Source organism: Crotalus tigris, unplaced genomic scaffold, assembly GCF_016545835.1.
Source record: "Crotalus tigris isolate CLP2741 ecotype Arizona unplaced genomic scaffold, ASM1654583v1 scf7180000024437.13266115, whole genome shotgun sequence".
NCBI lineage: Eukaryota > Metazoa > Chordata > Lepidosauria > Squamata > Viperidae > Crotalus > Crotalus tigris.
In genome coordinates, this window is record NW_024100606.1 from 5153906 (window position 1) to 5298084 (window position 144179).

Below are 144179 nucleotides of genomic sequence, written 5' to 3' on the forward strand. Positions count from 1 at the left end.
GAAAGTCATAGAAAATGATAAAATTAAACTGTTCTGGGACTTCAGAATTCAAACAGACAAGCACCTGCAACATAACATCCCAGATTTAACAATTGTCGATAAGAAAGACAAAAAAGTCTAGATAGTGGACATGGCAGTGCCTGGAGACAGCAGAATAGACGAGAAAAAACTGGACAAGATAACAAAATATAAAGACCTACAAATAGAAATAGAAAGACTGTGACAAAAGCAAGCAAGGGTAGTACCAATAGTCATAAGCGCCTTGGGTGCAATCCCAAAACAACTGGAGCACCACTTGAGCACCATTGGCATTGACAAATTTGCTATTAGTCAATTGCAAAAGGCGGCCTTACTAGGAACTGCTTCCATCCTGCGACGATATCTGTAATACCATCAAACATCCACATCTGCCTATCCCAGGTCCTGGGTAAGAACTCTGAACATCTGGCTGACTGTATAATAATAATAATTGAAAGGGACCTTGGAGGTCATCTAGTCCAACCCCTTGCTCAGGTAGGAAACCCTATACTATTTGAGACAAATGGCTGTCCAGTCTCTTCTTAAAAACTGGAACATTCACAGCTTCTGGAGGCAGGTTGTTCCACTGATTAATTTCTCCTTAGTTCTAGATTGCTTCTCTCTTTGGTTAGTTTCCATCCGTTGCTTCTTGTCCTGCCTTCAGGCGCTTTGGAGAATAGCTTGACTCCCTCTTCTTTATGGTAGCCCCTGAGATATTGGAACACTGCTATCATGTCCCCCCTTGTCTTTCTGTTTGTTAAACTAGACATACCCAATTCAGCAACCGTTCCTAATATGTTTTAGTCTCCAGTCCCCTAATCATCTTTGTTGCTCTTCTCTGTACTCTTTCTAGAGTCTCAACATCTTTTTTACATCGTGATGACCAAAATGGATGCAGTATTCCAAGTGTGGCCTTATCAAGGCATTGTAAAGTGGTATTAATATTTCACGTGATTTTGATTCTGTCCCTCTGTTAATGCAGCCCAGCATTATGTTGGCTTTTTTGGCAGCTGCAACATACTGCTGGCTCATATTTAAGTGATTGTCCACTAGGACTCTGAGGTCCCAATAGTTATTACTATTGAACAAGGTACCCCCTATACTATACCTGTACATTTGGTTTTTCTTGCCTAAATGTAGAACCTTACTTTTTTCACCATTGAATTTCATTTTGTTAGATAGCGCCCAGTGTTCAAGTCTGTCCACATCCTCCTGTATCTTAAGCCTGTCTTCTGGAGTGTTGTCTATTCCTGCCAGCTTGGTGTCGTCTGCAAATTTGATGAGTTCCCCATCTATCCCCTCGTCCAGATCATTGATGAAGATGTTGAAGAGCACTGGGCCCAGAACAGAGCTCTGGGGCACCCCATTATACACTTCCCTCCTTCTAGATGTGGTTCCATTGAGGACCACATGCTGAGTACGGTCGGTCAGCCAACTACGAATCCATCTGGTGGTGATGCTGTCTAACCCACATTTTTCTATCTTATCGAGTAGTAGGTTGTGATCTACTTTATCAAATGCCTTACTGAAGACCAAGTAAATTATATTCACAGCATTCCTCTGATCCACTAATTTTGTCAATTTTGTCAAAGAATGCAATAAGATTTGTCTGGCATGATCTGTTTTTGACAAACCATGTTGGCTTTTAGTAATGACTTTGTTTGCCTCTAGGTGTTCGCTGATTTGTTGTTTGATTATCTTTTCCAGAATCTTCCCAGGTATTGAGGTCAGGCTGATAGGTCTGTAATTTCCTGGATCCATTTTTTTCCTTTTTTGAAGATAGGAACTACATCAGCTCTTTTCCAGTCCTCCAGTAGTTCCCCAATGCTCCAGGATCTTTGAAAGATACAGTTCAGTGGTTCTGAGATCACATCTGCCTATTCCTTGAGAACCTTGGGGTTAATCCATCTGGTGATTTGAACTCGTCTAGACTGGACATTTTCTTGCCTATCTTAACTTGTGTTTGTAATCTGTTTTTTATATTACTTTTTTTGATAGGTTGAACTGTTTTTTCCTTTTGTATAAAGACAGATGCAAAGAATTAAATAGTTCTGCTTTCTCCCTGTTGCTTGTCACCTTCTTGCCATTTCCCCCCACTAATGGACCAATCATTTCTTTAATTTTTTTCTTCTTTTTTACATGTTGAAAGAAGCTTTTTTTGTTATTTTTGACTTTGGTCGCAAACCTTAGTTCATTTTGAGCTTTAGCTTTCCTCACTTCATCTTTACAGGCTCGGACTATTTGCTGATATTCTGCTTTAGTTATGTGCCCCTCTTTCCAGTTTGTATACTTGTCCTTTTTGTCTTACAATTTATCAGAGAGTTCTTTATGTAGCCATGCTAGTTTCTTTTGAGAGCTGTTATTTTTCTTCTTTGTTGGTATTGTGCTAGACTGGGCTTTTATTATCTCACTTTTCAAAATTTCCAAAGCTTCTTGAGTTGTTTTCCCCTTGAGGATTCTCATCCATGGAATCCTTCCCAAGCTCTCTCTAATTTTATTGAAATTAGCTCTCTTAAAGTCCAAGTCTCTAGTTTGACTGTGTTCTGTTGCTTGTGTTTCCATAATGTTGAATTCCAATATTGCATGATCACTTCCCCCCAAGGTTCCTGTGGCTTCAATACCTTCTATCATTTCATCTCTGTTAGTGAGGATTAGATCCAGTATGGCTAATCCCCTAGTTCCCTTCTCTACTTTTTGGGATACAAAATTGTCTGCTAGGTTTGTCAGGAATCTGTTTGATCTTCCACTTGGTGCAGAGTTTGTCTCCCAGTTGATGTCTGGGTAATTAAAGTCCCCCATTACTATTCTGATGTGCTTCCTACATACCTCAGTTAGCTGACTAGCAAAAAGTTCATCTATTTCCTCTTTTTGGTTGGGTGACCTATAGTATACACATATGGCAATGTCATTTCCCTCCCCCCCTTTTATATTGACCCAAATGCATTCAAGACAGTTTTCATAATTGTTGTGCTCTATTTCTGTAGAGATGTAATTATTTCTTATAGAGAGAGCAACTCTACCTCCTCTTTTACTTGGTCTGCTTCTTTTAAATAATTTAAATCCCTCTAGCTGTATGTTCCATTTGTGGGTTTCATCCCACCATGTTTCTGTAATGGCAACAATATCATATCTGCCCTCATTTACTTGAATTTCTAGTTCACCCTGTTTACTGTTCATACTCTGTGCATTAGTGTATAGACATTGGAGTCCTTTATGACTGTGTTTACTTTCTACATAACCTGTGTGGTGCCTGAGTTCCCCTATTAACTTACCTTTTGTTTGATTAGTGCCCTTTATGTGGCACTCGCTATTAAAAGCTTGATTTTGCTTGACAGAAAGGTTGATATTCTTGTCCACTCACACATCTATGTTACATGCACTGCTAACCCTATAATTTTTTTGATTGCCGGGGACAGGGATGTTCTGTATCAATTAACTCACTATCCCTGTTTTTAGTTTAAATATTCCTCCAGAAAAATCTGTGAGTTTATTACCAAGTAATTTAGTCCCTTTCTTTGATGGATGCAAACCATCTCTTTTGTACATTTTTTCATTGGACCAGCTACAGACATTGTGACTAATGTAACCAAAGCCTTCCCCTTTATACCACTCCTGTAGCCACATATTGAACAGCAATCACTGAATGCAGTGAGATTTGAATTAAATTAATTTAACTTTTTTGTTTTGTTTTAGTAATTTCCACTGGCACTGTTTTATTATTGTAGTTATTGTTACAATTCGTTATTTCTGACTGCAGTAAAATCAAATAGTCCTTATTAATATTTATTTTAAAATACATTGTAGGAGAAGAGTCATATTAGTCTACATAGCAAAAAATCAGGAATCTGGCAGTTCCTTTTCCAACTCACATTTTTAAAAATGTGAGTTTCAGTGACTTCATCAGATTTAAAATACAACAATGGTTGATGTTCTGCCACATGGTGGGGCTATATTATCAATTTTTTTAGGCCTTGTGTGAGTTGTCTCCATGAAATCTTGACAACTTTTCCAAATGTATGTAGTAAATGGTAGTTTCCTTAAAGTCATTCATTCATTCACATATTTTATTGGTTTAATAAGCTTTCTTTACTGGGAATCTGATATGAATTTTTTCTTCCATTTCAAGGCAGGTTTACTTTCCAATGCCCTTTTTGGTTGCAATTCTTATAGCAAACCTGATAGGAATTCTTCTGGGGGGCTTTCTTGCATTCAGGGTTGAAACTGGAGTTAGAAATGTCAAATTAATCCACAACAGTGCTAACACCAGGTGGACCTCTTATGGCTTAACCCCATGAAGGGAAGTCCAACATTATACCCAGAAGAAGCCATTAGCAGATATCTGTACTATTGCCAAGAAAACTGAATGGACATGGGGGTAACATTTACATTTAGGAATGGGATTGGAAGACATCTCTTTAACCAGTGGAGAATAACATAGAACTTTTACCAGTATGTCTGGAATGTTAGTGTAATATTTGGACTGGAGAGGCATGTTGAATTTCAGATCTGCTTGCAATGCTGAACTTGCAATCAGTTGCCTCCCAAAGATGCTTTTTCATGAGGCAACTGAACTTTCTAGTTTGTTTTTTTAAGACATTTTGTTTCTTATCCAAGAAGCTTTTTCAACTCTGACTTGAGGGTGGGAAACGGTAGGATTTATACTTTTTGCAGAGAGCTGGTCATTTATATTCTTTTAGAGAGTTGTTGAGGCCACCTGGAGGTTTATTTCTGTCATCAGGGTCACCTGAGTATTGCAAATAGATGTGGAACCTTCTTGGAGCTGCTGAAAGGACTGTGTTGTAGACTGGAGATAGATGATGTCGTATCCCTCCCCCTCTGTTGAGAGAGGGCTGTTTTGACATAGATGGCATCTTTGACCCCTCTTTCAAACCAGCAGTCCTCTCTGTCCAAAATATGGACTTTGCTGTCTTCGAAAGAGTGACCTTTGTCTTTTAAATCCCCACCATCCAGTCAGAGCTGAAGAAGCTTCTTGGATGAGAAGCAAAACATCTTCAAATAAAAACAAGAAAGTCCAGTTGCTTCGTGAAAAAGCATCTTTGGGATAACAATGACTTGGATGACTAAGAATCTCCATAGACAATCAGTTGCCTCATTTGTCAAATTCCTGTCTGTTTTATCCAATGCAATTAATTAAAGAAGTTTATTAAAAATGTAGAGTCAAGCTTAATTACAAAGCATAACATACTGTTTATTGAACTCCAACTGGAAATGGAGAATTTTACTTGTAGTGGATAAAATCTGAGAAGAAACAATTGAAATAAGATGTGATTTAGTTGATTACGTCCCCTCTCTTATATAGTGTAGATCCAAGGCAATGTAGGTTATAGCATATAGCTATCACAGCATGAAATGTTTCCACTTTGAATTGGCAGTATGATGGCAACATATTTAGGGCTCAGATGACACCTTTGTAATAATTTTTGTAAAAATTCAGGACAGTGATGATTTTATTTATTTTCCTTATTTAAAAACTCAGAATAACTTATCAAATATATGTAAAGCACAATAGAAAGAGCCCAAATTTACAGAATCTAATTTCATATAATAAGGGAAGAACAGGATCAAACATTTTATTCCCGAAACAGGAATAAAACTAAAAGCAATAAAATTAAATTGTTTTAAGTTGGAGCTCAACTGAGTGGAAGCAGATTGAACTTCTGTAGGATTGGAATTCCATAAATGAAAGGTACCAAACAAGGCCCTTCTTTGCATTATGATATGATGCATCTCTAGAACAGAGCAATGACAGATACAGGATATATACAAGGGAAATTCGGAAATAAACCTCTGTTTGGTTATCAATGACAGACACTAGCAGATACAGAACTTTAATTATACACCTTAGAAAGCTACAACATTTTATTACTTTTTGACATGATCGCCATTCAAATTGAGGCACTTGTCATAAAGTCTTACCAAGTTTGAAATTCCTTCTGCAAAAAGCACTCCTGACTGAGCATTAATCCACCCTGTAACAGCACCGTGAAGTGCATTGAAGGAGTTTTGGTACCCAACAAACACAGAACTTGTTGTATCCCAAATTTTCTGTCACTATCTTGTACAAAACAGTCTGAGAAATTTGGGGAATGTGTAAAGAAAGTGCAGATATCATGAACCGATGGACTTCATGGACCTTTCTGTCAATTTCCTATATGAGTTCATCGCTGACTACCGATGGGCAGCCACTTCTTGCCTCATTGTGCACATCAGTTCGTCCATCTTTAAACATGCAACACCATTGACGTACGACACCTTCACTCATCACATTTAGTTGGTAAACATTACACAGTTCATGATGAATCGCAGCTGCCAAAAGTTTTTTCACACACAGGAATCATATTACTGCACACACTTCATTTGGAGGGATTTTCTATGGCAGGGTTCATATTCAATTGATCTAGTGGATGAGACAACTGCAACACAACTTTCTCCTTCCACTACTCACTGCCTACTGCACATGGCACCTTAGGGCTGGCATCGCCATCCCTGCCTATTTCTCACACATGCTCAAACGGAGGTATATTTCCGAATTGCCCTGGTACATCCAGGAATGCAGGGTAGGTGGCTTAATCTCAAATTGCTTTAGGCTTAGCAGCCAAACAATGGATATACTTTTTTTTAAAAAAAGTTGAACTATGAAAGATGAAAAGAAATCCTTCACATCTCAATTTTTAAGCGTTGAACTGATCAAATGGAATAATAGTGATAAGTTTTTGCATTTCATCAATAAAGAGCTCATAATGTGTATATATATACTGTACCTGTGCATTTGGTTTTTCTTGCCTAAATATAGAACCTTACTTTTTTCACCATTGAATTTCATTTTGTTAGATAGCGCCCAATGTTCAAGTCTGTCAAGATCCTTCTGTATCTTAAGCCTATCTTCTGGAGTGTTGGCTATTCCTGCCAGTTTGGTGTTGTCTGCAAATTTAATGAGTTCCCCATCTATATCCTCATCCAAATCACTGATGAAGATGTTGAAGAGCACTGGGCCCAGAATAGAGCCCTGGGGCACCCCACTACATACCTCCTTCCATGTAGATGCAGTTCCATTGAGGACCACATGCTGAGTACGGCCGGTCAGCCAGCTACGAATTCATCTGGTGATGATGCTGTCTAACCTACATTTTTCTGTCTTATCAAGTGGTAGGTTATGGTCTACTTTATCTAATGCCTTAATGAATCCAAGTAAATTATATCCTCAGCATTCCTCTGGTCTAATAAATAATGGTTTGTCTCACAGTAAGCCAGATGTTTAGACTGGATTTGGCATTTTTATCCACCTATCGAGTCCTTCCCAATGATCTGGGATAGGCAGATGTTGGTATTTTGAGGTATTAGAGGCATCATCATAGAATGTAAGCTGTTCCTAGTAAAGCTGACTTTTGCAATTGACTGATAGTGAATATGTCAATGCTGATGGTATTCAGGTGTGCTCCAGTTGTTTTGGGTTGTACCCAAGGCGTCTATGACTATTGGTACAACCTTTGCTTTTTTTTGCCATTGTCTTTCTATTTTTATTTGCAGGTGTTTGTATTTTGTTATCTTCTCCAGTTTTTTCTCTTTTATTCTTCTGTTTCCAGATACTGCCTTGTCCACCAGCCTCGTCCAATAAATGTCCTTTTATTGATATTTATTAAGTCTGGAATGTTATATGGAAGGTGCCTGTCTGTTTGTATTCTAAAGTCTCAGAGCACTTTAGCTTCATTTTCTATTACTTTCTCTATTTTATTATCCAACTGGTTCTTGCTTATAGCCAAATGATATTTCTTGCAGATCTTCCAATGTACTATTGTTGCTACTTTGTCATACTGTTGTCAATCAGTGCAATCCTCTTGTAGCAGCTAACCAGATGACTTAGTGTTTCTTCAGCTTCTTTGCAGAAGTGGCATTTGCTATCTGTTGCTGTCTTCTCAATTATGGCTTTGTATGTATTTGTTCTTGGTCTTGTGCAGCCAGAATTAGCCCTCTGTCTCTTTTTCAGCCTTCCTGCTCTTAGCCATTGCCAGGTCTTGTTATTATCTGTTTTCCCTGCTATTTCCTTATGTACTAGCTGTGCAATGCTTTGCCTTCCCATGCCTCTTTTCTGTTCTTCATCTGGTCTTTCTTGTAGGCTAGTCAGGCCTTCCTGAAATACTAGCTTCAGTCAGTGGTGAGATTCAAATACCTGAACAACCGGTTCTATTCTAAATAGTAATAATAATAATAATAATAATAATAATAATAATAATAATAATAATAATAGCCCCCAGTGAGGCACTACCTTGACGTGGTTGTGGGGCTTGTGTACTCTGAGGAAGATGAGAGCTATGCCAGAGGTTCAACCATACTGGACAGGTCTCATCAGAGGAGTCAGACAAAGAGTGTCTCTCCCATAAAAAATATGGTGAGACGTAAATTTCAGAATGCCATACCGGCTCGGACGTCGCCCGGGTTAACAAGGTCCGCACTAGATATTGGAGTTCCTGGATATCTGGTGAAAAATGGGTTACAGGACTCAGGACTGTTGGCTGAGCAACCAGGGCCAGCAGCTGCAGAACTACTGGAAGAAAAGGTGTTTACCCGTCGCAGATACACAGTGATGGAAAACAAAGAAATAATGATCTGTTACTACAGATCAAGTCCAACAAGAAGAGGATATCTAAAACGAATGCACCAGTTCTGGAAAGAACAACATCCAGAATCAGAAATAACAGAACAGAGACTAGCAGATCAACGCCGATTTATAACACGAAACAAAATATTCACAGAAACAGAATTGGACGAACTGCAAAGGTTTACCCAGGGCAAAGAAATCAAAGCCTTACCAGAAGTAATTCAGAATGTAGAGGCTAACCAGGGGGAGTTGGCAGTGAAGGAATCTAGCAGAATATACAACTGTTCTCATTTGGAAACCAGGCACCTCTACCTCAGGAAGAACAAAACCCTCTAACTAAAGAAATAAAAGAATTGAAACAAAGAATAACTGAGCATCTAGAACAGCACAAAAACAACAGAATAAGGCTGCCTGCATTGAAGCTTGTTTCCAAAGAAACAGCTAGCACAAGCATTAAAAGATGCAAATACTGCAATAGCAAGTATAAGCACCAATTCACTGCAAGAAACAAACCAACTAATGTACAGCACAGCTGCAGTTATAACTGAATACCTGGGATGCAAAATCAACAAAGAAAGAAAAACAAACAGTGCACCAGAAAAATGGAAGGTTAGACTAGAAAATAAGATCAGCAAGTTAAGATCACATGCAAGCAAGCTAGAACAGATGAAAGAAAAGAAGCTGAAGAACAAGAAGACCAAAGAATACCTAATCAAGAAATACCACTTAGAAACAAGGAAGATCAAGGAAGCACTGGAAATAATAAAGCAACAAATAACAGCTATAGCCAGGAAAATCAGTAGATATGAAGCTCGAATTGCAAACTATAGGCAGAACCTCCAATTTCAATCCAATCAGAAACGTTTCTACCAATCCATCAATGGAGAAACTGCAAGGAATCAGTCAGTACCTGACAAGGAAGAAACAGTGCAGTTCTGGAAGCAGATATGGGATAACCCAAAGAAATACAACAAGGATGCGGCTTGGTTAAAAGAGGTGGATGCAAATAAAACAGAAGTTGAAATGAAAGAACTAGTAATAACAACAAAAATGGTAGAAAAAAGAGCAAAGAAAATCAAAAATTGGTCAGCACCAGGTGAAGATGAACTGCATGGTTTTGGTTGAAACATCTAACTGTTATACACCCACTCATTGCCAAGCAGTTCAACAATATACTACAAGGAGGAGAAATTGAAAAGTGGCTAACAACTGGGAAAACCTACCTAATAATGAAAAATCCAGCAAAAGGGGCAACACCAGGTAACTACAGGCCAATTACCTGCTTACCAACAACTTTCAAATTACTAACTGGTGTAGTAGCTGATGCAGTGCAACAGCATCTAGTTGAAAACAATCTCTTTCCACCTGAGCAGAAAGGAAACCGCCCCAACAGCAGAGGAACAAAAGATCAACTCCTAATAGACAAAATGATCTTGGAAAACTGCAAGAGAAGGAAGACCAACCTGAATGTGGCATGGATTGACTACAAAAAGGCATTTGACTCTCTGCCACATGATTGGATAATCAAGTGCCTAGAAATAACAGGAGTCAGTAGAAACATCAGAAAATTTGTGCAAAGATCGATGGCACAATGGAAGACACAGTTGCAGATCAATGGTGAGAAGCTGGGAGAGGTTAATATCAAGAGAGGAATATTTCAAGGAGATTCATTATCACCATTACTATTTGTTATTGCACTGTTTCCTCTGTCAACAATACTGAATAACTCAGGACATGGCTATCAAACATCAAAAACATCTGCTAGACTATCCCACCTCCTTTACATGGATGATCTGAAGCTGTATGGAAAAACATCATCTGAAATAGAATCGCTGCTCAACACTGTCCGTATATATAGCCAAGATATTGTAATGGAGTTTGGCTTGGACAAATGTGCCACACTTACTATCAAACAAGGAAAAATAATGAAAACTGAAGGAATCAAGATGCCCCACGAAAATAACATTAAGAGTCTGGATGAGGAAGAGTACTACAAATACTTGGGTATCCTTCAAGCTGACAACATCAAGCACACTGAAGTCAAGAAAAAGATTAGAGGTGAATACATCAAGAGAGTGAAGAAGATCTTAAAATCCAAACTCAATGGAGGAAATACCATAAAGGCAATCAACACCTGGGCAATCCCAGTCATTAGGTACACAGCTGGAATAGTGGACTGGACTCAAGCAGAACTAAAAGCAATGGATAGGCAGACCAGAAAAATAATGACAATGAATCATGCCCTTCATCCACGCAGTGACATTGATAGACTTTATCTACCAAGGCAAATAGGTGGGCGTGGAATGCTACAAGTACATCAGATGGTTGAAGAAGAAAAAATGGCTTTGGAAGAATATCTGAAGAACAATGATGAAGATGCACTGAAATTAGTATATCAGGAAGGCTTACTAACTACTGGAGAGACCAAACTGGCCTACAAGAAAGACCAAATGAAGAACAGAATAGAGGCATGGGAAGACAAAGCACTACATGGCCAATACATGAAAAAAATAGCTGGGAAAGCAGATAATAATAAAACCTGGCAATGGCTAAGAGCAGGAAAATTGAAGAAAGAGACCGAGGGACTAATTCTGGCTGCACAAGACCAAGCCTTAAGGACAAATGCATACAAAGTCAAAATTGAGAAGACAGCAACAGACAGTAAGTGCCGCCTATGCAAAGAAGCTGAAGAAACAGTGGACCACTTGGTAAGCTGTTGCAAGAAGATTGCACAACTGATTACAAGCAGCGGCATGACAAAGTAGCAACAATGGTGCATTGGAAGATCTGCAAAAAATATTATTTGCCTGTAAGCAAAAACTGGTGGGATCATAAAATAGAGAAAGTCATAGAAAATGATAAAATTAAACTGCTCTGGGACTTCAGAATTCAAACAGACAAGCACCTGCAACATAACACCCCAGACTTAACAATTGTCGATAAGAAAGACAAAAAAGTCTGGATAGTGGACGTGGCAGTGCCTGGAGATAGCAGAATAGAAGAGAAAGAACTGGAGAAGATAACAAAATACAAAGACCTACAAATAGAAATAGAAAGACTGTGGCAAAAGCAAGCAAGGGTAGTACCAATAGTCATAGGCTCCTTGGGTGCAATCCCAAAACAACTGGAGCACCACTTGAACACCATTGGCATTGACAAATTCGCTATTAGTCAATTGCAAAAGGCGGCCTTATTAGGAACTGCTTCCATCCTGCGACGATACCTGTAACACCATCAAACATCCACATCTGCCTATCCCAGGTCCTGGGTAAGGACTCGATAGGTAGACAAAATGCCAAATCCAGTCTGAACATCTGGCTGACTGTGCGATGATCCATAATAATAGCAGCACACTGAAGTCAAGAAAAAGATTAGAGGTGAATACATCAAGAGAGTGAAGAAGATCTTAAAGTCCAAACTCAATGGAGGAAATACCATAAGGCAATCAACACCTGGGCAATCCCAGTCATTAGGTACACAGCTGGAATAGTGGACTGGACTCAAGCAGAACTAAAAGCAATGGATAGGCAGACCAGAAAAATAATGACAATGAATCATGCCCTTCATCCACGCAGTGACATTGATAGACTTTATCTACCAAGGCAAATAGGTGGGCGTGGAATGCTACAAGTACATCAGATGGTTGAAGAAGAAAAAATGGCTTTGGAAGAATATCTGAAGAACAATGATGAAGATGCACTGAAATTAGTATATCAGGAAGGCTTACTGACTACTGGAGAGACCAAACTGGCCTACAAGAAAGACCAAATGAAGAACAGAATAGAGGCATGGGAAGACAAAGCACTACATGGCCAATACATGAAAAAAATAGCTGGGAAAGCAGATAATAATAAAACCTGGCAATGGCTAAGAGCAGGAAAATTGAAGAAAGAGACCGAGGGACTAATTCTGGCTGCACAAGACCAAGCCTTAAGGACAAATGCATATAAAGTCAAAATTGAGAAGACAGCAACAGACAGTAAGTGCCGCCTATGCAAAGAAGCTGAAGAAACAGTGGACCACCTGGTAAGCTGTTGCAAGAAGATTGCACAGACTGATTACAAGCAGCGGCATGACAAAGTAGCAACAATGGTGCATTGGAAGATCTGCAAAAAATATCATTTGCCTGTAAGCAAAAACTGGTGGGATCATAAAATAGAGAAAGTCATAGAAAATGATAAAATTAAACTGCTCTGGGACTTCAGAATTCAAACAGACAAGCACCTGCAACATAACACCCCAGACTTAACAATTGTCGATAAGAAAGACAAAAAAGTCTGGATAGTGGATGTGGCAGTGCCTGGAGACAGCAGAATAGACGAGAAAGAACTGGAGAAGATAACAAAATACAAAGACCTACAAATAGAAATAGAAAGACTGTGGCAAAAGCAAGCAAGGGTAGTACCAATAGTCATAGGCTCCTTGGGTGCAATCCCAAAACAACTGGAGCACCACTTGAACACCATTGGCATTGACAAATTCGCTATTAGTCAATTGCAAAAGGCGGCCTTATTAGGAACTGCTTCCATCCTGCGACGATATCTGTAATACCATCAAACATCCACATCTGCCTATCCCAGGTCCTGGGTAAGGACTCGATAGGTAGACAAAATGCCAAATCCAGTCTGAACATCTGCTGACTGTGCGATGATCCATAATAATAGCAGCACACTGAAGTCAAGAAAAAGATTAGAGGTGAATACATCAAGAGAGTGAAGAAGATCTTAAAGTCCAAACTCAATGGAGGAAATACCATAAAGGCAATCAACACCTGGGCAATCCCAGTCATTAGGTACACAGCTGGAATAGTGGACTGGACTCAAGCAGAACTAAAAGCAATGGATAGGCAGACCAGAAAAATAATGACAATGAATCATGCCCTTCATCCACGCAGTGACATTGATAGACTTTATCTACCAAGGCAAATAGGTGGGCGTGGAATGCTACAAGTACATCAGATGGTTGAAGAAGAAAAAATGGCTTTGGAAGAATATCTGAAGAACAATGATGAAGATGCACTGAAATTAGTATATCAGGAAGGCTTACTAACTACTGGAGAGACCAAACTGGCCTACAAGAAAGACCAAATGAAGAACAGAATAGAGGCATGGGAAGACAAAGCACTACATGGCCAATACATTAAAAAAATAGCTGGGAAAGCAGATAATAACAAGACTTGGCAATGGCTAAGAGCAGGAAAATTGAAGAAAGAGACCGAGGGACTAATTCTGGCTGCACAAGACCAAGCCTTAAGGACAAATGCATATAAAGTCAAAATTGAGAAGACAGCAACAGACAGTAAGTGCCGCCTATGCAAAGAAGCTGAAGAAACAGTGGACCACCTGGTAAGCTGTTGCAAGAAAGATTGCACAGACTGACTACAAGCAGCGGCATGACAAAGTAGCAACAATGGTGCATTGGAAGATCTGCAAAAAATATCATTTGCCTGTAAGCAAAAACTGGTGGGATCATAAAATAGAGAAAGTCATAGAAAATGATAAAATTAAACTGCTCTGGGACTTCAGAATTCAAACAGACAAGCACCTGCAACATAACACCCCAGACTTAACAATTGTCGATAAGAAAGACAAAAAAGTCTGGATAGTGGATGTGGCAGTGCCTGGAGATAGCAGAATAGAAGAGAAAGAACTGGAGAAGATAACAAAATACAAAGACCTACAAATAGAAATAAAAAGACTGTGGCAAAAGCAAGCAAGGGTAGTACCAATAGTCATAGGCTCCTTGGGTGCAATCCCAAAACAACTGGAGCACCACTTGAACACCATTGGCATTGACAAATTCGCTATTAGTCAATTGCAAAAGGCGGCCTTATTAGGAACTGCTTCCATCCTGCGACGATACCTGTAATACCATCAAACATCCACATCTGCCTATCCCAGGTCCTGGGTAAGGACTCGATAGGTAGACAAAATGCCAAATCCAGTCTGAACATCTGGCTGACTGTGCGATGATCCATAAGTAGTAGTAGTAGTAGTAGTAGTAGTAGTAGTAGTAGTAGTATAAATAATAGTAGTAGTAATGTTGGAAGGGACCTTGGAGGTCATCTAGTCCAACCCCTGTTCAGGCAGGAACCCTATATCATTTCGGACAAATGGCTGTCCAGTCTCTTCTTAAAAACTTCCAGTGTTGGAGCATTTACCGCTTCTGGAGGCAGGTTGTTCCACTGGTTAATTGTTCTAACTGTCAGGAAGTTTCTCCTTAGTTCTAGGTTGCTTCTCTCCTTGATTAGTTTCCATCCGTTGCTTCTTGTCTTGCCTTCAGGCACCTTGGAGAATAGCTTGACTCCCTCTTCTTAAGTACCAGTTTAGCAGAAAAGGTAGCATGCGCATATATGAAATAAGTAAACAAATATTTTTAGATGCTAAAATAGGCAATTTTTAGCAAGATTGCTTCTTGCTGGACATGTTCCAAATAGCTAGGATAGCCTGGTTGCTGCTGCAATTGTTGCTTTAATTTACCACGGCAAACTAGTGCTGCTACAAGTTATAAGAACAAGGTAAAAGAAGGAAAACTACTACCCCACCTGCTGTTTGAGAAAAGATAGGACAATGTATACCCAATATTTTAGTAGTCAATCAAAAATGGCCTACTAGGCATTCACAGGTATGTTACCAGATTACAACTCTCCATCAGAGCTGTAAACTGGGATCATTAATGTCTGTTTAAACTGGAATTTAAATTCTTAGAAGAACAGACAAAATAAAGATGAGAGTTAGGTTCAGAAACAAAAGAATTCAAAGAGCAGCTATGAAAAAAAGTAGCTAGAGTATAAAGAGTGCAGATTAAACCAGAATGAAAAAAAATAGCTGTGAAAGAAATTTAGCAATGTGTGAGTACACTTAGAATTAAAAGAGCCATGGTGGCACAGTGATTAGAATGCAGTATTTCAGGCTAATTCTGCCCATAACCTGGAATTCGATCCTGATTAGCTCAAGGTTGACTCAGCCTTCCATCCTTCTGAGGTTGGTAAAATGAAGACCCAGATTGTTGGGGGCATTATGCTGATGTTGTAAACTGCTCAGAGAGCGCTGTAAAGCAGGAGTCCCCAACCCACTGGGAACCGGGCTACATGAACCGCAGACAAGCATGCAAATCTTCATGTGTGCATGGGTGGGATTAAGTTGCATGTATGAAACTATCCCCCACCCTTCCACCATCCCCATCACCACTGATCCATGCATCTAGAAAAGTAAAGCACTATAAGTCTAAGTGCTCATGCTAAAAAAAACAACAATACCAAGATGGACTTCTGATTGAATGGAAGAAAGTGCTTTAGTGTGTACCTGGACATATATAAGAAGTGCTGGCACCTCCTTAAAACAAACACATTTCCCAGGTTTATACAGAGACAAGTGTGCAATCCTGACAGAAGATGCAGCTATTTAAAGAATTACTAATAGGTGCTACATAGTCACTCTCTACTAGGAAAAGATGTACCGTGTTTCCCCGAAAGTAAGCCCAGTCTTATATATTTTCCAAAGCAAGTACCAGGTTTTATTTTTGGGGAGTGTCTTACTTTAGGACCACAGCCAGGCCTCCCACATCCCAACACCTGTCGCATCACTGCTTGATTTCTTCTGTGGCTGCTTCCCACCATTTCCCGCTGAATGCCATGTGGCACATTGCACCATTGCTGCTGCTCACGGCAGGACACCACATGGTGTTTCGGGCTGCTTCTACTCCTCACACACTTCAGGTCACTTCTGCTTGCTCATGCAGTGCTTCAGGCTGCTTGTGCTTGCTCCCGTAGCACTTCGGGCTGCGTCCACTGTTCACAGCAGGAGGACACGTGGTGCTTTGGCCCGAAGCACTGTGCGAGCAAGCACAAGCAGCTCAAAGCACTGCACGAGCAAGCAGAAGTGGCCTGAAATGTGTGAGGAGTGAAAACGGCCAGAGGCACTGCGCAAGGAAGCAGAAACGGCCCAAAGAGTGTGAGGAGCGGAAGTGGCCCGAACCATTGCATGTGCAAGCAGAAACAGCCCAAAGTATGCGAGGAGTGGAAGTGGCCCAAAGCACCATGTGGCATCCTGCTGTGAGCAGCGGCAATGGCGCAATGCGCCACATGGCATCTGGCGGCAAGTGGCAGCAAATGGCTGCAGAAGAAGTCAAGCAGCAGCGAGACAGCTGTCAGGGTGTGGTAGTCCTGGCTGTGGTCATCCTACCAGTAAAGTAAATGGGTGCGGCATGTGTGAGGCAGCTTCACCCCCTAGCCCTGTCCTAGCTTGACTTTTTGGGGGTGCTCCTTGCCCCAAAACTAGGTTTAGTTTTGGAGTAGGGCTTATATTTGAACCTGCCCCCAATCAAGCTAGGGCTTACTATTGGGCTGGGTCTTACTTTCGGAAAAACACGGTAGCTGCATTAAGAAAGTTACTAGTAAGTGCTATGTTAGCTCCCCACTCTATGAAGCACCTTTTTTTGAAGCACTACAGTTCCCTACTAATACTTATTGCATCTAGAAATCTGGATACAGTGGATTCTTTCCTGAACCCTAGAAAATTTCACCCCACAATCTGGGAAATGTCTAAATTATTTCCTTTCCTTCAACCACCTGCTAAAAATTCAAAGATAAAAGTCTCCAGTCCTCTCTTGGATGATAAATCCTTTCAAGGGGAGGGAAATTACCTTCTTTATCAGAGATAAAATGGATTAATTTAGAGATTAATTACATACTGTATATGTGCCAATTTAAAAAATGTCTTAAAAAGCTTGCTTTCCTAGAAATGACCACTGCATGAATTAATGACACATTCCAGTTCTTACAATTGCAAAAATGCCCAGTGAAATAATCAAAATAACAGGAATTACAAAAATCAGACTTCTATTAATGATGGATGATTGAAATCATTATTTATTCCCTTCCTCTCTTTATTATTAGGTATAAAATAAATTTACAAAGCAATAAAAGTTACACGTTTCAACAGTAACTTTAATTTCTATTCCCAGGCAATGGAATTCATCTTATAGTGTGATTAAATTTGACTTCCTTTAGTACAGAAGTTCAGCATAAAATGTTACTTTTATTTAGTATAGAATAGTATTATATTTCGTGTAGTTTAGTATTTACCACAACATAAGTAACACTTTTTTTATGTTTTGGCAGGCAAAGCTGTTACTATCATTTTGGAAAGTGAATCCCGCAAGGTCTTCTGGCTTCTTATACTTTACTTTCACACATTTCTCAGATGGGGACCTAATTACATTGTCTGCCAGGGAATATTTTCAGCTCCTGGTTTTAAATTTCAACCTAGTATAGCTCTGATTGAATATGAAATAAATGCATCATTGTTTATTTTTTTTTAAAAGGAGAGCAGATAATATTAAATGTTAATAGACATCGCATACCAGTCATGCCACTTAGCAGATACTCAGCTGTTGATCTCTGACAGGCAGAAGCATCTGGCTTCTAAAAATACTTTCCAGAACACACATTAACTTCCCAATAGGAGACAGTAAACTGAATGTTGTAGCTGTTGTATGACCATTTTTTCCAAGAGTAATAGAATTTTACTCAGGGTTTCATGAAGATAACCCTGACAGTGTGTTGCCAACCTTCCTTTTCTCTCTGCAAAGGCATTCGATGAACTTAAAAATAAGGCTTTCCTGTTCCCTACGGAGGAAGGGTATTATTTGGGAGGTCCTAAGACTGCCCATTTATAGGATTGGTTCTCTGAAAGTTGGGAAGTCTTTAAAGAGCAGGAGTGACACAAAATCTGAGTCATTTTGGAACCTTCCTGTGTGAAAAGCTTAGATGTCCTGATATAGAAAAAGGAGGCATGGAAACAGTTGAAGTCTTCAATTCAGAAGGCAAAGGCAGGGGGCTGAAAGCAACAAAAGAATTTTGGGCTGGAGATGTAATTTTTGCAGAGCGAGCCTATTCTGCAGTGGTATTTGACAGGTAAGCAGGGAAAACTGCTGTGTGCATTGTTAGGAAGCAAGTGGGAAGTGAAAAGAGAGAGATGGTACGAGAGAGATATTATTCATCATGTCGTAATCAGGGAGAAAGTTAGGACTCCTTGTCCAACTCACAGATGAGACAATAGGAGTAGCTGAGGAAGAGACTTCTCAGACAGTTAGTTTTCTGGAACAATGGTGAGACAAGAGATTCCTCTTTTCATCTCTGACTTGGAAGCTGTAGTGTACCTTTAGAAAATCACTGCTTGTCAGGCTCAGATAACCTCTCCCTACAACCATGCAATGTCAGCATAATATGCTCAGGGTATATGCAGAAGAACATTTAACACCTTATTGGTACTATATGAGTACATATATCAACAATCAACTGAGATTGTGCAGTCTGATGTATCCAGAAGCTCTTACTGGCAGTTTCATTGATAATAGCTATTACTCAGATATTATTAATACAAAATGATGAGAATAAGATTCATAAAATATTTTCCCTATTGGCTTCCCCCCAGATCCCTTCTTCTCTACAGTTTAAAAAAGATGCTTTAAATTCCTGTCCTTTTAAAAAAAATCAGAATATGAAGTTAGATTTGCATAAGATCTCAAGTAGATTCTCCAAGAATTACTGGATGATTGTCACTTCTTAATTTATCATGAATGCAAAGACAATGTGGGTGGAAAGTGCCTTAGTTGTAGGACTGTACCTTGGTGGGTCCCCCTGTTTTATAATCCATAGGTGATTATGGATATATGAAATAGGGAAGCCTGTTTAGCTAGATTACTTTGTTCACAGATTTCTGTAGGACCTGGAGCCCTGCTTAATCAGCATTCTGGAGGAATATGCTAGTCTTGCCTTACCTGCTTTTGGATGTGGCCAGTGCTGGACAAGTCGTGTCCCTGAAATGACAGTAGGGATGCCATTCCTAGTATACCCATATTGCATCTTCTTACTAACAAAATCTAAAAAAGGAAATTGGTTTTTCATAGGGAACATATGCTGAACTGCAAAAATGATGTAGGACCAACAACACTGGCTTTGCCATCAACTCAGGCCACTATATAGTAAAGCACTAAATTTTCCTTTAGCCCCTTTCCTCCAAATATGAATAGTAATAGAGGCTCTCTCAGTGCTCTCCTTGGGTCCTGATGCTATATTTAGGCATGCTATTTTGCTTCTTTAGTTCAACCTCTCGAATCTCCTTGCGCCTTTTCCCTTTGGCTGGGAGAAAAGGGAGCAGTGTACATGAATTCCTCAGCTTTCGAATCACTGCTTGTAGCTAAGCTTCGTCCATCACCATCGCTATTCAGTGTTGCTACTTTTCCTAGACATGAAAACTTTGGATGTCCATTGGAACATTTTCTTCAAATATATAGCCTAGTGAAGGACTGCAGTGAGGATAGCGTCAAGACAATGAGAAGTGGTAGTACTGCTTTACACTGCACTGGTGAGACCACACCTGAAACACTGCATCCAGTTCTGGTCGTTACAATACAAAAAAATTGTTGAGACTCTCAAAAGGATGCAGAAAAGAGAAACAAAACTGACAGAGGGTCTGAAGCCTAAATCATACAATGAACAGTTGAGGTTGCTAAACATGTCTAGCTTATTGGAGAAAAGGATTAGGGGGGACATGGTAGCTGTCTTCCAGTACTTGAGGGGCTAACACAAAGAAGAGGGGTTTGATTTATTCTATAGGGCACTAAGGGCAGGACAAAAAGTAATGGGTGAAATCTTATCAAACAGAGATCTAACCTGTAAGGACAAATTTTCTGACAGTGAGAACAATTAATGGAATCGCTTGCCTCTTAGAGTTGTGAATGCTCCATCACTGGATGTTTTCAGGAATAGACTGGACAACTATTTGACTAGGATGGTATAAGGCTCTTGCCAGGGGTTGGATTAGAACAGAGCTTTTCAACCAGTTCACTCACTGTACCACTTTTAGGATATGGCAATATCCGAGTACCACCAGTTGTCTAGCAAAGTGTCAAAAACTTGATGACCCCCCTAAAGGAAAAAAGTGATAAAGTACAGGTAGTCCTCAACTTACAACAGTTCGCTTAGTGACTGTTCGAAGTTACTACTGAAAAAAGTGCCCCCCAAGCCACAGCCGAACAAGACACTTGCCTACCCATCCGGCCGTGCTCTTCCTCCTGTCTGAGGTTTTCATTGTTGTGAGCATTTCTGTTGAGGATTGGCAGCAGGGGGTGGGGTGGGGGGTGTTTGGTTTTTATTCCCCCCGTCTCCTGGCTGGTTGCAGCAGGTTTTGGTCACTTCACATGACCCTGGGACACTGTGACCGTCATAAATATGAATCAGTGGCCAAGCATCTGAATGTAAATCACAAGACCCTGGAGATGCTGCAACATTGCAGCTGATCAGCGCTTCTTCTGGGCTCACCAGAAATGCTAGGATTAGCTCCGAGCTCCAGCTGGAGCTTGGCGCTGATCCTGGTGAGCCCTGACAGCCCTGCAGCTCCAGCCATTTCTCACTCAGGTTTGTGCGGTGCTGCTGCCACCGGTTCAGCTCATTCCCTTCCCCCGCTACCACTTTTCTAGGATGGCCGCATACCACCTATCAGGTGCCAATGTACCACAAGTGGTACCCATACCATTGGTTGAAAAGCCCTGGATTAGAAGACCTCTGGGGTCCCTTCCAGCCCTATTATTTTATGATTTTAATTGATTTCCAGAAGCTAAACTCACCTTTTATGTGGTTTTCTTTCTTTAAGAAAATAATTATTTGGTCTAAAGACTTCAGAGGAACTGCAGAAGGCATGCCACTAAATTGCTTGAGTGGAGAAGGGCAGAATTCTAGAATTATTGTTTTGAGGAGGGCAACAGGGAGCAGTTTAATTGACAAAATGGACATCTTAAGTCTTGCAAAACAGTCTGTAGAAATCTAGTGTCTGCAGGTTAGAGCAAACAGAAGCTAAGTCTGAAATCCAGCAGAAAGGGATTTATGTTTCTCCAGAAATATCTTGGCATTAAAAAAAAATGTTCTGAATGGGGTCACCTCCCATTTGAAGAAAATGGTCACAACTTGGACTCAAAGCAATGACTTGAAGAGTAAGTGAAAACCAGTTATGCTGCTGCATCAGTTGCAGACATATCTGAACCATGAACCATGAAGCCCTGATTATAGCGACTCAGGTCTTCATTATTATACGTCTAGATCATTCTAATGCACTATACATGACAATAAGCTTTACAGATAACTTTGAAACCGTAACTGCTAGCGATATTGTTGAGCGGAAGTCATTACTGTTATATAACAACAATTTTCTGGTTGCTGTTCACTTGTCTTAAAAACAATTATGTTTAGCTTTATTAAATATATTTTCACAAGTAATAGTTTCACTTCCAGGACTGCCGGTACAACTGATGCATTTTTGCAGTCCATTGTTATTTTTATCCCTCCTGAGTCCTTGCAACTAAGTCCTGGAAAAGGGCATGTGTGATTATGGTGGATTTCATTTCAGACATTTAAGAAGTCTTTACACAGTTGAGCTAGAAGATAAATCTGCAGTTTTCTCATTGAGAAAAATGTCTGCAGACATAGTAGCTTTTTCCAGTTGGAGAAGGCAAATGTTATAAATTTTGTATATCCAGGTATGTTGGGGATCCAGTCCTAGAAGCTTCAATAGTAACATTCTGGAGGTGTGAGAACACTGATTCTGTCATGCCAACACAGCTGGAGAACAATAAATTGGGGGAATTAGCCCAATGTACTCTTTGATGATTGATAGAATTTAACATTGGCTCCTCCCCCCATATCATATTTCAATTCTCAAAAGCAAATTCCATCTCAGATTAGTTATATTGGGAATTGTTTGTGGGACAATGTGATCCTTTTGGCAATGCATTTATTAAAATTGAAATAATACAGTAAAGATTAACAATGCTCCTGTGCAAAAACCACAGTATAATCGTGTTTATGTATATAACAGAAAATAGTGTCCATCTAATATGTGTATGCATTTAAGAAGTAGAAGAAAAAGCAAGGTCCCCTCACCGTTCCCTCTGTCATTTAAAGTGCTAGGCCCTTTTACATTACAGCATCTGCTTAGTATTACCCACCCATCACTGAAATCATATAAAGACATTCCTCATTAATATTACTTTGGCCCAGCAATGAATGGCGAGAAGAAAAGAGGACTTTGCTTCCCTACTTTGTTGTCATTGTTCTGCAGCAATGATAATTCTAGCAAGCCTGGAAGAACCTGGCAGACAATTGCAGCGTGCCTGGATCTCTGGTTTTTCCCAGGGCAATGAATAGGAGGAAGAGAAAGAGAAAATGCATCATTTCCTCCTTGTTCTCATAGGGTCCTCTGCTGGGAAACACCCTTTCCAAGCCAGAGTGGTGGTTGGGTGATGGTTCGCTTTGGAAAATATAAATTATTAGAGACAATTTTTGGCAAGGTGTTGGGGAAAAAGGAATGAGGAAAGAACAACAACCCTATGCTGTAAAACTTTATACTATTTGTTTTACAATGTACAGAATATTACTGTGTGTGAAAAATGTACTCCTCTTATAAAATGTCACAGGGCATGGTCAGAAAAGCTTAGAACCAATTTAAAAAAGCACATATTTATATAAGTAGTGTTATAATAATAACTGAGACCAAAATTTCTATTGTTAAGCAAGGCGTTGTTAAATAAGTCACACTCAATTTTATGACCTTTTTTGCCATGGTTGTTAAGGGAATCACTGCAATTGTTAAGTGGATCACATGGTCATTAAGCACATCTGGCTTCTCCCCATTGACTTTACTTGTTGGAAGCCAGCTGGGGAAGGTCCCAAATGGTGATCACATGACCCCGGGATGCTGCAACCATTGGGAAGACATGCCGGTTGCCAGGCACCGATATTCTGATCATGTGGTAATGGAGACGTCACAATGGACGTAAGCATAAGGATCAGTTGTAAGTCAATTTTTTCAGTGCTATTGTAATTTTGAATGGTCGCTAAACTAATGATTGTAAGTCAAGGACTACCTGTACAATGCATACCTTAACTGTGACTAGCAGATGGGATGATAGTCACCAATTTAAAGCCAGAAAAAAACAAACAAAAAAACAAACAAAACAATACAAAAACACCCCTAAGGCTATATTTTTCAGGTTCTTGAGGAAGACTTTAAAAAGATACTGCTCTAAAGAGGTGCTGCCCTTGCAGTCCTCCATGTTCCAAAATACCTTTCTGAATCATTTTTGAGGCAGAGACAGACTATGGATAAATTCAAGGTAGTTCAGTAGCAATGGCCACAGTCCTGAGGGCAGTATATTATATCCTGAATCACAGGCAACATGCCAGTTACTGACAAGCATCATCATGGCTATAACTCTTTTGTCCTATTTCCTGAAAGTTGATTGGTTCCTATGGGATTCAGAATACTGTATTAGTCTAGAACGAGCTTGGCATTTTTTTTTTTACTTGATTTACTGTATTTTCTCATTTTGGCCCTGCCAGGAAATTATGGTCTTAGGTAAGTAGGTAAATACAACTTGGTTTTCTTTTTGTAAAATAAATGATGACATGCTGTATTATATCATGTGTTGTTCATCTGAGGTTATATTTAGCTACTTTTAAGAACTGCTAAGGACCAGATGATTTTTACTATGTTCTGATACATAAAATCATAGAACTGAAAGAGGGTGTACTTTCTTTTTCACAAGACTGTAGTAAGTTCAATGGAATTTATCCTCCGGTAGACAGATTTGCAGTTTCTATGAGCCTGATGGGATTTATTTCCTGGAAAATATTGCTATTTGCCATCCTATGACAGATTAATTCAGATATAAGTGTTTTTATTAGAGTTTATTATACTGTAAAATACAAATGGAAATACAGATCAAAAAGGAAAGGGGAAAGGAGTGTATGGTAAAAAAGAGAAAAAGAAAAGAATGACTTTCAACTCTTTTCAGTACAACAGCCTCAACTTTTTGCTTTACATTCTAGTAAATACAAACCATTTCAATAACAACATGACTTAATCTAATCTAATAATTAAAACCTAAAATCAAAGTTCCATTTTTTTTCTATTTTGAACACAAAGAAGCTAAAGCTGTTTTAATCAGACTTCTGTCTCCTTGTTTCCTTATAAGGAGAACAAACTCTGCAGCATCTTTTCACAGCACTGACTTGACAATTGATAGAAACCAGTCAGGTACTTCAGACTGATGTCAGCCTTGCATAGTGCATGCCATAAGGATTCTGCTTGATTTATGTGATTTCTCCAGAGCAATTGGAAAAGCCATTTGAAGCTGAGAGTCTGGTTTACATTTCAGTTGTCATCAGACTTGGCCTTGTCTTAACACAATGACCTTATCATATTTGAACCATAGGAAGAAAAACATGGAGAAAGTGTCTTTTATTCTTCTGTATTTGTTCTTCCTTTCATTAAATATCATACAGAGAGCTGTTAAGACAGATAACCAATGTCAAAGACACAATGATTAGATGGGCAAAAAATTTCGGATATAATATAGAATTGGAGAAATGGGAAAAAATGTGGGAAATAAATATAAAATTGACTATGTTGGCGGCATTCAAGGAAAACCAGTTGAAGATGTTTTACAGATGGCATCTTCCACCAGCAAAGCTTGCCAAGATGTTCCAGAATAATTCGCCAACATGCTGGAAATGTAAAAAAGTACATGGAACATATTATCATTTACGGTGGACATGCCCAGTTGCAAAAAAATACTGGTCTACAATAAGAAAATGGATCCAAGAAATAATAGACCAACCCGTAGACTGGAAACCAGAGATCTTTTTGTTGGGTATTTTAAATAGAAAATATAGTAAAGAAATATGGTACTTAATGTTACATATAATAACGGCGGCAAGAATAGCATATACACAGTGCTGAAAAATGAGAATATACCATCAGAGGAAGAAGTAATAAGAAAAATCCTGGACTGTGCTGAGATGGACAAATTAACAAAAGAGATAAAAGAAAAGGAAGACACAGAGTATTATATAATATGGAACAAGTTGTATGTCTGGTTGGAAACTAGAAATAATAGAGGAGAATAAATATGGAAAGGTCAAAAGTGAAAATTTGTGTATAATCACGTATAATAATATTAATATGAATTATTCTTAGTAAGAAGTAGAACATGAAGGAAGAAAAATGTAAATAAGAAATAATGGGGCTATAAGGACAAATATTCTAAAGAAGAATAAGGGGGAAATGTAAATAATAGATTACCATTAGGCAATTGCTGTAAAAAAAAAGGAGTATATATTGTGTGTGTGTGTGTGTTATGTTTTGTTTTGTTTTGTCTTGTTGGTTAAAAATAAAATTAAAAAAAAGACAGATAATCAACTTCAAGAAATGGTAGAATGACCATTTTAAGTGGACCATTAGAATTTATAAGAGGGACCAGTATCTCTGCTATAGGAATGCTGTAGGCATCCCACCATTAGCAACCCTGCTTATAGAAAGCAATTCAATGAGTTTGTTTTTTAATTTGATTCTGACCCTAAGGGTGCTACAGCAAACTTTCAGAAAGAGGGCTGGAGATTAGTTCACCACAAAATGAGATCATGAAAGTAGTGTTTCAACTTTCTCATCACAGCAAAAGATACAGAGTTAAAGGTAATTTGGACCAAACTATACCATCAAGAGATAAAAAATCAAACAAGATATCTATTCTGAAAGGAAAGATGTTTGATTTTATTTACTTATTTATTTATTAAATTTATATATTGCCCATCTCGCCAACTCGCCAACTCTAGTTGGCTTATAACCAAATAAAACAAGATAAAATATTAAAATAATAAATATCAAATATTTACCTAAAATTAATAAAGATGCCAAGAAAGGGAGCAAGATGCACAAATGGAGTAGAGGTGGAGTTTTATGTCAGTCCATTAACCATCTCCAGTATGACATGTCCCTATTGGGATCCTGGCCAATTGGCAGAGTCAGATTTCAAGGCCCTTTTGGAAGGCCAAAAGTTTAAGTGCTGATTTTACCTTTGGACACCAGATGAGAACAGTATGGTTCCATAAAGAGCTCTCTAACAAACTGAGGGTAAAGGTCAAATATAGGAAATGGAAAGATGGGGCACATAATTAAAGCAGAATACCAACAAACAGGCTGAATCTGCAAAGAGGGACTCAGAAAAGCTTAGGCTCAGAGTGAGTTAAAACTACCAACCAATGCCAAAAATAATAAAAAATGTTTCTTTCAATATGTGAGGAACAAGAAGAAAGTCAAAGAAACAATAAGTCCACTCGTGGGAGCAGATGGAAGAAGGTGATAGGCAGCAGGGAGAAAGCAGAACTGCTTAATTTCTTCTTTACATCTGTTTTTTATGAAAAATGAAGAAAAATCCCAACCTATTAGAGGGAGATTGAACAGGTATATAATTTAAAATAGATAAGGAATTAGTAAGAGAATACTTATCCACTTTAGATGAGTACAAATCACTTGGGCCAGATGGTTTATCCTAGAATTTTGAAGGAGCCGGCAGGTATAATCTTGGAGCAATTGAATGTAATCTTTCAAAGTTCATGTAGCACATGGGAAATACTGGAAAAGAGTTGATACAATAGCAGTCTATAAAAAGGAGGAATAATGGGACTTCCGGTGGTTGAAGCGGTGGAGATGGCGGCTACTTTGTAGCCGTCCTCCTGAGAAGGTGTCAGATCCGCGGAGCACAGCGTTTACCAGCTGGCCCGCGGCTCGCAATCCCCTTCCCGGGCGAAGGGAAGGGGTCGAGATTGCATGAATAGAGGTAGAACCTCTTAACTCTCCCTGGATTTTTATTTTTAGGGGGAGAAAGAGGTTCCCTCGGAGTTCATTGCTTCTCCGCCTCTCAGCTGTCTTTGTTTCTTTAGAAACAAAGCGAGACGCCGCTACCATCTCCGAATATAAAGAAACCGTGAGTAATCTTAAACCGGACAGAACTGTTTAAAGGATTTTATTTATAGTTTAGTTTTATTTTATTTTTTTTTTCTAGTTTATTTAGTTTATTTAGTTTGTGCTGATTTTTTTTTATTTTTTCGAGCTTTCTTTTTTTTTTGGGCGGAAAAGTGAGAGTGAAAGTAAAATGGCGTTTTGAAACTTTTTTTTTCTTTAGAAGACGGTTCGGCTGAATTGTTGTTTAATATTGCTTTTTTTTTTACTTTATTCTATTTTATTTTATTTTTAATTTTTTCTTGGACTATTTATTTTTATTGGTACTTTTAAGAAGAAAGGAAGATAAATTAAAATGGCTTCAAAACGACAACCAGCTATTGCAGCCTCTAAAGTAACTTCTTCTCCTGCTACTTCTACTGTGCAGCAACAACTTAAAATAATACCTTCAGTGCAGCAACCTAAATCTACTCCACCTTCACCTCCCCCATCTGGCACATCAGCACAAGACATTAAAGAAATAATGGTAAGTGCTGTTTCACAGTTTAGGGAGGAAATGAAACAACTTTTGGATCAGAATAAATTTGAAACTAAGGAGGAAATGAAGAAAGAGATGAAGGAGCTTTTAGAACAGAATAATGCTATTTTGAGGGATGATATACTTTTAGCTTTATCTGGAATGGCCTCAGTGGTTGTGAAGCTGGACTCCAGAGTAGAGGAAATTGAAGAAACAGTTGAACTTCTGGATTATAAATTTCAAGATATGGAGAAAAAAGTGGAGGCTTCACAAGATGATATTCTTATGTTCCAGTACAGACAGATGGAATATGCTCTGAGAATAAGGGGTCTGAAAGAAGATAAAACTCAAGATTTGATGGAAATGGTGATTAATGACTTGGCTGTTATTTTGAATATTGATAAAGAAGAGTTACGTGGGGATGTGGAAAGAATTTATAGAGTCAACTCCTGGGTTGCAAAACAGAGGGATCTGCCTAGAGATGTGGTGATATATTTTGCTAAGAAGTCTTTGCGAAATCAGATTCTACAAACTTTTTATAATAAAAGATTTCAGATTGCTGCTCAAGATATTATTATTTTAAAGGAAATTCCACCTAAAATTTTAAGAACCAGAAAAGATTTTGCTTTTTTAGTAAATGAACTTAAAGCAAGACAAATGCCATTTAGATGGGAGATTCCGATGGGCATTGTTTTGAGCCATGCGGGGACACGTTATAGACTCAACACAGTTGCTAAAGCTAAGGAATTCTATAAAACGGTCCTGGGAGCAGGCTCTCCTTTGCCCATGATGCAGAAAGTTTTGAGTGATAAAGAGGTGGAACAGAAATCTGAAGCTATAGGGATGATGACTGCTGGACAGGTGGCATGGATGTCTCAATCAGAGATTAAAGAACAGAGAATGACCCGTGCAGCACATAAACGTAAAGAAAAAGAACAACAGAAAAAAGAAAAGGAAAAAGAAATTGGAGAATCTACTCAGCAAATTGTTTCAGTGCCGGTGGGAGGAGCAAGACCCAAAAGCTCTGCTACATATTCATCAGCAGCAGAATTTGAGCGGATTTTCTCCAGGCTGAAGGCCAAGGGAGATGGCAAAGCTCCTGTCCTGGAATATTAATGGATTAAACACTCCTCAAAAGAGAAAAAAAATTTACCACTATTTGAAACAACATAACAATGACATCATTTGCTTGCAAGAAACTCATATTACAGCTAAAGACCAAAAATATTTAAATAATCCTCGCTTGGGATCTCATTTTGTATCTCCCGCCCCTGGGAAGAAAGGGGGTGTGGTAATCTACGTTAAACAGAATTTATCTGCTACCCTGTTAGAATCAGATCCTTACGGAAGATATGTTATGCTTGAACTTGGTTTATATGGTAAGAAAATCCTTATTGTGGGGTTGTATGCACCAAACCAGCAACAGGAGCAATTTTACAGGTTACTACATCAGAAAATAACTTTGTTGGATTATAGATCTGTGATTTTAATGGGAGACTGGAATGGTGTCTTAGACACACAAATGGATAAAAAAGGCTCTTCTACCTTTTTTAAACAGGCTAAACTACCTAAAGCCTTCTTCGATATGAAAGAAGATTGGGAATTGAGAGACTATTGGCGTGAACGTAATCAAGAAGAAAAGGATTTTACGTTTTTCTCAGATAGACATCAATCTTTTTCAAGAATTGATTTCTTTTTGATTACAACAGATTTATACAACAGGGTAAAGAATGTAAAAATTTTTCCTAGGACACTGTCTGATCATAGTCCAGTTTGGATGGAACTGTTTGCAGAGAAGGAAGACAGGAGATCCTGGAGGGTGAATGAGAACTTATTTAAAAAAGAAAAAAATGTTCACAAATTAAAGGAATGTTTAAAGGAATATTTTACTTTAAATATGAATAAGGGAACATCAATGTCAATGGTGTGGGATGCAAGTAAGGCTTTCATGCGTGGTATTTTGATAAAAATGAATAATTTGCATAGACAGGAACAGACTCAGAAACGGAAAGACTTGGAAGAGGAGATTAAATTAAAAGAGAAATCTTTAATTTCAAATCCCTCAGATGAAAAGGTTAAAGGAGCTTTAAAATTGTTAAAAACACAATTTAATATGCTGATGGCTGATCAAGCTGCAACCAATTTGCTATTTATGAAACAAAATACATTTTGTAATGCTAATAAACCAGGGAGATGGTTGGCCTATCAGTTAAGAAAAAAACAGAAACAGAGGAATATAGATAAAATAAATTATAATGGTAAATTGGTTTATCAGAAAGAATTGATTAAGAAATCTTTTTTAGAATACTATCAAAAATTATATAAGGGTTCTAATATTCAAACTACAGACATAAATAATTATTTAGGCAAAGTTAACTTTCCTAAATTAACAGAAGATCAGGGAAAAAAGATTAACGGTTTAATTACTAAGGAAGAAATTGTTACAGCTATTAAACAATTAAAATTGGGCAAAGCGCCGGGTACGGACGGGTTGACATCTATTTATTATAAAACTTTAGTAGAAGAGATGATTCAACCGTTGTGTGAACTGTTTAATAAGTTATTACAGGGGTTAGAAATCCCTCCATCCTGGCGTAATGCATTTATATCTCTGATTCCAAAAGATAGTCAGGATCTCACTTTGCCTAAAAATTATAGGCCTATATCTCTTTTAAATGTGGATTATAAAATTTTTGCAAAAATCTTAGCTAACAGGCTTATGGGGATCTTGCAGCAGCTTATACACAGGGATCAATCGGGTTTCATAACTGGAAGGTACATGAAGAATAATGTTAGACAAATTATTAACTTACTAGAGTATTTAGAAAAGAATAACCAAGTCCCTGCAGGTCTGATATTTTTGGATGCTGAAAAAGCCTTTGACCAAGTGAATTGGCAGTTTATGTTGTGTTTAATTAAGGAGATGAACTTCGGACAAAATATATTACAAGTATTATCCAACATATATCAAAAACAGACTGCTCAAATTATTGTAAATGGGGGTTTGTCAGAGGCTTTTGTAATAGAAAAGGGAACAAGACAGGGATGCCCGTTATCCCCGTTATTGTTTGTTTTAACATTGGAAATTTTGTTGATTAAAATTCGGGAGTCTCAAGAAATAAAAGGAATAGAAATTAATAAAAAAGAATATAAACTAAGAGCCTTTGCAGATGACTTGGTTGTTACTTTGTCTCAACCTGTTTCCTCGGTGGTGAAATTATTACAATTGATTCAACAATATGGATGTGTTTCTGGTTTTAAAATTAATAATAATAAGACCAAAATATTAGCTAAAAATATGACTAATGGTGATAAACAGGCTTTAGTTAACTTAACAGATTTTGAAATTGTTGATAAGGTAAAATATTTGGGGGTTACACTATCTGTTTCTAATGTAAAATTGTACAAAAATAACTATGAAAAGCTGTGGATGGAGGTACAGAAGGATTTAAAAAATTGGAATAATTTACAGTTATCCCTTTTGGGTAGAATTGCAGTTATTAAAATGAATGTCCTGCCAAAGTTTATTTTTCTATTTCAAATGCTACCTGTTTTAAAGAACGAACGTAACTTAGATGAATGGCAAAAAGGTATTAATAAATTTGTTTGGGCAGGGAAGAAACCAAGGGTGAAACTTAAAATAATGCAAGATTTTCGTGAGAGAGGTGGACTCAAGGTGCCAAATATGAAATTGTATTATGATGCTGTAGTACTGACTTTGATTAGCGACTGGGCGAATTTAACAAATATAGAGATACTTCATTTGGAAGGCTGGGACCTACTTTTTGGATGGCATGCCTATTTAATATTTAATAAAAAAGTGGATTGGGTTTTTAAATCTCATATTATAAGAATCTCTTTGTTAAGAGTGTGGAGAAAGTATTATAAAAGTGACTTCAAAATACCATTATGGGCTATACCTCGGCATGCCATAGAAGGTATAAGGACAGGGGTAAATATGGATAAGGTCTCTTACGCACAGTTACTAAGATGGGATGGCCAAGACTGTCAGTTAAAATCTTTGGAAGAATTAACACATGAAAATTTAACTTATTCATGGTTCCAATATAGACAAATAGTGGATAGATTGAAGATGGATGGTAAAATGGGCTGGCTTAGAGAAGATGGAATTTTTTTAAAAGAAGTAAGAGACCAAAGGCCAACCCATATTAAGAGAGTTTATGGGGTTTTAGTGGAATTAGATTCAGAACCTGAATTAGTTAAAGATTGTATGATTAAATGGGCACAGAATATTGGTGAAACGATTTCAATGGATATTTGGGAACTTATTTGGATAAGAAATGTTAAATTCACACAAGCGCAAAATTTAAGAGAGAATTTTTATAAGATGTTTTATAGATGGCACCTTGACCCAAAGAAAATGTCCATTATGTACCCTAATCTACAGCCGAAATGTTGGAGAGGTGGATACTTGGATGCTACCTATTATCATATTTGGTGGACCTGTAAGCATATAAAAGCTTTTTGGATTAAGATATGGTGGAATATTCAAAGAATTTTTAAAAGGAGGGTAAAATTTACGCCGCAATTATTTTTATTAGGTATTGTTATTGACTGTGATGCTAAAGAGGTTACATTGATGTTAAATTTGATTACAGCCGCTAGGCTATTAATAGGACAATATTGGAAGAAGGAATCTTTGCCTACTTTACAAGAATGGTTTTACAAAGTTTCGTATTTGGCAGAAATGGCAAAGATTTCGGCTTTCTTAAAGGAGCAATCTCAAGAAAAATTTTTTGCGGTATGGGAAAAATGGATAAATTTCATACAATATAATTTGGATATGGAAAAATATTATTTAGCTTTCTCATAATTTGTAATGAATGCTATTTCTTTCTTTCTTTCTTCTTTTTCCTCTTTATATATATATAATTTTTATGTATTATTATTCATATATATTTTTCGTCTATTTTCTTCCTTTTTCTTTCTCTCTCTCTTTTCTTTTTTTTATTTTTTTTTTTTTTTTTTTTTTTTCTTCTTAGTATATATTACTTATTTTAAAGTTTATGTTATGCATATTATTATTATATATATTATTATTGTGATTTTTAATCATTATTATTAACTATTTTATAAATTGTAAATGTTATTTTTAAAAAATTTGTTAAATAATCCTACATCCAGTTCTGGGAAGTCGGGGGGGGGTGGGGTGGTTGGGGAGGGGGGGGGTGGATTTTTATTTGTAAAACTTTTGAAAAATTTCAATAAAAAAAAAAAAAAAAAAAAAAAAAGGAGGAATAATGGACTCAGGAAATTAGAAGCCAATCAGTTTGACATCACTACCTGGGAAAATCAAGTAGAGGACTTGTGAGCACCTAGAACAGTGGTTCTCAACCTGTGGGTCGGGACCCCATTTGGGGTCGAACGACCATTTCACGGGGGTCGCCAAACAACGCAGTCCGCCATTTTTTCCCCCCTTTTCCTTAGCTGTGCTACTCCCTTTTATTCTATTGGCTTTTGAAAGCCAATAGAATAGACTCTCTTGAATAGAGTCTAATTCTATTGGCTTTCAAAAGCCAATAGGAATTGTCCAGGCTGTCTCTGCCCTGCTGAGCCCGCCAAAAGTCCCATTCTGCAAACGGTGCTGCACCAGTTGAGTAGTCCTCGACTTACGACCAGTTGAGTAGTCCTTGACTTACAACCGGTTGGGGGGGTCGCGGCATTAAAAAGGTTGAGAACCACTGACCTAGAAACAAACAAGTGATTAGTGGAAGCCAGAATGGTTTTCTTAAAAACAAATCATGCCAGACAAACCTTGTCTTTTTTTTTTTTTTTGATAAAGTACTAAATTAGTGGATCAACAAAATGCTGTGAATGTAGTATACTTGGAAGGGATACTTGGAACTAAATCTGTATGGAGAGAAGCATGCAGTGGGATACCTTAATGTTTGGTCTTGGCCCAGTATTCTTCAACATCTTCATAAATGACCTAGACGTGGGGATAGAAGGGAAACTCATGAAATTTGCAGATGACACCAAGCTGGGGTAATTGCTAACACTTTGGAAGACAAGACTCAAGATTCAGAAAGATCTCGACAGCATTGGGCCTTATCCAATAAGATGCAGTTCAGTGGTGAGAAAATTAAGGCAAAAACCCCCAAATGCATAAGAATAGAATAGGCAATATATGGTTCAACAGTAGTAACTGTGAGAGGTATCTAAGTGTCCTAGTGGACCACCACATAACTATGAGTCAGCAGTTGTCAAAAAAGCCAATGTAGTCCTAGGCTGCATTTGCCGATGAAATAATGTTATGCCTTGGACACAAAATTATCTGCCCAAAGCAAATATTTTGTCAGTGAAGTGGATGTGATTTCACACTAAAATTAGGTTAACCAAGGCTCAAGTTTATCCTCAACCATGGGTGACTTTGGGCCAGTCATTATGTTTCAGCCCAACCTATACACAGTTTTCTTGCTCATTGTTATAAACAGGAGTATCGACCATTTTGACTTTTTTTTTTAATAAGGAGAATAAAATTAGAGGAGACTGCCTTGAGCTCTTGAAAAAGGTAGGGAATAAATGGAAAAAGGAAGTGTGTGTGTGTGTGTGTGTGTGTGCACGCATGCGTGTGCATAATCTTTGAAAATGGGCACTGGAAAGTCTGGGAGCACGCTGTGGAATCTTATTAATTAAGAGTTGAACTGCAATTTCCAAGTGATGATTAAGGCATTGTTTTCCTCCTTTCAGCCTCACGCACCTTGTCTGCCATACTTGCTTCAAGAGGCATGAGAAACTCCATCGTTGTGGCCAGTGCAAGTTTGCCCACTACTGTGATCGTACCTGCCAGAAGGATGCCTGGCTGAATCACAAGAGTGAATGTTCTGCTATCAAAAAGCGTGGGGTAGCCCCAAATGAAAACATCAGGTGAAAGGATCAGCAGTGAGAATGAATGAGTTTGTAACAAAATATTTATGGCTTAAAAAACAGCTTTGTTCAAGGTTTTTATTTATTTATGAGACTTATATACCGCTTTAAGTGCAAGCACTCTCTAAGCGGTGTACACCAGTAAGCAATGTATATATATATTTTACATTGCCCCCAACAATCTGGGTCCTCATTTTACCTACTCGGAAGGATGGAAGGCTGAGTCAACCTTGAGCCGGTGAGATTTGAACCGCTGACCTGCTGAACACAGTCAGCTAAAGTGGCCTGCAGTACTGCACTCTAACTGCTGCGCCACCTCGGCTCATTTCAAGCAAGTTGGAATGCAGGACACTTTTTAATCCCTTTCCTCTGAAAGGAAAGTCTGTTTGGCAAAAATTACCATTTATCCTCTTGAATGTTTTATTCTAATTTGCTTCTTTTTTTTCTGTGTGCATGAAATGAAAGGAGGCATTGAATTCCATTATTAAAATGGAAGACAGTGTTTTAATATTTTTCTAGTTGTAGCGATTGCTCAATCCTCACAGCTTCACCCATTGTAGTGCTCATGGAGAAGACCCATTTCTCTGGAATATTATGGTCTAAATGATGGTGATGAAATGATGAAACGTATGCTTGCATCCAAATCAAAGTATCATGATGTGAAATTGACAATATATGTGCAGCAAAATTACAGAGACATTACAATTACATATTTGCAGTCCAACACAAATGAACAAGTGTCAGCATTTTGAGACAGAGCATCAAAATTATTTTGCCATTTACTCCATTGTTGATGCTCATGAATTCTTTTATTGCTGTCGCATTTCCATCTGTTCAATTTTGTCTAAAATATTTCTTGGTCTCCTTTCAGTTTACAGCTTCAATTTTTAAAGAGTTCTGTTAATGTTAAAGAATTCATTTAAACCTACAAAGACAAATAAAACAAGTTAAAATGAAAAAAGATGTAAAATACATCTAGAAGATAAATTGTAGTATATAAAGCAGATTTTTAAAAAAAAAAATTCCCCAGGGGGTTTTATGAAAATGTCACACATATATAGTTTCAATATTACTCCCATTCCAACATAAAAATGAGGTCTGCACAGCACTGTTTCCTCACAATATACAATTGGTGTTTTTTGCCTGTTAAAAAAGGCTCCTGGCTCATACAGAAATCAACATACAGTAGGTTCAGTTGTATATGTAAAGACTTCTCTCTTTCTGAAACCATAAATAACTGCAAAAATTGAGATAATTTCAGTGATTGATGGATAGGAATTTTATAGTGAATGGGCAAAAACATTCCAAAGGCGTTTTTCTAGTCCAGCAACATTTAGCAGGTGGAAGGATCAGGAAAAGGTCTTCTGGAAGATGACATTGAGAGAGATTCATATGAATTGTTGGGATGCTGCTTATATCCACAGGAGGCTTATAGTTCAATAGCTATATAGTTCTTTTTCCTCTGAAGTCCCTGCTCAGAGAGCTGGTGATTACAGCTGGCACTGCTTCTGGAGAATGGTAGGAAACATCAGGATTCAGAGGACACAGGACTATCTCGACCACTAGTTGTTGTTACAGTGAGCTGTGTGGATCTTCTAGAGGCTGTGAACATTACTGATTTCCACAGCATGATCAAGAGGCCCCTCTGTTGAGATTTGGAAAAACCATGCCAAGCAGGGAGATCATTATAAACCAAGTGGTATGAACAATGTAACTTCTTCCATAACCAAGAAATTGACCAGTTTCTGCAGTCAATTGACCACTCATATCGAATAAAGGAAAATATTTATAGCTCAGAGTTGAAATGAGGGGTCCTTGGTGCTCTCTGAGCTTGATTGTTTTCTTGCAGATGTTTCATTACCCAAACTAGGTAACATCATCAGTGATGGTGATGACTAGCACTGGTGATTTTACCAAGTTTGGGTAATGAAATGTCTGCAAGAAAACAACCAAGCACAGAGAACACCATGGATCCCTCAAGTCCAGGGGTATCAAACTGGCGGCCTGTGGGCCGGATGTGTCATGCACAGGCCATGCCCACCCCAGGGCTGCAAAGGCAAAAAAGTCACAATATGGCACTATATATCATGTGACGTGATTGAGTTTGACACCTGTGCTCAAGTCATATGGAGCCTCACAACTGGACTGATTCAGTAGGATCTGCTGGGATTAAGTAAGAAGAAGGAAGAGCAAATATATGACATCTATGACTTCAATAGAAGAAAAAGAACGGGGGTACTTGAAAAAAGGGCAATCATAAGCTCTGGAACTTAACCTCCAATTTCCATTGACTTGGCCTTTTTATTCCCATGCTTTTACACTACAATAGAACCATTGCAAATAGTGCTTTTTTTCTAAAAAAAAAAAAAAAAAAAGGTTCCGGAACTCACCCACATCATACAACTCGCCTTGCCTACCCTACAAGGTTCCATCCAAAAAAGGTGCCGGAACTCTGTTCTGGGCATTCTATGAGAAAAAAAAACCTTGAACCTATATAATATCTTATAATCACTGTTGGATTTAATTCTCAATTCTGTGGCAGTTGCTCATTAGGTAATAGATTAGCCAAAGCAAATTATTTGGAGTATATCTCTGACTTTTTCATTGCTCACCACAAAACTGAGAAAGTTGTTTTTAAAAAGACAGGTAGGCATTCCAAATATTATATGAGCATGTTAATATTCTACTAAAGGAAGACAGCTTGAAAGAATGTTTGAAATGGCTATTTATGCACTCTCTCAGGTTTAACTACTGTGGAACTCCACACTTATCAGGCATCCTATTTATAGGATCTCGATAAAAATACACCATTGTAATATATGATGAGGCATTGTGAACTTCAATGGAAACTATGCTTCTAGCTAGAGAGTTAGTTCTTCTGAAAGGCTTCCAACTATGAGTATATTTGTAGAAAAATTCAAGCTGATTTTTCCATTTTTGCATACAGGTAAACTATTGTTCACAGGCGTGGCATAGAACTTGTGTCAACCATAAGGCTTACTAACCTGGCAGGGGAAATAGGCTTATGATTATGTAGTTTTGCTTATTGTTGTTGTTAGTTGCGAAATCGTGTCCGACCCATTGCAACCCCATGGACAACGTTCCTCCAGTCCTTCCTGTCCTCTACCATCTTCTGGAGTCCATTCTGGAGCTTTGCTATACAACCCTCAACAACCTCTGCTGATGCACAATATTAGTATGGCTGCCTTCATATTTTTTTTCTGCAGATTTGACCATCCTAATATAGTTGAACTTCAGTCCCAGTAATTTCAGCCAGCGGGGGCAATGGGAAATATTTTTTATTTATTAACAAGATGTATAAGGCTGCCTAATTCAAATAATGTGACTCTGAGCATAAAAAACATCAATAAACCAAAACATTAAAAAAAACCTTAAACCTCCACAGCAGACCACATTAAGATATACAATATATAAACATAAAATTTCAAGTGTCCACCAAGCAACATAACCAAAGTGGCCCTTAATGCTAGCGGTGTAAAGATTTGTAATTCAACAGCTAGAGAAAGACTCTAGTTTATCATCCATGGACTATAACACTTTGAAATTTCTTCAAAAGATGGTTCAGGACTTCCTGCAAGTTGAAACAATTGGGCTTCCCCTAAGTCATAACATGGTTTTTTAAACCTAAGCCATGCTCACAAAAGGCTATATTCATCTTTTGTTTGTGAGAATTTCAGTGGCTAGCACTTTTGAGGGTACATCTTAAAAATGAGGCCATCCATCAGCTGATGCTGCTTTACTGGCTCAACATTCGCACACCAGCAGAGAATCCCTCTCCTGTGCAAATAAGGGCAAAAACATATTTTAAAAGTATGGCTAGCAAAAAATCTAGGCAGCCATTAGATGTTAACAATATTACATTGTTTAATTTATTTCTTGCTCTCTGATGGCCATCCAGATTTTTTTATATCCCACTCAATATTTATTACAATCAGAGAACAGTACAATTAAAAATATTCAAGGGACATCTAGTTAAAATTCTAGAATAAAATAATAATAAATAACAAAATCTATGTTAAAATCATAATTTGGCATCCTTTCTGTCAGTTGCACGTAAATAAGAACATGATAATATAATATTAGTTGTTAAATTATGAAGGCCTATAATCACTAGCTACTAAAATGCAACAAGGTGATAATACCAAAAGATTCAATGCATTAATTGTGTAATATAATCATAATGGATTGTTCATCAGGTTCCAAAGAATTTTTAATGCTGCTGTGCAGAATCTAGTTACCAGCCCTGTGACTACAATCCATTTGTCTTCAAGCAACCATTAAAGATAAATGGAGTCAGAACAGGCAGGATACTTATTAATTATCAGGAAAATAAATTTTGTTTGAATGTCTCTGTAAAAAGAGCAGTGAAGAAAGAAGTTTCCACCTCTCCAGAACCACAGGGACAGAGCCTTTCAATCAGTGATATCCTTTTATATTTGCAGTCCAGGATGGCTGATGCAGCCCATATCGAGTAGCCTCAAGTCAGACATGTGCAGGAGAACTGAATGATGCTAGATACTATCCCTGAAGCCAGACATAAGGGTTTACTGTTCAATATACTTGTATAATTCATAATCTTTGAATTCTGTTCCATGTCTCTTTAAAGGAGAAGGGTTTATAAAATAAATCTGTACATAGCCCAAATGGATGTTGCTTCTTAGAAGAGCCAACAATCTATAAAGTTTCTCTCACTAACAAAAAAAAGAGGCTGCAGATTATTTTTGGGTACCTAAAGATGAATCTCAATTTAGAAAGAAGAATCTGCTTGATTCTGCAGATTGTACCAAGTGTTGTGAAATATTCTGACACATAAGCCAGAATCCTCTTAGCTGCCCTAAGAGTCTTTGTGTATGCAGTTTGTTTTATATTTTCTGAGAGACAGTTTGTTATAGAGATGAAGGCACCGGGCTAGAAACCAGAAGCCCGTGAATTTTAATTCTATTTTAGGCACAAAGCCAGCTGGGAGATCTTGGATTGGTCACTTTTTCTCAGTCCTAGAAAAGAAGCAATGCCAAATCAATTCTGAAAAATCTTGCCTAGAAAACTGCAGGGACATTCGAAGCAGTCTCCCAGAATCTTGAACAAAAGGGGTGGGGGGCGGCGGGGGAGAAAGGTTTCTATACTTATATACTGTTATATACTCTTCTCCTACCAGGCTGGCTGCCCGAATCCTGTGGAGAATTGAAAGAGAAGGAGGTGGCCTTACTGAGGGGTGTCTGGTTTCCACTGACAGCCTACAAAATCATGTGGAACATTTTGGGGAAGAGGAAAAGAAGGAGCTACGGATGGATCTGGAGAGTTTCCTGGAGTTCTGGCCACCTGAGAGCAAACAGTTTGGCATGCAATACATCTCCCACATATTGGGTGTGGTATGTATATAGTGTTGAACAGTGCTTTTTTTCTAAAAAAAAAAAAAAAAAAGTGCCAGAACTCACACACATCATACAACCCGCCTTGCCTGTCCTACAAGGTTCCATACAAAAAAGGTGCCGGAACTCCATTCTGGGCATTCTATGAGAAAAAAAGCCCTGGTGTTGAAGTCTGGAAGGAATTGTGGGAGGGAACCTGGACAACTAAAACAAATATATCCTGCAACCAGTCCACATTTATGGTGGTTTGCATTGCCCCTGGTCATGTGACCACAACAGTTTGGATGATTACAGTTTTTCCTGAAACCAATGTTTTATTTCTGTTTTTTGGAGGAAAAGCCCCATAACAAACAATGGTTTTGCTTAACAACTGCGGTATTCACTTAATAACCACACTGTTCGCTTTATAACCATTGTGTTCACTTAATGTCCATCACAAAAAAGTCAAAATCGACTATGCTCATGCAATGACCCACTTTATAACCATCATAACTTTCAACTGTAATTGCCAGTCTCAGTTATGACTGTAAATCAAAGATTACCTATATAGTGAGCATACTGGGCAAATACAGTCAATTATATTCAATAAAGTTATGATTCAGTACTTAGCACACAATTGTGAAAACACAATTAGAGAGCAATGGAACAATGTTTGGTGCATTTCATAAAACTCTTATAAAAAGCTCTACTCTTTTAGGTAAAGGATGGGTTTGGGTTATTTTTGCTGTTTATAGCATAATTTGTAACAAACCAAGATGATGCCAAAATGATAACATACATGCTAGGTTGCCATTACATTACTGTTCTTTATTGCTTCCTGAAATACCCATGGCTGTTTATTTTTTTAAAAGTTCTTCCTCTCATTCCTTTTCCTTCCTTATTTAATGGAGCTCTTGGTCCTCTGATACATCACTGTGGGTATCCTTTGTAGCAGGAAGACGGTAATTAACTGAGTGTCTAAAGATGAAATGCTGGAGGCTTATGGGGCAAATCTGAGGTCTTTAGAATTACACATCAGGAATCCATTGAGTGGGCAGCAACTTCATTAAGTTCTTAAACTACTTAGCCCAAATGGGGCTATTTCCCTCCCCTCCAAGCAATACAAAAAAGAACAGCCCTTGATAAAACACATCTGAATCCTTCACAAAATTTTGTGAGGTTGGAAAATAATCAGTCATACTCTCCCCTGATATCTAGTTTGTCAAAAAAAGGCAAGATAGAAGTTGCAACTGCATGACCAAATTCTGACCCTTCCGTGTATGTGTCTATTGCAGGATGTTAAGAATTAGGAAAATTAAGAAAATGCAAGAGATGCAGTGAGAGACTGAGGATTTACATATACTATATATCCTGGCTAGTAACCTGTGATGATTTTAATATAAATTTTAATAGATGGAATGAGTTAAATTCATTCATATTTCTGTTCCCAAATTCTGTCTGAGAAATAGATCCCTCTGTAGGCATAGAAACAGGTCTAAAAAATATTGTTTTTCTTGATCCATCTTACTTTTTTTGTGTGTGTGGGAGCAGATCAGTTGCAATGGTTTCACCCTGAGTGACCAAAGGGGACTTCAGGCAGTTGGCGTAGGCATCTTCCCCAATCTTTGCTTGGTGAATCATGATTGTTGGCCCAATTGCACTGTCATCTTTAACAATGGCAAGTAAGTATTCATTCTCTGCAACATTCTTTTCTGCTCAGAGATTCAAACAAAGTCTTTCAGAAAACAATCTGCTTTTCAGAGGAAAGGTAGCCTAACTCTAATGCATCAACCTCCACTTCCAGAAAATACAAAATATGAGGGCTATTGCTGAACTCATCTAGAAAAATGGGGAACCCATTGGAACATTATCTTGTAGAAGTCCCATTTCAATGAATGGGAAATGAAGGAGACTTTTACTATGTTCTTGGAAAGCTGAAAATTATTCAGTGAAGAACATGCCACTAAGTGGTTCAGTGGCTTGTACTCAAGTTATTGTCAAGAATGAATCTAGATAAATAAATTAGGAAAATGGTTGAAGGAGGTAATACTATAACTGTTAATTATAATTTTTTCACTAAGTAAATTCCTAGCATGACTTAGTAATGTCAGTGGGGTTCTGATTCACCAAGATGTAATCAATCTATTGATGGAAGTCACTAAGAATCATGATAATATTTCTAAAAACAGACAGAATCAGTCTATCCAATAGCATTACTCAATAAAATAGGGAAGGCTCCTCTAGATCTATATGAAACGACAAGCACCATATCATCTTTTTTAGAGAAAGGATGGTGACAACTATATTTTCCCTGAATTTGCTCCATAAATAATGTGTTCGATTGCAATAAATGTAAGAAGTCTACTCAAAAAGATCATGGGATAAGAATTGGAGGACCAAATGTGATTGCTCTTGAATGTTGCTGTACCTACATTTTAGTTACCTCATAAAACAAACTGTGAATAGCAGGAGAAGCATGTGAATTCTGAACAAGAACCAAAACTTAAGTTAATGTTGCTATTGCTCAGGGATGAGCAGCTCATAATCCATAGGTTTTTTTTAATGGCTCCCAGATGCTTGTTGGCAACTCCTGAAATCCCTAAATCACACTAGCAATATTCAGTAGCAAAACACCAGCATTCAGGGAACTACTTCTGATATCGTTTTTTTCAGAAATTAGAAACTAAATAGTTATGTTAAACTTTAATAGGCTTAAGACATTTACTTTATTAAAACCTGCTACAACACCTGACCACTTCCAAGGTCCTTCCAGGAATTACTATATACTGTCACTCCACTTCCTTGGGTGATCTCAGTGTATTGTTACATCTCCCTACAGTCCCTAGATCAGTGGTTCTCAACCTTTTTAATGCTGCGACCCCCAACCGGTCGTAAGTTGAGGACTACTCAACCGGTTGTAAGTCGAGGACTACTCAACTGGTGCAGCACCGTTTGCAGAATGGGACTTTTGGCGGGCCCAGCAGGGCAGAGACAGCCTGGACAATTCCTATTGGCTTTTCAAAGCCAATAGAACTAGACTCTATTCAAGAGAGTCTATTCTATTGGCTTTCAAAAGCTAATAGAATAAAAGGGAGTAGCACAGCTAAGGAAAAGGGGGGGAAATGATGGACTGCGTTGTTTGGCGACTCCCGTGAAATGGTCGTTCGACCCCAAATGGGGTCCCGACCCACAGGTTGAGAACCACTGCCCTAGAGGCTGATTAAAAACAAATACCACCACAATGCAGAAAGGCCAGACTATAGCATGAGTCAGATTATCAGAATATTAGACTGGTATTTTTAACATCACTGGTGGCTTTGACTCCCTCTGTAACTATGCCATCTACCTTGAATGGGAAAAGGATTGTGTAGAACCTCTCTGCCATGGTGGGAGAGGATCATGTATTTGTCACATTTGATTGTATGGGGTGTTATTTCTGAGCATGTCTGAATGGAACTTTGGGCAAGGAGGGAACTCAAGCCATGAAATGTCAAAAATTAAAGCAACAGACAGGATGCTATTGAAAAACTTCTGTTATGCTTTAGCAATTCTTTTTCTATTGCTGGGGCTGTTTTCCTGGCTATTTCTTGATTAAGGGGCCATAGGTTTTTAAAAAAGAAGGGGAGTGAGAAGAGCTGGCACTAGCAGCTGCTCTTTGCTGTTTTTGCTATCCCTTTTGAAAAGGGCTATGTGAAATTGGTCAATTCACAAGAGGACTTAAAGAAAGCAGCAAGGGAAGGTTCCTACCTAGCTAGTTATGTCTTCTGCTATAACCAGAAAAAAAAAATCCCATACAGATTTTGAGATGGATTGACTGATACTGGGAGAGAAAACCCAATTGGAAATCATTCCCACCAATACTTTATTTTATTTATTTATTTATTTATATTTATAAATATTTATATGCCGCCCAATCCCAAAGGACTCAGGGCGGCGTACAAAGTTAAAAACAGTCGTAAAACAATAAAATAATCCAGTCATAACAAAGAAGCTACTGAGTGGAAAAATCCATCTTTCTCTGGTTCAGCTGTAGAGACTGCCTTTTAGACTGCTATGTTACTACTTGTCACTCTTGTCCTTTCAAGAGAATAAGAATCAGTGAAACTTGCTTGTAAACCTGTAATGTTTAATCTCCACTATAAGTTTTGGGATGGATCAAAACATAAAAGTAAAGTAAATTATTCTGGTCCAATATCAACCATCTGTCCTTTCTAATAACTTTTAATGGTTATGTACTCTATCAGAAGGCCCGGATGAGCAAACATTATATGCTAGAGGAAAATTTGAAATCAGATAGTGGAAATAGTTAAAGACAAAACATTTATTGTGTGTTGCATTACTTTTTATACTGATGCTTTGTAGTATAATTGCAGTGAACTCAGTAAGGTAGTACATGTGGTATATTTTTAACCAATAGTGAGTAGACTTACAAAAAGAGTTCTGCTTGCTGCTACTAATGCTATAATGCTGAAGCTGATCTATTTATGCCAAGGAAAGGTTCTATTAAACCTTGGAGCTTAGTTTCACCAAATTCTTATTCGTAAAACTAAACGTCTCTTGGATGGGACAGCAGGGAGCCCAAGAAGGCCAGGAGATGGAACATCCACGCTCTGTGACCCCCTTCAACTCTGGCTCCCCTGATACAAGAAGAACTAGCCAGTCAGTCAATCAATTGTGGTGAAATACAAGTATTCCTACGGTAGAGCCAAGCCTGTTTGAGAGAGGAAATCATCTACCCTGTGTAAATTATAGCTTACAATTTCAGATGCATCTTTTACTGTTGTTTTTTTGGTTCATGCATGTCAATGTATAGCTGCCTCCAAGCATTCAGTCTAGTAAATGTCTGGCCTCAGACTGCTTTTCCAGTGTTTCTATCTTTGTAAAAATGCAGGTGTTTGTTCTTTTTTTCAGTCATGAGGCTGTAAGATCATTGTTCCACACCCAGATGAGGTGGGTCAGTCTTGAAAGCATAATATACTCCCTTCTTTCACTATTTCTCTCTCATCCTGCATCAGTATAGAAGAATCACAGACAATAATAACCCAACTTTGGCACATAATTCCAAAGTTTCTGTAATCCCTAAGCTACATTCCACTAAACCCAGCTCTTAATTTAATACTTCCTGCATTTTGTAGTGTATTATAATAATAAGTACTATAATATTAATTGTGATTGTCACCTCTGTTCTTATCAGATCAACTTGCCCATCCTTCTTAACATCGGTACTATTTTCTTTTTCCCTCTTTCCTTTCCATAGCAGTGACAGCATGAGAGCCTGTATTGATAATAAATTCTATCAATCTTTCATCTTATTTACAGATGTCCGATTGCCTGAGACCCCTTTCTCTAATTTTGGTTGCATTGATTACAACTAATTCCAGCTGGGGAGAGGGACTGGGCATGCCATCCCTTCCATCCCATTTTCCACCCTATGACAAGTCTTTGATTGTAATCTCAGGAGGGCCTGACAGGGAAAAAGAAGACCACCTGGCCTCTGAAACCCTTCAAGTGTTTTTTGAGCCTTCTTGGCAAATCTTTGTACAATCTTTGGAGATTTATTCTGTGTACTTTCCAGGAATTCTCAAAAGAATCTTTTAAATAAAAAAAGAATTATTTGCATCTCTCTTGTATAAATTAAAGAAATCTACTCCTTGATTCAACTAATTATAAACAAAGCCCTTAGTGCAGACATGTCAAACTTGCGATGTCACGTGACGTCACACGACATATCAGAACTTTTTTTCCCATTGCCAGCAATGGGGTGGGTGCGGTTTGGTTGTGACATGTGGGCCGACAGTTTGACACCTCTGCCTTAGTGGAAGGTACTGCACATTTTGAAACCAAGTATCTTCACAGCTAATGTAAGAAAGCATGATTGTTTCTGTATGTCTGTGAGCGTAATTGTAGTTAATGAAAAAACATTCTTTCTAAAAAAATAAGTGAATACATGAACTGGGAAGTTGTGCTAACAGATGTATTACTCTGATCTGATAATGGCGAACTTAAAGATAATCAGCATATATTTCTTAATGCTTCTGGGCTAACATTTGAAAATGAAACTGGAATGAACCAAATCAATTCCAGTATGGTATGTGAGATTTAAGTAGACCATACCAATTTTTTTTATGAAAGAATAAAAAGAGAAAGGTTGAGAATGTAAGAGAAACTAATTCTTTATTTCACACATTTGGAAGCATTGCTTTTTGTGTTCAATAGACATAATTTAATTGCCCCTCAGTTTAAGGATTTCCAGTGACACTACTGTCAGAAAGGAAGAAAGTAGGAATGACGAGTGTGCATGGCAAGAACATATTCATGTGCTCAAAAGCTGAATGTTTAGAAATGGCCTGGTTAATGTATCTATAGATGAGCATGTAAGTGTGCTTTTGCTTATTTGTCATAACAGCTCTATTTCTGAACAATGCATTTTATGTACAGTACATGGTTTCAGATGTGATTATGCTGAATCCCTCAGGTTCAAATTCTAAAGCTAAGAAGTTCCACCCTGCCCAAACCTGGCAGATGCCACCCAGAAGCTATCTGCTGGTGGCAAGTATAATAGATGAAAAGTATCTGCAGTTAAACCTGTTCCTCAGCCTCACAAATAAGTGCAGAGGCCTTAACCCCTTTAGCATGATTCTGGCTGACCCATTTATTGAAGGTAATCTATTGGTTAACTGTGGCTACATGAAGCAGTAACTACAGTATATGGAATGTAATTTTAAGTAGCAACTACAAAGTGGAATATTAAGTGAGTGTGCTGAAGGTAAGAAAGAAAATGTCAATTAAAAGATAATTTGTATAATAAAATAAAACGAGAAGATTTAGCCAGAAATTTATAATGATGCTTTTGAAATTATACTCTAGGCTACACTTGAGTATGCTATAGATTTTAATTTTCTAAAATTTCAATTGTCTAAAATTTTTAATTTTAATTGAAGGACAGTGAACATTATATATCCCCACTTTTGAATTTTTGAGAATTTGTTCAAAACTGGAAACTGCATGCTGGAATTATAGAGGTTGTTGAGTGAGACTTTCTCCTTAGTCAGAAAACAAGGCTGCTTTGCCCTACCAATAATTAGCAAAAGCCAGAGAAAATTCCAGAATATGGAGAAAAATCCTCCTCAATAAATTATGCAAAGTAAAAGAAAATTAAAATGGTTTTGATTTCCATAAATATATGCAGTATTAATTTGATATTTTCTTATTACAGAATTTTGTTCCTCCTTGTACAATATTTAATTCAGAAGACAGAAAATTCCACAAAATAATCCCTGGCATTGCTTGGGAAGATATATCCTTAAAGAGTTTCTTTCCTAAGAATCTTATCTATAGAATCAGATAATTACTGCAATTGATCTAATGCCTCTTACCTTATTTAAAACCAGGATAGAACTACGTGTATTGAGTAAGATCTCTGAAGGAGAAGAGCTGACTGTTTCCTATATAGACTTTCTCAATGTCAGCGAAGACAGAAAGCAGCAACTGAGAAAACAGTATTATTTTGACTGTACCTGTGAGCATTGCCAGAAAGGAATCAAAGATGACTTGATGTTGGCTTTGAAAGAGGGGAATGAAAAGGTATGACTTTGACAAATTTCAAATTTCTCCAGGAACATAAATGGATAAGAGATTGAATTAGAAACAGAAAAATTTGGGTTCAAATATGGCTTCAGCTATGGAAGCTTACTGAATAATTTCAGGCTAATTACTGCTTTCCATCCCAACCTACCTTACAAGTTTTTTGTTGTGAGGATAAAGTTGGCAAAAAAGCAGAATACAAATCTGACAAATTAATAAATAAATGTAAGTAGCATATATCTTGTTTCAGTCAAGAACCTTACAAAGAAATACCAAGATGTAGTTTGGGTTTTCTGCAATTCTGGAAGTTCTGCAATTCTGGGTTTCAATCTTTGGTGAAACAGAATATAACTACCCTCACTGAATTCTTTAACAAGTTGATTTACCTATAGATAAATTTGTGTTGCAAGAAGATTAGCAGAGAGAGTATACTATGGGGTAGTATCAAGTGATCCAGCAGGCCAGCTCAGGCCTGTTGGTTCACCTATCTCTTGGGGTACCAAGGACATCTAGGGAAAGTGAATATACAGTACAGATAATTGAACCTGTGGGAGAAAATCAGTATTGTGATGTAAGCTGTTTTACAATGAAGTATATGTTCTGCTATCATTTTGTTGACAAATCTTTAGTTTCCTTGGTCTTCTACAAATACAAGGGCTCTGCCCTTCTCTGCCTATGGTTGAATATGAAGCAGCCAATATTTGTATCTTCATTGCTTATTTGCTGGATTCTTTATTTGTCAAGAAATAAATTGCCAGGTTTATCTTAAACTGCTCTGACTCTGGTTCTCACTATAGCATGAAACATTATCATCTAAGGTAATTATTTACGTGTATATCACTGTTAGTCAGCTTCATTAAAACTTTGCAAGTATTGGATTCCATGTGAGAAACTATGGGAAAGAAGTGAAGGAGTGCAGTTTAGGTGCAGAAAAGACAACACGGACCAGATATGAGAACCACAGAAAGAAAATATCAATATCTTCATCAATGACTTAGATGAGGGAATAGAAGGGAAAGTCATCAAATTTGCAGATGACACCAAACTTGCAGGAATAGCCAACACCCCAGAAGACAAACGCAGGATCCAAAAAGACAGACTTGAACAATGGGCCCTATCCAACAAAATGAGTTTCAATGTAGAGAAAAGCAAAGTTTTACATTTAGGCAGGAAAAACCAAAGGAACAAATACAGATTGGGCGAGACCTGGCTTAAAAACAGTAACTGTGAGAGGGACCTTGGAGTCCTAGTGCTCGACTATGAGCCAGCAGTGTGTAGCAGCGACCAAAAAAGCAATCCTGAGCTGTATAAACAGAGGCATAGAATCAAGATCACGCAAAGTATTAGTACTGCTTTATAAAACCCTAGTAAGACCACATCTATATTACTGCAGCCAATTTTAGTCACCATATCATAAAAAAGATGTTGAGAGTTTAGAAAAAATTCAGAGAACGGCTGCGGGACTTGGGTTTGGCTAGTCTAAAGAAAAGAAGAAATAGGGGAGACATGATAGCAGCATTCCAGTATTTGAGGAGCTGCCACAAAGAAGAGGGGGTCATGTTATTCATCAAAGAGGGAAGGACGAGAAACAATGGTTGGAAACTGATCAAAGAGAGAAGCAACCTGGAATTAAGGAGAAACTTCCTGACAGTGAGGGCAATTAATCAGTGGAACATCTCCAAAGAGCAATCCTTCCTTCCTTCCTTCCTTCCTTCCCTCCTTCCTTCCTTCCATCCATCTCCTTCCCTTCCCCTTCAATCTTCCTTCCTTCCATCTCCATCTCCATCCCTTCCCCTTCAATCTCTTTCTCTTTCCTTCCTTCCTTTCCCCTTCAATCTCCTTCCTTCTCCATCTCCTTCCTTTCTCCTTCAATCTTCCTTCCTTCCCCTTCCCTCCCTCCCAACATTTTTGAGTAAGGAAGAGTAAGCTTCTCCAGCGAACATTGCTATATTGTTTTTGTGATTAATCACTATGCTTTATGTTCAATTCATAACAATGAAAATATACCCTGCATATCAGATATTTACATTATGATTCATAACAGTAGCAAAATTACAGTTATGAAGTAGCAACGAAAATAATTTTATGGTTGGGGTTCACCACAACATGAGGAACTGTATTAAAAGGTCGTGCCATTAGGAACCACTGCTATAGATGACGAGAATAAGCATAGTTCTTACTAATGCTGATTTTATTTCAGCTGCCTGACTTTTCATAGTAAGTCCAACCCTCTGCTCAGGATTTAATTTAATTTTAATTTAATCCAGATTAAAACATCTTGAACAGATTATTGTTTAGTGAAAAGAACTGGGTATATTAAAGGTAATTTAATGTGTCCTCTAGGTACATTAAATTGGTGGTAATGTCTCTAGTCTGCAACCTTGACAACCTTAAGACTTGTGGACTTCAGCTCTCAGAATTCTGGGGTCTGCAACCTTGACAACCTTAAGACTTGTGGACTTCAGCTCTCAGAATTCTCAGCCAGCCACAAGTCTTAAAGTTGTCAAGGTTGCAGACCTCTGCTCTAAGTAATTGGTGGTACTATCAGATTTCTCTTATTGTTTGGAAGTTTTTTCTAACATTTAAATGGAATTAGCCTTTCTGTAACTTATTTTTATTATTATTATCCTGTACCCTCTGGAAAAAGGGAATAAATTTTAATTTTCCTCTATGTGACATCCTTTTGTTTATTTGAAGAGTGCCATCAAAATCTCTCAGTGTATCTTCTCAAAACTCAACACATCCTCTTTCTTCAATCTTATTTATAAGACAGTATCCTATTTGTCTTCATTACCATTCTTTGATTCTCTTCCAACAGGAAAAAATGAGCTAAGGTGACTCTTGCAAGGTTTGTTCAAGACATGACCTTGATAATAAAAAGATAATTGGGTTTGTTATATGATGCTCTTTGACAGGAAAAATGAAGAAGCACACACCAATAATTTTCCCTTATTTCTCACAGCCATCCCAAGAAGTGGTGAAAGAGGTCATTCAGGTCTCCAAGGAAACTTTGAAAAAAGTTGATAAAGCTCGTTCTGATGGAGTATACCATGAAGTAAGTTATTAGACACCGGGTTTTCTGCAATGACATCCTTCACAGTAATTTAAGTGGTACAGGGCAATCTTTTTTCCATCTCCCTAGGACTCCAGTGTGGGCCATCTGAACCCCTTTTCTGTGAACCTCAAAATTCAATAATAAACAGCCTAATAATGGCAACTGTCTGGCATTTTTTGAAAATAAGGAAATGAAAGTGCTTAGGAAAATGACCTTTCCATAATAGTTAAAAATGGAACAAAAAAGCTCAGTCTTGTTAACTTCTAGAGATCCTATCCTGCTTAAAAGTATATCCTCTCCCTGCCAAAAATTTGCCAGCTCAATTCCAACAGAATTGTGTGTATGATGGTACCCCACTTTTGAGAAAAAATGCATTATATGGAGTATGAGAGATAGCCTTTTCTGCTATTCCCCACCCCTACCAATCTAGGGTTAGGATGTTGCTCTCATAGAGGCCATTATGATAGGCCAGCAATATCTGGTTGTTGTTTTTTTGGTGCCAGTAGTTTTGGTTTTTATTGATGCATTTGGATTTTAGCAACCACGATCATCCCTCATGATGCCTCTTTGTATTATTGTATTGTAATTACTGTACCTCAAATTATATAGCTAGAGATAGAGATAGAAATAGAGATAGACAGACAGACAGAGATATAAATACATGAATGAAAGTCCCATTTTGCTCAATCTCAGCACCATCCTCTTAAATTAATTGGTCCAGAGGATCAACTAAAACTGCTTGTCTCAAAACCAAAATGTATATTGTTTTAGTCTTCAACTATTACATTTCAGATGCTTCTGCGGGAGATTAAAAATATGGAGCTGCCTTTTGTGGAAATGCTGGTTGAAAGGATGGTGCTAATCTAGACAAAATAAATATGACTTTTGTTCATGGGATTAATCTCCAGATGATCTAAGCTATAAAGCATGTAGTTTTGTTCTGGTTCTCTCCCATTATTGGTTTTAAATCTATGAAAATATATGCACATTTATACAAGTATTTCAATTTATTACAGTCAAAGATCAGCCAAAAATGCTACAATTCAGTACAAAATACTAAAGAAAACATACATAATATGTAACAATAAATTCCATTAACACAGATTAAAATGTTATCATCTTATTGTATTCCTCACTGTAAACAAAATAGCAAAATATTGCAAGCTGAAGCATTATTTCATATTATTTTGAAAGTGAAAATGATAGTATAAATAACGGATTGACTTAAAACTCATATGATTAGTGTTGTGACCATTGCTATGGTCCTGGGGTTTCTGCAAGCTGCCCGGGACCAGACTGAGAGGTGCCAGTCTTGCGTGCATGCACGAGGCGCAAAAGTGCGCCATTAATGTTGCTGTTTTGCCCGGGGAGCAGGTCACTAAAAAGGAGGCCTGTGAGCCTTGCTGTTGTTGTTGGAGTGAGCAGAAGGAGAAATAAAGAGGTATTGATTCTACCATGTGTGATCTTCATTCGCCATTGAATGAAGGACTTAACAGGAGGATGGGATGCTTACAAGCTTAAAAGAAGAACAGCTGTAAGACTTACCCGAGGAGTCCTGAAGAAGGGAAGACGGCATTAAACTCAGCGTTCTAGCCTGCCGGTACAGTGTTGCTGGAGGTAAGCTCGGCTGATAGACCCCTTCCCAAAGAAGCTAGGATGGCAAAGATAGGTCGCTTATCTGAATTTGACATTTCACACCCAGAGAGATGGGAGTCCTATGTTGCAAGGGTAGAGAACTACTTCAGGGTAAATCAGGTCAGAGAAGACAGCTTGAAGGCTGCAACACTGTTGCGTGTCTATGGTCAGGACGCATTTGAAATTGCGGAAAATCTGGCGGCCCCTGCCCCTCTGGAGTCTGTAACGTATACAGACTTAAAGAAGCTATTAAAAGAACATTTCTAGCCCAAGTTGTCTGTTATTGCGTGGAGACACACATTTGAACAAAAGGACCAGAGGGCAGGTGAATTGGCTAAGGAGTTTATTGTGGCCTTGAGGCGAGCAGCCAAACCATGTGAGTTCAAAGATCTGGAAGAAAGGCTGAGAGACCATTTTGTATGCAGTCTAAGGAACAGGGACTTACAACAGAGGATCTTTGCAAAGGAAGATATCTCGTTCCAAGATGCTCTAAGAGAGGTGACGGCTGAGGAAGCAGCAGATGGGGCAGTCAAGAACATGTGGCCCATCAGAAACAATCCGGAGGCAGTCACCGTTCACCATGAGGGCATCCAAGAAGGATTGGAGGAAGATCCTGAAGAAGATCGGCTTGCCAGGCAGCAGAAAGAAGGCAGAAGGAAGAGAAAGAAAAGGCCCCAGCAGTGCCCAAATGCTTCGGGTGTGGAGGACACCATAAGAGAGCCGAATGCAGGTTCTGTTCCGCCATCTGCAGAGCATGTGACAGGCAAGGCCACATAGCATCCATCTGTTTGGGTTGCCAGAAGGTACAACCTTGAGAAGAATTGCGTCTGAAAGGTACCAGGGTCCCCAGCCAAAATAGGGTGGGTTTCTGTGCATTGCGCAGGAGTATTTGCAGGACAGGCACACACAAACCCCTAAAGAAAAAATTGTCACTTAAGGTTAGATTGCAAGGGGTTCCTTTATCTATGAAGTTGGACACTGGGTCCGCTCTTTCATTATTTCCCTTAATACATTTAGAAAGATTTGCAACAGCAGTGGCTTTCAAGCCAAACTTAGGCCATCCAAAATAATATTAATAGATTTTCAAAAATCCAAGGTGTGTGTTAAGGGGGAGGCCACCCTTATGGTGCAACATAAGGAGTTTGAAGGTCCATTAGATGTGCTGATTGTTGGGGGTGAACGCACGGGTCTTATAGGACTCGATTGGTTTGAGGCCTTGGGAATCCAGGTTACTGGGCTACTGTACCATTTGCAAACGTTGGGCTTAGCAGAAGTCTGCGAGGAGTTTGCAGATGTGTTTAGTCCAAAGCTTGGGTCCTACAGGGGGCCTCCAGTTTCATTAAGATTAGACCCAACCATCACACCCATCAGAGTTAAGGCTAGGAGGGTACTCTTCGCCCTCAAGGGCAAGATTGATGTGGAGCTGGATAAATTGCTCCAGCAAGGCATTTTAGAACCTGTAGATTCAAGTCCATGGGAAACCCCCATAGTAATGCCTCTAAAGGCTAATGGGGACATACGTATTTGTGCAGATTACAAGTGCACACTAAATAAGGCGCTGCAGCAGCACTCTTATCCAGTACCAGTAGTCAGTCACATCTTAGCTTCCCTCAAAGGGGGGCGAGTTTTTGCAAAGCTTGACCTGGTGCAGGCATATCAACAATTACCTGTTGATGAAGCTGCTGCTGAGGCACAGGCCATTGTAATGCATAGAGGTGCATTCGAGGTCAAGAGACTGCAATTTGGAGTAAATGTAGTCCCTGGCATATTCCAAAGTGTTATGGAGAGCACACTTAGGGGTATTCCCAGAATTTGCCCCTATTTTGATGATGTCCTTATTGCTGGAGAGTCATCTCAAAACTTAGCAGAGAGGTTGAGGGCTGTTTTGCTCCGTTTTCGAAGAGCAGGCCTTAAGTTGAAGAAGGATAAGTGTAAGATAGGAGTCACTTCTACTGACTTCTTAGGATTCAGGATAGATGCTCAAGGTATTCACCCTGCTGAATCTAAGCTGCAAGCTATACAGCAGGCCCCAAGCCCCAAGTCTAAAAGTGAGCTACAGGCCTTTCTGGACCTCTTGAACTTTTACAATGCTTTTCTTCCTCACAAAGTTGCAGTAGCAGAGCCATTACATAGGCTTTTAGACAAGCAGGCCTCTTGGCAGTGGACAAAGGTCCACGAAAAGTGTTTCAACGAGGTTAAGGCATTGCTCACATCTAATGCTGTGTTAGCACATTTCAATGAGCAATTGCCTGTTTGCATTGCCTGCGATGCATCTCCTTATGGGGTGGGAGCTGTACTTAGCCACTTGAGGGCTGATGGGAAACATGTTCCTGTGGCATATTACTCTAGGACTCTGTCTTCTGCTGAACGTAATTACACCCAAAGTGACAGAGAAGCACTGGCCATAGTGGCTGGCATTAAGAAATTTCATGATTTCTTATATGGCTGCCATTTCATGGTCTACACTGACCATAAGCCTCTGCTGGGTTTGTTTACAACAAGCAAACAAACCCCTCATATAATATCCCCTAGAATGCTGAGGTGGTCCATTTTCTTGTCAGCTTATGACTACACTTTAGTTCACAAACCGGGAAAAGAAATGGGCCACGCAGATGGCCTAAGCAGATTACCTCTAAAACTGGTAAAAGGAGACCCTGCTCCTGCCATCAATATTCTCTCCATCCAGGAGTAGCCGGAATCGCCCCTCAATGCTAGGGACGTGGCTGCAGAAACTGCCACTGATCACACACTTACATGTGTGCTCTCATGGGTATTGTCAGGTTGGCCTGACAAGAGTCCAGGTATTGAGTTCCAAAGTTTCTGGCTCAAGAAGCATGAGTTGTCTGCTTTTAAGGGTTGCCTGTTATGGGATAGCAGGCTAGTTATCCCTGCCTCATTGAGGCCTAGAATCTTAGTCTCTCTGCATGAGGGACATCTTGGAATTGTCAGGATGAAAGCGCTTGCGCGCAGCCATCTTTGGTGGTCTGGGCTCAATAAAGTTATCGAGGCTCAGGTGCACGGGTGTCAGTTGTGCCAACAGTCATGGCCAGAAATGCCTCAGGCCCCAGTTCATAGATGGGAAGAAACCCAAACACCATGGTCCAGGGTGCATATTGATTAAGCTGGGCCCTTTCAGGGGCAATTCTTCTTGGTTGTTGATAATAGCCATTCCAAGTGGCTAGAGGTTGTTCCTGTTTCCTCCACTACTACTGCCAGGACAATCCAGGTGTTGAGAGGCATTTTTGCTGCACACGGCCTTCCAGATGTTCTGGTTTCAGATAATGGTCCTCAATTCACTTCTTCTGAGTTCCAGGCTTTTCTTCAGGCTAACCTGATCCGCCATGCGACTTCGGCTCCTTTCCACCCCTCCACCAATGGGATGGCTGAACGGATGGTCCGCATCACCAAGGATGCCCTCAAGAAACTGACTTATGGTAATTGGCATCACAGGTTAGCAGACTTTCTTCTTGCACATCGCACCATACCTTGCACTTCCACTGGAAAGAGCCCTGCTGAACTGCGTTGGGGCCACCGGCTCATAACTAAGCTAGACAGATTGCACCCTGATAGGATGGCGTCTCAGGTCTCGCAGCCAAGGGCACCAATGAGCTTGCAAGTGGGTGATCCAGTCTGGACTCAGAACTACGGGCCCGTCATCTTTGGATTCCACCTGTGGTCTGCAAGGTGTCGGGACTTTTGTCCTACGAGGTGTCCTTGGACGACGGCCGTGTTCTCCGGTAGCACATAGATCAGCTGTGTACAAGACTGGACTCTTCCTCTTCCGCTCCTGGCTCTGCTCTGGGGGGGGGGGAGGAGGGTTATATTGTGTATTTTGGGGATCACTATCAGCAGTCACTTGCCACTGAGGAGGCTGGGGAAGGCCCATCTCTAGTTTCCGCAAGTGCTCCCAACAGGAATTCATTGGGAAGGGAGACATTTCCCACACCAACACTTACTCCAGCCAGGGAGTCACACAGGGGGTTTCCACATTACTCACATACATCAAACAGTACTCCAGACAGGGAGACTGACTGAGGGTATCCAAACAAATCAAGACATACAAGAGAACTGGCATCACCACAAAGGAACTGGCCCAATTCTGCAACTGCTCCCAGAAGGAAGTATCTGGAAGGGGGGTAAGTAGAGAGGCAACTCCTGATTCTGGCACTTCCGGCACAGCTTGGGGGGCCACAAGGCAATGGGGCACGTCAACTACCCCGGACCATTCATCTGCCGGGTTTGGGGTTGAGGGGCTGTGTTTCCAAGGAAGTTCCATTGTGGACCTGGAAAATACCACCCCTCCAAGGGATACTGGTTTGGACTTAGAGGGTCCAGCCAGCCAACAGATGAGCAGGTCAACCAGGTATGGGAGTGAGCAAAGTCCTGGCCTGCCGAGCCTGGTGGGTGAGCAAGCAGGCCAGGCAACAGAACCAGGATCACCTGGGAACATGGGGCAGCAACAAGTGGGCACACCTAGCCTGGTAGGTGAGCAGGGGAGCCAAGGGAGTTCCCTGGGTCTGAGGATGTCACAACGGGTTAAATACCCACCCAAACATCTTAGGGAGTTTGTGAGGTTGCTGTCAAGTTCCAGGGAAGCACGGCAGAAATGCCATTAATGAATGGCGGAGTTGTTGTGGTACTTTTTGGAATTCAGATACATTTATTCCCAAAATGATAGAATGGAAAAAAAGTGTGGCTTAAGGGTAACATCCATGTCCACACTCCATGCATTTGATTAATTGAATTATATACCACGTCCCCTATGGAGGTCGCACATGTTTGCAGAAAAGAAGTTTCATCTAGGGGGAAGGGGTGTTGTGTCCTGAGCCTGCAAAAGCAGGCTTGGGACATTGCTATGGTCCCAGGGTTTCTGCAAGCTACCCGGGACCAGACTGAGAGGTGCCAGCCTTGCGCGCATGCACGAGGCGCGAAAGCGCACCATCAATGTTGCTGTTTTGTCTGGGAATCCACTCACTAAAAAGGAGGCCTGCGAGCCTCGCTGTTGTTGTTGGAGTGAGCAGAAGGAGAAATAAAGAGCTATTGATTCTACCATGTATGATCTTCATTCGCCATCGAACGAAGGACTTAACAATTAGATTTATTTTACTGTATTTTAAGGAATTGTTCACAAAGTTTATAATTTAGAACATTTATTTAAATAAGTCCTAAAATACGTCTTATGGGCTTTTATATGGAATTATCTTTCCTATATAATCTAATTTTCTACCTTCTACCTTCTGCAAAGATGAAGATTGATAAATTTCTGCTTGCAGAGTTTTACCTGCTTCATGCCCACAAAAAAATAGGGGGTATTTTGAAACTGACATAATATTGAGAGAACATTTCAACCAGATCTAATTCAATTTAACTGAATTTAATAATTACAGGGCCATTTAGTTAAGTGTTCATATGCATAAAAACTCACTGGTGATGTGAAAGAATTTGACTATAATAGCTTATTTTCAGTACTTCCAATTTGATGCACAATTGGGGGAATCTAAGACAGGGCTTTTCAACCAGTGGTACTGGTACCACCTGTGGTACATTGGCACCTGGCAGGTGGTACGCGACCATCCTAGAAAAGTGGTAGCGGGGGAGGGGAATGAGCTGAACCAGCGGCAGCACTGCACAAGCCTGAGTGAAAGATGGTTGGAGGTGCAGGGCTGTCAGGGCTCAGTGGAAGCACCAGGATCAGCGCCAGTTTCCAGCTGGAGCTCGGTGCTGATCCTGGCACTTTTGCTGAGCCCAGATGAAGTGCTGATCAGCTGGAATGTTGCAGCATCTCCAGGGTCTTGTGATTTATATTCAGAATGCTTGGCCAATGATTCATATTTATGATGGTCACAGTGTCCCAAGGTCATGTGACGTGACCAAAACCTGCTGCAACCACCCAGCAGACGGGGGGAATAAAAACCAAACACCCCCCACCCCACCCCCGCTGCCAATCCTCAACAGAAATGCTCCCAACAATGAAAACCTCAGACAGGAGGAAAAGCGCGGCTGGGCGGGCAGGCAGGTGTCTTGCTCGGCTGTGCCTTCGGGGGCACTTTTTTCAGTGCCATTGTAACCTAGAACAGTCACTAAGCGAACTGTTGTAAGTCGAGGACTACCTGTACTTTATTATTTTTTTCCTTTTTGGGGGGGTCATCAAGTTTTTGACACCTTGCTAGGCGACTGGTGGTACTCGGATGTTGTCATATCCTAAAAGTGGTACAATAGGTGAACAGGTTGAAAGCCCTGATCTAAAGGATGAAGCCCATACTTCCAGAGAGGTCCAGAATGCACAGCCTGCAAAGACAGTTGAGGCAACTACCTTTTCCTTCAAAAAGTGAAAGGAAGGCAGATGAAGTAAAGAAAGAGACAATTCTGATGCTCATGTCCGCCATCTCATAGAAACTAAAATTCCTGGGACAAACCTGCTGTTTTACAGTTTTATAGTTTCAGAAGACATTGGCTTCAGTTTTAGTTGGCGTTAGGTTAAGATTAGCAATAGTAAAAACAAAACCAGAAAAGAAAAAGAAAAGCCTATATCAACTTCCAAGCAATACAACTGAATATCTTAATAATAATTTAACTGCTCTTACACAAACAAAAGATAAAAATCTCAATATCAGCAACTTGAACATCCCGTACCTTGAAAGAACTCAGTTTTAAAGGCTTGGAGTCACACTTAGAATTTATAAAAGTATAGAACTGTACCCAGTGCTTTTGCATTATTATTTCACCAACATGGAACGATTTCTTTACATTTAATCCAGATGAATTATAAAGCATTGAATTATAATTCAATGAATTATAAAGCATTGAAATTAGGGGGGTGGGGACTGGTTACAAAAACAACTCGTATTCCCACTTGAGATCGACCTTTCATTAGAGCTCTGCCTTCTAGAGGCAGACTTCTTTGTTCTATTCAGTTCCTCTTTTTGATTATATTGTTCTTTGTGGTGACAGGTGGTGAAATTGTGCCGAGAGTGTCTAGCAAAGCAGGAACCAGTGCTGGGAGAAACCAATATTTATCTGCTGCGAATTCTTAGCATCTTGTCTGAAGTTCTCTCTTACCTCCAGCTCTTCAATGAGGCTTCTGGTTATTCAAAACAGATGGTGGATGGTTACCTGTATGTTATTAATGTCCCCTTTCTTTGCATATTTGTGTTCTGTATATTACTAGCTATTCATAATATCATTTTTAAAACAGCAAACTTCACTCAGCAGACGTCTCCCTTTTTTACTGCTTCCTCACTCTTTGACCTGCTCCTTGGAGATGCAGACACATTTACTTAAAACTTGCACTTATAGGAGAGTACATGAAGGGCTGAAGGGACTTGAATATTATCTAAGAGGGATTATAAGATTGCAACTCTTGTTGAAAAGAAGATTGGAAGTTATTGTATTTTTTAACTTTCCTTCTTTCCTTCCTTCCTTCCTTCCTTCCTTCCTTCCTTCCTTCCTTCCTTCCTTCCTTCCTTCCTTCCTTCTTCCCTCTCTCCCTCTTTTGCTTTGTCTTTTATTCTATGAGAAGTTTTAAAATAAAGGTTCTTTTTTTAAAAAAAATTTTTTTGCACCATGTACAATGTGCCTCTTCTCTTTTGCCCTCAGAAAACTTTACCATCCCAAAAATGCCCAGCTTGGGATGGCCCTCATGAGAGCTGGGGTCACTCACTGGCATGCTGGGCTTATTGAAGCAGGCCATGGGATGCTTTGCAAAGCTTATGCTATTCTTTTGGTGACACATGGACCTACTCATCCAATTACCAAAGATCTGGAAGTAAGTTTTTCAAGTGTGATGAAATATTTTTTAGATTCAGAAATTATCATGTAATTAATATTTTTTTATTTTTGATACTTACTGTCAAATTTGTTGGAAATAAATCTATGTAGAAATTTGTCTACGTCAAGAATTAGCTATAATTCCCTCGTGTTCTACATGACTAGCATTTATTGAAATAATATAAAGACATAATTAATAGCATTAGTAGAATGTGGAGAATATTTATTGATTTGCACAGAGTACTGTGATAAAAATAGCTGTCTGTGATAAAGACTTAACTTTGAAAGTAAGGATTTCCTCCACAGACTACAATTAGGATGGTACATCGAAAATTGAATTTCCTGTAACTTGCAGTTTCTTTACATTCATTTAGGCCATGCGTATTCAGTCTGAGATGGAGCTGCGCATGTTCCAGCAGAATGAATTTATGTATTACAAGATGAGAGAGGCAGCTCTGAAGAACCAAAAGATCCAGATCATGCCTGAGCCTACCAATGAGGTTTCAGTTGGCCTCTTTCAGAAGAAGCAATAATAAGCTCCTTTGCTGATCGAACATGTATCCTCATATTCCTGCAGCTACTGCACCATCAGCATTTCTCATGTTAAGAGAAAGATTGTGATATTTCAAGGGGAAAACTATTTGATCCTGAATTTTGACTGTTGAAAGAACAAATGTAGTTGGAAAAATTTCATCCATTTTATTATATTGATTTAGATATGTTTACACAATGCATCTTCACAATTATTAATAAAATTGTTGCAGTAATGTGTATCTTTAACACAATTCAGTTAAGGTTGTACATACATACAAAAATGTCACTTTGTCCTGCTTCATATATATATATATATTTTGAAAGTAGGGATAATGAAAGAGTATGGTGAAGAAAAAAATGCATACAGAAAGTTAGAAGTACACTGCTCCTTCCATAAATTAGCTGAAAATTTCCTATAGTACTATGCGTTTATTAAGTGGGATTGGAACTCTCAGAATTCCCACTCGATGTTGAGTTGAAAGTTATAATCTGAACACATTTCAAGGACCTCCCAGCTATCATATATTGTATTATTGCAGCCATACAATTTTTTAAACTGACCAGTACTTAATATCCTGAAGTACTACATCTCTTAACTTGGTGTCACAAACTTGATAATTTTGCATCTTTTTCTGTGCAGACCTTACATAATGGCTTAGGGCAATGTGCCTTGCACAGAAGATGGGATTGCCCATTGAACTGGGGACTGTGGTAAATGACAATGATATTGTACACAAAACTATTCAGCGAGGTGATTTTTCTGTGTCCTGGAGTGTGAAAGAAACACTGGCATCAGCAATGGATATTCAGGTACAGTAAGCATCTGTTTAATTGGAGATTTGTGTTTTCTTCCATTTAAAATGAGTGAACTATTAGGGCCAGTTCCCCCCAATTCCTATTAGAATCACTATATTGTTGAGACAGGCAAGGAGTACAAAAAAGACAGGAGAGGGAGAGAGAAAGAAGGGCTGACCAGCCAGCTGACCACCAAGGTTGTGGTGCATATTAATAGATATGGACAGTGGTGGGATTCAGCCAGTTCGCACCACTTCAGCAGAACCGGTAGCTAATTTTTTTTTTTGCCCAAGCCCAGAATGGACTTCCAGAAGCGGCATCCACACAGAGAACGATTGTTCACATATTTGAATCTCACCACTGGATAGGGATAAATTCATCATACATTTGTCAGTGCAAAGGGAAAGTGATTCAGCCACTGAAGAAATTAAAACTGGTACATTTTTCCTTTTTTTTTTTAATGGTTTGTAACATTTTACAGGTAGTCCTGAAGGTACAAACCTAATGGAGCCTGCCTGTTAGTTTCGTAAGTCAAAAAATTTGTCAAATGAATCGAATTTAATTTTACAAATTTTTAAAATCAAATTCATTAATTAAATCAAATGGATTGTTAAATGAACTAAGATATGATTTACTATTTCTGCCTGAACTGAGAGGTCTTCCTGCTGCTGCCTGCTGCTGATCAGCTGTTTGCTTCCGCTCAGGAACTAAATGCCTGCAAGCAGGCTCCATCTGCTTTTGCAAAGGTTTTTGCAGTTGCCACTAATTAGCTTAAGTCTCCAGCCTGGCATTCAGAGGGAGATGGGGAGGGTTTACAGAACTGTTGCCTTGCAACAGTAACAGAAATGGAAAGGGTGTTGCGATCATCTAGTCCAGGCATGTCAAACTCGCGATGTCACGTGACATGGTGTGACATATCGGAATTTTTTCCCCATTGCTGGCAATGGGGTGGGCGTGATTTTGTTATGACGCATCTGGCCCGTGGGCCAGCAGTTTGTTCATCCCTGATCTAGTCTAACCCACTGCTCTCACAAGAGAATGCTATATTTCTGATCAGGGCTTCTTTTGTCATAGAACGCCCAGAACGGAGTTCCGGCACCTTTTTTGGATGGAACCTTGTAGGGTAGGCAAGGTGGGTTGTATGACATGTGTGAGTTCCGGCACTTTTTTTTTTTTTTTTTACAAATAAAGCACTGTTTCTGATAAACGCCAAACCAGTCTCTTCTTAAAAGTTTTCAGTAACAGGGCACCCACAACTTCTGGAGGCAATTTCAATTTAAAACCTACAAACTACAGTAATATATGCTAATTTCCAAAATAAAAGCAAAGAAACACAACATTATAAAGTGCTTTATGAGGAGGCTGGCTAGCATTTCTACAAGTACTGTACTTAAAAATACAATAGTAAGTAAGTACTTAGTCCTGAAGCCCAAGCAGCAGCAGTTTCTTCACCAGCACTAACAAAAAAAACAAATCAGCACTGGCTCTGCTCTTGTTTGGCCATGTGACCAGGAACAACAGCAACAAAAAGCCCTGCCTGCATTGTAAGCCGAACACCCAGGCAAGTCACAGAGTTCAAAATGGCCACGGCTGCAGCAGGGACTAAATTCAAGTCACATAGCTACACAGGCCTCTTTTTGCTTGCAGTTTGCTCGTACTTTTCTAACATAAGTACCCTTTCTGAATTAATTTGTTTTTGTGAAAATTCGCTAAATAAACGTTTGTACCTGGGGGATTACCTGTATTAAATTATAGAATAAAATACAAAAATATAAAAGTAAATAGTAGGACACGGGGGGGAGGAAGAAGGGGAAACAATGAGGGGGGACAAGGGAAAAAGAAAAGAAAAGGCATTGATGTCCTCTGTTGCAGTAGAATGAAGCATTAACATCTAACCTTGTTAAGTCCTTCGCGAAATGGCAATGACACGAGAAGCAGTTGTAGTTCTCAGGAACTCTTTATTTCTGTTCAGCATACTAGTTACAAGACGCCAACAATGCCCAAATCTTCCTGCCTCTTTTATAGGCAATTCCCGGGCCAAACTGTAACATTTGGCGCGCTCACACCCGCGCATGCGCGCGAGTGCTGGCAACAGCCAGTCTGGTCCCAGGCAGCTTGCACCTGCCCAGGACCATTACAATGCCCCGAGCCTGCTTCCACAGGCTCAGGACATAACACCCCTTCCCCCCCCCCCGGCTAAGACTATGATCATACAATAATAATATACAACCCAATACGAGTGTGGTACCCATACAACTTTGTACCAATTGTCCCCTTTGCTTCTATTGTTCCCTAGTGTTCTATTTTCCTATGTGTACAGGAATACTCTCTGTTAACTCTGTTTTGCCAATAGGGTTACAAAATCTTCTAAATACTTAGGAGATCTTCTAGCTCTCTGTGACCTCCTGACTTCTGGGTACCTTCCAAGTACCCCTTGACTGAGGGGTGGTGTATGCTTGTCCCCCTTGCTAAACCCTGGTGATTCCCAATGACTGTGCTCCAATGCCTGGCCTGCTTGCTTGCCCACTGGGCTTGTCAGGCCAGGGCTTCTTTCTCTGTTTGACCTGGTTGTCCTGCCTAGCTGCAGGCTCTCTGGCCCTCTTAAGTGACTGTCACTGTTGGGCAATTCTGTAGAACCTCCAAGGTCTGTCCTAGACCTGTCAAGAGGTTGTCTTTCCCCGTGTTCCCGTTCTGTCCCCAGGCTTGTTGGGGTTTCAGTGCTGTTCCAAAACTCAGTTGTCCCCTGAGTGATGTCAGAGGTGTTGTAGTCGGGATTTGGTTCCTCGACCACCTCCCTGTGTGCTTGCCCCCTTCTAGGGACAGGGGTAGTGTTGGGCCAACTAGACGGAATGTGTGCCAGCTCTCTTGCAGGGTGTGGGTTGTTTGGACGCTCCCGGATATCCTCCCTGAATGGAGTACTGAGTAATGCAGGTGAGTAGTGATTATGCCCCCCGGGGTGACTCCCTGGCTGGAGTAGGCACTGGTGCCTGAGTTCTAGTTGGGCTCCATGGATTCCTGTTTGGAGCACTCGTGGAATCTCGGAATGAGCTGTCTGTAGCTCCCTCGTTAATGATAGGCGGCAGCCCGCACTCTTCCCTTTGCCCAAAGGGGTCCCCCTCCCCCCCCCGGAAAAGATCCAGGAGTCTCAGTGGGAAGGTCCCGTCTAGTGCGGAGCTGGTCGATGTGTCATCGTAGGACACGACCGTCGTCCAGGGACACCTCGTAGGACAAAGGACCTGTGACCCTGGATACAGTGGCAGGGACCCATGAATGACCAGGCCCGTAGTTACGAGTCCAAACCGGGGCACCCACAAGCAGTTGTCTAGGTGCCCTGGGGTGTGTGATGGTGGAAGGTAGTCTGTCCGGGTGCAACCGGTCAAGCTTGGTAGTCAGTTTGCGCCCCCAATGAAGTTCAGCTGGACTCCTCCCGGTAGAAGTGGAAGGTGTAGTGCGATAAGAAAGGAGGAAGTCAGCCAACCTGTGATGCCAGTCTCCATAGGTAATTTTCTTCAAGGCGTCCTTGGTGATGCGAACCATGCGTTCAGCCATACCATTGGTGGACGGGTGGAAAGGCGCAGAGGTGGCATGACGAGTCATGTTGGCCTGTAAGAAAGCTTGGAATTCAAAAGAAGTGAATTGAGGGCCATTTTCAGATACGAGGACATCAGGAAGCCCGTGTGCAGCAGAAATCCCCCTCAGTACTTGAATAGTCTTTGCAGTGGTGGTGGAAGAGACAGGTACAACCTCAAGCCATTTTGAATGGCTATCAACGAGGACCAAGAAGAATTGACCCTGAAAGGGCCCAGCGTAGTCAATGTGCACCCTAGACCATGGAGACTGTGTTTCCTCCCATCTATGTACAGGAGCTTGGGGCATTTCAGGGCACGCATGCACCTTAGCTTCAATGTCTCTGTCTAACCCAGGCCACCACAAATGGCTGCGCGCAAGCGCCTTCATACGTACAATGCCAGGATGACCCTTGTGGAGGGAACCTAAGACCCTAGTCCTCATTGAGGCAGGAATGACAACTCTGCTCCCCCAAAGCAGACAACCCTGGAAGGTGGACAACTCGTTCCTTTTGGACCAGAAACTCTGAAACTCAGTGCCTGGACAGCTCTCTGGCCATCCAGATAAAACCCAAGAAAGGACACGCGAAAGTGTGAGATCTGTGGCTGATTCAGCAGCCACATCCCTTGCATCTAAAGGGGACTCAAGCATGGCCTGAATGGAGAGGATATTGATTGTTGGTGCAGGGTCAGCTTCTACTACTGGCAGGGGTAATCTACTGAGGCCGTCAGCATGGCCCATTTCTTTCCCAGGTTTGTGAAGTAAGGAAAAATCATAGGCAGACAGAAAGATAGACCATCTCAGCATCCTGGGGGAGATGATTTGGGGAGCCTCCCTGTCAATCTGAGCATAATTTCGCTCTGCAGAAGACAAGGTTCTGGAGTAATATGCAACAGGAACCTGAGTTCCATCTGGTCTGAGGTGGCTCAGTACGGCTCCCACCCCATAAAGAGAAGCATCACAAGCGATGCACACAGGAAGGGATTCATTGAAATGTGTAAGCACACTGTTAGAAGTGAGTAAGGCCTTAACCTCATTGAAACTTGCTTCATGTTTTTGTGACCACTGCCACACTGCCTGTTTGTCCAAGAGCCTATGAAGAGGCTCGGCTACACTAGCCTTGTTTGGAAGGAAGGAGTTGTAGAAGTTCAGAAGGCCCAGAAAGGCCTGTAGTTTGGCCTTGGACTTTGGCCTAGGAGCATGCAAAATAGCTTTCAATTTGGATTCAGCAGGGTGAATCCCGGTAGCATCAATTTTGAATCCGAGAAAATCTGTAGAAGGCACCCCAATTTTACATTTGTCCTTAAGTTTGAGGCCCGTTTGCCTGAACCTTAGCAGGACAGCCCTTAATCTCTCAGCTAAGTTGTGTGTAGAGTCTCCAGCAATTAAGATCATCAAAATAGGGGCAAACCCCTGGTATACCCCGTAGTGTGTTTTCCATTATGCTTTGGAAAATTCCAGGAACAACATTTACTCCAAATTGTAACCTCTTTACCTTGAATGCCCCCCTGTGGGTCACAATGGTTTGAGCTACAGCAGCAGCATCATCAACAGGCAGCTGTTGATATGCCTGAGCTAGGTCAAGCTTTGCAAAAATGCACCCCCCCCATGACTGACCATGGGGACAGGATAGGCATGTTGCTGCAATGCCTTATTCAGAGTGCATTTGTAATCTGCACAGATGCGAATGTCCCCATTTGCCTTAAGAGGCGTGACAATGGGGGTCTCCCAAGGACTGGAGTCGACAGGTTCTAGAACTCCTTGCTGAATCAATTTGTCCAATTCTGTGTCAATTTTACCTTTCAAAGCAAAAGGGACCCTTCTTGCTTTAATTCTAATAGGGGTGACAGTAGGGTCTAACTTCAGTGACACAGGGGGTCCTTTGTACGTGCCCAGCTGGGGGCTGAAAACATCTGCAAATTCTTTGCAGACTTCTTGTAGGTCTATTGTTTGCAAGCTATTGAGCCCTGTGACGTGTATTCCCAAGGCCTCAAACCAATCGAGTCCTATGAGACTCGTTCGTTCACCCCCTACTACTATTACATCTAGTGGACCTTCAAAATCCTTATACTGTAAGTTAAGGGTGGCCTCCCCCTTAACACACACTCTGGAATTTTGAAAGTCTGTTAACACAATGTCGGAAGGCCTAAGCTTGGCCTGAAATCCGCTGCCAGAACAAATCTTCCTAAACGTGTGCATGGAAATGATTGAAAGTGCAGACCCCGTATCCAGTTCCATAGCCAATGGAACCCCTTGTAGCTTCACTTTAAGTGTCAGCTTTTTCTTGATGGGCTTCGCGAAGCACAGAAACCCACCCTGTTTTGGCTGGGGACCCTGGTACCTTTCAGGCGCAATTCTTCCCGAGGTTGTACCTTCTGACGGCCCAGACACACAGCTGCAGTGTGTCCCTGTTTTCCGCATGCCCTGCAGATAGCGGAGCGGAATCTACAGTCGGTCCTCTTGTGGCGACCTCCACAACCGAGGCACTTGGGGAGAGCTGAAGAGCCTTCTTTCTGTTTCCCTTCTTTCGTGAGGTAGAGACGGTCTACTTCATCGTCAGGATCCTCCTCTGGATTCCTTTGGACTCCTTTCTGGTGCACGGACGCAGCTTCTGGAGTGCTTCTGATCGGCCTCATGTTCTTGATGGCGCCGCCCGCTGCCTCTTCTGCAATAACCTCTCTCAAGGCATCTTGGAATGATAAGTCTTCTTTAGCAAAAAGTCTCTGCTGCAATTCTCTATGCCTCAGTCCGCATACAAATCTGTCTCTCAGCCGTTCTTCTAGATCCTTGAACTCGCAGTGTTTAGCGGCTTTTCTCAGCGCAGCGATGTATTCTTTGGCTGATTCTCCGGGTCGCTGATCCCTCTGTTCGAAGGTGTGGCGCCAAGCGATGACGGACAACTTGGGCTGGAAGTGTTCCTTTAGTAGTTTTTTGAGATCTGTGTAGTTAACAGATTCTAGAGGTACAGGTGCTGCTATGTTTTCAGCGATTTTGAATGCGTCTTGACGGCAAATGCACAGCAGGGTGGCGGCTTTTAAACTATCTTCTCTTACTTGATTGACTTTAAGATAGTTTTCCACCCTGGCTACGTATGACTCCCATCTTTCCGGATGCGAGACGTCGAATTCTGAAAGTCTTCCAACTTTTGCCATTTTTGTAGAAAAGGAAGGGTCTATCAGCCAGCCTACCCCCGATGCTCGCTAGATTGGCAGGTAGCTGCAGAGTCAACGCCGTTCCTACTGCTCAGGACTCTAGGGTAAGCTTACACCTGTCTTCAGTCGATGTAAGGCAATCCCACCTTCGTTGCCAGTGTTAAGTCCTTCGCGAAATGGCAATGACACGAGAAGCAGTTGTAGTTCTCAGGAACTCTTTATTTCTGTTCAGCATACTGGTTACAAGATGCTGACAACGCCCAAATCTCCCTGCCTCTTTTATAGGCGATTCCCGGGCCAAACTGTAACATTTGGCGCACTCGCACCCGCGCATGCGCGCGAGTGCTGGCAACAGCCAGTCTGGTCCCGGGCAGCTTGCACCTGACCAGGACCGTTACAATGCCCCGAGCCTGCTTCCACAGGCTCAGGACATAACAAACCTGAACTTTTTACTTTTCTGTAATAGTATAAAGTAGCCATTTCTATAACAACAAATGAATCTAATCAGTAAAAGTCAAAATCCCTAGTAACTTAAACTAGTGTCTGAGAATAAGGCAATGTACTCTTTGATGTATTATGACTCCAGGCAGTTAATGCTTCGTGCTCAGGTATGCAATGGTCTTTGTCCTTTATATGTCACATTCTGTTCTTCTACTACATTATTGTTATCTATGTGCAGACATCCTAAAATACTCAATCAATCTATCCTGCCCTAATTAACTTTTTTCCCTTTGAGATTCTAAATTAAATTTGGGTAGCAAGCCCCCTTCCATGTAAATTTAACAAATCACATGCTGTTTTCGCACACTTGTTTTGACTATTCTTCATTGCAGGAGATGTCAGAATTTCTGGAGCAACTTAACATCACACTAATTGAAGTTTATCTAATTGCAAGGGACACTCTGATCGACTTAGAGACCTAAAATAAATCTGTTCAGATGGCTGGTTCATGAAAATGGAGCAGAGGCTGACAACTGCCTTGCTGAATCTTACAAGTGATACTACAAATAGCAATATTAATAGAGAAAACTGATACATGAGCCAGTCCTGAATGTCCTTATCAACTGTGAGTCCATGTGTGCAATATTAAATGAAACTCTAATCTTATACAAGCCCAAAAGAAGATTGTGACTAGAAAACATGACAATGAACTAAACTTCGGCTAGAGATCCAATTGCCCCATAGAGATTTCTATTGAAGAGCATTTGTAATCTAATTCCTACTTGCTATGGCATGGGATATATGATTCAAGAGGCAAATAAACATTTAATCTTTGGTTAGAATACTATTTAGCATGTATATTTGGTATGGGCTTATTGTGCTAAGCCCAGCACAAAAACTATTTTTGTCAACCACAATCCAAGTAGACTGGGCTGAGAGAGAGGCTGATTGGTCCAAAATCATCCTGTGAACTTCCATGACAGGAATTAGGTCTTCCCATTCCTAATTCAAGAACCAAATGACTATACCAGACGGACTCAGAATTGGTACAAAATCTAGCTTTGTTCAGGGGGGAATGATTGACTTATCTTAGCTATATATCAGTTCCTGGGCCACTACATTCAAAAGCCTGGGAAGGAAACAGCTTGTGGATTAGCACCTTGTCCAGAGGAGATAGAAACCAAGTGTTGATCAGGTAGCTCCTTCAAAGCTTGAAACTGCTGTGGCATGATAGTGACAAGTCATAAAAGGACTAGATGGCATATGGCCTGACTCAGTGATTCTCAACCTTTTCTTCACCATGGGCCCCCTTTAAATATCTTGTGTGACCATGGACCATGGCCACGAACCCCCAAAATTTAAGATTGAAATCATAACATTTCTTCAAGCCTTTGCAGACCCCCTGTGACCACATCGCAGATACCCCAAAAATGCTTGTACCAAATTTGCGCTAAAATCTATCCTCTTTTTTTTCTGTTTATTGCCTCAGTTACACCATTTTGTTAAGATTCTTCAAGCTTGCCAGGGCAGCATCTAGAGCAGGAGGTCTTCTGCTAAGTATTTCTGTGCATCATCAGCAATAGCCTGAGCAGTTTGAACTTTCACTTTAGCTTCCATCTCTTCTGCTTGTACAGCATTTCTTGTCTATTCTGCTACAGCCATGTCTATCTACAATAATACAAAAGAGTTTAGGACTGTGTATAATCTCTCTCACTTTCACGTCACTCAAATCTTCATTGGAGAATACAGCTTATTTGGTTGTGCTCAGGTTAGTCTGAGTTGCAGGGGGGTTTAAGATTTTGGGCTGCCTTGCTATTTTTTGGCTTCGCGTTCGTGGTCGTGCCTCATCTTCATGGAGGGTGTCAGTTTGCTTCATGTATGGATTGGAGGGTTTAAAGTGGCTAATGATGCAGCTGTGGTCTGGCTTCTGGTTTGTGGTCGTGCCTCATCATCGGTGTGGCCAAGACACTTCCAATTTTACGCGGGAGAAAACCTGAACAACCAAAGACCTACATACAAACACCCGCGAAAACCTCAGAAAACGTATATATATATATATATATATATATATATATATATATATATATATATATATTACTGATTTCAGGAAAGAGACCTTCACCCCTTGCCAAAAAAGACAACATGGTAGGCAGTATAGTATATGTATCTGACCATCAAGGTATTCCAGAGCTAGAGGCCACCACAGAAAAGGCCCTCTTCTGAGCATCTTCCCACCACACCCTAAAATGGGAGACAACCAAAGCAAAGCATCAGATGACCTTATGACTCAGATGGGAGAATAAGGGAAATAATGTCCCAGTTACAATGAGGTCAGGATTTGATTCATCTTATTGAAGCCCATGTAGGATTTTTTTTTTCAAATGAACAGTGAGATAAACATTCTTTTGCCATTACCTTTTGCCAGAAAATACCCCTTTACTCACTGCTATTGGGTGGAATTAGTTATTTCTCATTGTGCCTGTAAAAACACTGAAAAATGAGTCCAAGAAAAATTGATTTAAAGTGCTATAGCAAGAAATCATTTCAATGAATATTTTTAAAAGTCTTTGAAGAAAACAACTTCCTTAATGCTTAATAAATGGTTGTAAGTTATTAAACGAAATATACTAATTAGTCTTCTGTCTCCAATTCCTTCATCCTTCCTCTGTGTTTTTTGAGGTCAAATTTTAAATTTCATTTTGAATGATATAGAAAATAAAACAATTTCCACATGGATGCATATAAATCCAATACTTGGAATAAGAATGTGACTTTGGAAAATTCATTCCTTTGATGCATTTTTAGAATATGAAACACAAATTGAAAAAAGATAAATATAGTGGAATTGTCTGAGTACAATCTTTTCTGTTCAAAGGTATCTTATAATATGGAGAGGATTTACTAGCTGTTCTCTGGATCAGACAATAATTTGGTCAAGAGTCTGATGGAAGAATTTTGTATTACTAAGAAAGTGAAACTTCCTTCAGAGTTGCAAAATAAGTTAACTCTGTTTTGATCCCATATTCAGAAATAAGAATTCTTTCTCTGTCAAGATCCATTCTATGTACTGTGTACTCTTCTCAAAGTTGATGCATTTAAAGTAATAAAACTTATATCCATGTTATTTACTTGGACAAATGACAAATTTAAATTAGGTTCAGTGTAATTTATGTTAGGCCTGCTTCATTGCTGTAGCCTGTGGGGAAAAAAGATAATTAGGTAGCAGTTGCAAAGTCTTAAAGGAAATGGATAATCTGGATAAATTCCAACCAGGTTTTAGGCCAGGATATAGTACAGAGATAGCATTGGTCATATTTGTTGATAATCTGTAGTGGAATCAGGAAGGGAGTGGTGCATCTATCCTTGTGCATCTTGTTTTCTCAGCAGCTTTCAGTTTTGTTAACCATAGTATCCTTCTGCATTTGTTGTGAGACTTGAGATGTTGTTATAGTGGTTCACCTCCTTTCCCAGTGATTGGTTTCAGCCAGGATTGATAGGAGGAGAGAGATTGCATCTGAGAGATGCTGGGGTTGATCCTCTCACACCTGTTTTACATCTACATCAATCTTCATATAGGTCAGACATGTCAAACTCGTGATGTCACATGACATCATGCAATGTATCGGGACGGTTTTGCCATTGCCGGCAATGGGGTGGGTGCGGCTTCCAGATGATGCATCCAGCCCACGGGCCGGCAGTTTGACACCCCTGATGTAAGTTATCCATCAGTTCAGAGTTGTATCAGCTTTCTAAATAAACTAGTTAATTCTAATTTAATATTAGGCTACATTAGCAAAATCTTGTAAGTCTGACAATACAGATCTACTATCTTTTAATCACCTGATTAGTTATGGTGGTTCATTTTTAAGTCCCAAAGATGCTTTTTCAAAAAGCACCTTTTGTTTTTCCTTGAAGACATTTCACTTCTCATCCAAGAGGCTTCTTTAGTTTCTTTCTAAGTATCTTATTCTGTTCATTACTCTGTTGTGGGCTCCTCCCCCATTATCTGATCTGTTCCTATGCAACATGTCTTCACTGACCACCCTTCCCCAGTCTTTTTTCTCTTAGAAATAAAAATTTCTAAGAGAAATCTCTAAAACCAGTTACTTGAAATTTTTGAAGTCTGTAACAGTTGTTCTATGCAAATCTTTTTTCTCTCCAAGTTTTTTATTAATTTTACAATATTACATTTTTACATATTTGAAAAGTGGTGTGGTGGCTGAGCACAGTAATTCCATTACATTTGAATATCATCAGTACAAATCTCAAAGTATTACAACAACTGATTCCCTCTCTTTCCCCCATAATATCTACTGTCATATTCGAACCAATACAGTTCTTATTCTATCAATCAAACCTTTCTAATATTCATCAATAATTTTCAGTCTATAAATATCTTAATTAATTTGACATTCCACCTTTTAGACAATAACCTAGTACATTTTTCTTAACTTTAATTTCTCATTGATATTTAAGATTAACATTTAATCTTTATCATTTCCAGATTTTAAATGATCCCAGTTTCTAAGTCTTGTATCTCACATTTGGGGCTAATAATTTTTTTTCTTTTCTTCCTTCTACTTCCTTTCTTTCTTCCTTTCCAGAAAGAGAAAAACAAATAAAAAATAAAAATAAACCACTAACATTTGTACCACAAACCCATATACAAATTTAATTATTAATATTTATACTTCTAAGTTTTACTTAACCTTTGTCTCAACTCATAACAATATCTTAAATTCAAATCTTAGTTATTTGTAAACATTCAAACTTTTATCCAATCAGTGACCTGATAGTTAATTTTCCCTTAATATTTTAATTTAACATTTAATATTTATTTTTTTCCAGATTTTTAATTAAACACAATTCCTTTATCACAATTCCTCATACATTCTAATAATTAAAATACACACCTTGTATATAAATTTTACCATCTATCTTACCAATCTAAGATAGTATAATATTCTTATTTCAATATATTTCTAGATTTTATATGACCAAGATTTTCTTTATCTCAAATTATTACAATATCTTGTGTTCAGAATACATATTCTATCCATTTATATATATATTCTATTTTAGATCTCATATATAGATCAAAACCCCATTTTTTTTTCAATCTGATTGTAGCTTTTTTTGTCCGCCAGGTGATTTTTCGTATCTTTACCTTTAAATCATCAAAAAAAAAATCTCCTTGTATTGTTGTGGCTATTGTTTGATGTTGATAAGAGCATCCAGTTGTTGTTTTCTTAAGAGGACTAGTTGATTTAACCTGCTGTCTCTTTGTTTTTCCAGTTCGATGCAATTGTCCTGAAGTATTTATCTTCTCTTTCATCTGTTTTTCTTTTTTATCTTCAAATTCCTTTTGGTTTATAACAAAAGTCCTTTCCTTGTTCTCTTATCAGTTTCTTTTTTGTGTTTTCCATTGTCTGTATTTGTTGAGTATCTAAGTCTTCTGTCCTAGCATTTGGTTGTTTCACTTTCTCTATAGAATTCTGTATAGATAATTCTTTGGTTGAAGTCATAGTTTGAGTTTGCATATCCAGACTTATACGTAGAGTTTGGATCATTGCTTTTAACATACAAAGAATTTGTTCCTGTACTTCCTCTATAGAAGAAATCCATCCCTGTTCTTCTTCCATTGTAGTATATTAAACTTAAAAAAAGAAAAGAATTTTACAGTCAGAAAGTCCACCAAATGAGGAGCTGAGCTGAGCTTTTTGCAGATGGTGTTTCAAGGTTGCTTTATATCTTATCTATTTTCAAAGCTGTCCACAAGTCTCTTGAAGAATAGCAGGTAACGTCTCAGAATTAGTTGGATCTTTTTAGGTCCCCCCCCCCTCTATTTTAAAGGGGGAAAAACCCTAAATTTTCAATAGTAATTAGAGTGAAAATCAGAGAAAAAAAATATAGAAAGTTACAAATCTTATAATCCACCAATTTTAGGAAATAGAATTCCAATTAGGATCCCAGTATTTTTCTAACATTTTAAATTCTCGAGTGGTTGATTGCTGCTGTTTCTGGAGGGAGGGCTAGAATCCCCCTTCTCTCACCGTAGGGGGGGAAGTACTTTAGCAGCTTATGCAGGTAAATAAGTAATTAGGAAGTAAGAGAAGCAAACCTCACCCAGTCCTGTCCACGCTGCTTTGAAGTTGCCAGATGGTAATGTGACTTTCGCTGTTAACAGCCTAGAGACGAGCCATATTTCTATGGCTGGTCCTTTCGTCCGCCGGTTTGGAGCGATCGCCTGCTCTGACGGGAGAGTTGCTGCTGTCCTGGGATCCAACGAAAGCCCCTCCTTGCTGGTCGCCTCTTCGGGGTGATTTTTGGCCCTTTTCAGGAGCCCCCAGCGATGCAAAACTGAACAGGGGAGAGAGAGCAAGTCTCCCAGCCATCCATGGCTGCTGCGTGACGAACCAGAAGTCTGTTCTATGCAAATCTTAATGAGTATTTTCAAAACTGTCCGGTAATTTAAAACTGTGAAAAAGATCTGCCTATAACTCAGGCTTAATATAACCAATGTTTTGAAATATCTCTCACTGCATAATTTGATTGAAAATTTTAAATGCAAAAATAAGACCACTACAAACTAAAATAGTTGAAAAAGAAAAAAATACTAAAAAATTTAAAATAAATAAAAGTACAAAGGAAAAGAATAGCAAAAAGAAAAAGGAAAAAAATCTAAAGAAGCAATCTTTACAGCAGTCATGGGTATGATTATTAGACTTCCTCTATATGAGTTCTAATAAAAAGCTTTAGGCCCACTTGATATCTCTTTCTTAGCCTAGTCTACCTTATAGGGCTGAGAGAAATATGCCTTCAAAGCATATTCAGCATTTCTGTTGTTTTTATTGATCTCAGATATATCTTTTACCTAGCAGATAGACACATATTTCTCATGGGAGAAATTGAAGAGCTCCTCTGTAGATATGTGGCTACTTTTACTAATCTACATACTCTGCTGTAAGTTTTATTATGCAATGGAAATTCTAGTTGAAGTGTTTATCTGTTAATTAATTGAATAATTTGAATAATTTAGCTACTAATTCTCCAAGATTAGGCAATAGATATTTCAGACCTCTATATTGATGATACATTATTTCTCTCACTTACTTAGATTTGCTTGAGGAGTATGCCCTCTATACTTACTAAATACTTAGATTTGCTTGAGGAGTATGCCCTCTATACTTACTAAATACTACTGCAAAAAAATACTCAAAATCAAGTACTGTGAAACTAAGATTGCCAAAGGTCCTAAGATCACTTGTGATGCTGAAACAATTATTTGTAGAACATATTTGGCTCTTTAAGATCTTAGGCATTGTTTTACATGCTATTGGAAAATTAAAAAATCATGTTGATCATGGAGTTTTTTTCCCAGCTAAAATTTGGGCATACTCTCTTTTTAGATCCTATATAATCATTTATTCAGTTAAAAAGTGTTAAACCTCAATTTCTGAGATTATTTCCCAGGTCTCCCATGATGTATCCTAAACATGTTTTTGCACCAAGAAATTAATCTATCTGAAAATAGAAAATCTAATTTTGTTTTAAAAAAATATTTTTAAGATTTGATATAAGCCTTATATCATGCTGGCAACAGAATTACAAACAAGTTTATCTACTAACTGTCTCACATTTTTTTTTAAATTAACATCCTATAATTGCAAAGTTTGTTATTATTTATTTAATTACAGGAACCCAAATTAACTTTAAGAATAACATTATTGAAAAAAATAAGTATGGCTCTTCTGTTTAGAAACTTCCACATAAACTGCTAATTGCTACAAAACGTAGTGCTTACTAAACTATGTACATCACTAATGGTTATTTAAAAGGTAGGATTTCTTTAGTAGTCAAATATCAGAGATATTCTTAATGGAATTATATCTACATGGAGGAAAACATGCAGCGGGGTATCACAAGGTCCTGCCAGTCTAACCAGAACTACATGCTGGGTGCAGTTGATCAACTAACTGTGACTCCATCTGGTGGTGGTACTGTGTATCCCACATTGTTCTATCTTATCAAGAAGTAGGTTGTAATCTACTTTGTCAGATGCCTTATTAAAGTTCAAGTATACTATGTCTACAGCATTTCCCTTATCCATTAATTTAGTCACTTTATCTTTTTTGTTATAAGTGAGTTATATTCTTGTGCAGATGCCTTTGCTTCAAAGTTATGATGTCACCAAATGTATGGTAATTACAGCTGGTCCTCAAAATTATGGTGATTGCAATGTTCCAAGGTCATGTTATCAAAAATCAGGCCTTAGGCCCCCCACTTGCATTTACATCTGTAGCATGGACTTTAATTCCCCTAACCTGCCTATCACCCTCCATCTTTGCCGTTTTGGCCACTCTACAGTCCACCTCCTACCCCTGCTGTACTCTGCCATCTTCTTCCTCCCGCTGCTGCTAAGGCACATCCAGCTGATGGAGTTGCTGGACTTTTGTAAAGCCCTCATGCAGCCTTCCCAAAGCTTCATGACACCATGTGGAAGTCTTGTGAACCTTTGGGGAATTCTCCAGGAAGCCTTGTGAAGGGCTTGCAGCCAGCAGTTACCTCAACCTGGTGCACCTTGTCAACAGTGGGACAAAGAAGACAACAAAGGTCAGCAAGGGATGGTGAGGGGCTGCAAGAATAGGTGGTGGAAAGGGTGGGAGGGGGAATAGGTAGTGGGAAGAATTGGAGGTAAATGTAGCAGAAGAAGCAGGAAGTCCTAGTGTAACAACTGTGCAGCCCTAACTAATAACCGTGACCAGGACTACCAGAACCACTGTTGCTAATTGGTGTAGTTATGTGATGTTTTGCCTAATGACTGCTTTATTTAGTGGCTAAAATTCCAGTCCCAATTAGGGTCATTGAGAGAACCACCTTTATTAATAATAATGTTGATTTTATTTCTGTGTGCTCCATGTTTATAGATTTTATCCATGGATATAAGTGTTATTTTGTTTGTATGAAGAATGATGGAAATTAATCAAGGAGACAAGCAACCTAGGAGAAATTTCCTGACAATGAGAACAATGGCTTGCCTTCAGAAGTTGTTCTGTTCTGTTCAAATTGGTGGATTGGCATAGATTGATTAAATTGTTGGCCTTCCAATCTCCAGCTACAAGCAGCACATTTTTTTTGTATATTCTGTGGATTACTTTAATACCCTTCATTTTTCTTGATATTCTATGATTATATTCATCAGATAGTCAAGGCTTTCACATTCAGGGATGATAATCATATTTGAAAAGCTACTGAATTTCAGTACAACACTGCTTTATATTCAATGTGAATATGGATCTAACTGCTTTAATAAATCTTCTTTCTTTGACATTAACTAATGTGATTAATTAAACAGGAAAAATGGTAACAATGCCATATTTGTTAGTAAAATTATTCAAAGCTGCTGTTTAATTGCCAGAGAATCAGGATCCTTGTAAATCTGCAGGATCAAATTACTCATACAAGCAAGCATATGGTATCCAGTAGGTGGCACCCACTATTCATATTTTTATTAGACTTGTTCCATCAGTAAAGTTAAGATATTCATAGAATCAGTTTACATCTACAATTATTACTCAGATGCCTTTTGAAGCTTGTGTAAGCTTATTAGTACCATTTACATCTGCTTCCAATTATGAATCAATTATTAAAGAAAGCCCAAATTCTAATGAAGATCACTGAAGGCTCATGCTCCCCTTTGTCCAGCTTTACGACTTTCTACTTTTCCTTCTCTAGCCAGTTACTTGACCATAAGCAGATTTGTCTGTTTATCTCAAATAGGCTAGATTATGGGCTTTGGGTTGCATTTTATTTGCATTTTGATTAAAAGCCCTATTAGATAATTCCTCGCCATTCTCAGAAGACTATAAAAGGTTAAAAAAGTAAGATTGAGCTTTGCAGGTGCCAATTTAATTCTTCACCTGAAGCATTTTTCTGTATAAAAAGTGTGTTTTCAACATAATGTTTTCCAGCAATAATCTCAGGAGAATGGTTACACAAGTGATTTGTCATTTTTTGCTACCATTAAAAAAAATATTAGATGTTGTGTGTGGTTATTTTGACTAATTTATTATTTAATTTTATAAATGCAGTTATGTTAAGAGATTAAAATTTTACATTCGACTATTTCTTTTCAGAGTTTTAGATATATGTTATATGAATTTTTAAATTATCAGTTAAATCTCAAACTTTGCTTTCAGTCTTCTTGATGCAAATACCAAAATACTCTTCCTAAAAGAAGCAATTCAGGTGCAGGTGCAGAGTCAACATTCTATCTAAATACAAACAATTGATTCCTCTGCAGACTCCTGATCTTTCAGGAATCATTCATTCCTTTTATCATCAAATATTATAATCAGCTTCTTGACTATTTTTCAGCATCAGATATACTTAAAAGTCTTCCTCCCTCCCTTCTCCCTAATATTTTGGAGTAATTTATTTGTTCTTTTAACGGAGTCCAAATATATACTTTTGTGACAACAACAACAATAATAATAATAGTAAAGTTGGAAGGGATCTTGGAGGTCTTCTAGTCCAACCCCCTGCTCAGGCAGGAAACCCTATACCATTTCAGACAAATGGCTGTCCAGTCTCTTCTTAAAAACCTCCAGTGTTGGAGCATTCACTGCTTCTGGAGGCAGGTTGTTCCACTGGTTAATTGTTCTAACTGTCAGGAGGTTTCTCCTTAGTTCTAGGTTGCTTCTCTCCTTGCTTAGTTTCCACCCATTGCTTCTTGTCCTGCCTTCAGGCGCATTGGAAAATAGCTTGACTCCCTCTTCTTTGTGGCAGCCCCTGAGATATTGGAACACTGCTATCATGTTCCCCCCTCGTCCTTCTCTTCGTTAAACTAGACATACCCAATTCCATCAGCTGTTCCTTATATGCTTTAGCCTCCAATCCCCTAATCATCTTTATTGCTCTTCTCTGTACTCTTTCTAGAGTCTCAACATATTTTTTACATCGTGGTGACCAAAACTGGATGCAATATTCCAAGTGTGGCTTTACCAAGGCATTGTAAAGTGGTATTAACACTTCACGTGATCTTGATTCTATCCTTCTGTTAATGCAGTCTAGCACTGTGTTGGCCTTTTTGGCAGCTGCAGCACACTGCTGGCTCATATTTAGGTGATTGTCCACTAGGACTCCGAGGTCCCTCTCACAGTTACTACTCTTGAGCAAGGTATCCCCTATGCTATATCTGTGCATTTGGTTTTTCTTGCCTAAATGTAGAATCTTGCTTTTTTCACCATTGAATTTCATTTTGTTAGATAGCGCCCAGTGTTCAAGTCTGTCCAGATCAATATTCTTGATATTTTCTGTTTCTTGCTTTCTGTTTATTAGTCAGCTATGTTAGAGTATCTTTCCGGATATAGATGGTCCTCAATCTAGAACCATCCATTTAGTGTTCATTCAAAGTTACAGTGGCACTGAAAAACATAAGTCATTCATGTTACAAAATACATTGTAGCTTTGAATGGTCACTAAATGAATGGTTATAAGTCAAAGTCTACATGAAAATATGCAAATGTCCTCTATTCCATCTGAATGCAATAACTATTTAGAAACCAGTTTTAAAATAGAATGTGGGATAAGTGTTAGTTAATTACATTCTGCTAGAAGCCAAGTAGGTTCAGATTCTTTACTTAGGACTGTCCCAAGTGGTCAGTGAACTCTGAGTTTTGAAAATGAAAATCCAGCTATTTCTCAGATAAGTATCCATCTTTTCCATTCTTTTCATCAACAAAACCAGTGACTGATTGTAGTTCATTAGACTAATTTAATCAATATAATAATACTCTTGAATAAAATTACTATTAAAAAACCCTGTAAAAGCCAAATTTTGTAAATCTATAAATGGCAGGAGGAAATTATCTTCAGTCTATTTCAGGAGTCATGAAATCATCTTCCTCCAGTTTAGGAATTTGTTTTTGAGCAGTTGAATAGAAGAGAGCCAGTTTGTCTAGTGCAGGGTGTTTCAACCTTGGCAGCTTTAAGATGGATTTCAAATGTTGGTCTAGTAGTTAAGGCATCTAGCTACAAACCAGGAGACTGTGAGTTCTAATCCTGTCTTAGCTGCTGGGGACTTTGACCCAGTCACTCTTTCTCAGCCCAAAAAATCAGACAGGGGTGAACAAGCTGGTCCGTCAATTCCAGTAACAACCAATGGATCAACACTGGTTGAGCCAAAAAGAGCCAAAAATCAAATCCAAACAAAAAACCCCACAGATCCTGCACATGCAGTAAGAATGCTAAAAAGAAAAGAAAAAATCATTGAATTCTTCAATAAGTACAAAAATGAATAATGGTAATCTTGGCTGATGAGAAAATGATAATAAGGTGATATCCTTTATTATGCAAACCAAAAACTCACATAATAATAAGCAAACTTTCATATTGCCTACAACTTTTAAACAGGCCAAATGGTTATACCTTTGTTCTATTAAGGCAGGCATGTCAAACTGCTGGCCCTCGGGCCAGATGTGTCACGCCGAAACCACACCCACCCCCTTGCCGGCAATGGGGAAAAAGTCCAATACATCATGCAGCATCACATGATGTTGTGAGTTTGACATGCCTGCATTAAGGCTAAAGTTAAAGATTACCTCACTCTAGTGATATCTGTGATCACCTTTTCCATGTCCCAATCATTTGTTCTATTTAGAAATTTATTCTTTTGTCAGATCCTTAACATGCATTTATTAACCAATCAATTTTATTAAGGTCACAGACCAGCATTATACACTTATCTAATCAGTATAAAATTGGTTGTTGTTGCACATTGTAAAAAACTACATTTATTTCTCTACCTCATTCATTTCTTTTTTTTCAAGTCAGGGCCAACCTTTGACTTTTGAACAGGGAATCAGTAAGGTGTTCTCAAAACTAAATTGTTGTTGTTGTTAATTGCGAAGTTGTGTCCGACCCATTGCGACCCCATGGACAACAGTCCTCCAGGTTTTCCTGTCCTCTACCATCTTCTGGAGTCCATTTAAGTTCACGCCTACTGCTTCAGTGACTCCATCCAGCCACCTCATACTCTGTCATCCCTTTCTTCTATTGCCCTCAATCTTTCCCAGCATTAGGCCCTTTTCCAGTGTGTCTAAATTACTAAGTTACTTCATCCCTAATGCTGTGGAGTTCTTTTTGGAAATGTTCTATTGGCTTCTTTTATGTAAAGCAATAATATCTTGGTACAGCCTTTCCTTTTCTATTTCCTCAGTACTTTATGATCCTTCCACAGTCTTATGTCATCTAATACCAGGGCTGGCAGAGTAATTAATGCAGAAAGAACTTTACCATAATGTTTCTAATATGCTCATGTGTCTATTTCTGTATGGCTCTATTACAGGGGTCTTTAAACTTGGCTCTTTTATGACTTATGGACTTCAACTCCCAGAATTCCTCAGCCAGCATGCCTGGCTGAGGAATTCTGGGAGTTGAAGTCCACAAGTCATAAAAGAGCCAAGTTTGAAGACCCCTGCTCTATTATATCAAACACTCTGGATTCCCTATATTATTTGTGATTGTCTACATTTTGGACCAGAATTAGAAACTAAATGTGCCACATGATCTACTATCTGCATGTGTGTGTTCACAAAAAGCAGACTGCAAGAGGGTTGAAGAGATTAACTGGATCAAGATCTCAATATATGGAATTACTCTTCTTCCCCCTTTTCTTCTCCACTAGAGAAGCTGTTTCCTACAGTAGAAATAGGGGAAGCAGAATTAAAACTGACTCAGTGTCGTCTCTCCTTTTTATGCCACTCTTTCTGAGTTCTAATATTTGCATTGAATAACAACTCTTTTGTTATTATTATTTTTTAAATAAGAGAAAACACACACACACACACATATACATACACACACAAACACACACATACACACACACCTATAATAAAGATAAAAAAGGATATATGCAGTATCTTCATTTTAGATATCAAAAGGGTTTTGCGGCTCCCAGTGTTTTGTTTTTGGTGGGAAACGGGTCCAAGTGGCTCTTTGAGTGTTTTGGGTTGCCTACCCCTGCCCTACACCATTTCAGATAAGTGACTGTTCAGTCTCTTCTTAAAAAGCTCCAGTAATGAAGCACCCACAATTTCTGACTTAGTACTATTTTAGCTGTCTCCCATTTTAATTCCAGAATCTTATTTGTTCCATAACATATTTGATATTATTGAGTATGGAGCTGTATGCTTGTTTTTCAAGCTTTCTAGAGCAGAGGTCCCCAACCCCTGGGCCACAAACCAGCATCAGTCTATGGCCCATTAGGAAATGGTCTGCGCAAGCAAGCAAAGTTCCATCTGTGCATGCACGGGATCAAGGCACTACATGAAACTACAGAACTGGTCTCTGGTGCCCAAAAGGTTGGGGCCACCATTCTGGGGGTCTCTGGGGCCCCACTGGACTCAAATATAGTCCTACCTTTTGAACTTTTTTCAAACTGCATCATGTCCTTGTGGAATGACTGCAAAGTTGCACTCTCTTTCCTTTACAAGAGGAGTATGCAGAGCACATTTTGAATGTTTATGATGCTCTGCTTAGTTCAGCTTCACTGATATATGTAGTCCATGACCAGCAACTCTCTCCTGTCTCCTAGAAATATACAAAGAGCTATTTTGTGATTGCAGTATTGTGCAAAACAAATATGTGTATGAATTAATTAACAAAAAGTTATTCTTCAGTTGAGGAAATAGAAGGAGGTTGAGTAAGCAGCAGAAGCAGATTCCCAGAGAAGGGTGTTCTCTTTTATTAAAGAACCACTACTAAACAATATGAGCATGAAAGGGTGTTGTTGGGATCCCCCTCCTTTTTTTGGGGGGTTGGATCCTGCACTCGAACATTTAAAGGGAAACTCCCAATAAAATAATGAAAACTTTCCTTACCAAAGGATAGAATTTCCAGATTTCAGTAATCCTTGCCTGTATCTCATTGTGTAGCGATACAAATTGTCAATAAATCTGGTGCCTGTACAAGTTGTACATCTGTAAAAGAACTCTTACACCCACATGTAAAAATGTAAGGAATAATTATATTTCTAAAAATCCCCTTCACATCAAAAACATTCCATGATTGGGGGATTAATTGTAAGCACTACCAGTATTTGGCAAGTTAGAAGAAAGTGCTGTGAAGTAAATAACATGGGATTTTAGGATAGAGAGGAAGAAGAAAGACGATCCCTTGAATTGAAGTGCTTTTTTTTTTCCCCTGTGCGCTTTGCAGTCTTTCTTTGCTCTAATACATGGGGGGGAAGAGGAGACGGATATCCTGCTTCTCTTTTCCCTCTGATGAAGGGGGTGATTCAGAGCCATACTGGTTTGTCCCTTGGAAAATATCCAAGGCTGCCGAACTTTGTAGTAGTTACTTTGGTGGATTCCGTTTAGTGGCTGATGTAGTCTTGAAGAAGCCTTAAAGCTTAGAGGCCTCAAAAGATACTGATTTTGGCCAGTTTGATTTCTCTCATAAATTATAATATAGTATACCCTGGAAACAATTCTTAAATATAATACACACCAACACAAACACAATTCTGACAAAATAAGTAATCAGGATTGTTTTTATTAATATAAATAATAAAATTGTTTGCATAATGTGAAAACTGATATTCTGAAATTTTGTGAACCCTGCAGATTATGAGACCCAAAGCTGCAGCTTACTTAGCTTATGGCTAAATTTGGTATTAGCCTCTAAAAAGGCTTATGAGCATGTCCACATAACCCTAACCTCAGCACATTTTCTAGACTTTTCCTCAAACAATCATAAACACTTGCCCAAATATATTTGGTATTGATATTATTTTAACATCAGTAGCTTATTGCATTCCCCCCCCCCTCTATTCTGTGCAACCAGAGTGGATAATTGTAGCACTAACTGTTGGAAAAAGGAAAGATCTCTTCCAGAGTGGTCCTCAATGGAACTGCATCTATTATGCTGGACCAGTAATGGTTACATAGCTAGCTTAGAAAACTGTGTGTAGAGCAAGTAGCATTTTAATGGTTAAAAAGCCGTCTCCTTAAGAGATGGACTTCTGGGAAATGTAGTTTAGTTGTTACATGATTATATCTGTGTTCTAATTGGCCATTGGGAGGATCTTGTGTCCTTATTACCAGACATCCTGTTACGTGCCAATTTTTATTAGTTTTCTCCATGAATCCTAGCCACGAGGCTGGGCTGGGAGCTCCGTAGCAGCATGTAACATTTACATGGAATGAGGAAATCCATTATTCTTTTACCTGTGAGATGGGTCCAGATTACAATCTAGATTCTGGGGGAACTTCAACAATAACTGTGAGTTAATGTCTTGAGGATGCCTGGAATAAAAGTAATTTTGTATGACTTATCCACTGAGTTTATCTGCCTGTTTCGAGTGGAATCAAGGAACCTTCTCTGCATGGTTACATACTGGTCCAGCACCTCTACCATGGAGGGAAGTGAGTAGTGGAGTGCCCCAGAACTCTGTTCTGGGCCAGTGCTCTTCAACATCTTCATCAATGATTTGGATGAGGGGATAGATGGGGAACTCCTCAAATTTGCAGACGACATCAAGCTGGCAAGAACAGCCAATACTCCAGAAGACAGGCTTGAACATTGGACATTATCTAACAAAATGAAATTCAGTAGTGAAAAAAAATAAGGTTCTACATGTAGGGAAGAAAAAACAAATGCACAGGTATAGTTTAGAAGGTATCTTGCTCAATAGTAGCAACTGTGAGAGGAATCTCGGCGTCTTGGTGAACAATCACTTAAATATGAGCCAGCAGTGTGCTGCAGCTGCCAAAAAAGCCAACACAGTGCTAAGCTGCATTAATAGAGGGATAGAATCAAGATCACGTGAAGTATTGATACCACTTTACAATGCCTTGGTAAGGCCACACTTGGAATACTGCATCCAGTTTTGGTCACCATGATGTAAAAAAGATGTTGAGACTCTAGAAAGAGTACAGAGAAGAGCAACAAAGATGATTAGGGGACTGGAGGCTAAAACATATAAGGAATAGTTGCTGGAATTGGGTATGTCTATTTTAATGAAGAGAAGGATGAGGGGGGACATAATAGCAGTGTTCCAATATCTCATAGGCTGCCACATAGAGGAGAGAGTGAAGCTATTATCCAAAGCACCTGAAGGCAGGACAAGAAGCAACGGATGGAAACTAACCAAAGAAAGAAGCAACCTAGAACTAAGGAGAAATTTCCTGACAGTTAGAACAATTAATCAGTGGAACAATCTGCCTCCAGAAGCAGTGAATGTTCCAACACTTGTGGAGGAATTTGCACGTGCAGCAAACCGCCATGCACTGCCCCCCACAAACCTCATAACCTTTTGATACCCTTTGTCCCAAGGAAGCAGCCAAAAGATCACCTCCTTTTGACTTAATATCTTACCCACCTAAATAAATAATATGCTTTAAGTTCCCCCTTATCTCTTCCTGTCTTTATCTCTTCTTGTCTTTATCAGTTCTTTCTCCTTTTCTAATTTACCTGTATTTGTTTTTACCTGCTCTCAACAGGTAATGTGTTACTAGAAAATAATTGCTTATATGAAGGAATTTTTCAATTACTTTATGTCAACAACTAAAGGTTAAACTTCTAAATGTAAAATGTCAGCAGTTAATGGTAAAGCCTATGTATGTAAAAAGTATATAAGATACAATAAACTCAGAGTTTAAAAAGCTGTGTGAAGCTGTATCATACAGCTTCAAACCTCTGCTCAAGACATGCCTGAGTCTTTTTCTTAGCATCGTTACAAATGGCGCCTTGAACTGGGACATCCCCTTCCGAGGGAAAGCAGCAACCAACATATTTACAGTCGTCTGGAACAGACACCTTGGTGCACCTTCTAGTCTTCTCATCCTGCGAGATTTCTCAAACTGTAAGTATGGGCTGCGATATATCTCACCATCAGCAAAAGCATGTAAGAGAGTTAAAGTTTCTCTTACACAAATCGGGCATGACCATGCCTGAAAGGGAGCTTAGGAAGCTGGTGAGTGAGATAGGAAAAAACTGTCCTTGGTATCCTGAAAGAGGGACACTCCAACTTAAGGATTGGGAAAGAATAAGTAACACCCTTCATCAGGAACCTCGAGCTTCAGTGGATGTTTTGCATTGTTGGCATCAATGTCGCCATGCAGTGGAAAAATATGGAGCTGATGCAGTACAATTAAGTTCTACTCCCTCTCCAGGTTTTAATCATGAAAAGGTTTCAGTTCCATCAGCTCCTATATCTTCCACGATAGATGTAACACCTTCAGAGCAAAAGAATTCTAGATCTTATGTTTCTATTCGCCATGTATTAGAAAATCAAATGGCGAAAGGAGAGGGAGATATGCAGGAAATAGCAGATATGCTCTCAGTTTGTCCTGTACATTTGACTGGGCAGGTAGATGCAAATGGAGCCCCAGTGGTTGAATATCAACCACTTTCTTATGCAATCTTAACAGAATTGCGTAAGGGTATAAGAGATACTGGGTTAGGTAGTTCATATGTGCAAGGTATGTTAGAAGCAACAATGAGGAATCATGTTTTGGTACCAGAAGATTGGAAAACAACAATTCGTATGTTATTAACACCAGCTCAGTATGTGGTATGAGATAGTGAGTTTAGACATCAATGTGCATTAAGAGCAGCAACTTCTGGAGGTGCTTACCTCCCAGAGCAGTTATATGGCTCTGGTGATTACATTTCAGTGGATGCACAAATTGTTTTGCCTATAGCTACTCTTCAAATATCCTCTGAATGTGCTTACAAAGCTTTTGGAAAAGTTCCTATAACTGGGAAACCATCTCAAGCATTTTCAAATATTCGTCAAAAGGCAAATGAACCATATGCAGATTTTATTAACCATCTGCAAGATGCCTTGAGACGACAAATTGATAATCCTGATGCCCAAGCTGAATTGCTTATGAAATTGGCTAAAGAAAATGCCACCTCTGAATGTAAACGGGCCATTATTGGATTGGGAGCTCAACCAGATTTAGCAGAAATGATCAAAGCATGTCAGGACATAGGGACTGTTTCTTTTCAAACTAATCTCTTAGCTGCAGCTCTTACAAAATCTCAGGGGAAATGTTATAATTGTGGTAAAATTGGACACTTTAAACAGGATTGCAGAAATCCTGGGGGAGGAAAGTATGCCTCCCGACCATTTAAAAATAATGCTGGGAGAGGTCCAAAAACAAAATGCCCTAAGTGTAATAAGGGATTTCATTGGGCTGATGAATATCGGTCGGGAAACTTCAAAGCGGGCCGGTCTCTAGCCCTGATCCAAACAGAGACCCTTCAGTAATTCCATCAACAATTAACAATAGCCCTGCTGCCACTAGAGGGAGTGCTGGGATAGATTTAACTATCCAACAAGAAGTGTGTTTCAAATTTCCAGGAGAAATAATTCCTTCACAACTTTCTGGAGCTCTCCCTTCTGGATATGTTGGATTAATTTTGCCTCGATCTAGCATGGGGAAAAAGGGAATTTTTGTAATACTTGGAGTAATTGATTCTGACTAAACAGGTGTCATCTTTATTCAATTATGGACTAACATGCCAAGACTTTGCCAAGTAATACTAATCCTGCACAATTACTCCATTTGCCCTATTTTGTCCCTGCAGGGGGTCTTGATAGGGACCAAGGGGACAGCGGGTTTGGTTCCACAGATCCTGTTATAATTGCATTAACCATCCCAATCACCACCCAGCGACCCCGTCAGACAGTCTTTTTTCAGGGTAAGCCTTTTGAGGGCATAATTGATACAGGTGCTGATGTTTCAGTAATTTCAGCTAAAGATTGGCCTGCATCTTGGCCCACTGACCCATGCCCTAGTGTCTGGGGTGTAGGAGGGCGACAAGGTGCACGACAAAGTACACAATTTCTTTCTGCAAGTCTTCCTAATTCTACTGTAACTGTTCAACTTCGTCCTTTCATTCTTGACATTCATGTCAACCTTTGGGGACGAGACTTGCTTAGTAAATGGGGGGCTACCGTCACCTTCGATGAATAAAGTGTCTGCCTTACCCTTAACTTGGTTAACTACTACCCCTGTAGGCCTTAAAAATACTTGTTCAAGAACAATTACAAGCCAAACACATTGCCCCTTCCACTAGTCCATGGAACACTCTAGTTTTTGTTATCACAAAGAAGTAGTGAGAAGTTTGTAACAAAAATTTTTTCCTGTCTCTTTTGTTTTTCAACTGGCTGTGTTGCTTTAAGAGCAAGAGAGACCAAAAGAAAGAAAGGGGGGGGGGAACTGTTCATTTTAAACTTTTTTTCCCCTCTCTGCTTAGAATTCCAGTTTGCGAATGGAGATGAAATTTAATCCCCGCTCTTGCAGTTTCAGCTAGCAAAACTTAAGTTTTGTAAATATTTAACCTACTTAATAGAAATTTATTTCCATCTTTGATTAACTTGGAATTTAACTTATTGACCAAAGGAAAACAACCTGGAGATCTCATTTGTAGTTCCAGCATTTACCACAGTTGAGCAAATTAAGTACTTGAGTACTCAATTTGTGGACAGAATTCCATATAAAATTTGTCACTTAACGCTTTTGATATTTCTTACTAGTAAGCTACTTACAGGAGTATTAGCTGTGTTAGAAGCACAAAAAGTATATTGTATTGAATGGCTTTACTTATCCCATCACAAAATGTTTTATCTTTTATCCAGGCTGTTGCTGAAATAACCTCAGGACACAATCAAGCTTGTCCTTGAAAATGGGATTGATTTAATTAATATTGTTATTTCTATCCCAAAATTTGATTTTCAATTTTATTTTCAGAATAACTTATCTCTTCAATGCTGAATATATAGGCTGTATTTCATATCATCTGTCTACACTGCAGTGCAATCCTCATCACAACGCTCAGAATTATCTTCTGCTATTTTAGCTTTCCATACCTTTTCTCAACAGACTTTTAACTTAATCTCTGACTCTCATTATGTGTGCCAACTTATTTTTAATCTTACAGGTACTTACATTATGCCCAGGATCAACCCCAATCTTATGGCTTTGTTTTTAATTTTGCAACAGCTATCCTTTGTTTCTCACATATGCATCGGTCCTTTAAGGACTGCCTTCATAAACAATTAAAAAAGGAGGGATCAAGGGTACCTAATTTGCAATTTGCATCAAGTCAATAAAGTCTTAATAACTTTAAACTAGCTAAATATTTCTTTTCAAAACACTACTGCCTACCATGTCACTTTCAGCAGAAAGCTGTGCTTCCTACTCCATTGGTATATTATCAGCAATTGACTGATAAAACCTGGTTAGATCCAATTCCCTTACTAACTTGGGGGCGAGGCTATGCTCTGTGCTTGCTCCTAAAGGCCCTCTCTGGATTCCAGCCCAGTGTGTGCAACCAGCCAAAGATGTCATGGCATCAAGTCCAGAACCCAATACCAGAAATGAAGCAGGTGACTCTTCAGACAGCACAACATCCCTTTCGCTCTCGCCATCGCAGTTGACCAACAACCTGGGGCGATGTGAAGAACCTAACATCCAACGTGCAGAAGGTTCTGAGACAACAGGGAAAAGAACCTACACCAGAGAATTTATGTGCTGCCATATTTGCGATTTTGACTGCAAATTCCTTAGTCATTCTTTGCCTCTCTTTCCTTCCTAATTGCTGCATGGGGGCTGAAACTCTCCCACCTCATCCTTTAGAATCACGGATGAAATATAATATCTGGGTGCAATTAGCTAATGTAACACAAGTGACAGACTTTTGTATTTCTGAATCATATGACATGGAAAATCTACTCTCTACCTGTCTTATACCTGTGTGTGCCCCAGCTTCAGTTTTATGTGTTATTTCAATGTTTCTGATCAATCTGGCGTTATTCAAAAGCAAATTAATGCTTTACATAACTTGGCTTCTGATTTAAAAATTGATACCTTAGAAAATTGGTGGAGTGCTCTATGGTCATGGCTTCCCATTGGCCTTCTTGGAAAGATTGTTCAATATCTCATTATAATAGTTATAATCAACTTATCAGCTGTTGTTGTTTATTTCAATGTCTTTTTTCTTTACTTAATAAGATGTCTTGCAATCTTCCATACTAAGCTAAGACCCACTAACTACTCCTGCTTGGAATGTCTTCATTAATAAAATAAAGGAAAGCGACAAGCTGCAAGGCCTTGCAAATTTAAGGACCTGGAAGAACAGCTACGAGACCGGCTAGTTTGTGGTCTGAGGAGCCAAGAACTTCAAAAAAGATTTTTGCTAGAGAAACTGTATCCTTCCAAGAAGCACTAAGGGAGATAACGACCAAAGAAGTAGCAGGTGGAGCTGTTAAGGCCTTGTGGCTTTCCAAGAACCCTCCTTGCTCGGACACAGTCCATCTAGAGGATGCTGAGAGGATTGAAGACTCCGAGTCAGACAACGAGGTTGATCGGTTGCAACAACCGCCAGGAAGAAGGTCTCAAAGGCAAGTGGACAAAAGCTTTGGCAAGGCAGTTCCCATCTCTTGGTGTTTCGGGTGTGGAGGCTGCCACAAATGCACCGATTGTCGTTTTCGTTCTGCCATTTGCCGGGCATGTGTTTAGGTTGCAAGAAAGACTGTCCATCAGAAGAGTTGCCTTGGAAAGGTACTGGGGTCCCCAGTCAGAACAGAGCAGGTTTTTGCATGACAAGAAGGAGCGTATTTAGAACAGGTGCCCATCTCCCACTGAAGAAAAAGCTTCATCTTGAAGTTAATTGCAGGGGGTCCCCTCAGACATAGAGCTGGACACAGGTTCAGCTCTGTCTATAATTTCCCAAAGAACCCTTAAACAGATTTATTGTAGAAGCGGCCAACGAGTTAAGCTCAGGCCGTCAAATCTCATTTTGACCGACTTTGAGAGTTCCCGAGTGCATGTCAAGGGGGAAGCCACACTTGGGGTGCAGTTTAGGGATTTCAAGGGCCTTTGGACATCATGGTGGTTGATGGTGACCGCACGAGTCTGATTGGACTCGATTGGTTTGATGCAGTAGGTATTCAGGTGACTGGGTTAAACAATCTGCAAATGGCAAGACTTTCGGAGGTGTGCAAAGAATTCTCTGATGTTTTCAGCCCTGAGCTTGGGGCATATGAGTGGCCTCCAATCGCTTTAAGGCTAGACCCCTCCATTGCATCGATCAGGATTAAGCCTCGTCAGGTGCCTTTGCTCTTAAGCAAAGAATCAATGCTGAGCTGGACAAACTGTTGCAGCAAGGCATTTTGGAACTGGTGGATAGTAGTCCATGGGAAACTCCTATTGTCATGCCACTTAAGGTCAACGGAGAAGTCCGCAGTTGTGCAGACTATAAATGCATGCTAAACAAAGGGTTATAGCAGCACTCCTATCCGGTGCCTGTAGTGAGCCATATTCTGGTGTCTCTACAAGGAGGCCGCATTTTCACCAAATTAGATTTGGCTCAGGCCTATCAACAGTTGCTGGTAGACAACGCCACCACAGAGGCCCAAACAATTGTTACCCACCGGGGAGCCTTCAAGGTCCCAATGCTACAGTTCAGGGTGAATGTAGCCCCTGGCATTTTCCAAAGCATGATGGAGCGCATGCTCCGCAATATTCCGGGTGTATGCCCATATTTCGATGATGTCCTCATTGCTGGGGAATCAGTCAAAAATCTGTCTGGCAGGCTTCGGGCTGTTTTATGGTGTTTCCACGAAGCAGGGCTGAAACTCAAACAGGAGAAATGCAAAATAGGAGTCACTTCCACAGATTTCCTGGGGTTTCGTATAGATGCTGCAGGCATCCATCCTGCTGAATTGAAGCTCAAAGTGATTCAGCAGGCACCCAGTCCCAAAACAAAGGCAGAGCTTCAAGCCTTCTTGGGGTTCCTTAATTTCTATTAAGCTTTCCTCCCACACAAGGCTGCAGTGGCAGAGCCGTTACACCAGCTCTTAGACAAACAGGCCCCATGAAAGTGGACACATGTCCACGAGAGGAGTTTTGCTGAGGTCAAGGCCTTGTTGTCCTCTAATGCAGTGTTGGCTCATTTAAATGAGCAGTTGCCAGTTAGGGGCTGTCTTAAGCCACCTCAGGGCTGATGGGACACAAGTCCCTGGAGTCTATTACTCCAGGACTCTTTCTGCTGCTGAGCGCAATTATGCACAAATAGATAGGGAGGTATTGGCCATTGTGGCTGGCATCAAGAAGTTTCACGACTTTTTGTATGGCCACTATTTCAGGTCTTCACTGACCACAAGCCACTTCTGGAGTTGTTCACTATCCACAAACAGACCCCCCAAATCATCTCTCCTAGGATGCTGAAATGGTTAATATTTCTTTCTGCATATGACTACTGCCTGGTGAAGAAATGGGCCACGCAGACAGCCTTAGTAGGTTGCCTCTAAAGCAGGTAGAGCCAGATCCTGCACTGCCCAACCACATACTGTCTATCCAGGATTTGCCAGAGTCTCCCCTCCATGCAGGGGATGTAGCTACAGAAACAGCTACTGACAACATGCTAACACGCGTATTGAATTGGATGCTCACAGGATGGCCTGACACGTGTCCTGGCACTGACTTCCAAAGTTTCTGGAAAAGGAAGCATGAGTTATCCACCTTTAAGGGTTGTATACTGTGGGGAAGCAGGGTAGTAATCCCGACCTCACTAGAGTCCTTGTTCCTCTGCATGAGGGACATCCGGGAATAGTCTGGATGAAGGCGCTTGCGTGCAACTACTGTACCTTTCGTGGCCTGGGCTCAATAAAGAGATTGAGGCCCAGGTCCAAGGATGCTACATTTGCCAGCAGTCCTGACCAGAAATGCCACAGGCTCCTGTCCATAGATGGGAAACACACATGCTCCTTGTCAAGGGTTCATATCGACTATGCCGGTCCCTTTCAGCAGCAGCTCTTCCTCATTGTTGTGGACAGTCACTCTAAGTGGCTGGAAGTCATTCCAGTGTCCACTACGACGACCGCCAGAACCATCCATGTTCTGAGGGGCATTTTTGCCTCTCATGGGCTTCCAGAAGTCATTGTTTCCAATAACGGACCTCAGTTTACTTCATCAGAGTTCCAGTCCTTTTTAAGGGGAAATATGATTAGGCGTGCTACTTTGGTACCATTTCACTTGGCCTCAAATGGTCAAGCGGAATGCATGGTTTGCACCACAAAAGAAGCCTTGAAAAGACTAACCAAGGGTAACTGGCACCACAGATTGGCAGACTTTCTCCTCTGCCACTGCACAACACCATGCACATCAACGGGCAAGAGCCCAGGTGAGCTCTGCTGGGGTTGCCATCTTATCACCAAGTTGGATAGATTACACCCAGATAGGGTGGCATCGCAGGTGCAACAGCCGAGGGCACCAAGGCAATTGCAAGTGGGTGATCCGATTTGGACACACAACTATGGGCCGGGACAATTATGGGTGGTAGCTGTGGTTTGCAAGTTTACTGGGCCACTTTCATCTGAAGTGGCATTGGAGGACGGTTGTGTGCTGCGCAGGCACATTGACCAGCTGCGATGGAGGTTACCTAGCCACCCTTCCGCTCCTTATTCTGCTCTTGGGAGGGGAGGACCATGATCCTGATCGTGAATCTCAGCTGCTCAGTGAAAGCGGGACATTGCATTCACCAAATGGGGATTTTGCCAATGAGGTGGTTCCTGACTCGGGCACTACGTCCATGGGACATTGCGCTCAATCGGCTTTTCACACCACTATTACTTCAGGCCTTGTGCCAACAGGACAGTGCTCTCAACCGGTTTCTTACACTGATCAAGGGAATTTCTAGCTTGGTTTTGTGCAGCCAGAATAATAATAATAATAATAATAATAATAATAATAATAATAATAATAATAATAATAATAATAATAATAATAATAATAATAATAATAATTTGGCGTTGATCTGCTAGTCTCTGTTCTGTTATTTCTGATTCTGGATGTTGTTCTTTCCAGAATTCGTGCATTCGTTTTAGATATCCTCGTCTTGTTGGACTTGATCTGTAGTAACAGATCATTATTTCTTTGTTTTCCATCACTGTGTATCTGCGACGGGTAAACACCTTTTCTTCCAGTAGTTCTGCAGCTGCTGGTCCTGGTTGCTCAGCCAACAGTCCTGAGTCCTGTAACCCATTTTTCACCAGATATCCAGGAACTCCAATATCTAGTGCGGACCACGAAATAAAGTATTTACAGAAACAGAATTGGACGAACTGCAAAGGTTTACCCAGGGCAAAGAAATCAAAGCCTTACAAGAAGTAATTCAGAATGTAGAGGCAAACCAGGGGGAGTTGGCAGTGAAAGAATCCAGTAGAGATATACAACTGTTCTCATTTGGAAACCAGGCACCTCTTCCTCAGGAAGAACAAAACCCTCTAACTAAAGAAATAAAAGAATTGAAACAAAGAATAACTGAGCATCTAGAACAGCACAAAAACAACAGAATAAGGCTGCCTGCATTGAAGCTTGTTCCAAAGAAACAGCTAGCACAAGCATTAAAAGATGCAAATACTGCAATAGCAAGTATAAGCACCAATTCACTGCAAGAAACAAACCAACTAATGTACAGCACAGCTGCAGTTATAACAGAATACCTGGGATGCAAAATCAACAAAAAAGAAAAACAAACAAACAGTGCACCACAAAAATGGAAGGTTAGACTAGAAAATAAGATCAGCAAGTTAAGATCACATGCAAGCAAGCTAGAACAGATGAAAGAAAAGAAGCTGAAGAACAAGAAGACCAAAGAATACCTAATCAAGAAATACCACTTAGAAACAAGGAAGATCAAGGAAGCACTGGAAATAATAAAGCAACAAATAACAGCTATAGCCAGGAAAATCAGTAGATATGAAGCTCGAATTGCAAACTATAGGCAGAACCTCCAATTTCAATCCAATCAGAAACGTTTCTACCAATCCATCAATGGAGAAACTGCAAGGAATCAGTCAGTACCTGACAAGGAAGAAACAGTGCAGTTCTGGAAGCAGATATGGGATAACCCAAAGAAATACAACAAGGATGCGGCTTGGTTAAAAGAGGTGGATGCAAATAAAACAGAAGTTGAAATGAAAGAACTAGTAATAACAACAAAAATGGTAGAAAAAAGAGCAAAGAAAATCAAAAATTGGTCAGCACCAGGTGAAGATGAACTGCATGGGTTTTGGTTGAAACATCTAACTGTTATACACCCACTCATTGCCAAGCAATTCAACAATATACTACAAGGAGGAAAAATTGAAAAGTGGCTAACAACTGGGAAAACCTACCTAATAATGAAAAATCCAGCAAAAGGGACAACACCAGGTAACTACAGGCCAATTACCTGCTTGCCAACAACATTCAAATTACTAACTGGTGTGGTAGCTGATGCAGTACAACAGCATCTAGTTGAAAACAATCTCTTTCCACCTGAGCAGAAAGGAAACCGCCCCAATAGCAGAGGAACAAAAGATCAACTCCTAATAGACAAAATGATCTTGGAAAACTGCAAGAGAAGGAAGACCAACCTGAATGTAGCATGGATTGACTACAAAAAGGCATTTGACTCTCTGCCACATGATTGGATAATCAAGTGCCTAGAAATAACAGGAGTAAGTAGAAACATCAGAAAATTTGTGCAAAAATCGATGGCACAATGGAAGACACAGTTGCAGATCAATGGTGAGAGGCTGGGAGAGGTTAATATCAAGAGAGGAATATTTCAAGGAGATTCATTATCACCATTACTATTTGTTATTGCACTGTTTCCTCTGTCAACAATACTGAATAACTCAGGACATGGCTATCAAACATCAAAAACATCTGCCAGACTATCCCACCTCCTTTACATGGATGATCTGAAGCTGTATGGAAAAACATCATCTGAAATAGAATCGCTGCTCAACACTGTCCGTATATATAGCCAAGATATTGTAATGGAGTTTGGCTTGGACAAATGTGCCACACTTACTATCAAACAAGGAAAAATAATGAAAACTGAAGGAATCAAGATGCCCCACGAAAATAACATTAAGAGTCTGGATGAGGAAGAGTACTACAAATACTTGGGTATCCTTCAAGCTGACAACATCAAGCACACTGAAGTCAAGAAAAAGATTAGAGGTGAATACATCAAGAGAGTGAAGAAGATCTTAAAATCCAAACTCAATGGAGGAAATACCATAAAGGCAATCAACACCTGGGCAATCCCAGTCATTAGGTACACAGCTGAAATAGTGGACTGGACTCAAGCAGAACTAAAAGCAATGGATAGGCAGACCAGAAAAATAATGACAATGAATCATGCCCTTCATCCACGCAGTGACATTGATAGACTTTATCTACCAAGGCAAATAGGTGGGCGTGGAATGCTACAAGTACATCAGATGGTTGAAGAAGAAAAAATGGCTTTGGAAGAATATCTGAAGAACAATGATGAAGATGCACTGAAATTAGTATATCAGGAAGGCTTACTAACTACTGGAGAGACCAAACTGGCCTACAAGAAAGACCAAATGAAGAACAGAATAGAGGCATGGGAAGACAAAGCACTACATGGCCAATACATGAAAAAAATAGCTGGGAAAGCAGATAATAATAAAACCTGGCAATGGCTAAGAGCAGGAAAATTGAAGAAAGAGACCGAGGGACTAATTCTGGCTGCACAAGACCAAGCCTTAAGGACAAATGCATACAAAGTCAAAATTGAGAAGACAGCAACAGACAGTAAGTGCCGCCTATGCAAAGAAGCTGAAGAAACAGTGGACCACTTGGTAAGCTGTTGCAAGAAGATTGCACAGACTGATTACAAGCAGCGGCATGACAAAGTAGCAACAATGGTGCATTGGAAGATCTGCAAAAAATATCATTTGCCTGTAAGCAAAAACTGGTGGGATCATAAAATAGAGAAAGTCATAGAAAATGATAAAATTAAACTGCTCTGGGACTTCAGAATTCAAACAGACAAGCACCTGCAACATAACACCCCAGACTTAACAATTGTCGATAAGAAAGACAAAAAAGTCTGGATAGTGGACGTGGCAGTGCCTGGAGATAGCAGAATAGAAGAGAAAGAACTGGAGAAGATAACAAAATACAAAGACCTACAAATAGAAATAGAAAGACTGTGGCAAAAGCAAGCAAGGGTAGTACCAATAGTCATAGGCTCCTTGGGTGCAATCCCAAAACAACTGGAGCACCACTTGAACACCATTGGCATTGACAAATTCGCTATTAGTCAATTGCAAAAGGCGGCCTTATTAGGAACTGCTTCCATCCTGCGACGATACCTGTAATACCATCAAACATCCACATCTGCCTATCCCAGGTCCTGGGTAAGGACTCGATAGGTAGACAAAATGCCAAATCCAGTCTGAACATCTGGCTGACTGTGCGATGAATGATAATAATAATAATAGTTGAACACTCCTGTAACACTGGAAGTTTTTTAACCTCTCTATCTAGCCAATGGCACATGATCTCCCATTCAAGTCATAATAACCTTAGATGCTATGGTATTTTAATGCTGCCCACAATTGCTGCTTTGAGATGGGTATGTAAGTAAATATGTAAATAAATAATGATTGCCATAATCTTTTGTGATTTTTTTGGCAAATTGATTGGAAATAATGAGGCAGGAGGCCTTGTAAGGTCTAGAGCAGCAGTCCTTAACCTTTTTGGCACCATGCACCAAATATTCGCAGGAAAATATTTCCCACTGAAATATGGGGGGAATGACTCAACCAGGGCTTTTTTTCTCATAGAATGCCCAGAACGAAGTTCCAACAGCTATTTTGGATGGAACCTTGTAGGGTAGGCAAGGCGGGTTGTATGATGTGTGTAAGTTCCGGCACCATTTTTTTTTTTTAGAAAAAAAGCACTGGGCTCAACCATGGCTCACCTCCAGCTGGGCTGCCCATTTCCTAACTGGTCACAAACCAGTATCAGGAACTGGAGACCCCTAATCTAGAGAGCCACAGGTTCTTCACCTGTGTTCTATAATAACCGAACAAAACAAAACCATTTGTGGCAGCCATTAGCATATGTCAATTCAATGAAAAATCAAGCACAAATGATACAATAAACAAACATACACTACTAATTTTTACTAACAATACTAAAGTTGTTCTTTATATATTAATATGTAAAATATATACAGATTAAGAATTCAGAAGGTTTTTGGAATGGAGAGTAATTAAAATGGCTTTAAACCTAAGTCACTCCTGAAATACAAGGCAATACACTAGCGTAGAATGTAAATGAATATAGGCTATATTCACCATATTATCTGGATGGTAAGCAACTATAATGACTTATATCATCTTCTAGCTTCACTGAACAAGTGTTACATTAATCACATTGTTTTTTATAATAGCTGACATTCTGCAAAAGGAAGAGGACAGGTGGGGCAAATGACAAAAGGAGAAGCTTGTGGCATGCTCTGCCCATTTTATATGCTTAGTGGCATTGCACAGGTGCAGTCTGCATTCCCAGGACAGATGGAATAACAGAATAACAGAACTATAAGGGACTTTGGATGTAGAACATAGAGTAACAGAGTTGGAGGTCTTCTAGTCCAACTCCCTGCTCAAGGAGGTCATATACCATTTCAGACAAATGACTGCTTGGTCTCTTTTTAAAAACCTCCAGTGATGGAGTACCCACAACTTCTGAATGCAAGCCATCCAATTGTTCTCACTATCAGGAAATTTCTCCTTAGTTGCAGATTGCTTCTATCCTTGATTAGTTTCCAGTCATTGCTTCTTATCTTGCTGTCTGGAAAATAGGTTGACCCCTCTTCTTTGTGACAGCCCCTAAGATATTGGAACACTGCTCTCGTGTCATTCCTAGGCCTTCTTTTCAGTAGATTAGACATACCCAATTACAGCAATCATTCTTTATATGTTTTAGCCTCCAACCCCCAAATCATCTTTGTTGCTCTTCTCTACATCTTTTCCAGAGTCTCAGTATCCTTTTTTTATATTATGGTAATCAAAACTGGATGCAATATTCCAGGTTTGGTCTTACCAAGGCCTTAGAAACAGCTACTAATACTTCATGTGATCTTGCTTCTATCCCTCTGTTAATGTCACTTAGGATTGCATTGGCTTTTTTGGTGGCTGCAGCACATTGCTGGCTCATATTTACGTGACTGTCTGCTAGGATCCAAGATCCCTCTCACATTTACTGCTATTGAGCCAAGTTTCATCTAGTCTGTATCTGTACATTTGGTTTTTCTTGTCTAAGTGTAAAACTTTTCTCCACATTGAATTTCATTTTGTTAGATAGGGCCTAGTGTTCAAGTCTGTCGAGATCCATCTTGATTTTGAGCTTCTCTTCTGGGGTGTTGGCTATTCCTGCCAGCTTGGCATTGTCTGCAAATTTAATGAGTTCCCTTTCTATTCCCTCATCTAAATAATTTATGAAGATATTGAAGAGTATTGGGCCTAAGACAAAACCTTGGAATACCCCACTGCTTACTTCCCTCCATGTAAATATTAAGGACTACACATTGAGTATGTTTATCAGCCAGTTATGAATCCATCTGATGGATGGATTTTTCTAGCTTACCAAGAAGTAGGTTGTAGTCTTCTTTGTCAAATGCCAAGTATACTATGTCCACTGCATTTCGTTGGTTCATTAATGTAGTCACATCATCAAAGAATGAAATAAAATTTGTTTGGCATGATCTTTTTTTGACAAATTCATGTTGACTTTTGCTTGCATCTAGGTATTTGCAAAACTGCTTCGATTAATTTTTCAAGAATTTTCCCAGGTATTAATGTCAGGCTGACAGGTCTTTAATTTCCTGAATCTGATTTTTTTTAAAAAAAAAATGGGAACCACATCCACTCTTTTTGCAGTTCTTTGGTAGTTCCACATGCTTCAGGATCTTTGAAGGATATGGTTCAATGGTTCTGAGATCATGTCTGCCAGCTCCTTCTGAACTCTGAGGTATAATCCATCAGCTCCCAGTGAGTTGAACTCATCTAGAATAGATAGGTGTTCTCTTACAATTGTCTTGCTCATTTTAATTTGAATTCCTGTCTTTTAAGGTTCTGTTTTTGGTAAGTTGGGTTATTTTTCCTTTTTCTGTGAAGCCAGATGCAAAGAAAAAATTAAACAACTCTGCTTTCTGCATGCTGCCTGCCACTTCCTTGCCACCTTCTTCTATTAGTGGACTGACTGTTTCTTTGACTTTGACAGTTTTTTCTAATTTGAAAAAAGAAAGCTGCTGCTTTTCACTTAGGGAGGGGAGAATGGCTGAATGGATGAATCAACTTTTTAAAGTGATAAACTTCAGACTGTTTAGCATCTGTAGGAATGGTGAGAAAATGGGACACCCCAATCAGTGTATTCCGGCCAGGGTTTCTAACCAGTGGCTGCTTTTTTGAAGGAGAAGAGTTTTGGCTGGTTGGCTATGGCCATACTGCATGCTGGGCTTAGTTAGCACCCTGATGCCCCTCCAGCTATCCTCACCATGCATTTGAGCCTTTTAGGGGATCCCCCTCTCAGACTGCAGTTCTTTTTTGTCTCTGCAGACAGGGAGGGCTGGGTGTCTGTATTTAATTACAGCCTGAAAGAGCACCATTTAAAAGAGAAGCACAAGGCATTTCATTATCATTAATACATTTAGGAATGCCTTCCAGCAAATTGCAAGTACAAAGCTTGGCTATTTTATTTATTCCCTCCATTTTTTAAATGCAGAAGATATTAGTATTTTTTAATCATTATTATTAAGAAAATAAAAAGTTTGTGCTTACAGTGATTATCCACTGTAAAAAAAAACAAAACAAAAAACTAGAGCCTTGCTCTCTTGCAGCACAGATTTTTTCAGTTAATTTACTCCTCCAGTGAATGATTTCTCTGTACAGTCTCCTTGCCAATCCCCTGTTGACTGGGTAAGTCGCATTTATCTGCACATTGACCACCTTGAATTGCAAAACCTACGGGGTTTGGTGATTATCTTATTCTACCACCTTATGATCACAAGTTAATATACGGAGCTTATTATTACCACTCTTTCTTCAGCTCTGGAAAATAATCCTAGTTAACTACACCCCTTGCTCTTTGAACATATATTTCACTATAGGCCTCATAGAATTCAGTGACATTTTCTCTCAGGGGATGGCCTTCCACACTCTGATGGACTACAAAATATAAAACTAATATTGCCCACTATCTACGACTCATCTAGCTAAATATTCTTATAATTGAGCAAACCACATATTCAAAACATAGGGACAATATATCCTCTTTATAAATTCTTGGTGTTTAGGCAGGACTAGTCTAATTTGAATGATGATTCTATTACAATTGGTGCCATAAACCAAATTTTTGCTTTCAACCAAGAAACGTCTTTTCTTGGTAGATAGGCTATGTTTCTTAGTCTTTACTTCCAAAATTGGTACAATTAAGTTAGCTTCCTACACTATGTCCAACTGTTGCAAAATTGTAGTGGGGATCTCCAGGTTTCTCCAAGGAACATGGAATATCTGGAAAGAATTATGTGTGAATGTGATTATCATTACACATGAAATAAAAGCCCAATGGGTTTATCCAGATCCACAAATATAAAAAATGCAAAGCAATACATGTGTAATTACTCCCCTTCATTGGTGATAGGGAGAAACATCACTTGAATGAAAGGTGTGTATATGGGAAGCACTTAACTTTGCAGCCAATATTCAAGTAATGCCTATATTCTCCTTTCATGGATCAAATGTGGACACTTTGTTCATATATCTTTATGAGTGTTCCAGTCTCAACTACTCTAATGTTCTAGTGAAGACTACTCTCTTCTACAGCCCCACTCATTTATTTTTAATAGAAGCATGGCTACTAAAAAATCTGTGAAGATTTTTTTTTAAAAAAAAAAGAAATATGCACTAGGGGGAAATGTCATTTTCATTTCTTGCAATATTCTACAAAGTAAGAAACCAGAAAAATATAGCAAAAGTCTTTGGTCTTTCATTTATCTTCTTTGTTTCTTAACACTTTGAACAAAGTCACTTCTGTATCTGTAATCTATTTCCAATGTATTTGAGACACAACTGGACTCTTTGCACTATTTTGACTTGCAAATCATAAAAATATTTTGCAGAAAAATGATGGGAAAAGCAAGTGAGTTTCTAGCCCTGCTCCCATAAGCCATCTATGAATTTGTTAAATTTATTTGCGTACACTTTCCTTCAAGTTTATGCTACGGACCTGATGTAGGTAGGAGTGAAATTGTTCATGTATGAGGAGATAGAGACATAAGGGATAAACTGATAGTGTTTATTCAGATCAGTCTGGAATCAGCTCTGATCTGGAACAAAAAAGATTTTAAAAAATTGCAAGCCGCAGTATTTCTCACTACACAAGGAGAAATATTAATTTTTGGTAAATAATAGCCATTGATTTTCAAACAACTAAAATAATGCCTCTATAAATGGACATCACTTGGTGAAATATATACAAATTATGAAGAAAATCTATGTGGTTGCTAGAAGTTGGAAACAACTTCATGATACATAATCAAATATCAATATTTTGGAGAGTGGAGAAACTATTTAACTATTATAGTTAGAACCCCCAAATTCCTCCATCCATTCCTGGTGTTGAGTCCCACGTGCATATGGTTTGCCAGTTTGAGGAGACTAAGGGATATATCAGGAGCAGGCTCTGAAAAAAACTCTTTGCGTGAATCCTTCTATGTACATCAAAGCTGTCTTCTATTTCCTTTTCAGGATGTGTCTGTTTTTTGTTTTTTTTTTAAACCAACCAGCTTTGGAATGAAGTTATCTCTAAGTCACATTTCAGCCTCCGGAGATGTGTCCCTGAGCCCACATTTATCAGCCATCATCTCTTTAGTGGGGCAGCAGCAGCAGCAGCCGCCCTCCCCTCTCATTCCTTCTTAATTGGTGTGAAATTGGAGCAAGTTCTCAGGTGATAATGTGTTTGCCTTTCTGCTTCACTGAGCCACCTTAGACACTCAATCCCAGCCAGCTTCATTAAACCTTTGGATTTCCACCCCAAACCCCCACTGTCATCTTCATAACAGTGAGCTTCATACTTGATTTCCTGACTTCCAGATGTGCAGCATAAAATAGGAGTCATCCATAACTACCTAGCCAACTACGTTTAAAGAGTGTGTGTGGGGGGGGGGGAATAGATTTTATTTAAGAGAAAGATAAATGTCTGCCCAGTTGCATTTAGTAAAGCTTCAAATGTTTTGCAGGATTCTCTAACATGCAAGGAAATATTTAATGCCCTTTAATCTCTCCCTTTCCCCCTCCTTCTCCCTCTCCCTTACTAATATCCAATGTTACCTATATTTAAATTAACTGAAATTCAGACAGTTTGAATTAATAACATTCTTTGATACACCAAAGATGTAAAATGTTGAAGGAAAGTGCTTTAGAAAACATTACAGTGGAAAGTAACAAAAAAAGATTGTTTTTTGAGGTAAAAAAATATGATGGGATTCTAGGATTTACATTTTATACTTTTATGTATAGTCAGTTTCCCGAAGACATTCTTTGATTACTAAGCTGTCCAAATAATTACAAATATCAGTGCAGTCATAATATTTTTAAAAGCGTTATTGACACAAATAAACAAGGAAACTTTTCTATTGAACTAATGTACATTGTTTGAATTTTTGCATGACTTCACCTATAGGACTAATCCCTAGGAGGACAAACTTCAAAGGTGAGTATTTTTACCTTCTTAAACTCCTGGGAGGAGAGTGGACGTTATGGGAGCAGAAATGTAACACACCTGAAATGTATCAGGTCAGGTCTGATTGGAGGAGAGAGACTTTTTCATATCGTCTCATGGCATTCTACCGCTTACTATTCTGCATAGAATTGTCTGCACAAATAATAAAAGGGAAACTCAGAGTTGCTTCTGGAGCTACATATAGCATTTGGATAAACTAACTGTAATGAGAAAAAAATAGGTATTGCATACTGCATATTACCAGATCACTGCATAAAAACTTTTACATAATCCAGTTTAGCAATTTCATAAATACAAATCTAAGAAATTTGCTATTAGAAAACTAGTTTTGTAGAAAGATGAATTTACAATTAAAAACATACTTCCATTCAGAGAATTATAAACTCATTTTATTCCTAAAAAAATGAACTGTTCCACTGATGTTTCACAGATAAAACTAGAATAATCTTCTGATATAATCCACGAAAAGGGTTACAGTCCGTATTGCTAAAAATACTTGTTCTTTCCCACTGTATCCTACAATACTTGCAAACAGGCTTCATTATTTTAAAAAGGAACACTGTCTTTGGTCATTAAAAATACTTTGCACAATTGCTAAATAAGTAACTGAAAATATATACTAAAATATATTTAGCATAACTATATATCCTTACTTCATTTTTTAAAAAAATAATTGTAAGTTAAAATGTTTGTAAAATAATAATGTATAAGATGAACACAGGATAAAATAGAATGGAAATCCATAAAAGAAATAATGGGGGAAATTAACGGATGGGGAAGAGGTCATCTAAAATATATCAGTTTAGGGATCTGACATTCCACAATCTTACTATGTTGCCTTAAGACTTATCAGCATTACTCAGTTGCTAGAATAGGCAGACAACTGTTTCTTAATGGCAGAAATGGATGGTAACTTCTACTAATTCTTCACGCATTGTCAAAGCAACCTGAGAAGTACATTTTCCCTGATTATATCATCTTAAATGCTCCTGGCCATTTGGGATTGGTGAGTTCTGTTCACTGCAAACTATCTCTATCAGTTGCTTGGCTAATTTGCAAAGGATGGCCACACCTTCAATTTAGCCACAAATTGTATATATACTATAATAGGTACTATAACTCCCATACCAGCATTGCTGAAGTAGCATAGTGGTTATGAACTTTGTTTAACATAGCTAAGGTGGTTGATTGAATCCCATCAGGATTTTTAAAATACACGTACATTTTTATTCTCCTAAGTAGCATGTTTTCTCCCTGCCCTCTTTTTTTCAAAATCCAGATTATTTTATCATTTTAATAGTCATCAATCTCATGTGTATGCTTTAACACTTATTGATATGCCATATGTATGAAAACCATGATTTCTATTCAGACACTGCATATATTTTAACCAATATATGATGAAAAATGTATTGTCCACAAATCCTACTGATAGAATATTTAGGCACTTCATTCCACAAATGTTAGGAATATTGCACTACTAAAATTTAATTAGGGTTCGACATATTCACTTCTAGTAAGTGCCATGGCAAACAAGTGTCTCGAGAACAGAGGGGCAACTTTGTGGATGAAAACAATACCTGAATTGCTCTAAATCTAAAGGAGAGATCTCAAGATTATTCACGTGAACTCAGACAGCTGTTTTTAGAAGGAACTGCATATTTGGCAATTGGTTTGCAATCAACTGGAAACCCTGGGATTTCATCAAGCTTGTATTGACCTAAGCTCACTTCTTAATCATCTTGGGTTTTGTTTTGTTTTGTTTTTCATTTTTCTTGCTTCTTAAACATTGGGAACTTTCACATTGGTAAATCTTTGTTTGGTCACTTCAATTTCAGTGATTGAAATCATTGAGTTTTATTCAATCCTCTAAAAAGACATTTTAACTACAAGTTTAAAGATTTATAAAACATTTTGGAGGGGAATATATACTAAAAGGGTGATTTTTATTGACTTAAACAGATTAAAAACTCAGATGAACTTGATTTATGACTTTGAAGTTAATTGAAAGAATTTTCATGGGAAAATGTCTAATGTTTGTATTTGGAAACAACTGATAAGATGGAGCCTAGAGAGCACTAGAATGACACAAATGTATCTATGGCTATTTTAAGAGTGATTTATGAAGAATAGTTTTAGGAAGTTATAACGTTATTTACTATAATAATAATAATAATAATAATAATAGTAGTAGTAGTAGTAGTAGTAGTAGTAGTAATAATAATAATAATAATAATAAAGTTGGAAGGGACCTTGGATCTTGGCTGTCCAGTCTCTTCTTAAAAACTTTCAGTGTTGGAGCATTCACTGCTTCTGGAGGCAAGTTGTTCCATTGGTATCTTAAGCCTGTCTTATAGACAAATTAGAAGGTGTCACTGAAGAGAATCAAGCCATACTGAATAAAACTAAAATTGATTTGAAAGTGGATTTAAAAGCCTATGATAAAATGGTAATGGGTTTACAAATGAACCTGGATGATGATAGAATAATTAAAAAGTACACATAAACATTAAACCAAAGCGATGTGGATAATTTCTCAACATTGGATTTACAAAAGAAATTTGCTGTTTCAGAAAGAAGAGACAGTAAGAATATGAATGGATACTTTTTTCTATTGAAATTATGAAAAGAGCTTCATAAAGATGCCAAGGATTTTGAGAGAAGAAACAAAAAGAATACGAGGAAGCAGATATTAGAACTTTGTCATGAAGGATCTAAAGATTGTAGAGAGAAAGAAGAAAGAATATAAAATTGGTTTATTTAATCAGGATTAAAATAAATAAAAATAAATGGATTTTATTTGTATAATATAATCTTCAATAAAAAGTATTACTAAAAAGAATTAAGAAAACCCACAGAGATAGTAAAAAATTAATAAGGTTCACCTTATGATCCCACCAACCACTTTTTACATTTGCCATGTTATATCTGGTTTCTCTGGCTAGGACAGATTAAAAAATCTGTATAACAGCAATTCCTATAAGGTTGCATTAGAATTCTGATTGTTCTTTGCTAGACCAACCCCTGATAAATAAAGTTATCAAACATGGTTTTTTTGCTGGCATCTTTATTGTTTATCCTTAAAGATTTTTTTTATATGGCCTATCACCATAAGTCTTTTGCTATTTTTTCCCCAGAGAATATTACTCAAAGGCCTTTTAGATTACACTGATGAATAATTCTAGGTGAATTGTTGCAGAACCAATCCTGTGATATGACAATAATAGGAAGCAGTACAGTTGAGGTTAGGATTGGCAAAAGGTTGAACATGTTTTGCTTTCTGGCTAGCAATAAATTACAGTTTGATATAATGAGGTTTAAGGACTGTCCAAAACTTATTCAAGCTCCAATCTAAGATGAGACAATTTGAGAGACAGAGGTAGAGTTATTAGAAGTTCAAACACAGAGCAGAAGATTATAGCTCCTTTTAAAGCATAGTTTTGCCACAAAACGCAGGTTTATTCAATGGCCACAAGAACTGTCCTGAAATAGGGCTTTCCTAGCCCAGTTCTTGCTAAGCAGACTCTTTGATCATAGCCTCCTTGAACATCTGAATTAGGTTGGTTGGGGCATCATCATACCCATCTGCAAGAGGAGCTAGGTTCTAGGGGTCTGTTGAGGAGATTCTGATATTTCTTTCTCTGCCAGCCTAGGTTATCAGATTCCTAAGGCTTTGCTTCAGGACATGACTCTATAGCAGGGGTGTCAAACTGCTGGCCCGCGGGCCAGACGCGTCATGTGGAAGCAGTGCCCACCCCATTCCCGGCAATGGCAAAATTGGCCCGATACGTTGCGCAATGTCACGTGATGTCGCGAGTTTGACATGCCTGCTCTATAGGGATCATGATATGGCAGGTATCTGGGATTGTGTTTAAAAGACAAGAATGGAAGGGTAAGCTGTGCAGGCTGTGGCTGAACCCTCAGTTAAAAAAAATCAGTGGAATCCTGGGCTTTTTCCACCATCCCAAATGATAAATGTATTAATTTTGGAACTATAGAAAGGAAGGTGTTCCTTTTTCTTTTGGATGGAGCTGCAAATGTTCTTTATAAGAATTTGCCAATCTAGTTTAATCAGATCCCAAGATACTTTTACGTATCAGATCTATCAGTTGAAAAGACTTTGACTAGATGCCAGCTAAATCTTCTTTCTTTGGGTGACTTGTTAGAATGTGATGCCAATCTGTTTAGGGATTTCAATATTCCACTCTTGCCTACAGATTGGTATTTCCTGGTGCTCTCTCATCGAAGTACTAACCAGGTCTGATTCTGTTCAGCTTTTCAAGATCAGCTAAGGTCATTACAGCCTAAAGCTGAGCCCATAATGTGCAGGTGGTAGCTGCATATTCTTTCCTGCTTGTAGACTTACAGAGTTAAATGAATGGAATCCTTCTTTGTTGAAGAAATCCAAATTAAACATACCTTGATAAGATCCCTCTGTTGGAAGACTTCTAGAGAAGGGACACAATCAGCTCTTCAGATAATTGATTCCACTGTCAAATGTTCTTACCATGAGAAAGTTTTCCTTTAGGTGTACATTTGCAAATATACCTGTATGAGCTGTGGTGATCAAAATAAGGATGAAATATGTTTCACAATGAAAACCCCAGCCATTTGTATTTCACATTTGAACACATGCTTATATGTAACTTATATGTAACTTGATCTTGATGTGTATTTTTTGATAATTCCTCCTCCTTGCTCTACCATCGATGCTTCTGATTGCAAGAACTCTGGAATTCAAAGTTCAAATATTCTGTTTCATTATACTTGTCTAAGGGATTTAAATAATATTAAGCCAGCAGGGTGATCTTTGGCCAATCACTTTCTGTCAGCTCTGGAAAGAAAACAATAGCAACCACTTCTGAAAATCTTGCCAAGAAAACTACAGGGAGTTGTCCAGGCAGTTGCAAGGAATCGAGAATGACTTGGAGGCAACAATAACAACAGAGATGTTACCATTAGTAATTGGTTACCATTGTTACCAATATGTGCTTGGGTGCAATCCCAAAACATCTAGTGCACCGTTGACATTTGACAAAATCATCATTAATCAATTGCAAACAGCACCTTTACTTGGCACAGCCTACATATTAGGACAATACTTTTAACACCATCAATCAACATTTGCCTATCCCAGATCCTTGGGAAGGAGTCGATAGGTGATAAAAATGCCAAATCCAATCTAAACATCTGGCCAACTGTGCAACAAATCATCATAATAATAAAGTTTGAAATGTATAATGTTTGTGGAAATACATTGCCCTGATCTGATTTAATATCCATACATTTGTTAATATATCGTTACAAAGTAAAATAGAAAATGTTCTTCTGAATTATGCATAGAACAATTGTAATGTATCATTGTAAGAGGATTGTAGATCTGCTGAGCATGGGGCACAGGAATAAAGATTCTTCTTCAGTCTCAAAAAGATAGTGCAACCCTTCAGATTTACAAGCTTGGATCAGCAATATGTATTTGTTTTTTCTGTGTTTCTCTATCAATGTAATGAAAAGATGTGTCAGTTTTAATAATATGCTTAAAAATTGGGCTGAGTGATTTACATGCTTTTGCTTCCTTTTCTCTTTGTTTGTGGTTTTGTGAGGAACATTCTTTTTTGTTTTTTCCTTTCTCTTTTTTGGTTTTTAAAGCAAATTAAAAGGATTTCTTAAAGGGAATTTCCCCTAACTTTCCCACAGAAATTCCTGCCTTGTAACAAGATTATTCCATGTCCCGCTTCTGAAATCATAAAGAACTAGCCAATAGAGAACAGTTCAGTTCACTTTGGATCCAGCATGATAGTATTCTTGATTATTTTTTTATTCCAAGAAATCAACTACCTATATTTATATAGTAGAAGTTAAAGTCCCCTCCTGAAAATTCCTGTTCAAAAGAAAATGCCACCAGATTGTGGATCCTTGTCAGTGGGCTCTGCATTCAGAGAGCAGACTTATTTTGTGTTCATATATTGGATGCTTCATGCTGTATTAAATTACCACAGGACAGCTCGCTCATCCTAGCCTCCCAAATATTTTTTAACTCAAGATTTCTACAGCTTTAGGAAGTACTGAATGGCAACTCTCATAACTGGGAGTTTAAGACATGTATTAGAAACTGATTAGACCAAATCAATAGCTGTGATTGCTTTAGATCTGTTGCACTCATGGACATAAAAGGATAGACAAGAATATGCTAGGAGGGGAAATTATTTAACTTGAGTAGCAGAAAGGATTTAGACTTGCAAAGCCCCACCTAATCTTTGATGACACAGGGTATGAGATCTAATACTCCTCTATTGGTTGAAGGAGTATTTTCCCACTAATGAACATTGGGCACAGCTCTCTGGAAGGTTCTCTTAATCAAGGGCTGAAAATGAATTGATGTTGTTCAAGACCCAGAAGACCTTTTTTACTGATTATGCCAACCAAGTCATAAGTTGGCAACATTTAATAATTTGGAAACAGGCTATTTATTTGTCTTAGACATCACTGTAAGTATGGCTTAACTGATTAATCATTTACAGAACTCTTACACTGTGTTCCTCCAAACCTTGGAAGTTATTTTGTTCTGGCAACATCGTGTTAGAAATTGTTTAGGCAAATGCTTTCAGATGGCAGTATTGTGCATTCACTTGTCAACCAAACACATGGGTGTTACTAAATACTTCTTCAAAGTAGTTCAGTTAATACAATCGCATTGAAGTTCTGAGATTGGTTAAACTGAGAAAATGTTATAAACCATACAAACACTTCAGCTTCATGATTGAGGGAATTTTTTGTCAATTTCCCCAACAAATTATCCAAAAACCTATAAGAAATCATTGCTGGATTTGCAGTATTATGTACATAAAATTTAAAAATAAATAGTTATTTTTATTGATTTTTCTATATTAGATGTTAATGTACAGCTACCATGATTTGTCTCACTTCCTATGGGACATCCATATCCTTTCTGTCATTCATGGGACATCCATACCCTGTTGCCATTCATTGAATATTTTCCTGACATCTATTCTTCCTCTTTTTTCATTCCATCCATCATCACCAAAATGGAAAAGGAAAGCGGTACTATTTAATCAGAAAGTCTTACTTTTTTACCTTTAAAAAAGATTTTATGTTTGGACTGGACTATTATGCATTTGAAAAATACCAATAGTCCTTGCATACCAACTCATTTGGTAAAATGAGTTGCCTCATTTTAACAATTGGTCAAAATTATGATGGTATAAAAAACAGCCTTGTGACCAACCCTTCCATTTATGACTGTAGCAGTGTCTATTGATCCCATGATTGCCATTTGGGAACTTTGCAACTGGCATACATTCATAGAATTTACAACACACACATTCCACAGTCACATGACCACCATTCAGGTGCTTCACAATCAGGTCCTGACAGACTTAATGGACAATATGAAAGTGGAATCACAAGTTGCAGTCACATAATGTCTTGCTTAACAACTTCAGTGATTTGCTTAACAACTGAATTGGAAATGATGTCATAAACTAGTCGCAGTCATGTAATTTTCTGTTTAGAAATTGCATCCCTTGTGATGGAATTGTCGATCCCAATTGTGATTGTTAAACAAAGGCTACCTGCATAGGCAATATATGCTCTCCATAATATTTGCAGAGTGTATTATCCTGTTTTTATTATATTTTAATTAAGAGTAATGTCTATCTATATCTATTTTTCTATTTTTCTATCTTCTCATCTATCATCTCTCTCTGCTGTCTGTCTGTCTGTCTGTCTGTCTGTCTATCTATCTATCTATCTATCATTGATCATTATCTATCATCTATACCTTTCATCTATCCATCATTATCTTATCTCTATCACCTAATGTCTATCTATCATCTAGCTATTTATATCATCTATACCTATCATCTATCATTGATTATTATCTATCATCTATCTATCTATCATCTATATCTATATCATCTATCTATATCTATTTTTAAATTTAAAAAGATATATATGTATATCAATAAGCTTTATTTTAGTTTAACAAAAAATGTAGTGCTACATGTCAGAATGCTACCTTGTTATTTTAGTATTGTTAAAACCCTTCTTAACACTATAAAAACTATTGCTGAGAACAATGACTGAAAAGTGTTTTTCATTCTCAGTTTAAAGTATTGCAATGTGATGTATTGATCTAATACAAAAAAATACTACTATGTCTCTTATTTAACAGAGTTGAAAAATTATTTAATCATTAAAGGTCAAGGAAAAATGTTATCATCTGCCACAAAGGTTCAAGGATATAGTGAAAATGTTCTGTGTTTCCCATCCAGAGAAGCTACACCAAGCCAACTGAAGTGGGTAGAGAATAACAAAAAGAAAAAGTACATTCCCTTTGTGTGGGTGAAAATTCAGTTATATCTAAAGAACATTGACTGAAACTAGAAGCAAATTGTGGCTGAAAGCTTGCCACAAGATCCTTATTTTTGTAGTGCTGCTTTCTTGCCATTTATATTCTGTGTAGGCCAGAGTTAAATATGCAAAAACAGAAGAATTATTATCCTTCAGTAGCACACACGTGTATCCTGCCTGCCTAGTTAAATATATAAATGAGCTGATTTGATAAGGTCCTGGGATGAATTTGTTTTACAGATATGAGGAGGATTTGCTTGATAATTCTGATATAATTATCAAGAAGGAATGAAAATATCAAGGTCTTAGATATGCGGATAGACCAGAATGATAAGGGTAGGTCAGGTGGAATGAGAGTAAGGTATATGTTTGAATGGTGAAAGCAAATGCTCAGTTCAGTGTGCATTGAAATGCCAGTGAGAACTAGGGAAATAGCCAGACTGTGAAGTTGAAAAATATCTCAAAGAAAGCAATGTCACAAGAAAACTTCATAGATGCATCTTTGAGTCAGTAGCTCCACTTGATGGAGATTTGACTTTATACTGTAACTCAGTCTGAACCCATGTTTCTTGAATGGAAAGTCAATAAATTTGACTAGGCCACCCAGGAGATCCAAGTGATGAATTAAGAAAAATGCATGGATGAGGTTATCTAGTTTGGTAATGAAATATCTGTCAAAAAACAACAAAGTTCAGAGAGCACCAAGAACCTCACAGTTCAACCTTGAGCTACAAATATTCACTTCTATTGGTAAGAAGAAAAATATATAACAGTGGTGGCGAACCTATAGCACGCGTGCCAGAGGTGGCACTCAGAGCCCTCTCTGTTGACACATGCACCACCGCCAGCAGCAGGTCCATCAGGCCGCCACCGTCGCCCAGAGCAGGAGCCCTGCCCAGCACAAAGGAGGCGAAGCGGCCAACTAGCAAGCTCAAGTAGAGGTGGTAGAGCAGAGCTCACCAACCATTGTTGGACTGCAGCACGGTGGCCCATTTTTCCGCCCCCAGTTTTTGCGTGCCAGAGGCGGCACTCAGAGGCACTTCCCTGCCCCCCCTGAGGGCACCACAATGCTGATGCAGCCCTGGCACTTTGCGATAAATAAATGGGTTTTGGGTTGCGGTTTGGGCACTCGGTCTCTAAAAGGTTCGCCATCACTGATCTATAAGCTATCATACATATAGAGACACACATACCATGAAGAATACAGGTGATTCTTCTAACCAGATAATGTGCACAGCATAGTCTCCTTTGCTGTCTATGACCTAGTGTGTACACCTTCCTTTATACTGGATGTTTCTGAAAGATATATCACATAGTTTGAGTCCCTTTCCATGGAAACATGGCTGGGATTTTAGGCTCCATGTAACAGTGAGTCCCTGGATCATTTAAATTCTAAGACAAGCTGGAGAAATATTGCCTGGGTTCACAGAATTAAGTTTTATTCATAATTCATTTTAACGTGAAAATCGTAGAAAGAAGACAGAATGAGAATATTGTACAAAGTCACATACTCCACTGAATCACCATTTCCCCCAACCTGCTATCTTTTAGATGCAATGGGATTGCAGATACCCTAATTAATTCCAAGTGAATGGTCATAGTGGCCAAGAATTCTGAGAGTTGCAAACACAGCATATCTGAAGATCACCAGGTTGCAGAATTCATGGTTATGTGCTGATATTGCATTGAGCTAAAGCACATTTAGCTTAGTAGATTTGTTTCCTTTTTTCTTTTCCTTCAAACTATGATTTCAAAATTACCTATTTTTTTTCCTAAATAAAAAAGTTTCTTTTGCTGGAAACTCCATGAATACAAAAGTTGGAATTGGCTCAAGTCGCTTCAGTGACATAATTAGAAGGCTTTTGATATGCCAGATTGGCTGATCTCTGTTACTTCCCTCTGGTGCTGGGGAGTGTCAGCAAAAGGATTAGCCTGGAGCTACTTCCTGACACTCTGCTAAATCTCTCCTGCTTTGTTCTGTATCCAAATGATGGGAAAGAGAAAGGAAGAAGACAGCTAAAACAAGATATTGCAGCAAGCCTGGATCAGAACTCTCCAACTTGCCTTTGGTTTACATGGAGGGATCCCCTTTCTGTCAAGACTTATACAGCAATTATTGCCACTGAAACATATACTGTGAGCCAGAATGAAACTTTAGGGAGAGAACTGAATTTTGGCCAGGAAGGCATAAATTGAATACAGTGCTCATTCTCAAGACTTGCTGGCTTAGCTTGGAGTCGTTCTCCCCGAACATGGATATATCTCTTGTGAAGCTAAAATGAAAGAGATAGATCACACAAGGGAGTACTATGGAGCGACGGCATGATCAGAATAAAAAAAAAGGAGACAAGAAAAACAATTTATAAAATCACATAATATTTTAATATTTCTCCCAACAGTAACATATTTATCTGGCGCAAGACAATTATGATTCCCTCATCTGAATAAGGTATGAAATGAGACCATGTTTTTCAGAAAGCTATAACTTTAGCTTGACCATAACACAGATGAAGAGGTTAATTTCTCAGCTATAGCAACATGGCAAATATTTTGGTACCAGAACTGCAGTCCCACAGTTTTAACTTTCCGTTGTTTAATGATGCACATTCTAGTGGCAGTCAGTAAAAATACAGATAGTCCCCTTTTAGCAACAATCTTGTTTAATAATCATTCAGTTACAATGGTGTTGAAAAAATAATTTTATTACCAATCTTCATATTTACCACCTAAATGTAAAGCAAAAGAAAGCTGAAGTAAGATCATAAACACAGTTCAAGTTTCACTTAGCAACTGCTTCACTTAACAATCAAATTGCTGGTCTCAATTGTGATTGCTAAACAAGGACTATCCACACTACCAAACCTTTAGTAAAAATATTTGCAATAAATCTTAAAAATGGATTTCAGCAAAACAAGTTGTGGACAAATATTAATTATATGATTTATAACTTTACCAGTCTCCAAAAACCATCTCAGGTCAGAGGTTAAGTTGATTAATAGATGATTAAAAACAATCCAAACAAACAAAAATGTTTTAGATACTATCTTTAGAGTTTGTTGTTAAGGGATGGGAACAAAGGCTGTTGTGACTAGGTATTCTGGGAATTCCAATCCAAAGCTTCTGGAAAGTGCCATCTTTAGGTTAGTGGGAGATATTTGCAAATATTTGAATATGCAATATCTAAGATGGGAAATTAAATATACATCTATATTAACTATATCCATATAGACCAGTGGTTCTCAACCTTCCTAATGACGTGACCCCAACCATGTGGTCATAAGTCAAGGACTACCTGTATTTCCCTGCAGGCGGGGCAGGAGGAGGCACGCATTCTGCGCCTCCTCTCCTGTGGCTGCACACGAGCTGTCGCCCAGCAACCGCCTCAGCCCGGGAGTGCCACGCATGCGTGGTGCTGCCCCCTGAGCTGGCCGAGGTGTAGCTGGCAAGCGGCAGCAACGGTGCAGGCTGACCACTGGCTGGGCCACCAGCTTGCCCAGCCCAAGGGAGGTAAGCCACCCGCCGGGCCCCACACACGCCAGCAACCCTCTCTGCGCCCGCTGTTGCCCCGCTAGCCTTACCTTGGCCACCGCACGTTCGGTGCAGCGGCAGGCAGGCCCAGGCGCTCCTGGGTGGCCATGGCATGTGGCAGCGAGGGCACAGGCCAACCACCAGCTGGGCCACCAGCTGGCTCAGCTCAAGGGAGGTAAGCCACCCGCCGGGCCCCACGCACGCCAGCAACCTTCCCTAACCCCGCCGGCCTCCCACCTCCCACCCCTGGCCCTCTTTTACTTACATTTTTAGTAGTTGCTCAGCAGGAAGGGGTGGAAACGTCCAGAAACCTCGCCTTAGCTGCAGACAACTTGCAGCACCGTTTGCAGACTGGGGCTTTTGGCGGGCTCAGCAGGGCAGAGACAGCCTGAACAATTCCTATTGGCTTTTGAAAGCCAATAGAATTAGACTCTATTCAAGAGAGTCTATTCTATTGGCTTTCGAAAGCCAATAGATTCTATTGGCTTTCGAATGCCAATAGAATAGAGTCTCTTGAATAGAGTCTATTCTATTGGCTTTCAAAAGCCAATAGAATAAGAGGGAGTAGCACAACTAAGGAAAAGGGGGAAAAATGGCGGACTGCGTTGTTTGGCGACCCCCGTGAAATGGTCGTTCGACCCCAAATGGGGTCACGACCCACAGGTTGAGAACCGCTGATATAGACATAAAATACATAGTTGCATATATTTTAAAGTACTACTCTTTAGTACTGCTGATTGCATAAACAGACCTCGGTACCTAAAACAGAATGTGTAATATTGACTGACCAGCAAGCAGAAAGCATTTAATATATATATATATGGAGTATAATTGTAAAAGATATTCATTCAAACAGTTCATTCAAACAGTTCTAAATTTAATTTCTATTTTTTTCTGTTAGTGGTCAAAAAGGATCACACCCAGACTACTCATCAATAACCACCTTTTGATATAAATGAAGAACACAGACTGGATCCATCTGCATCCTGAACTGAATACAGGAGGTGTATTATTATTTTGATCCAACAACACTTGGAAAACTTTAGAACATATTATAAATTATTAAGGTACCCCTTAACTTAACAACCATTCATTTAGCGATCAAAGTTACCTAAACACCGAAAAAAGTGATTTAGTTCCTCACACTTACAACAGTTGCAGCATCCTCATGATCATGTAATCAATTTGGCCACTTTGCAATGTGCCTGTGTTTATGATAGTTGCAATATCCTGGAGTAATGTGGTTATCCTTTGTGACCTTCCCAGTCAGCTTCTGACAAACAAATAGTGTGGAAAGCAAGTGCAGTGATTTGTTTAGCAACATGGTCAAAAATGTTTTAAAATTAGGCATTACAAATTCCATAGCTTCTGCACCAACCCCTCTAAATGTTTAGAAAGTCTGTATTTTTGCATAGGAACTTATGTGTTTTCATGCAAAAAGAGAAAGAGAAATGGGAAGGCAAAAACAATGCACTTCACTCATAAAAAAAGTGTTTCTCCATCAAAATAATTGTGATTGTTGTTTTAATATTCTGCACATTAAAATGTACTATTTTGAACATCAGTTAAGCAGATTGCATGACACTGACACATTCTCAATACTTTCTCATCATAATCTTGATCTCTTGGCCTCCACTTTTGAATCTAATCTTCAAAACAGAATGGAAATGTGTGAGGAATCCAATATTTATCTTTCCTTTTCTGTTTTTCAAAGAGAACTGAGCCTACTCCATCTGCTGGGATCATCTCTGCTGCATGCCTTCTAGGTTTCTGTGATGTTTGATGCTTTCCTGCTTTGTACTTAGCTGCCTTTTGTCAAGAGTATCAGCTGTAAATCACCCAGTTCCTGGCTTGAGTCCTGCCCATTGTTTACTGTTCCTTGATAATCCATGTATGAATGTCATGCTTTGCTGTGCACCTTTAATTTTCCAAGCCAAAACAAAGTAATAAAACTGTTCATAATCTCCTAGCTTTTCCAAAATCCAGAACTTGCATTAGCCATTCCATCCCTTTCTTTTTTAAAGGTACTGCTTTGGAGAGATTCTTTGTAAAAGAAAGCAAGTCTTTATTAGTGGACTCTCTTCCCGATTGTTTTAAAGGACTGTATGTATTTTCCTTCTTCAATTTAATATAGAAGATGAGTCAAGCTGAAATGATTAGCAAGAAGTTAATCAGGGAAACTGAATTTGGCAGATTTGTTTGAAACTATCTCTGTCTCTATCAAGGCAGTTTATATTCTTTCTTAAAGAGAAAGCAAAACACTTGGTCTCTGAGTAGTATGCACCAGAGGCACATTCAGTGTTAAAGGGTAAAGCTAGGTAGTGAGCAAAAGCTGAAGGTACTGCAAAATTAATGGTTTGGGCTCCCATTACTTTTTACTTGTGAGATCATTCCTTCATTGCTTAGAGTTAAACATCAGAACTGTCTATCAGTTCATCAAAATACCCCTGAGAAGCTTCTCATACCGGAAAATATTTTCCTAAAGGCTAATTACAAAAGAGGCCTATGTCTTTAACAACTGTAGAGATACAGTGGAGAATGGGAATGTAAAAGAAGAGACTACAGGCTTTTCTCTGGGAGCAAAAGGGAGGAAGAAGAGGGAAAAAAGAATATTACATTTTTGCTACGAATGACAGTGAGTCAGTTTCTTGCAATCAGTGATATACAAATTTAGTAAGTGAAGAAACAAATAGACAAAGGAGAAAACAAACCACAAACATTTGAAGATTGTGCTTAGGAACCCTGTTTCTGGCCTTAACATGAAATCATATGGAAGCTGCTTCCCATGATTCTTTTGTGTGCTATAAAAGCCTCACAAAAAGAGGAAACTTTGAATGAACATTTCAGAATAGTTAAGAGAACAGCTGTTAACATGTCAAAATATAGCCTATGTAGTTGTATGTCAAGAACTACAGCTTGAATCTTTCCAAGTGTTTCCAAGTGTTGATGTTGAGAACGGCTACTTACTGTTGGAGGAAACACTGCAGTCTTCTCATCTTTCTGCACTTTCAGTGTTAAGTGTGAGTCCTTTCCCTCCCTCCCTCCCTCCCTCCCTCCCTCCCTCCCTCCCTCTCTTTTTCTTCCCCTTCCTTCCCCTCTGCACTTGGTGAAGAGTCTGGCCAGCACCTTGGTCAGCAGCAATAATAGAAACTTGCACCTTCTTGTGAGATCAACCTTGTTCTAGATGCAGAGCTATCAGGGCAGTAATTTGCAGACTGGCGTACTCATCTTCCTGAAGACAGGGGGGAAATGGCTATGTGGATAAGCCCTAGGTGGAACCTATATTTATTCAACTAATCAGTCCTCTTTCTGTAAGGACTTAAAATAGGATATGTTAAAAGGAGTAGCTCAAAAAGAAGCTGGCTGGTCCAAGACATTGCCATTGTTCACTCACACACACACACACAAAATGTGAATGGCATTCTTCTTTAATTAACTGGGCATCAGAATATTCTATTTTTAAGATGCAGTTAAGAGCTTGGCAAGAGCATTTAACTTCATGCTGCATGTACATATATACCCATCACATTCTTCTCTTTTAAGGTAAGCAGTCTTATGCAGAATGTAGAAAAAGAATCATAAATATTAAATAGTAAATAAACTAAACTGAATGCATTAGAGATAAAAGCACTGAAAACATAATAAAATTAGCTTACATCTATTATTCTTATATACACCACGTCAGGGCATTATATCATGCTTATTGCCTTTTGTCTTTTTGATTTCTCATTTCTATCTTTTACTAACTTTCCATTTTTGCTCAAAACATTGTACTTCCTTCATCTTGACCACTCACTGTTTACATAACAGTGCAACAGTTTACATAACTTGCAACTTTTCGTTCAGTTTTCCCTACTAAATATATATTTGATATATTTATTTTCAACCATATACACACTAAAAATTTGATGCCCTCACCCTGCCAATATAAAGCCAGACTTCCCTACCTTACTGTGACCTCTGCCACCCATCATGACTTTGAGCAATCAAGGTTTTACATCATGCTGTTTAGCAAGATAAACTATATACTAGATTATTGTTTTCATTGTGGTCATTTTATATGCAGTGTTCCCTGTTAAGGCTGACCACATTATTGGCCAGTTTTGTCATATTTTGTCCAGTATGTCACAATCGTCCCAAAACCCAATTTTATCACAAGCATGTCCACATTTTCTATATTCCATAGGAATTCACCTTGCAAGCCTATATATTGTTGCCCACATCTCACCAACTAGGTATTATACATACTGTAGTATATTAACGCACACTCATTTAACTGTCTCTTGATCTTAGTTCCATCATGTAATAACTTCTCAAAAACCTCAGTCAAGAAAACAACTGTTTTCACACAATAAAATTTGAGATGCTGCAAGAATACTCAATTAACCTACATTTACCAGTTTTTATAAAAGACAAAAGCTTTACTTAATAGGTGAAACTTACATAATGAAACCACAGGTCTGTAGATAGAGGCTTTTGTGAGGAATATACACTTAACTGTGTCTGAAACTTAAATGTTCTCATTAACGTTCTTCTGTACATATCAAGATCTGTCTACATTAGAAAGATTTTTGTAAAAGCCTTGTTGCAATAGATATGAATTAAAGATATACAATGAATTGGGATCTATAAAGGAGAACTGATCATAAATTGTATTTGATGGATCTAATCTTTCCATATTGTGGGTTTCTTAATAGCTTCCCAAATTTGCTATGTGAGATTAGGAATGAAAATGTCACAATTGTGAAATTTGCAGTTGATCTTAATTTATATTGCCAGGCTTTCTGGCCAGTTAATATTTCTTTGATGTGTGCCATCTTTGCAATACACAACCATACATATTGTGTCATGGAGAGTTGCATCTATGTACATATGTTTGCAGAAAATGAAGCCAATCCCCCATTCCACTCAGTGTTACTCAGAGCTGCTAAATAGCTTAAAAGGCAAAGATCAAAAGATAAAAGTGGTACTTTCTTCTATTAAGCTTATAGATTTATATTAAGGGAGCCAAAGAGACCACACAGATCTCCACTTTCAAGCAGAGAAATGTCCCAAGCCCACCTCCAGCCCTGGATTTTTTAAAATACATGTGTGGTCTTGAACAGTTTTGCATGGCAAGTCTTTATTTGAAAATCTAAGTAAAGCTTAATTATCACTTTCTGCAACATAAAATAAAATAAAAAAGCCTAAAATTTTCTACTTAGGGCCAAACTACATGATACTGAGTCATATGATTCTTTCTGCTGCTAAAGGAAAATGCCATGATGAGTATGGAAAATACAAGTATTTAACCAACATGCAAAATTGTTGCAGAACCAATTTATGTGTTTGAGATTCAGTCTGGTCTAGTGATTAAAGGACCAGGCTGGAAAGGAGAAGACTGTGGGTTCTAGTCCCACCTCAACCATGGCAGCCAGCTGCGTGACTTTGGGACAGTCACTGTCTCTAAGCCCAACTCATCCCAGAGGGTTGTTGTCAAGAAAATAGGAGGAGGAATGTATGTTGGATATGTTTGCTGCTTTGAGTTATTTGTAAACGATCAGGAAATAAATAAATAAATTTATGAAAGTTACATGGTTGCTTCAAAACTGGTAATGTTCAGTCATAAATTAGTAGAGCTGAAAGTGGAAAATGTTTGGTTAACCTAAGTTCTTGTCACTTCTCATCAAGATGTGATGGAACTATGAATGATCCTACAGTTTTTGAGAACAGAGATCAGTGGGAAGCAGAGGTTATCATCATTTTCCTTCCAGCCTGGCTTCTCACTTCATCCAATAACTCCCCTAAAAAGGTACGAGGAGCGAAATGTGAAGAATGTGTGTGAGAATGTGCACAGTGCTTGTGCACAGGTATAATTCTCAACCATTTCTAGTCAATGTGTCCAACCACTGACCAGTGAAGGTGGTCAGGTAGTGAGATTAATATTCCCCAACTTATTGTCAGATGCCACCTCATGCTTGCTTGTGCTTCGCTACTTTTTGGTGACAGACTGTCATGAACTCTGGGGAGGGGGGGAAATGTAATGGGGAAGGCTTGCGAGGAAAACAAAAATAAGGGCTGAATCTCCTTGAGGTTCACCCGGCATACTAGCTGTCTACCAAGCTGTGCCTGGACTTTCCATTATGAAAACATCATGCCTGAACCTCATTGGCTGCCTGGGAGTGGGTAATGGCCGGTAGCTACGGGCAGGGGGAGTTGAATTTAGGGATTTTGGCACATGGTTGTCAGTTCTGGCTTTGCATTACTGCAATGCACTTGACTTCTAATAAAACTATACTGTACCTTACCCAACAAATGGAGCTAAGAATCATTTCTGTTTAGGAGTTTAAGCTGTGGCAGGTCTGACACTTATCCTTTTTCATGTTATAAGCTAAGTTCCTATTTTCTTTTTACTTTTCAGTTTAAACATTTTGAATTGGCATAATTTCAAATACACCGAAAGAGTTCTATTGAGTTAATGTGTCAATAAAATGCACTATGCCAAATTTTTGGAGACTAATAAAGAAATAAAGGAGAAAGCCAAAGAAAGAAAACAAACAGTTAGAGACATTCTAACTGTCTCTAACAGTTAGAATCTCCAAGAGACATTTGCAGGAAAGTCAAGATGCTGGTCAACATGATGTGATGAAAGTCCTTTACTTTTTAACATATATCATGATACACATAACAAAACAAAAATACGGTTTTGATTGTACAGTTGTGGCTGTCATTTTGACTATTTGTATCCTTTTGCAGACAGCTCTTCAAATCCCTGTGCAATTACCTCAATAGCACTCAGCTGCTGTCTGCTATCTAGCTAGGCCACTTTCTGTTACAGAATCTTGATTATTTCAGACTATGGCACAGAATGTTAGGGGGAAAAACCTGAATTAAAAGAAACACCCCCAGATTTTAGGAAGCTACTTCCAGAAAATATATAGTTACAATGTTTTCTTTTTCCTTAACTAGCAAACTCTAATTATATCAAGTAGAAGTCATAACAAGAAAGCAGGGTGCCATCTGTGTCACACAATCATCAAATAAATAGGGCTGCAAACAATTACTTTTACAAAGTATAATTTAGGCATAAATATGTAGTGTGAGATGGGTAGCTAAATCAACCAACCAATTCTATCTCACTAATGCTTCTCTCGCTATCAGCGGGTTGCCAAGATTCACCAAAGAATAATACTAGAATTCAGAACCAAGAGATTTTTCCTTACCAGTAAGAAAGCATCTATTGGTTTTAGTAGCACATTGTTCACAATAGAACTCTATTACAATTATTGCTCCATGTGGCAAACTTTTATGGATGATAAAGGACAAGTTAGATATGTACCTATACCTCAGATTGCAAGGACATATTTGTTCATGTCACTGGAAGGAACTCTTTGAGCACCTCTCCATTTGCACTTTTCCTTTGGCTTCTACAAAGAATCAATGAAGCACAAAAAAATAAAAACAAAAAAACAAAACAAAATACTTTATAGCGGATCCAAGAACTAATGTGAACACATTTGCATCCGTGGACAATTAGAGACATCTTATGGAATAGCTGTGTTGAGGAGCAGGGCAAGACTGCAGTAAGCGTTTATTCTAAGTTTTTTTTAACTGTTATTTTTTAATCTGTAAGGCTAAATGTTCATTTAGATATTGTCTTCCTTTTTCTATGACCAGGTCAAGACTCCTTCAAGTCAGCTGTGATTCCTCAAGGCTTCATGAATACAAACAAGTAGCTTTTTTCACTTAGCAATGAAACAAAAGTGCTTGCCATTGTTTCCTTCCACAACACATTTTTATTTTCCTACTTTTCTTTAGTCTGTAGCTTTATATTTCCTGAAGGAATCATCTCCACATGGGAGCCACATCTGCTTATCTCTGGAAATCAGACAAAATCATCAGGGTACTACCACCTACTGAGATAGGAAAAGGCAGTGCTTTTTTTCTAAAAGCGTACAACCCACCTTGCCTACCCTATAAGGTTCCATCCAAAAAAGGTGCCGGAACTTTGTTCTGCGTGTTCTATGAGAAAAAAAGCCCTGGGAAAAGGTACTTTAAAAGTGACAAAAGCAAAACATCCCTGAATGTTTTGCATTTTATGCTAGGCATCTGACAGCTTGTGTTGCAGTTTGCTGAGATCCAGTTACCTAAAATCTTATTTCTGGTAAAACGTAATGCAGTCCACTGGAGTTAAAATGGTGAAAAATTAATCTAAGCAGATAGTCATTCCTTAATCTCTAATACAAAAATAAGCATCCCTCCTTTTTAATCCAGTTTGCCTTGCTTTCTTTTTTGTTAAAGCTGTCAGGTGTAAAGGCATTGCTGAACAAGTGAGGCCATGCAGGACAGTCAAGTTTCTTTAGATGATTGCCACCTCTAATTTGTAGGGTCGCTTGACTGTTTTACTACTGTTTCTTTAACAGATATTGTTACATCTAACCAAGGCTTTCTTGATTTACCTTCACCATTCATAGGAATCCAAGGAGTGACAGTTTAGTGATTTCATTTCTATTAGGACTTGCTGAAACTATGCCTATTTCCCTCTTAATAATCCCTGTGTCCAATTCTGCTCACCATGATACAAAAAAAGATGTTGAGATCTTAGAAAGAGTGAAGAGTAGAGCAACAAAAGTGATAAAGATCTGGAGCCTAAAACACATGATGAATGGTTGAGGGAATTAGTATATCTAGTCTAAAAAAGAGAAAGACTAGGTTAGTGGTGGCGAACCTATGGCACAGGTATCAGAGACGGCACTCAGAGTCCTCTCTGTGGGCACGTGCCCCAGCCTTAGGCCTTCAGCTGGGTTTTATAAAATCTTTTCGTTTTAAGCCTCTGCCGCCATGTGCAAAAAAAAAAGGTTCAATTAGTCAATTTCAATTTCTCACGGGAAAAAAAGATCTTGCAAAGTTGAAATTGATTGATTGAACTTTTTAGTCCTACCCAGTCTGCTGTTACCACTGCAGCCATGCCCACCCTATTGGCTATGCCCACCCAATTGGCCACACCCATCCAATGGGCCACACCCACCCAGCACTCGACGATGCATAGGTGGGTTTTGGATTGCAGTTTGGGCACTCTAAAAGGTTCATCATCACTGGACTAGGTGATATGATAGCAGTACTTGAGGGCTTTCACAGAGAAGAGGAGTCAACTTATTCTCAAAGCACCAGAGGACAGGATGAGAAGTAAGGGGTAGAAGTTCATTGAAGAGAGATCCAACTTTAAAAAAGGACAAATTTCCTGATAGTAAGAATAATTAATCAATGGCTCACCTCTGGAAATTGTGGGTGCTCCATCACTGAAGGTTTTCACAAAAAGACTGGACAGCCATTTATCCAGAATAGTATAGGATTTCCTGCCATGGGCAGGAGGTTAAGCTAGAAGACCTCTGAGGTTCCTTCCAGCTCTATGATTCCATTTTCAATTCTAGAAGATGTTATATATACAAATTCAGAGATGCAGCTTTTTTTAATGTTCATTTCAAATGACACATGCAAAAAAGATGTTGCTGATGATTTCCTACCTAGCCATTTTAAGGTTTGATTATGATATGATTATATGTAATACAGTGTTTGTTTCTGGCTTCTGTTATATTTCAAACGCTTATATCATCATATTTCAAGGCGCTCAGAAACATCTTCACACTGGTATAGTCCGCTTTGTGGCACACAGATTGAGCTATAGGTAAAGACAAATACTTGTTCCTGTTATGAAGCAGCATGGCTGTGAAGCTCTGAATGAACTGTCTATGAATAGTCTATGGAGATTCTCAGTCATCCAGGTCATAATTGTCCCAAACATGCTTTTTCATGAGGCAACTGAATCCAGCCCATCTTGCTGACTGAAGGTTGGAAAAACATTAGTGATGCTTTCTCTGATCTGGGACTTGCACACTTTCATTCAACAAGTTCCATTCCTTGAGCCTAGGTGTCAGAAGCTCACATGGGACTTGGTTAGGTCTCTGATCAAATCGGTGAGGTCTTTCTGGTTGAGAAGTATGGCTTTCCTTCCACCTCTGTGAAATTGTAATCTGTATCTGCAATATCTTTCTCACTGTCTGCCTTGCTTCTTGCTCCTGAAGGTGGCTGATCCCTCTCCAGAGAAGTGGGAACGGGGAGCTTGGGGCAGCGTGGTACTGGGGCAATGGATGAAGAAATAGCTGGATACATGATAGGAGGTGTGTTCTTGCCAGTTCAATGTTTGGAAGGGTCCACCATGCAGAAGTAGCAGTTGCTTGAATGGTCAGTCAGTTCCTGCCAAATTCTTAGGATAGCAAACTTCAGAGCTCTCTTTTCTCCCTGTACCAGCTTGTAAACATAGCAGAATTATATAAATTTAAAAAATGATATTTCACACATTATCTAATATTGTGCAAGATATTATCATAGGGCATTATCAGAAGGACACAAGTTAGATCTAACCAGGACCATAATTATAACTCAAGCAAAGTCAAGGAGAGAAAGAGAATTCTCGAGGTCTGGTTCTCCATCAACCAATCACTGAAGAGACACATTGACATCAAGCCTGCCTATCAACCACTGAGAGCAAGAGAGTTACTTCAACTGAAGTACCGGAAGCAGCATTCCAAACAAACCAAATACAATTCAAACTGCACTGAAGATGTCCTCCTGAATGGAGACGAAGTATGCTTTGTAGACCCTGCGTATCTTAACAGATGCTTTCGTGGAATACTTTTTTTGTCTTGTCTCCACACAAGTAGCAAAATGCAAATGCTGGGTACAAGCAACCTCTTGATGCCATCTAAATCAGATATTGCTATTCACTATTCTCATGTTCAGCAATTAGACAAACTAAAATGTTGGTTTAAAGCAGCTGTACTTTTATACTTTTATGGATACTACTGGATAGTCTCGGAAAGTGCAAGAAAACTCTAAAAGATTCCAAAAAGTTTTAGAAAATTCTGGCCAACTCTAGAAACGTCTGGACATTCTCAGAGTTCCAGAATATTCTGGAAATCTACTCAGCATTGAATATGAATTGAGAATGTTCCTCCAAAGAGATAAATTTCAAAATATATTGTCCTGATCACAGAAGCAAAGTTTTTGTGGAACAATAGCTATTTTCTGTTTATTTTAGGCATAAAGGATTATGAAAACACACTTTGTAGCCAGGAACAAAAACTAATTTGTTGAAATTTGTTATGTTATTTATGATCAAGTTCAGTATTGACTATTAGCAATCACTAGATAGATTTTCTCCAAGACAATTTGCCTCTAATTTGGTCTTTCAGGTCTTCTTATGGCGTACCCATTCCCACTGTAACTGAATCTATCCTTCTTGCTGCTGATCATCCCCTTCTTTTTCCTTCCATCTTTCTCAGCATTAAAAGCAGAGAGGTTGTCACAAAATGTATCCAATTCAAACTTGGTTATTTCTGCCTCTTACGGATGAATGGAAAATACAAAACTGAGAGAAACCAAAATAGACAGATTGTCCTATTTTTCTTCCTATATGGAGCCATTTTCAGTGGAAGGAACATCAGAACCCAAATGTGTTTTTCCACCATACCATTCAACCCTCACAACTGCATTTGGTTTTTTAAAAATCGCAAAATGCTAACTATATATGTGAACATCATATATGATATTATTTCTCTCTTTCAAACACACATCTGTGAAGTTTTGTGTGTGAAATATTAATACAGATTAAAAGTTCCTTTCTCATTTTATTTACACAGTACTAGTTCTAATAAAAACTGAACATGGAATCATCTCAGCTCTACCGTTTGTGGCAGCTATGGGGAGAGAACTGACATGTGGTATGGTATTTTACAAGGGTCTCTTTCAATGATCTGGCAAAATGAACATCAGTCTCATAGATAGCTGGGGGTTGGATTCAAGCTTTGATCCCAGATTGGCAGATTCTAGCTTCCAGCGTCAGAGTTGGAGGTTGAACTGGTATCTCTCCTGGATGAGTAAAATGCATTGAACAGCCAAGTGAAATTCTTGGGTGGCGAACAACGCACCACTGAAGTCCCTCTGATAAATTGGGCAAATATAATTGTTTTTATTTACCTGCATTAATTAGTATTCTTTTTATATATATATAAAAATCCCCTTTTCTCTTTGTGTCAGTGGGATTGGCTGTGTAATTCTGTGCTGTGTGGACTAGGCACCTGTTGCCCTGAGGGATAAGAAAGTTGCCTCAAGATCCAAGGAGAACATGTTCCAGAACGGAGCAAACTAAAAAGTCCCGAGAGAGAAAGAAAATATGGCTGCAAATCAGTATGAATATTAAAATGATTATACTGCTTAATGAAATGCTTTTGACGGAAAACAATAAAAAGTATTGTTGGCAGGCATGATGCTCTTTTTCTCCTGATTTTTATACCTTGATAACAATCACAGTATCTTTATAATGATCATTAGGTGTATATCTCTCCCTCCTTTGGAAAGCCACACACATTCCAGACTGGCCTTTGATGTCTATTTAAAGCATAAACCTGCCAGTTTGAAGCACAAAACTGGTTCCCCACCCCCCATCCCCCATCACAAAGTAATCTGCACAGAGGTGGAAAGGAACGCCGGCCTTGCTTTTGCTGCTAGCTTCTCCATACAATTGTACGATTGAATTGGATCTGCACATGTCTGGTGACCTGCTAGCATTTGTCTGTAAGAGGTAGGATCAAGATGGCAGCCCTGCAATGGAAGTGACTGTAGGTTGCCCAAAACAGCACATAAACATTTTCACATATTAGACCCAAAACACAGGGCCTTGCTCAGCTTGCAGTTGAGGAGGAATCTGAATATAGATCTTCATCCAGCTGAGTCTAATGGCCTTATCTACAACAGAATGTAAGTTCCCCATCTCCTCAACAAAAGTTTTTTTATATATATAGAAACATAAACCTTAAAATAATTTGGGGAAGGATTTGCTCTTTTAGATTTCTAAAAAAATTAATAATAACTTTACTATTCCCTGGAGTCATTTCATTCTGAAATGCATATATTATTCCATTTCCAGAATTTTAGGAGTGGGATAATAAATGCATATTATCTTCCAAAATAATAGAAATGTAAATATAAAGTAAAAAAAATCAGCTTAGGATTAATCACATTCAAATGTATGCAGAAGTCTTAAAATGATGACTTGGTTATTCAGAAATTTTAGCTGGGCTGCTGAATGCGTGCCACTAGGTATTCCTCTGTAGCACTTGCTTTGGGAGTTGCCCAGGTTACTTGGTGCTATTCAAGAAATTGACTATCATCTATAAAGCCCTACTTGCATGAGACATGGACTTCTTCAGGACTACCTACCCCTATTATTTTTTTTGCTGGGCTCTTTTTTTCTCCTCTCCCACTGTAAAACAATATTATCCATAGGGATCCTGGGACAGGTCTTCTCTGTCATAGCCCCACTTCTTTGGAGGAGACAAGCCCCCCACTGCATTCTAGTTCCTTCCCTGCTAACATTCCAGAAAGCCATTAAGACTTTCCATTAAGCCCTTCCAGGAATTAGAGGGGGGAATTGTAATGAGAGACCTCTGTTATAGTATATTGATACATATTTAATCCTTTGCTACAAAATTTATTGCATTTGCACTTTGGCGCGGGGGGGGGTTGCCTTTTTTATTATTATGGAGCATTTTTTTAATCCTCTTACTGGGAGAATTTTGTAAGCCTCTGTGATTTTCCATGGATTAGAGTGGCATCTGCAGGCATGCATCTGCAGGCACACTGGCACATGACATCTTTGAGATCCAAAATTTAATATTTTCAGATGTTCATATTCTTTTGAACTGTATTCCTACTGCATAGAAACTGATATCAAGATAGAGAGAGTGGATTCTCTATGCTCTATTTAGTTAAAGACTTATCCTTCAGTATTTAAAGGATAAATTCATGGCCAAAACTACATACAGTATAAAATGAAACATGGCTATTGAAATGCTGATATAGAAACTTGTATATGTATTCATGAATATATGTCTTGTGTATCTTGGTTTTCTTTTTTAAACTTCATGTATTTGTGTTTGCTTTTTGTATTCAATTCATAACAACACAATAAATAAACAAATAAAATGAATGTTTATTTAAATAAGCACTATAAAAAGGCAAAGATGCATGAGATTTTGAGAGTTACAGTAACACAGTAAGATCTGGTTCTTTCTGTGTGATTTTACATGTGGATCTTTTACTGCAAGCCATTCAAAGTTCCTATAGTTGTCCTCAAGTCATAATTGCAAATCTAAACCATGTGTAAATGACTGCAGAATTTCATTGATTGTGTTAACACAATCCATTTAAACAAGTCAGTTAAAATAATGATAGCATTTGTAAAACTCAAACAGTTTGACTATTTAAACCTTGATTTATTTTTATGCATCTGTAGCTACAGATGCAAATCCACTCATTTCGTTAACATATGCATCAAATTATTTTGTGAATCCAAAAATTTGGGATAATTCAGAATGGAGTAAAGCACATGTACATTCAGGAGCTGACTGTGGCTATAATTACTCAGACTATAAGGGTTATGAGCCTCACTCCATAAAAGGCATGGCTTTTAGCAAGGGATAAATAGGACAAAAATAAACAATATAATATATTGTACATGAAACATAGGGTTATATTGAAAATCTGAAGCAGCTTTCCCCAGAATGGGACTCTTCAAATGTGTTATTATATTCACTGGAAATTTGGGAAGTTCTATTTCTGGACAATGGCAGCATTCTGGGTAAAGTTACCTTAGGAGTTTGTACTCTTCCATATTGAAGTTACACTGATATAAAACACTGAATGCCAAAACTGAATGCTAATAATTAAGATGGTAGCTATGACTGCATGGAAAAGTTCATGTTCAGACCAGCAGATAATGTGTATTGTTATCATTAACTGAACATCTATCACTGCAAACAGTTGCAAACTTTTTCCTTGGATATTATACAGTAATAGGAAACTGCTCATGGAATTTCAAATAGAGTAAACACATTGCAAAGAAATAAGCCAAATAAGTGCTAGGTTGAACTGAAAAAGAAAATAATGTTCCATAAAAACCAAATTCCAAACCCTGACCTGATATCCCCAAGCTGGAAAGGCTTCATTATTCCATTTACATTCCCTAAACATCATCCCAGCAGGGAATCTGTCTCGGTTAAGATCTTCTTGCCAGCTAAGCCTTGAGAAGTGCCAACATCAATCTGTAGATTGTCCCAAACACTAAAGTGCTGTTCCACTGAGAACTGTTCATTTTTTAAAAAAAAAATACAATCCCTCATTCACACACACACACACACACACACACATACACACACACACCTATCCACATGCACACAGAGTACTCCTCCTATAGAGTGGAATGCTTGTTCTGACATCAAATTAATTTTATTGAGCTGAAATCCAGGCTGGCAGATTGTTCACTCAGATTCATTCAAATGGTGAGAAAAGGAAGTTCTAGGGCACAAAAACAGTCATGCAGTTTGGCTTATAGTAAAAGAATTTAATGTGTTTTTTCTTTTCTTTTTGCAGGATTGGGAAAGTTGGTTCCTCAGTCTTGACTTTGATGCGCTTTTTAAACTACACATTCCATATTTCGAAGGCTATATTTAGTCCCGCATCCTCTCTTTTGCAGGGCGCAGAGCTCCGCAAGACTGCCATGGAAATTCAATAGCAAACACTGACATTTTAAATTTCAAAAATAAAATATCAAGCAAAATGGTAGCTCACATTTCCCAACAGGCTTAATGTAACTATTGATTGAATGTTATTTATAGGATTGTACAATTCCTTTTTAAAACAACTATACACTTTAGATTGATTGTGACATTCAGGATCACCTTTTCTCAGGAATATTTTACAGAGGTACTTTTCTTTCTGTCCTAAAACTGCTTTTTGATTTTTTTGTTTAAATAAATAAACAAACAAACATAATAATAGCATCTAGATTTTTGCCAATAAAAAGGACTTAAGGAGCAAAAACCTCAATGCAATGATTATATTTGTTTATTTATTTAAACAAAACAATCAAAAAGCAGTTTTAGGACAGAAAGAAAAGTACCTCTGTAAAATATTCCTGGGAAAAGGTGATCCTGAATGTCACAATCAATCTAAAGTGTATAGTTGTTTTGAAAAGGAATTGTACAATCTTATGGTGTCTGGCACAGCACTCAGAAGGGAAGTAGGGAGGTGTCAACAAAATAAAAACAGAAGCTAGGACCAGAAAATTAAAGCTCTGCATTTTACAATAATGCCAAGAAAACTTCTATGTATAATTCTATAAAAGTTTGCAAATAGGGCATATTTAGGCATGGTTTTTCATAATACAGGTCGTGCTTGTGAATATCAAGGAATGGCTTTATAAAATAGTCATCTTTGTCCAGTGTCTAATCTCTGGGATTCTTATGTGTCCACTCATCTGAATTTTCAGCACATCCCTAAGTATTTTAAAGCACACCTTCTCCATTATTTTGCAGCTGTGTCTTACATTTTCTTGTTTTCCTGCATTCCACGCACTGTGTTTTTCTCCTGAAGTGTCATATAGTCCAGCCTACATTTCCATATCAAATACCAATGAAAGGAATTGAGGAGCAAAAACCTGGATGCAATGATTATGCGTTTGTAATGATCTGTCCACCACTGAAGCTTATGTCATGTAAGGGATGATTAAACTACTAATCTTGGCAAGTTTGAATTGCCGTGTAAAAACGTAAGAAAATTAGAAGAGAAGAAGAGCAATGGTTGATCAGGCCAAACCCTTACCTTGTATGCCTTCTTTTTCTCTGGTGGTAGCTCAGACTTGTCTGGAACTCTTAAAGGGAGAACATGAGTGCAATGGTTGGCACTATGCTTTAACTCAGTGGTTCTCAACCTTTTTAATGCCGCGACCCCCAATCAGTCATAAGTCGAGGACTACCCAACTGGTCGTATGTCGAGGACTACCCAACCGGTCATAAGTCGAGGACTTTCCCTGCCCGGGAGCACCGCGCATGTGTGGTGCCGCCCTCTGCGCCAGCTGAAGCGTAACTGGCAAGGGGCAGCGACGGCGCAGGGCAACCACTGGCTGGGCCACCAGCTGGCCCAGCCCAAGGGAGGTAAGGCACCCGCTGGGCCCCACGCGCACCCGCAACCCTCCCTGCTCCCGCCGGCCTCCCACCTTCCACCCCTGGCCCTCTTTTACTTACATTTTTAGTAGTTGCTCAGCAGGGAGGGGTGGAAACTTCTAGACAGCTCGCCTTCGCTGCAGACAACTTGCAGCACTGTTTGCAGAATGGGACTTTTGGCATGCTCAGCAGGGCAGAGACAGCCTGGACATTTCCTATTGGCTTTTGAAAGCCAATAGAATTAGACTATTCAAGAGAGTCTATTCTATTGGCTTTCAAAAGTCAATAGAATAAAAGGGAGTAGCACAGCTAAGGAAAAGGGGAAAAAATGGCGGACTACGTTGTTTGGTGACCCCCGTGAAATGATTGTTCGACCCCAAATGGGGTCGCGACCCACAGGTTGAGAACCGCTGCTTTAACTGGTAATCTGTCTTCTTCCTATTGGCCCAAATCTCCTAAAGAAGAGCAGTAATATTCAAAGTAGGAACAGCAGCGTAACTTAGCTTCAAGTAGCTTTTCTCTCTGAAGCATTGGGTAAGATGATTCAATATCTATAGGAAAAAAAAACCTGAAGCACTTGGGCAAACTAAATTTCCCAATGTTCTTAGTGCCAGGCATGGGCTGTAAGGTAGAGAAGACAATAGGTGTTGTCTTTGCCGCCTTGTCAAATAAATAGAAAAACATTCAAGCCATAGAAATTTGTACAATTAATGCCATCCTTACATTCAAAGAGTCTGCTCCTGGAAATTAGGGAATATAAGACTTCTAAAAGAGCCAGTTTGGTGTATTGGTCAAGGCACCAGGCTAGAAACCAGGAGACTGTGAGTTCTAGTGCTGTGTTAAGCATAAAGCCAGCTTGGTGACTTTGGGTCACTCACTTTACTCTCAGCCCTAGAAGGCAAGGGCAAGTCCCTCCCAAAAAATCTTGCACGAAAACTGCAGAGACTTGTCCAGGAATTTGCCGGGAGTCAACACTGACTCAAAGGGGCAAAGGAAAGGAAAGGAAAGGAAAGGAAAGGAAAGGGAAGGGAAAAAGAAAAAGAAAAAAAAAGATTTTAGGATGGGTGACTGATTCAGTTTACTCTTAGTTGAATCATAGCTAATGCATGCCAGGAAAAAAAGCATACAAAAAAACTCCTCCATACTCATGTAATTAAGGAAATTGTCTTCTATTATAAAATGGTGGGGTAACATATTTCAATATGATATTTCACAGTATATAAATGTAGATAACACACGGACTCCAGTGGAACTTGCATGTCTTTCCAGTGGACTGTACCTATTATCACCAATTATTCCAAACTGAAATAAAAACAAATACAATCTGCGTACTACACATATAATATGACTGTAAAGTGTGCCTTTGCTTGCAGTAAACATGACCCTTGCCTTCTTCAGCTGTCATGGAGCTGGCATGTTGGCGCTGATCTCAAAACATACTTAGTTTTCTCCCTCTTTCTGCTGCAATTGACATAAATCCAAGCAGGCAATGTGGCTGTGTTTATTAGTAAATATAGCTCAATGTACTTTGGTGAATGGATGGTTTCCCTTTTACTACTTCTAGCTTTGTGAGTATTAGAACCTTATTTAACAGCATTTATCATTGGCCAGCTAGTCTGTTTTTTTTTAAAATGTATATAAAGAAAAATTACAACAATTCAACTTGGTTTTAGAATAATATTTAGGGGAATTCAAGATCTTCTGAAAAAAAGAAACTATCAGATTAATTCTTGATTTATGAATTGTATGGCCTTCAATTTTCATCCTCTTACATAACCCAATATATATCTCCTTAAAAATATATTCCTCTGAATTCCGCTTGGCTTCTTTTCTGTAGTTGTACCCTAGCTAGATACCTAGTTTCATCCATTAGCCCAATTCAAAGAGCACTGAGATCTAGGATAGCTTTACAGTCTATTTAGGCTGCAATTGTTTCTCAAACCTTTTGAATTCATCTTCTATTACAGGAGTCCCCAACCCCCGGTCCGTGGATCTGTACCGGGCCACAGCATGCCAGCAACTGGACCACACAAACAAACAAAGTTCCATCCGTGGGATGCAAGCAGCACACAAAACCATACCCCCTCCGGTCCGCGGAAAAACCTCTCTCTACATAGGTTGGGTACCTCTGTTCTATCGTTTTCAAGCCACAACCCATTTATTTTACAGGTGAGGGCACAGAGAGCCTGGCATGCAGTCTTATGCCTGGTGATAACCTCGCACACTGCAAAGTGTTAGAGTTGTGGATTAATTCAATAAAGGCCTCCCATAAGTACAAATGGCATGCAGTGTTTTGGGACTCCAACTCCCCTGTTCCATTCCACCCTCTCCCTAATCATTCAATATTTCAAGGCCATTGAATGGGGATAGGGAACTTTTTGTCTTCCAGGCTATAACTCCCACAACTATTTTTCATTTATTGAAATTGGTACTATTGGGAATAGAACTTTCTGGAAGATATTCATAGAATCATAGGGCTGGTAAGGCCTTGGAGATCTTCTAGTAGTTCAAGGCAGGAATCCAAGATACATAGTTATCCAATCTATTTTGTGGATGCTCAAGCAATAGGTTTACGGTATTATGATATTCTTTCTTCTTTCGGTCAGCTGGAGGAATAGTGGTGGCCATATAGTGTCATCTCACATATTTTGTCACATCTCCCCTTACGCTGTCTCTGATATCTATGTCAGCACATGAGCAGTTCATAGTATTGAAAAAGCCGCAACACTGAGGAGAATCATAGAAGTTATGAACTATTTTGTGATGGGTTAGAGGTTGTTGAGTGGAGGTATTTTCTCTGTGTTGTCCAAAACCAGAAAATTAGATTGAGTAAATCATGGTTGTTATGACTAATAGTGTTGTACAAAGATCTAATATTTAATTTGCAGGATCAGGAAACTTGGCTGATTCCCAGCTAACAAAAGGAGACAATAGCATATAGCCCAAAACACACACATTCAAAATTGTATTAAATGGGTTTTAATGTAGGGATTCTGCAAACTGTAATGCAAAATAATTATGAGTTGGGAAACAATTCTGAGGAGGAAAGTTTGTAGCCAATCTGTTACTCAACAAGAGCAAGATTTCAGAAAGACAGATTCAATATTTATAAGAGGTAGACAAGGCAAGGGCCAGCTTGTCTATGCCTGCATATAAAGAATATCAGACAGTGACCTCTACTATTCTAGTGTAATATGAATTTAGTATCTTATTTCAAAGAATCCAATATATTACCTGGTGTGCATTTTAGCAAAAAGCTCTGGTTGATGATTTTGGGAGTTCTAATGAAAAAAATAAAGTATAACTAACAAGCCTAAAACTTGCCCATTCTTCTTGCAGAATCTTAGTGATATGCTGTATAATATTTGTAACTTTTCTATCATATATTCTAAATTAAAACATGCACACTTAAGAAGAAATGCATGCTTAAAATCTGAGACTGAGAGTAACTCCTATCACCACATAAATTTAGAGCTAGTTTGGGAATTATTTATTTAATTAATTGCATTAATTGCCATACATGGACTACATAATCTATATGCCCACTTGAAGATAGTAAAGCAGGTTTTCTGTACCTCTTTGCTGCCTTTTAGTGGCTGTGCAGATTGTTGCAGCCCATTTATGATGCACCTAAATTAATTTATCTTCATTTCTTTTGCTCTTATTTGCTCAGAGGCAATTTTTTGTAAAGACAGGCAATGGTAAGCCTCATTTCCCCCCCCCCTCCATATTAATTAACCTAATCTAGTTAAAATTTGGAGAAGAGTGCAGGGAAATTCCATTGCACAGAGCATTTCCCTTTTAAGCTAGGATTATATGATCAAAAATGGAAAACCACAAGAGATCTGATGTCTCCCACCATCAAGTGATAGAGGCACATTTCACTGATGTCATAGCTTTGGAATGTTATTTCATACATCCTCTTCGCATAATAACTTCCATAGTTTCAAAAAACATTAGCAAGCACATTGGAGCTCCCTTGCAGTTTCCTATGTTCTGTGGAAATACTGCTAATGTGGGAAACAAGGTGACCAATAACATGAGCTTACAGACCAGTTCTTCCTTCCAGTGAGGCTGGCAGCTTTAGCTCAGATTTCTTAGAACTATGTCCTAAAGATAGCAGAATTCAAGGGAAATGAAGAAGCCCATTAGTTGCTCATCTGCCTGTGTACATCTTATCTAGAATTACATAGATCCAGGCAACCTAACTTATGGACAGAGCTACAGAATTTACAGAATATTCAGAGAAAGTTCTTAATTTACAATGAGTTCCGCCATCCATTTTTCTATAAAGACTTTTTTAAAAAGTTACTACTGTTATTATTGGTTGTGTTCATTCTTTCCCTTAAAACAATTTGAAAGCATTTTTTAAAGCTGTACAGGTATTTTAGAGTGGGTGGTGTGAGATGTTGATAATATCACAATGTAGCCACTTGTATCCTCTATATGGCTGCTTTTTTATAATTATTTTTCAAATTATAAAAGTCTTTCAAGATGGAAATACAAACCTGAATTTAATACAGATTTAATACACCAACTTGATCACCTTAGGAATGTTGTCTGCTGGAAGAGAGAGAGATGATACTGCTCCTTGAAGTCTCACTGTCTTTTTTGGTATTAGCTATGATGTGTCCCCTTGACTAGATGAACAGAGAACTAAGATCAAGGTGATATTAACATTTCACTGAGCAATGGCAGGATCAGCCAAGAAGACCACTGCCCAACTCATTATTTGGGTTAAGAGAACTAGAGAATTCTGTGACTGATTTATTATTTCTATAAAACTCTATAAAGCTATTAAATGGATACAGTTTTCTGTTGCCCTAATAACTGAACTGGATAGCAACATAGAATTTCTGAATCAGTAATGGACTGAGCATGAGCTTAATACTGCCAAAATTAAGTGCAGATGATTCATTGAGTTATAGAGAGGTTGGGCTGTTAAGACATCGGCCTGTCCTAGGTGCTTGATGGACCTAGTATGGTTTCAGAGGAAATTTGGGGTTTTCCTAAAGCTCTAGCCCGCAATTCAAACCATGCCCTCATTACTGCTTGTGATGAGAAAGTAACGGGGATATTGATCCAAGTTGCTATCTGTGCATACCAATCTCATATAGCTCCATGGTTGCTGAACAGCTGTGAGACATGAGTAACACAAGAGACAGCTAAAGTACCACTGGAGGAAGACAAAAAGAGTGAAACCAATCAACCACAAGTAACTGCTTATATACTTACTTTTTCACCCTTGCTGTTCTGGGTGTCTAGATCCTTCTTGAGTAAGGAACAGCCAGGGAAATTCTTGCAGGGCTGTTGTGAGGAGTATTCACTTGGAGTTGCACTCTGGCTGAGCAGATCCTTTGGAGGTGCCTGAGACAAACCTAAGTCCTGTTATCTGGGAGGAGTTTGAGCCAGTTGGTTGACCTGAGGAAGTACATAGGGTGCTTGTGACTGTGAGCTTGGCCACCTGAGTTCTGGCTCCTTCTGGTTGGTTTCCAAGGGGTGGCTAATGTCTCTTTGTGGGAGTGAGTGGTATTGCCTGTCTTGAACGAGAGGAGGGTGCTCACATTTGTCAAGGGGTTAGTCTTAGATTCAATTGTATTAAACAATTTTTGTCTAGTTTCCAACATTCTTTTGGGGGGGGGAAATCACTCAGAGGGTGGTTGTCATGCAATGTAACTTGCTGACACACTACTCAACATATAATCCTTAATTGAATTATATCCACATGGAGGAAAGTAAGCAGTGGGGTACTCCAAGGTTCTGTTTTAGGCCCAGTATTCTTCAATATCTTCATAAATGATTTGGATGAGGGAATAGAAGGGAAACTCATCAAATTTACAGATAACATTAAACTGGCAGAGATAGCCAACACTCCAGAAGATAGGTTGAAGATCCAGTTGGATCTCAACAGACTTAAACACTGGGCCCTCTCTAATTTCTAATGAAACTTAGTGGAGAAAAAAGTAAGGTTCTATTCTTAGGCAAGAAAAATCAAATGAACAGGTACACATTAGGGAAAAACTTGGCTCAATGGCAGTAACTGTAAGGTGGATCTTAGAGTCCTAGAGGACAATCACTTAAATATGAACCAGCAATCCTAGGTTGCATTATCAGAAGGATAGAATCAAGATCATGTGAAATATTAGTACCACTTTATAAAGCCTTGGTAAGGCCACACTTGGACTACTGCATCCAGTTTTGATCACCACAATATAAAAAAGATGTTGAGTCTCTGGAAAGAATACAGAAAAGAGCAACAAAGATGATTAGGGGGCTGGAGGCTAAAATATACGAAGAATGGTTGCAGAACTAGGGGTGACATGATAGCAGTGTTCCAATATTTGAGAGGCTGCCAAAAAGAAGAGGGGGTCAACTTATTTTCCAAAGCAGCAGAAGACAAGACAACAAACAATGGATGGAAACTAAACAAAGATAGAAGCAATCTAGAACTAAGAAGAAATTTCCTAACAATGAGAACAATTAAGCAGTGGAACAACTTGCCTTCAGAAGTTGTGGGTGTTCCATCACTAGAGGCTTTTAAGAAGAGACTGGATAGTCATTTGACTGAGATGGTATTCAGTCTCCTGCATGGGCAGGGGGGTGGATTAGAAAACTTCCAAGGTTCCTTCCAACTCTGTTATTCTATTATAATATTTATAATTCAGGGTTCAATTGAATTTGACTGTTTTTTTGCAAATGTTTCATTACCAAACTAGATACATCATCATTGCTAGTGAGGGTTTGCTCTCATTTTGTATACTAGTGGCTTATCCTGTCAGCATTGGTGGAGTAGTCTTGGTGCTCCTTGATTAGGCTGTTGCTTACTAGATGAAGCAGATTTTCTTGATCCTTTTCAGTCTGAGTTCAGTCTGAGATGTAGGACCGAGATGGCATTGGTTGACCTTTGGAAGACATTGTGATGCAAATATCCTGGGTCTCTTGATACCACTAACCATAGTATGCTTTTGAACCAGTTGCAGGAATTGGGAAAGTGAGGCAAATTTTACGATAGCTCTCCTTTCTCTATGGCCAGTTCCAGTTGGTGTTGATGGACAAGATGTCTAGCCCTAGGCCCTTGCAGTATAGAATACATCAGGGCTTGGGTCTCTCCCCTCTTCCTCCTCATTTACATGAAACTGCTGGACAAAATCATCTGACGGTATGAGGTAGGATATCATCAGTATGCTGATATCCAGCTATATATCTCTACTGGGCAAAAGATGCTGTTACGGTGCTGTCCAAGTGTCTGGAGGCTGTAAAGTTCTGGATGGTGATAAACTGGCTTCAATTCAACCCTGACAAGAGGGAGTGGCTCTGGATTTTTGGTCACCAATTTTGGTGACTTTTCATCTCTGGATAGGATTGCACTCCCCAGACGGAATTAGTGTGCAATTTGGAAGTCTACCTGGACTTACTGCTTCTGTTTAGTGAGCTGATAGCAGCTATGGCTGGTGTGTGTGTGTCCTTTTACACCAATTGCACTCTTTTCTGGGCTGGGAGGTCTTTCTCATTGTCACTCCTTACTCATTTTCTATTTAGAGTACTGCAATGTGCTTTATATAAGACTGTCCTTGAAGAACACTTAGAAGCTACAACTGGTATGGTTATATGGTATACATGGTATGCACAGTATTGGATGGTCACAACTTCTATTTTAATTGTATTTTCAGAATTCCAACAGTTTCCAAATATGGCAAGATATTTAACAATTTCTATATTTTCAACTGAAACTACAGTATAGTGATGTAGACCTATCCTTTATACAAGCACAGAATCAAACTGAAATCATCCAATCTAACTATTTATCCCGCACAGGAATCACTAGGCAGATGATCATCTAGCCTTCCTGAAGATTTTCAGCAGAAGAGATGTGCCTGGTTCCTGTAGCATCCTATTCCACTAGCAGAGAACCTGTACATTCAGGAAATTAGTATTCACCTCTAGCATGATTAAATAATAGATTTCATCTAATGCAGAATTTTTATTAATTTTAAATGTAGAGTTTAACAACTCTTAGAGATAGGTTATTACATTTTATTCCTATTATTGCTAAGCCCTTTATATCATTATATTTTATGGATTGTGTTTTATCAGTTAGATAAAATAATACTAACACTAAACTTTACGTATATCTCTAGATTTGTTTCATTTTATGCTGGCCTTGGACCAAAGTAAAGACTCTTGATAAAATGATCTTGTCCAAAATAAGGATTGTCATTTTATTATTCGATTTTGCTGTTTCTCAAACAGGCTTTCAGAAACACTTGATCAGCAAATAATATATCAATTAATGATGATGACATAGCTTAGAGTGTGCTGAAGACTTGTAAGGATTATGAAGGAACATAGATAGATATATGCACATACACTCACACACACAGAGAGAGAGAGAGAGAGAGAGAGAGAGAGAGAGAGAGAGAGAGAGAGAGAGAGAGAGAGAGAGAGAGAGAGAGAGAGAGAGATTCCACATAAAAATGTAATTTATTATTTTTAAACACTTAAGGAGAGTTACACTAGCTGATGAATCCAGCTCTCTCTTTACATGCTCTAACAAGTTTCCCTTTTGAACAGTGCCACTGACAATCTGAGCCTGGATTTTAAAAGCTCTTAACTGCAAAGATAAATTATACCCTGATCTTTGCCTAAAATTTGGCTTCTTGTCAAAAAGCGCCTCAGCCTCCCAGTTAGTCACATAAATCATAGCCCAAGAAGCCTCAGGTGGTTGGATTAATACAGGATCAATGCAAATGTGCTACAAAGTTATTTGATCACTACAATGCTGGTATTGACTGTTATACACCTGTTATATCATTATGGATTAGACCTATTGTAAACAAGCTGTTTGATGTTGCAGACTGTGCTAACCGCATGCCCCATAATCATGGCTTGTAGCTACTGTGAGGCCCCAACATGCCTGGATCATACTCATTTTCATGTTGTGTGGGGTGGCCAAACAATAGAGATTTGTTCATCATTATTTCAGGCAGAACCTTGTCTAAGCCAGGCATGGCTGAGTGGGGACTTGAAGCTAAATGTGACTACCTCATCTGGCCTTTGGGGTCCTTGAGGGTAGGGATTTAAAAAAGGACCCCCCCCATTTCTACTTATTAGCAGAATAGCAGCAAGCGACTGATTTTTAGAAACACAGTTTGTCCCCACCGACAGCATTCCATTATCAGCTCATGCAAAACCATTATTGTTCTTGGATGATGCCAATTTGAATAATAGAGTTAGTCTTACTTTTTTTTAAGGGGCTGTATACTCTGCCCCATAAAATGATACTTAGAAAGTAACAGCAGGCCATTTGGAACAAAAATCCAAATTATTTGACCCAACCAAACCTTTTCTTATGAAAGAATATTGAAATGCGGGGAAGGAGCATAGCAGTGCATGTTGCGGAGGCTGACTGTGGAAATAACTTTGCTAAGTTTGGGGAATCTAGTCTCTCTCTCTCTCTCTCTCTCTCTCTCTCTCGCACACACACACACACACACACAGAGAGAGAGAGAGAGAGAGAGAGAGAGAGAGAGCATTGGACAAAATCACAGAACAGCAGAGGTGGTCAGCGTAGAATGGTTCTTACATTGCACGTGTATCAACTAAAACAGAAGGTTTATGCCTAGGGCAGGTAAATTAATCGTATCATGTTTATTACTGCATGGATAACTTTATTTGGCAATTTCCAGGGAAGTGACAATAGGTGAGAGTTTCTTGGACAAAATAACACCTTTAGTTTAAATGTTTGACATGTAATGATGTAGTTTATTTTAGCTATATTATAGAAAAGTACAATACGCCATAGCTTGTTTTAGTTAGATGTTGGTATCTTGTTTTGAATTGTATTCACAGGTTTTGGTATATTTTACTTTCATTTTTAATTGTAATTTAAGTAATAAAATTATTATAAAAGAAAACTGCTACAGTGATAAATAAAAGAGGGAGGGAGGGTTGTCCTATGGTGAGTTGGCTGCACCAAGTTAGCTGTGGCGAGTTGGCCATGAAGAATTGGCCATGGAGAGTTGGCCATGGCAAGTTATCATAGACCCATCCCAGCTTAGAGTATAGGAGTCCATATTAACTTCTCCTGCTGATGCAGACTTGCATTTTTAGAATGATTCCTAAGAATGAGTGGCACTGGAGCTCTCTCGGTTTTTCTGTCTTAAGCCAGGACCTATTAAGCCTTAGCCTAAAGCCAGCCCTGGGCTTAAGTATATACAGTGATGCCTCAGTACTCATCATTAATTGGTTCCGGGAGGCGCAATGAGTACCAAAAATGATGATGACCCCACCCAAAAAAATTTTCCCATAAGGAATAATGTAGTGAGCCACAAGGTAACCAACACCAACAAGTTCTAGCTTGTACGTTGAATACCAAACAAACAATGAGCATCAGGACAAAATGTTCATGTCAAAATGCATCAAGTGCCAAATTTGATGAGTTTCGAAGCAGTTGAATACCAAGGTACACTGTATCTGTTTATATGTACATGTGGCAATATGTACATAAATATAAAACTTAAAACATGATAAACCTGATCAACGAAAAGAAATAATGGAGATACAGATGTTATGAGAGGTTCTAAATGGGGACAGATTGTAATGGATATTGCTAAATAAATAAATAAATAAATAAATGAAATGAAATGAAATCAGTCCTATGTGGAAAAGGATTAGAAGACATATTAATTCCCCAACTGATTAAAGGAAGGCAAACAAAAGAAAGAGGATGTGGAAGCTGTTTGACAGAATAAAAAGAATTATGTTACAAGAATCACAGAAGTCAGTGTCAAGCTTGTGAAATGATGGAATGAGGGTATAGAATTTAAAACTGAAAAACAATAAGGATGAAGGAAAGATAATTTATAACGGA

At 38.9% G+C, this 144179-nt stretch overlaps 2 protein-coding genes across 3 annotated transcripts; both read left to right on the forward strand.

Annotated features, from left to right (window-relative positions):
- The first annotated feature begins 18340 nt into the window (after positions 1–18340).
- Positions 18341–61018, forward strand: SMYD1 (SET and MYND domain containing 1). Of its 2 annotated transcripts, XM_039331573.1 has the most exons (10): positions 18341–18551; positions 34661–34837; positions 40014–40227; positions 41758–41888; positions 45118–45156; positions 47598–47790; positions 50753–50845; positions 59432–59595; positions 60077–60245; positions 60622–61018. In XM_039331573.1, exons 1-10 carry the CDS (start codon positions 18430–18432, stop codon positions 60778–60780), a joined length of 1461 nt encoding a protein of 486 aa, XP_039187507.1. In that variant the 5' UTR covers positions 18341–18429; the 3' UTR covers positions 60781–61018. The 2 variants fall into 2 exon arrangements, with proteins under 2 accessions (XP_039187507.1, XP_039187508.1); XM_039331574.1 differs by lacking the exon at positions 45118–45156 and having other exon boundaries at positions 18346–18551.
- A 171-nt stretch (positions 61019–61189) lies between these two features.
- Positions 61190–72969, forward strand: THNSL2 (threonine synthase like 2). The gene is given in 2 exon segments (XM_039331576.1): positions 61190–61591; positions 71612–72969. Coding segments are annotated over 2 exon segments (288 nt in total). The 5' UTR covers positions 61190–61444; the 3' UTR covers positions 71753–72969.
- Positions 72970–144179: the final 71210 nt, after the last annotated feature.

What these genes read in the sequence shown, in the direction of transcription:
- SMYD1 (XM_039331573.1), top strand. Translation starts at nt 18,430, where the DNA reads ATGGAAACAGTTGAAGTCTTCAATTCAGAAGGCAAAGGCAGGGGGCTG. An exon ending in TTGTTCCACACCCAGATGAG is followed by an intron (nt 45,157 to 47,597) that starts GTGGGTCAGTCT and finishes ATTTAAAACCAG; the next exon opens with GATAGAACTACGTGTATTGA. An exon ending in CAATTACCAAAGATCTGGAA is followed by an intron (nt 60,246 to 60,621) that starts GTAAGTTTTTCA and finishes ACATTCATTTAG; the next exon opens with GCCATGCGTATTCAGTCTGA.